Source organism: Poecile atricapillus, chromosome 25, assembly GCF_030490865.1.
Source record: "Poecile atricapillus isolate bPoeAtr1 chromosome 25, bPoeAtr1.hap1, whole genome shotgun sequence".
NCBI classification, from domain to species: domain Eukaryota; kingdom Metazoa; phylum Chordata; class Aves; order Passeriformes; family Paridae; genus Poecile; species Poecile atricapillus.
In genome coordinates, this window is record NC_081273.1 from 303,383 (window position 1) to 419,087 (window position 115,705).

The 115,705-nt window shown below is 44.3% G+C and overlaps 3 protein-coding genes across 17 annotated transcripts; all 3 read right to left on the reverse strand.

Annotated features, from left to right (window-relative positions):
• Positions 1-3,658: 3,658 nt before the first annotated feature.
• Positions 3,659-25,046, reverse strand: ST14 (ST14 transmembrane serine protease matriptase). Of its 3 annotated transcripts, XM_058857160.1 has the most exons (20): positions 24,905-25,046; positions 24,559-24,722; positions 14,399-14,558; positions 14,052-14,179; positions 13,439-13,509; positions 12,869-13,029; positions 12,394-12,429; positions 11,876-12,113; positions 11,601-11,740; positions 11,125-11,222; positions 10,530-10,639; positions 9,593-9,723; positions 9,237-9,341; positions 8,108-8,215; positions 7,637-7,750; positions 7,321-7,449; positions 6,760-6,946; positions 5,845-6,119; positions 5,416-5,552; positions 3,659-4,880 (listed from the first exon to the last, which is right to left on the reverse strand). In XM_058857160.1, exons 2-20 carry the CDS (start codon positions 24,562-24,564, stop codon positions 4,719-4,721), a joined length of 2,496 nt encoding a protein of 831 aa, XP_058713143.1. In that variant the 5' UTR covers positions 24,565-24,722; positions 24,905-25,046; the 3' UTR covers positions 3,659-4,718. The 3 variants fall into 3 exon arrangements, with proteins under 3 accessions (XP_058713143.1, XP_058713142.1, XP_058713145.1); XM_058857159.1 differs by lacking the exons at positions 24,559-24,722; positions 24,905-25,046 and adding an exon at positions 22,614-22,733; XM_058857162.1 differs by lacking the exons at positions 24,559-24,722; positions 24,905-25,046 and adding an exon at positions 22,466-22,483.
• A 5,815-nt stretch (positions 25,047-30,861) lies between these two features.
• NFRKB (nuclear factor related to kappaB binding protein) lies at positions 30,862-49,459 on the reverse strand. 6 transcript variants are annotated; one of them, XM_058857258.1, is made up of 27 exons: positions 49,399-49,456; positions 49,122-49,298; positions 48,605-48,745; positions 48,000-48,201; positions 47,781-47,908; positions 46,525-46,699; positions 46,229-46,330; positions 45,580-45,653; positions 45,097-45,169; positions 44,675-44,855; positions 44,369-44,477; positions 43,705-43,831; positions 42,710-42,775; positions 41,689-41,768; positions 41,564-41,604; positions 41,083-41,143; positions 40,089-40,263; positions 39,659-39,765; positions 39,096-39,219; positions 38,336-38,412; positions 37,486-37,706; positions 36,708-36,978; positions 35,831-36,049; positions 34,623-35,399; positions 33,698-33,804; positions 32,824-32,959; positions 30,862-32,105 (listed from the first exon to the last, which is right to left on the reverse strand). In XM_058857258.1, the coding sequence occupies exons 3-27, from the start codon at positions 48,725-48,727 to the stop codon at positions 31,980-31,982; spliced, it is 3,882 nt and encodes a 1,293-aa protein (XP_058713241.1). In that variant the 5' UTR covers positions 48,728-48,745; positions 49,122-49,298; positions 49,399-49,456; the 3' UTR covers positions 30,862-31,979. The 6 variants fall into 6 exon arrangements, 5 of the variants coding, with proteins under 5 accessions (XP_058713241.1, XP_058713240.1, XP_058713236.1 ...); XM_058857257.1 differs by having other exon boundaries at positions 30,863-32,105; positions 41,083-41,140; positions 45,085-45,169; XM_058857253.1 differs by having other exon boundaries at positions 30,863-32,105; positions 45,085-45,169.
• A 3,432-nt stretch (positions 49,460-52,891) lies between these two features.
• PRDM10 (PR/SET domain 10) lies at positions 52,892-95,544 on the reverse strand. Of its 8 annotated transcripts, none has more exons than XM_058857260.1 (23): positions 95,438-95,544; positions 85,250-85,443; positions 83,341-83,508; positions 81,714-81,773; positions 79,004-79,123; positions 77,849-78,056; positions 77,249-77,490; positions 76,011-76,214; positions 74,041-74,113; positions 73,284-73,401; positions 72,191-72,320; positions 69,914-70,138; positions 64,549-64,896; positions 62,556-62,711; positions 61,682-61,861; positions 60,690-60,800; positions 59,433-59,633; positions 58,724-58,867; positions 57,481-57,651; positions 56,117-56,257; positions 55,262-55,430; positions 54,556-54,668; positions 52,892-53,808 (listed from the first exon to the last, which is right to left on the reverse strand). In XM_058857260.1, the coding sequence occupies exons 2-23, from the start codon at positions 85,340-85,342 to the stop codon at positions 53,572-53,574; spliced, it is 3,612 nt and encodes a 1,203-aa protein (XP_058713243.1). In that variant the 5' UTR covers positions 85,343-85,443; positions 95,438-95,544; the 3' UTR covers positions 52,892-53,571. The 8 variants fall into 8 exon arrangements, with proteins under 8 accessions (XP_058713243.1, XP_058713246.1, XP_058713245.1 ...); XM_058857263.1 differs by having other exon boundaries at positions 95,521-95,540; XM_058857262.1 differs by lacking the exon at positions 95,438-95,544 and adding an exon at positions 93,341-94,754.
• Positions 95,545-115,705: the final 20,161 nt, after the last annotated feature.

A 115,705-nucleotide genomic window follows, 5' to 3' on the forward strand; every position in this document is an offset into this window, starting at 1 on the left:
GCCAGGAGTTCCAAGAAGCACCCAGGTGGGCCCAGGTGTGCCTAGGATTGCTCAGGTGTGCCCAAGTGAGCTCAGATGTGCTCAGGAGTGCCCAGGTGTGCCCAGTGATGCACAGAAGAGCCTAGGTGTACCCAGGGGTGCCCTGGTGTGCCAAGATCTGCCCAGGTTGGGCCAGGTGTCCCTGGGTAGAAGCAAATGTGTCCAGGTGTGCCCAGATGAGCCTACGTGTGGCCAGAGGTGCCTAGGTGTGTGTGTGGGTGTGCCCAGGTGTCCCCGGAAGCATGAAGTGGAGCCCAGCTGGGCCCAGGGGTGCCAACATGGTCCCAGGTGCTCCCAGGAGTGCCCAGGTGTGCGTCGGTATGCCCAGTGTTGTCCAGATGTGCTCAGATTTGCCCAGGGGTGCCATGGTTGTCCCAGGTCTGCCCAGGAGTGCCCAGGTGTGGACAGGTGCACTCAGACGTTCCCCAGAAGTGCTCAGAAATGCCCAGGTGTGCTTAGGATTGCTCAGGTGTGCCCAAGTGGGCCTAGATGTGCTCAGGTGTGCTCAGGTGTGCCCAGGTTATCCCACAGGTACCCAGGGGTGCCCAGGTGCGGCAAGGAGTTCCCAGGAGTGCCCAGGTGGGCCCAGGTGTGCCTAGGATTGCTCAGGTGTGCCAAAGTAAGCCCAGATGTGCTCAGGAGTGCCCAGGGATGCACAGAAGAGCCTAGGTGTACCCAGAGGTGCCCAGGAGTGCCAAGGTTGGCCCAGGTGCCCCTGGGCAGGACCAAATGTGTCCAGGTCTGCCCAGGTGAGCCTACATGTGCCCAAAGGTGCCTAAGCATCTGTGGGTGTGCCCAGGTGTACCCAGGAGTACCCACTGGAGCCCAGCTGTGCCCAGATGTGGCCAGGTGTGGCCAGGTGAGCCCACATGTACCCAGAGGTGTCCAGATTTGCTCAGGAGTGCTTAGGTGTGCCTAATGGTGCCCAGAAGATCCTATGTGTGCTCAGAGGTGCCCAGGTGGGTGTGTGTGTGCATGGGTGTGGCCAGGCGTTCCCAGTGGAGCCCAGTCGTGCTCAGATGTGCCCAGGGGAGCCCAGGTAGGCTTAGATGTGCTCAGTTGTGCTCAAGTATGCCCAGGTTTGCCCAGGTGTGCCCAGGTTTTCCCACAGGTCCCCAGGGGTGCCCAGGTGCGGCCAGGAGTGCCCAGGAGTGCCCAGGTAGGCCGAGGTTTGCCTAGGATTGCTCAGGTGTGCCGAAGTGAGCTCAGATGTGACCAGGTTTGCCCAAGTGTGCCAATGTTGGCTTCCATGTGCCCAGACATGCTCAGGTTTGCCCAGTTGTGCCCAACTTGGCCCACAGGTGCTCAGGGGAGCCCAGGAGTGCCAGGTGTGCCCAGGTATACCCAGATGTACCCCGGATGTGCCCATGTGTGCCCAGGTATCCCCAGGTGTGCCTAGGTTGGTATGCTCAAGTGTGCCTAAGTGTGCCCATGAGTGCAGAGATGGGCCCAGATGGGCCCACATTTTCCAAAGTGTGCCCAAATGGGCTCAGATGTGCCCAGGTTGGCTCACGTGTGCTCAAGTGTACCCATGTGTGCTCAGGTGTGTAATGGTGTGCTCAGATGTGCCCAGGTGTGCTTGGTGGTGCCCAGGTGAGCCCATGTGGGCCCAGGTGAGCCCAGATGACTCTAGGTGGACCCAGGAGTGCCCAGGTGTGCCCAGATGTGCCCAGGTGTGCCTTGGTCTGTTCCCCAATATTTTCGGGTGTGCTCGAGTGTGCCCTGGTGTGCCCCGTTGTGTTTGGGTGTATCCCGCTGTGCCACGGTATGCCTGGCTGTGCCCTAGTGAGGACCCGAGTGCACAGGTGTATCCAAGAGTTCCCAGATATTCCCAGGTGTGTTATGGTGTGCCCAGGTGTGCCCCGGTTGGCCCACCTGTTCCCTGGGTTCCAAGGTGGTCTCAGGTGTGCCCAAGTGTTCCCAGGTGTGCCCAGGTTGGCCCACATGTGCCTAGGTGACTCTAGGTTGGCCAAGATGATCCCTGGGGTTCCAAGGTGGTCCCAGGTGTGCCCAGGTAGGCCCAGATGTGTCCAGGGGTGCCAAAGCATGTCCAGGTATGCTCAGGTGTGCCTAGAGGTGCCCAGGAGAGCCCAGATGAGTCCAGTTGTGCCCAGCTGAGTCGATGTGTACCCAGACGTGTCTAGAGGGGCTCAGGTGTGCCCAGGTGTTCCCAGCAGTGCCCAGAAAAGTCTACGTGTGCCAAGAGGAGCCCAGGTGTGTGTGGGTGGCCCCAGGTCTGCTTGGGTGGACAGGATTTCTGAGCTCGTGAAAAAATTTATGCCTGTCAGAGGCTCATCTGTTCCCAGGGAACAATTCCTGGGAACAGGTTTTTCTCTCTAGAATTGTTATTGTAAAGACATAATTTTTCTCAAAATTATACAAATAGATGTCCTTGTTGTGTTTTGTCTGATCCCACCAATGGGATCAATGAGGTTGCTCTTTCTTCCACCAATCAGGGTAACCTGGCTGGTAAAACTGTATTAGGTTGGAAAAACTCAGAGAGGCTTTTTAGCCGGACTTCGGTGGTGTTCTTGCTCGACCTGTGCCTGATATTTCCGTGTCCTTTAGTGACAGCCTGTCCCTTCACGCTTCTCAAACCTTCTTCCTGGCAATGCTGTTTCAGGAGCCCTTATACCTTGGCCAAGAGGGACATCTAGTGGGGTTGGAGCTCAGCAACCTAGGGATTATTTCTTTCATTTTTATTTATTCATTTGTAATCCTTATGAAGGAGCAGGAACTGAGTTTTCCCATGTTCCTGGTGGCTAAGTGGACCTTTGGTGGCCAGTTCATGGGCTGTTTCTTTCTTTGTACTCAGACACAGGGAAGTGACTGTAGAATGGGGCTTTTGTGGGAAAAAGGGTGCTGTGCTAGGTGACACTGTGCTCAGTAAAACAAAACCTGTGGATTTGGTTGCACAGAGTTTGCACTTTGATTTGGAAAATAACCTCCTGCCATCTTCTTGCTTGGCCATGATCCTGTTTGTTGTGGCAGGATCCCCAAACTGTATGTGGGCACAAAGGAGAGAGAATAGACACTGGAGCTGGTGTTCAGGTGATGGAACCGCCCACTGCTGTTCCCCTGGGTGCAGGTGCTGGGGCCAAACTGCTGGGGTCTTCTCATGAACTGTTTCATGCTTTTGCATCCTGTGTTATCCCAGGTATCTTCTGGGGACCATCATCCATAACAACTCATATTTAGGAAAGCTTTTAATGGGCCATGTGTCTGGGGAGCTTAACTGCAAACTGTGGAACACAGGAATGAAAACATTAGTACTTTAATTCACTATTTGTGGGCAAGAGAATGACCACAGTAAATGCTTCTTTTTGTGCTGCTGTAGCACTGTGTAAGCACAGATCTCAGAATGTTCCTTAACTCCGCAGAGATGGCTGAGGCACAAATCATCCTCCTATATGCCCTTACAGCTGTTTCTTGTGAGGATTTCTCCCCAGACTCCACATGTCTCTCCACCACAGTGGAGCTGCTGTGCATAGCAGTAGTGAAGTGTTTTACTGGGAGAGGTTCAGCTTCCCCCCCTTAGCACTGCAGGTCTGTGCTGCAGGTTTCTGTTTCAGGAACACTTGCACAGAAACTCAGGAAGAACCACACAGTATTAGAAAATATCCCAGTTTATTGCAGCATCTCAGTTCTGAGAGTTTTACAAAACAATGTATTTACAGGTGAGGAGACTAACTCAGCTGGAGTGTGCTTTGCTGAGGCAGGAACAGACTACAGAGAAAAAAGGAAGAAAATCATCACATTCACAAGTCACATTTTTCTTTACAAAAGTAAGATAGGTGTAAGGCTGGTGTGCACAGCTGACTGGTGTTGTCATTGTGGGAAGCACTCCAGGAAGAATTCAGTGCAGCCCATGTGCTCTTCAGACTGACTCCAGGCCCCTGGAGCACGCTGCATCAGCTCAGCTCAATGTGATGTTAAGGCACAATGCGGTGATGCCAGTGGCTCTGGGTGTCCATGTGTACCAGCAGCTCTGCCTGTGGCTTCCCTCACAGTGAGTGATGCTGTTTGAGCCCTGCCCATGGCTTTCTTGAAGGTGAGTGACGGCATCTGCACTCTGCCTGTGGCTTCCTTCGGGGTGAGTGATGGTGTTTCAGCCCAACATCTCTTTCAGGCCCCCAGCCCTGGACTTGGCCATGCCAGAAGCAGAGTTGGACAGAGGACAGAAGGAGGAGACCATGGTATGGGACAACAGAGGGATCCTAAAGGGAATCCCTCCAAAACTGTTAAGACCTCCCTTCAACCCCCCTATGGCTGAACACCAGAGAAAGGGGTATGGACGGCCATTTGAAAACAAATGCATGACTTAGAATAGATGCTGAAACCCTGTTTTTGAAATTGTCCGAAAAAGTTTGCCTCTAAACACAAAGCATCATTTTTTTGGATTTTTTTTTTTAGTGTATTACTATATGTAATCTTGAATGATGGCTCATTCAAATTGTTCATGGGAGCTGCACTAGCTTACCCCCCAAGGAAAACTTCTCCAAACATGGATTTCTAAGACTAAGGGCTAAACCAAACCATCAGCTCTGGTTGCACATGGAGTCCCAGGTGCTTACAGCGAGGTAGAGGGAGGGTTGAAGTTCACAGTAGAGGCTGTGCATGGCTGGCACTGCCAAGTGTCTCTAGCCAGTGCTGTCCAAGTGGTGTTCAGGAATCCATCCCTAGAGGCCTGTGTGCTCCTGGATCCAGTCTCGCAGGCTCGTGAGCCGGCTGTACACCCCAGGTTTGTTCCTCTGGGCGCAGCCATCACCCCAGCTCACCACACCAGCCAGGAACATCCGACTGCTGGGCTCCACACTGACCAGAGGTCCCCCAGAGTCTCCCTGCACAGAACCATACAGGAGCATAAGCACCAACCCCATACATCACCCTCGTGCACAGTGTTAAAGTCAATCACAAAAACTGAGCAAGAAATAATCAGCAAATGTCTGTCTAAGTCAGCTGTCATTACAACTTTTTGGCCATTCTCTGAAACAAATATTTAAGTATGGCAATAAGAGCCACAGTGCCAGAACAAAGAGCTATAAAATACCAGTCAAGCATCCTGGCTTGCTAACTAAGACTGAATAATAGCCAGAAGTTGGAGTATGGTTGTATGTCCTGCCTGGTGAGATGGAGTCTAAATTCTGTGGTTTTGGGCTGTAGTTTTTGAGTCTAAGTCATGCATCGATGCAACTTGCTGCTTGCTGGTGCCCATTGTAATCTGTTCATTGTCTGAATCCAGAAGGATTCCCATAGATTTGTTTTATGTTAAAAATGTAAATATAAGTGGAAGTACCAGAATGAGCAGGGCTGAGCAAAGGCCTCTCTCCTTGTCTAATAACCAATAACCAGCACCAAATCCAGGTGCTGCCTTACCTGGCAGGCATCCACACCACCAGTCAGAATCCCCACACACATCATGCGTGGTGTCAGCTGGTCTGTCAGGAGCTGGTTACACACAGTCTGGTTGATGAGCCGGATCTCTGCCTTCTGCAGGATGGAGGCTCCTGAGCCTGCCAAGATGGAGGAGCAGCTTAAGTAAAAATACACCTTTTTAAGCAGCTCCCTGTTTTTTCCCTCAAGAAACAAAAGAAATAGACTTGTAGAATCCCAGAGTGGTTTGAATTCAAAGAGTACTAAAACCCATCTGCCACAGGTAGGGCCACACTTTCCACTAGACCAGGTTGCTCCAAGTCCTGAACAACATGGCCTGGAATGCTTCCAGGGGATGTGGCAGCCCCAGCTTCTCTTGGCAACCTGTTTAAAATACATCAATGCAACCCCAAATCACATGCCAGTGCTCACCTCCTTCTGTAGTCGCTCCCCATCCTGTCACCCACAGGTCCTTGCCCACAGGGAAGTTGTGGGTAGCATCAGGTAGGCAGATGGGCTGGACGACAGCTGTGAAGGTGACGGGGCTCTGCAGCTCCAGCACAGCAATGTCGTAGTCGTAGGTGTAGTCATTGAAGAAGGGGTGGGAGATGATGCGCTTGATTTTGCGGGTTTGCACATTGGGGCCGCTGCGGTCACCTTGGTCAGTCAGCCCCAGGTAGGCTGTCCATAGGCTGGGGTCTGAGTACCTGCACGGGGGCCATGAAACACATGGTGAGACCTCATCTCGGAAACAGCACTGTCCACTACTTTAAACAGTGTCCTTGAGGAATGCCTCTCAGAGTTGGTGTTGTAATATTGTGTGCGGTTTTGGTTGCCACGATATAAGAATAATATTAAATTATTAGAGAACTTCCAAAGAAGAGCAATGAAGATGGTGAAGAGCCTTGAGGGGAAGCTGTATAAGGAGCAGCTGAGGGCACCTGGTCTGTTCAGCCTGGAGGAGACTAAGGGGAGACCTCATTGCAGTCACAACTTCCTTGTGAGGGAGAGAAGAGGGCCAGACTCTGATATCTGTTATGTGGTGCCCAGAGACAGGACCAGAGGGAATAGCCTGAAGTTGTGCCAGGAGAGGTTTAATTTGGATATCAGGAAAAGGTTCTTTTCCCCAGAGAGTGGTCAGGTACTAGAAAAGACTCCCCAGGGCAGTGGTCACACCACCAAGCCTGACTGAGCTCAAAAAGCATTTGGACAATATGGTGTGACTCCTGGGGATGGTGCTGTGCAGGGCCAGGAGCCGGACTTGATGATCCTTGAGGGTTTCTTCCAACTCAACTTATTCTGTGATTCTGTGAAATACCTGGAAGCACAGGGATGTGAGGCTGGTACCTGATGCCTTGCAGTGGCAGGAAGCAGTGTGCCGCTGACACCAGCCAGCTCGCCGACACCAGCGAGGCCCCACAGATGTGGCCCTGGCCACTGACATGCAGGCTGACCTGCCATGGCCATTCTCCCACATCTGAGTTCTGCCCACCAACAATCCGTGACTTCCTGACGTAGGAGCGGAGCCCACAGTCTAGGGCAGAGAAGAAGAAGAGGTGCTTGGTTTCTCCTGTTCCCATCCCATGCCTCCTTCTGTTCCTCCAGGACATCTTGACAGCGCAAGTGCCCTGTTACCCATGCCAGAAAGGGCTGATGCACTCCACACAGATGCTAAATTAGCTACAATATTTACTAGCCAACTCTGTAAAGGGGAGATAAATCCCTGTATTACCTATCTAAGCCCTCTTGAACCACACAGACACTCCACAGACCACTGAAGAACATGGCTTGGATATTCCCAGATCAAGCTCCTCCACAGAAACACCCAGGGGTTCTCTGCCACCCTAGGGTATTTCTCTGAGAGGCCCAGCTCAGGATCCCATGTCTCCCCATTCCTCAGGCACTCACTGCAGTTGTCCTCGTCAGAGTTGTCCTCACAGTCCTGCTCCCCGTCACACTCAGGGTTCTGTTTGCTGATGCAGCGTCCACTGCGGCACTTGTACGTGTACTCCTTGCAGGGGACTATGGTCTGGCCCACTGCAGGCAGGATGGAGGCACAGGGGTTAGCCCTGGTTCTGGGGAGGTCACATTACTGTCACCTCTTATGCCCACCCCCAGGGTATTTCTACCCCATGCAAACACACACACACACAAGGGTGCCCAGCCCCAAGGAATTCCATCAGAGGCTGCATTTGATGGCTGTCACCCAGCAGCTCACCCTCACCTGTGCTGCAGCCGCCCTCATCGCTCCCGTCCCCACAGTCATCCTTGCCATCACACTTCTGTGTGCTGGGGACACACTTCCCATTGTTGCACTTGAAGCTATCAGCTGCACAGCCTGGGGACAGAGAGCAGCTTCTGAGGGCTGGGCATGAATCCTGCAGCACCTCAGCATACCAAGACAAGTAAAGCCTCTGCAACTCCCACATACCGTGTCTCCAAACTCTTCTGCAAACTGCACACCACCACTCAGTTACTCAGCCCTTTCTATTCCTACATCTCTACTCATCCTTCCATCCTCTGAGCTCTCATTCATTTGTACCAGGTGAGCCCTCACCATGCCTGGGTTTTTTGCCTGCTCATTTCCAGCACAGCACATGCTTCCCTCCATTCCATGAGCCTCCATCACCCCCATTGCCCTCTGTGTGCCTGCTTGAGCCCTTAGCCCTTTGTGCCTACAGGTTGCGTCACTCACTGCATTGTAGCTCATCACTGTTGTCGCCGCAGTCGTTCACGTTGTCACAGACCCAGAATTTGGGCTTGCACCAGCCGTTTTGGCACCTGAACTGCTGGTCAGTACAGGCTGGAAGAGCAGAGTAAGGAATCACAGGATCATTTAGGTTGGAAAAGACCTCCAAGACCATCAAGTTCAACCTGAGACCAATCACCACCTTGTCAACCACACCAGAGCACTGAGTGCCATGTCCAATCATTCCATGGATGCCTCCAGGGATGGTGACTCCCCTGGGCAGGCTGTTCTAATCCTAGAAATTAGGGAAGAGGCCTGCAAAGGCACCTGTGGAGTCACCAGCAACTTGCCCACCATGGCAGCTCTCCCACCAGGTCTGCAAGCACTTTGGAACCCCAGCAGTCAGCTCAGACCATGCACGTGTACATAAATACATGACACAGTACATCCACACTGTTTCCACTTTTCTGAGAACAAAGCCATTATGGAGCTGTTGTGTCTGAGGCAGTGGAAGCTGAAGCTGACATCACAACAGCAGGACAGCCAGAGGCAATACACTTAAGCAGAGCAATTGCTGCGAGCAGTGGGAAAGCACTTGAGAAACCAGGTCACAGGCCAGAAGCACACTCTTCCCAAGAAAACTGCCCCTCCCAAACCAGGGCATCCTGTCCTCTCTAATAAACTGCAGACCCTGGACAATAGCATTAACTATAAGACAGCTCTGCTAATCCAGGAGGAAAACTTGTTGCACAAAGAAACAACCATGTGTCCCACGGGTTTCCCAGATGAGCTCTGCAAAGCCTGCCCAGCTGGGTAACAAAACAGGTCCCTCCACACCACTCAGCTCAGACAAACCCACAACCAGAAGGATTACACAGAAAAACACATTTCCAGATGGGAGGAACTGGAAAGGGAAGGGGATGCCACTGGGAGAGGGCTAGATTAGCAGGAACCCACAGCTCCTAAGCTGAGAAGGGATCTCAAATTGTGCACTGAGTCTCACTCCAGCCTGAAGGAAGGTGGCAATGCTGGTTTCAGCCAGCACTGAGTAACATTACCCAGAACAAGCCTAACCACCTCGGGGTAACATGGCCTTTCCCATGCTGTGCCAAAGAGAAACCAAGGCTGGACTTACTGCAGGACCTCTCATCACTGCCATCCACGCAGTCCAGCCACCCGTCACAGCGCATGCTCCTGTCGATGCAGCGGCCGGTATTGCAAGTGAACTTGCCAGGGCACGCTGAGAGGGGGAAAGGGACAAAATCACACATAAGCCCTCTTGGTGTCCCTTCTACATCCCCTCTTGCAGAGTTCCCTATGCCTGCTTATAGCAGAACACAGCAGGAAGACCAGGAGGTTTGCAGGAAAGCAAAACATGCTGCTATCCCCCTGGAAAGGGATGCTTCCCAGTTTACAGGGTAGTGTACAGAGTACAGCTCCAGATCTCAGGGAAATCACTTTTCCCACCCCAGCCCCAGGGTTTCAACTCACGGTCACTGGAGTCATAGGACAGGAACTCTGCAGAGAAGCCTGTGTCTGTGTACGACTGGTCTGAGTGGAACCGGAGCTCAATTTTGTTGGTGGTACTGGCCACTACAAACTGGGAGCGTTCCCCACAGTACCTGCAGGGAGAGAGCAAAAGGGAATCAAAGGGCTGGAGGTCAGCACCAAGAAAACTTCCTTCTATCCCTGATCTCCCTCCACACCCCAGGAGCTGAGGGGGCAGGAGAGCAGGAAGAAGGTCTGATCCCAGCACAGACTGCTGTGCCTCAGGGTCCAAATTCTGCTGCTGCTGGCAGAAGATTTGGGCCAGTTGCAAACACCAACTTGTGACCTTAGGAATGACCAGGAACAAGTTCTTCCACATCCCTGCCTGCCCCATGATGTGTCTGATCTCAGATACACTGGATTGGTGCAGGATCCCATCCCACCACACGCAGGTGGGATCATGTATGTGAACAGCACTGCAGAGGCAGGTGCTGACTTTGAAACTCTCTCTGAGGCAGAGTCAGCTCCCTTGTCCAAAACATTGTGAAAAAAGATTAATCGCCTGCCTGTGAGGTACCAAGTTTTCTGTGGCCCAGCTTATATCAGGTTGGGGAATGCATCAGGAAATGCATCACAGGATACGAGTGCCCTGAGAATGGAGAGCTGTTCATCAAGCAAACGTACTGCAGATGTTCCTGCCTTCCTACATACAGGAAAGCATACTGTGATGCTCCACAGCACCTGGGGAAATTCAGCTGCAGTACCCCACAGAACCAAGTGTGGGGTTCCCTACTCATCATGGGGCAGTCCTGGGCAGCCTCCTGCGTCCTCTCAGCCCTGACAGCACCAGCACACTTGTTCCCACAGCAGATTAAGGAAAGCACAAGCTTCTGTGTAACTAAACAAAGCCCCTCCATGGATTCAGCCACTCAACACCCACCTTGTGCCATTGATCTGCACATAGTCCTTGGTGCAGGAGCTGACTGGGATCCCAGGCTCCAGCACAAAAAACATGTTGAAACGTACCTTCACATTCTTTATAGAGGGAACCTGCAAAAGGAAGCACAGTCACTGGGATGTTGCTTTCTGGAGCAAGGAAAAATTAATAGTTTCACAGGAAGAGGGTTGTGCTTGGGGGGAGAATAGAAGATAACTGAAAAGGGGAAGTCAGTTTTCCACCAGGAAAAGAAACAGCTTCATAAAAGTCACGGAGTCACCCTGGCCCCAGAATTCCCAGTGGAACAGGCAAACAGAGGGGTGGAAGCCAGACCTCTGGTCAGTAGCCAGTAACTGGCCTGCCCCAAAGCCCACACTCTCATCCTTGTGTGAAGCTACAGGATTTTTCATGAGCTCCTGTAGGGTTAAGGCCTCTTGCAACTTCTTCTGCCCTTCCCTCCAGCTCCTAAAGTCTCACTCAGTCATGCCAGACTTGGAGCCTCTGGGCCCCAGCTGCTGCGAGCTCCCTTGCACCACGACCTGTATGACCACAGCCATTTGACAGACTTGTTAAGGGAAAGAGAGGGGGCCCATCTCACCTCAATGTTCCAGACACAGTCCGTGTCTGGGGGGTAGTGTGCTGGGTAATAGGGAGTTGTGAAGGTGCCACTGTCTCCCTTCAGGGTCCCGCCGCAGGCTGAACACAAGCAGGAAGGTAATAACAAGTTAGAGATTTGGATGTGGTTTTTCCAGGCCTCAGCTGGCTGTCATTGGAGGCAGAGACAACAGTCTCTAACAAGGTTAAGTCACTCTCTGGAGAAAGCAGCTCAGCTTGCTTCCTGTACACATCAATTTGCATGTCTAATCCAACATAATTCTCATTTTTGCCTCCTTGGGGGACATCATTACAGCAGACAAAAACACCATAGGCAAAGCAAGCACCAAGCGGTGACCTGCTTTCAGGTGCTCCAGCCCTGGAAACATCTCTGACAAACTAACTGCAGCCACAACCACCTCCCTGTTCAGCTGCCTGTGGCAGGAAGAGATGGGGAAACAGGCCAAGGCCTCTGCTCACCTTTCATCTTTGGGAGCTGGAAGAACTCAGCCTTAAAGCCAGGGAATCGCCCCTCCTTGTTGGTAACCAATGTGACTAGCATGATGTTCTGGGAGGACAGGAAGGTCAGGTTGTAGGATGGGGCATAATTCCCACAAAGCCTAGGAAGCAAAGGACAGAATCCATAAGGCACTGCTGCACAGGGAGACTAAAGCAGCACAGCTCAGCTCTGAGCTGGGGCAGGAGCAGGACATCTCAGGATCACCCTGGACTTGGTGCCATACAGGAACACTCACTTAACCAAGGCGTGGGGCTCCACAGGGCTCAGAGAGTCGTACACCTTGATGTAGTCACTGTCATCTCTGCATGGCTCCAGCTCCAGGGTCTTGAAGGTGAGACTGATGCTGGAGCTGGCATCTGCCCTCAATGCCCAGTAGCAGAGGGCATTGTTGGGGTATGGGCTGTTGGGAAAGCCCGGTGTGGTGAAACTGGTGACCTCCCCTTCCTTGGCGTGAAGGGAGAACATGCAGCTCTCTGCCCAGAGAGTAGGGAACAGTTAACAAGGCAAACAAGCCTTGCCCTGCCTTTCCCTGGGATGCAGAGAATAATTCCTGCAGGCTACCCCAGGGCAGATGGCTCTTCCTGGATAACAGCAAGGCCTGTGCCACAGTCTGTCCAACCCCAAACCAGCTCCAAGGAGCACACTAGGGGGTCTGCCTTCCATGCAGAGCACCTCTCTCCAGACCCTTCCCAATCCTGCAAGAGAAACACCACCCTAAAGACACCACTGAGATGGAAGAAGAACTGTACTTACTGTCCCGGGCAGCGTGAGCTATGCTGGGGTCCACAGCTGCAGGAAAAAACAAAGCTGGCATCACCCTTTGGGCTATGGGAAATCCCTGGGCACAAAGCCAAGGTTGTTCCTCAGACAGTCATTGATCTGGCCTCTCTTGTGGAGTCTCTCCCTGCAAACTGGCAGGGCAAGCTGCTCCTGCCTGGCCTCTGGGAGCTGAGGGAGCAAACTTTTCTTCTGCAGAGGGAGAACTCATCCCTGTCCCTCTTCCCTGGGCTCAGAAGAGACCACAGAGCGTTTCAGCAAAGGGAAGCAGGTCTGTGCAGCCCCCTTCAGGCTGTACATCCCATTAAGCTGTCCTATGATATCCAGGTCCTTACAACACCCTCAGGGCTAGCTTTCCCATAGGAGGGATGTGACCAACACCTTCTCCTTCCTGAGAAATATCCCACCTAGTCCCATGCAGAGGCCCAGGGACACTGGAACCAATACTCACGAAAAGCGATGACCGACTCCACCTTCAGCATGGGGTTTCTCAGGCGGGGATTCCACCTCTGCACCAGGCTCTGCTTGTCAGCCATCGCCCTGTCCAGGCTCTCTTCCCGGTACTTGGGCACAAGGAATTCTGACCAGTAGTAGGCAATGACACTGCCTTCACTAGGGAAAGGGTAATTGTGGGGTGAGGGCAAGAACAGACATGGGAGGACTCAAATACCACTAGAAGAAGGGGCCAAACTACTTGATGAGCCATTTTTGGAGCCTGGCTACAGGGAAGGGAGAGTTTCAGTGACAAGCAAACAGCAAAAGCCCCTGCCAGTCCAGGGAGTCCATTTCAATGCTGCCAGGTACCACCCACTGCAGTTCATTGCACCACACCCGGATTTTCCCAAGACATCTGGCCGAAAAGAAAATGCATTTTCAGGTCACTTTTTGCTGCTCATCCTTTCCTTTGTCACTCAGTGTGACTACTGGAGTGCTTCCATCCCAGCAAACCCAGGAGGAGGTTAAATGGCTGGTGTAATATCCCAGCATCCCAGTTGGGGCTCAGGCAGTGCCTAACACTCACCTGAAGGCAGTGATCACTGTCTCTTTGTGGTAAGGACCAATATCAGCATGATTCTTGTAGATCTCCTCCACCTGAAAGGGTTAAAAAGGGGTGTTCACCATGTCTAGAAGTGATGAAAAGGGAAAGGCTAAAGACAGACAGAGCTTCAAGCCTACAATGGAAAGCCAGGGCACATACCTGGCATCCCTGGGTGCAGGAATCTGCAGAGCCAAAGAAAGAAAGAAGGAGAGTTGAGAGCCCCAGAAGAGCCCAGGACTGCCCATCACAGCCTGTTCTGACTCAGCTCACCCCGCTCTTCCCTGGGGCAAGTGAATCCCCAAGTCTGAGAGAAGACCAGCCACATCTTCAGCCTCCTTCAGACACCCTTTCTGCTGCAGTTCCTGGCCCTAACTCATCCAGTGATTCTGAGATGTGCTCTGGCATAGGAGATGCCATGGCACTGGGCTGGAGCTGGGATGTCATGATCCAGCTCCAAAGAAGGTCCTTGCTCCCAGTCAGTGTGTCACAATGAGCAAAGAAAGCTCCAAGGAATCTTCCATGGCATATCCCCATGGCCACGGGGCAAGAGGAAAATTCCCTGCTTGCAGAAGGAGGGAGGGAAGAAACTTCTTACCGTGCTCTTCACCTTCTTGGCCAGCATACTGAACTCTGGAGAGCTGGAATTCTCATAGGCATCCAGGAATTCCCAGTTCAGAACCCGCAAGTGGCCGTTGAAAACCTTCTGGACAGGTGTGTTCCTATCTGGAAGAGAATAGCTCAGGGTCAGTCAGGAAGGCCACTCGAGGCTGGGACTGGTGTCACAGCAGATCCACAGTGACAGCAACTGGGGCAGGGAGGTGGAAATGGTGCACATGTGAGGGCACATGTGAGCAACATCGGGTAACAAAGCTTTTACATGTGGATGGATATGTTGCCAGGGTGTCACCCTACATGCCACCACCCACCAGACGTCACACTCACATTTGAAGTGCCAAAACAGAAGGCCAGTGGTGAGGGAGACAAGCAGAAAAACAATGATCAGGACGGTGATGACCACCCGCCGCTTTGGGCCACGCTTCTCCATCTTCTTGGAGTTCATGGCAGGGAGGAACTCCACCCCTTCGTCCAGGTTGTTCATGTCCTGGGAGAGAAGGAAAAGCAGGACAATGGAAAGGCTGTTCCCAAAGCCTGGCTTGGGGTGGTCCGGCCACAGAGCAGCCTGAAGCAGGTTTGGGGACAAGGAATGTGACAGCACTGAGGGCAAACCTCAGCATCGGCAGCTCCACAGCCATGGCAGGACAAACCCCTCTGCTTTTCTGCACACACCTAATTCCTTTTTGGGCCTAATATAAGGTCACAAGCTCAAGCAAACTCAGGGGAAAGCCCACACATCCTCCTGTGACCATGGCAGGGTCACAAGCCTACAAGCTCCAAAATCTGCCTCTGCAGATGAAACTGCAGAGAAAAATTCATCCCAACTAAGTGCTCCCTGTGTGCAGGTATGTCACCCAGAGCTACTGGGGCACAGCATGCTATAAATAGCATTTCCCTAAAAGAAGAAATCAGGCTGCTTCCTTCCTTTACATTTTCACAGCTCTCTGTCATGTCTCCTGGGCGACTAGCACTCCTGTGTTTTTGCTTGGAGTTTTCCATCCAGCACATTCATTAAAAGAAATAAACCAAAAAATTAAAATGAATACACAAGATATCCCCACAGTCCATGAGCAACCATGCTCTTGGGACAAGATGTGGAAGAAAGGAACAAGGAATAGCAAGAATAACTCTTGATGTTATCAGCACCCCGTAATGGGCTGGGTGAAGAAGTGGAAGATGTGCTGAAGCATTGAGTTCTGAGTCAGCATTGGTGCCCCTGGGTTTCACTTTCTCCCACTTTGTGTTCCGTTTCTCCATCCTTGCCTTGCTCATGTACCTGCACCTCTGACCCGGGGTGGGGGTTGGAACAGCTGCAGACCCAGATGTTTTCAGAGGATCCCACAAAGCATCCTTGGCACTGCTGGGACATCGTTGGCGCCCGGATCTGCAGCTACTCTGGCACTTCCTCTCCTCCCAGCACTGCCAGTGATGTGGGCAGAGCTAACCACATCTGCCTACGATCTGTGACTCCCCTGGGCAGGAAGGGATCTATGCCTGCTGCAAAGGCCCAAAACAGGAGGACCCCTCTGCTCACCACCTTCCCATTTTCTCCTTAGCAGACATTCAGCAGCTTCCCGGGCTCTGGAACCTGAGAACAAACACCATGGCACAAAGTGCCGACTCGCACAAATCCACAGCATTTCCACGTGCTCTGCACTCCAGGGTGATGTTGTCTCCACAAACACAGGGTCAGACTCTGCCTGTCCTCTCTCAGCCCAGGGATCACACAAACCTACTTCAACAGCTTGGGTTAATTTGATGCAAATGTCACAAGTCCCTAAATTCAGGAAAAATATGGACAAGGGGCATATGGCTTGATAGGATACAGGGGAATGGTTTTGAAATTAAATGTAGCAAATAAATATACGCTAAATAAATATAGTGTTGGAGAGGATACTGAAAAATTCTTCCCTGTAAGGGTGGTGAAGCCTTGGCACAGGGTGCCCAGAGAAGCTGTGGCTGCCTCATTCCTGGCAGTGTTCAAGGCCAGGTTTGACAGAGCTTGGAGCAGCCTGGTCTAGTGGAAGGAGTCCCTGCCCATGGCAGGGGGTGGGACTGGATAGGCTTTAAGATCCCTTCCAACACAAACCACTCTGGGATTCTATGAAAAATAACTAGCAAAAGGGATCCTACTAACAGAGGGACCTCTGAGCCTGTTGTGCATACATAGGGAATAAATCATCCTCACTGCATTTCCTCACTGAACTTCCAGTAGGTGCTTCATCTTATCTTTCCTCAGCCTCGCCTGGCAGGAAAAAGCCCAGCTCCCACTTGAACCATTCCCCCAATTCTTTCACCCTTTTCTTCACCCAGTGCCTATGCTCTCCTCCCACTCTCCACACCCCACTGCAGCCTCTCCTCCTTTAGGTATTTGCCTGGGGCCCTTCACAAGGGAAAGAAAGGGAAGTGGCAGGCACCTTACTCTGAGTTTTTGTCAAGGACTCTAAGTTTAATCTTCCGCAAACACCAGAAAACCACCAAACCAAAGCAACCCACCAGTTTTCACACCAGCTGCTCTCAGAATCCTCCCAGTTTATCATTTAGCAGTTCAGGGAAGGAGCCTTCGTTCATTTTTGAGTTTTACTGCCTAAGGCTAGGCAGAAAGAACTGTTTCCATCCCCAAAATCCACCCACCTCAAAAATAAACAGACCTCGCAGGCCTGCAGAGGACAACCCCATGGGGAATGCTCCTGTTTGGCTTTAATCTTACACAAAAAGCTTGAAGATATAACCCAAGGAAACTTTGAAACATATGACACACAAAATAAAGCTTAAATACATAGAGACATCCTAAATCAAGAAACTGTTCAGTCAAAGCCAAAACCACCTGGAGTTTGACACACTGTCTTCCAAACATCCATCTGGCTCCTACCAGTTTTCCAATCACATAATAACCTCCCCCCCCCCCCAAACCTGGAAAAGAGAAGAAACTGGCCACAAAACTTGCAAACACATTCTCTCTCCCTCCACAGTGCTGCTCACAATTCTGAGCCTTCTCAGGACTTCCAAGACATTGCTGCTGTTGGCAGAAAGTGAAGTGTTTAATTCTTTATTAACATCTGCAGGAGCCTGGGGCAAGAAGACAGTCTCAGGGGCTTATGTGATCTATCAGTTTCCTCAGACTTCCTGGAGACAGAGAGGAAAAACTGCAAAGAAAACCAATTTTCCATAAGAAAATCCTTCAGCCCTCTGCAGAATTCCTACGCTTCAGCTTCACCAAACTGCCAGAAAAAAAATAAGGCTCAATGGCAGGCAGGAGTTCCTGCTGCACAACACTGCACAACTGTGGCTGATGCATTGTAACATTCCCTTTGAGCTAGAGATTGTGTCCTTGCAGAGAGAAAGCTCTCCCAGGGAAAAAATCATCACTGTGATTAAATCAGAAGGCAAACAGATCTCCCCTCTGCCTCCAGCACATACAGGCACATGCACTGCTCCTGGGAGCAAGGAAATTAGGCAGGAAAACTCACCATCTGCTCTTTCTTTAGGCAATTTCTCTGCCTTCCTTGGAAAAAAAAAAAAAAAAGGATGAAAACTGTTAAACCTGTGAGAGTTACAGCATGCCTTTGTCAGTTTATTCTTGCTCCAAAGCTGAGCCAGCAGCAACACAGGAGAAATTACAGGAGTGCAGGGACTTCTGGGAAGGTTACTTTTGTTTTTCCTTCAGTACAAGGTGCACAAGCAGCCACTGACTTGCCAGAAGTTACCTTGTGACTACAGGCAGATAGACAGGAGACACCATCCAAAGAGGTTTCCCTCCTTTCTCATCCTCTGTGTTGTATTCCAGCTCTCATCCTCTCCCATTCCCATACCTTATGAATGCCATTATGCCCCTCAGCCAACACATACACTTGCGTGAAGAGCCCTCACCCATCACGGCCTGGATAAGCAACATCCATTCCTGCAAACTCTTCCCAATACCCAGAGAAGGATCTGAAGCATCCCCCAAGCACTGCGGGAATGATGAATCAGGCCATGCAGAAGGTCTCAGTTGAGGTCCCATGTCCCGAGCTCTAAGAGGCTGAAACCTCCATGCCCACAATCCACACAAAATCCATCTGTTTGACCTGAGGACCAGACTTACCTGTGCAGCTCAGCCTCTGCCCCTCTCATTTCCTGTCCTACACATCCCCTTCACTCCCAAGACTTGGGAGTTAAAATACCCTGTCACCATCCTCTGAGCTAGATGGAAACCAGACAAAATCACATGCAAGATAGTCTCAAAGATCCCAGTTAAATCAAGAAAAAGACAACTGCAATGTTAATCTCCTTTAGCTGATGACTGCTGCACATTTTCCTCACGTGCTCTGAATAGTGACAGCAGTAAACTAGAGAGTAGAGAGTTGAACAAGTCCTGCTCTCACCTTGTCCATGGCTCCTCCAGAAACCATCTCTAGCCAAGTGACTCAAGGTCTGACTGTCTCACCCTCCTCGAGGAAACTGCTCCAATAAACATTATTAACAGAAAACCTCCCTTGATATTCTCTCTGCCTTAGTCACAGGAGCAGTTACTTCCTCCTACTCCTCACTCAGTCCTTGCTGATATGGCCAGGCTCCCCACACAGGGTCAGAGGCATCAGGTCACAGCATCAGCTGTGGCAGCAAATGCAGTTCAGGGAAAGGTTCAAACAGGCTCTGCCCCAGTTCTCTTGTGCCTCAGTTTCCCCTGAGTACTGACTCCACGAAGAAACTCTGAAAAGTGTATATAGGTGGATTTAAAGAGCACTTGGAGGGCTCCTGCTCCTCCATGAAGAGTCTGAGCTCAGTCCTGGGAAGAGTAGACTTCCCAGTCCTCCTCTGTAAGCCACACAATGTATTTTTAGACAGTGACTGTGCTCTGCTCAACTGGACAAACCAGATGCAGAAGTGACTGACTAATTCTGTCAGCAGGAAATGCAGCTGGCAAACAGTGGTGGTGGGAACCTTACAAGATCTTACGGGAAAGCAGAGATCCTCCTGCAGTGGGGGATCATGGAAAGGCTGGGATATGCCACAGAGTACAGCTCTCCAGCATGATGTGTGCAAAATAGGGGTACCTCTGGGATCAGTATCCCTCATAGAGGCTGGTTTCTGCCTTGTTTGGCAGTCCCACCAAGATGGTGATGTGTCCCAGGCACCAAACCCCTCACTATTCCCCTCTCCCCCAAAACAGCCACTCCATCTCTCCCTCAGTGTCTGCATCTGTTCACAGGATCCTGACTCACAGAAGGACTGGGCTCCTGGCCATTAGTTTCACCTGTCCTTTATGACCACCAGGTAATTTGTCCATCCAGCACCAGACGTGAGATTCGCTTACTTCCTCTGACTCTCCCAACTCCAGACTCTGCTAGTCTGCCACAGGACTGCTCATGGCCAAAGCTGCCCACATCATACAAGGTAAGAGCAAGTATGCAACCAAATCAAGTCTCACAAAAAGTCACTGTTTGATACCAATGTACACAACCAAGAAAAGGAACCCATAAAATGCCAAGCTGGAGGAGATGTAGGGAGGTCGGAGATTAAGCAGTCATTGGACTGCGTGGTTAGACTCTTGAGGGCAATTACAACTTGCAGATCGTGTATCCAAGAGGCAATTCCCGCCTCCCCTTTTCCAGCCACACCTGCCTCGGGTGGTGTTCAATAAAAACTAAAACAAATACCCCATGAGAAATGAGAGGGATGAAACCCGTCGACTCAGCCACCATCTCAGGACACAGCCAGCAAGCCAGGTCAGAGCTCAGGAGACCAACAGAGTGGGCTTGTGTGGCAAAAAGAGCCAGAAAAATAATATTTTCAAAAGCTGAGAATTCCTGGATCACACTGAAAGCCAACACCGCCTGTGCAGTACTGGCATGAGGGGAAACAGCCTGTTTCCCACCAGGAGAAGAAAAACAAATGTAAATAGCATGTGCAACTCAATTCACCCACGTAACTCAAGTACAGCTACACCATTTCTTAAATCAACTACTGCACCATCTCTTGTTGCAAACCCCAACAACTTCTCTGGAAAAATATCTGATAAGAATCATCTGCTCACATCTCTTCTTACTCTTAAAAAGAAATACATGGAAACAGCACACATGGGAGCGAAAATTAGGTGAGGCATATTTGTGCTGTGTTGCCCCACCACAGGCAGCAAAGCACTGAAGAAACCCTGCCAGCACATTATTTTTTGTCTTCAGTCCTGTATTAAGGGCAATGAAGCTATAAAATGATGACATCAAAACTAAAAAGGGAATATGGGGCAAGAGTTCAAGGACAGTCCTCCACACTGTATCTTCCAGGCACAGAGGGCAGGTGCAACAGTAAAAGATACAGGTCACACACCTATTTCACACACTAAGTTTGAGCTTAACCCTCTACAGCATTTGATTGTCTTGTGACCACCCTGAGTCATACAAGAAACCAAATTCCTTTAGGTTTATTACAGAAGAAACTCATGTTAATGTTTGCAGAGATAGCACAGGCTTGACTTGCTGCCTCATCCAGGCTGATTAGTTCAGCTCCGTCCTGCATCACAGCACCTCAGAAAAAACTACCATGCTTCTTCTGTGTGTGGCAGCAGAGAATTTCACACTTATGTCTTAACAACTCTTGGGGAGAAGCTGGGAATAAAGGTACCCTACAGCCCTGATCTGTGTAGCTATGAGCCATGAAATTCCTCCTTACAGCACAGTGATGTCCCAAGAGCAGCAGAGAAACATGCCACAGATGCAAACAGCTTATTTAAATCACTCATACGTCTTTGCAGGTACAGACAGAATTGTCTGGAAAACAGAACTGCCTCCAGCAGCTTAACCAAAGCAGCTGAGCCCCAGACCTTGAAGCGTCATCCTTGTGACACTTCACTCATTCCTACAGTTCTGAGGTGGATCAGGACCATGAGTCTCCAATGTTTGAAGTCAAGAGCAAGGAAAACATGAGCACCTCCAACCAGGAAAGTCTCTGTCTGCCAAACCCATCCCTGTTGGCTGTTTCCTCCCCACCCCAGCCCATGGCCTAGATATTGCAGGGCACTATTTCCCAGTCTGTCCCTGGCGGCCTTTGGATGGAAGCCGTACATTCTACCCCAGGCAAGGGGAGAACCTTTGCTCTGATACCTTCCCCACAGCCAGGCCCTCAAAACACTCTGGTTGCTCCCTCGAGGGTTTTACAGAGTGATCTTTCATTTGTTGAGCAAAGGTCCGGCCTCAGCCCTTTTCTTATTGTGTCTTCCTTATCCCTGTTTGCTTTTGGCACCAACAGCAGCCAAACTGGCCTGAGCAGCAGCTCACCTGCCAGCCACTATCCAAGGAAACACTATGCACCTTTCCAAGATGCAAGTATGAAAGCAGCAGCTTCTCATCACCCCAAGAACTACTGCAGCTCCTTTACCAGCACAGGAGGAGACACAACACATTGCAAAACCACTCATTTACTCCACTCTCATGTTTGTAAGGGGCCAAGTCCAACAACAGTCCACTGGGGACAAACTCCTTGGGGTTGTTTCCTGCCAGGAGGGCAGGTACTGTCTTCAGGAAAGCTGTCCTAGATGAGATCAGCCCTCTTGAATGGACACAGGGGAAAACTGATCAAGAACCAGGGAAGGGACTCGCTCGAGCCCTCAGTCCTGCATAAAGACAATTGGAGTACAAAGCTTGCCAGGAGAACAAGCCAGGCGGGGAAGATCATGTCACACAAGTGTCACCTTGACCTGGCAAGGAACAAGGAGCTTAAGCTGAACTGCTTCAGTGAGAACATCTCCTTCCTATTCCCAGCCATGGCACACACTGGACAGTGGGACTGGAGGCAAGGGAAAATTTCTTGCTGCAGGCCAGCTTTTCAATCAGTGCCAAAACCAGCAGCTCCTTTGGTGCCGTTAGATAATAACTACTAAAGCCAGGCCTCTGAGACAGACACCACACAGTCTGCAGGTGGGGTGGGAAATGCTGCTGTCCTGCTTTAACCCAAACCCCTGTGTTTGGAACAGCTCTGTGGCACAGAACAGGCCCTGGAGGCACAACCCAAACTCATACATCCCTGCCCGACCATCAGCCAGGAAGAACTACACAAGAAGCTCACTCAGGTCTCAGAACACACAGATAATGCACTGGTTAATTACTGAAGCCCCAGAGCCCTCGGTTAAAATTGGCCCTTATGACCCTTGAACGGGCTTAGTTGGATCTGTTGCTAAACCACCTAGAGCTAGGCTGTGCACACAGCTCACCAGCGCGGAGTTTACCTTTACTCAAAACCCCAATGCCCTCAGCTTAAGCCGAAACCAAAACCCCCGGAGCAACGGCAGCACCGACACCGAGGAGATCCAAAGCCAGCACAGACAGCTGGAGATCTCCACTTCCCCAAAGCTCTTTTGGGGTTTTTCTCCTGCTCTGCTGAGCTCAGCAATGTTCCCCAAAGAGATTCTCCTGACCTTACCCAAGGCTGAATCTCCCCCTTCCTGAGAGATCCAGAGCCGCCTTGAACCCACCAGACTCAAAGGAACCAGAGCGAGCAGAGGACAAGGCAGCTCGGCAAAAGGCAGGCGGCTGTTCTGGGAGTTCCCCGCGCCCAGGTGTGCTCTCACCTGCAGCTGGGTGCTGTAGCGCACGCTGGCAGCGCTGGCCGGGGGAGCGCGCTCCATGGGCGGGCAGCGCCGCGCGCCTCAGGCCGCCATGGCCCGCTGGCTCCGGCCCGGGCACGCGCCCAGCCCCTCCCTCCTGCGCTCCCGGCGGGTGCGGGCAGCGGGAACGCCCCGCGGCTGCTGCGCCGCTCCCGTGCCCAGCTGCGGCTCCCGCCTCGCCGCAGAAATAAGGGGAACACCCCCCCTGCAAAGAGGGCACCCTGAGCACGAACAGCTAGTTTATCCCAGGGACAAGCCTCATCCCAGCATTATCCCAGGGACAATCACAAACATTTGGTACATTCAGAAGGAAAATACACCTTTTTCCCCGCCTGAAACCTGCCCTCACAGCAAGGCTACAGCACTGTAGGAATGAGCTTTCTCCTGGCTAACAGAGACCGGATGCAAAGTGAACAACACAGCAGTGCTGCAAAAACTTGACGTTGACCCAAATGTGGCACTCAGGGGATGTCACACAGCAACAGCCCCTGGGGACTGTGTGGCTTCATAATAGAGAGGGGAAGGAGGGACTGGGGTTCTGAGAACGCTCTTATGCAGGTTTGAAATAATTTCTAACACTGAGAGCTGCATTCAGTCTTACTTCACCATTTTCCCCTTTTTGAAAAGATGCTTCATACACACACACACACTCCAATATTTAGGTTTCTCACATTCAAGAGCAAGTCAGGATTAAAATATCTGGATCAAACTTTTCCATGGAAAGGTTCTTCCTTTCTCCGTCTTACATGTGACAGTCCATATGAATATGTGATATGCGCATCAAAAGTTGAACTGGCCACCCCACCACTGACCCAAACCTTTATACACCAATTGCATTCAGTCCTGAAACTGAATTTTTTAAACACTTGAACAGTTAAAATTTCCCAGAACTCTGGTTCTGGCACAAGTGCCGATGATCACACGCAGGAAATCCCTTGCTGAGTCTCCTTTGTTTTCCCTTGCTCTAAATTATCTCCTGAGCAAAAGTTTTGCAAGCTTTTTGCAGGTGCTTTTTGGGGGAAAAGATAGAGACGGAGTGGGGTCTCTGATCCCGCTGTGGTGAAAAGCACAACCTAACTTCTGTGCTCTTGTAGAAACACTTAAACCACCGCTTTCCCTGCCCCCTCAGCATCTGCCAGAATTCCACCCACCGCAGAACACGGCACAGGAGGAAGCATCCCTGGATTTAACGTACTCCCCTTGAAAAGGTGCCATGTTAGTCAGGCTGCTGATGTCAGGACCTCTCAGCGCTCCCGCTGATGCCCAGCCCTAGCCAGTGCTGTTTTCACAGCCACTCCCTTACCTGCCTGGCTACAGTCTGTCTTAACACCCCCGTGAAACAACATATTTTGGGTAGAAAGCAGATGCTCCCAGCTGAACCACTGCTCCTGCATTCTACACATTTTTCCTGTTCGGCGCATCCACCGGTCTCCTCCACGCTGATGCCAGGCAAACACCTGTGGTGGGGGATGTGAGCGATGAGGGCAAAATGTGAAGATCCACAATCCCTGGTTCGACACAGAGCTCACTGTTTCCTGCCAATTCGAGCCACTGACATCTTACAAACTAATTCATGAGCCCTCTTTGAACAAGGGGATGCAGTCACCGTGGGGAAAACCAGCAAGCAATACATGTGCTAAATATAGATATTATACAGCTGGGAGACAGCTGGTTCGAGGCCTCAATACCAGGATTCCCGTTTCTGTGCTGCTGGAGCCATTACCGAGTCACCGTGGTGCGAACAGGTCCCCTCCTGGACACTGTACAGATCCAAAACATACAACAACAATTCCCAACCCGTCTGCCACGTGCCTTTTTTGGTGAGAGACTTCCATGTCTGACTGAAGGATGCTGAGCCCAGCTGAGGCACGGTGAAAATGCAATAAAGCATAAAATTCAAGGCACTCACCCGCATGCAATGGCAGCAGTCAGCCGCAAAGCTTCTGTTTGTTTCCGCTGGAACCAGTTGGGTTTTTTTAAAAGCTGTCACCTCCTCCTTGCGTTGTCTCAGTGTAGCCACAACAGCATCCTGAGAGCAGAGCCGAAGTCTGGGAGGAGGGAGAGTCCTGAAATCTGAGAACCAAGTCCGGCTCGGTCAGAATCTGTGCAAGTTGCACGAGCTAAATCGCCCTGAGCTCGAACCCCAGACAAGGATCAGCTGCAGAAGCAGCAAACTCTGGGCAGGCAGGATCCTTCCGCATCAGCTCCCAGCCCTGGGAATGCCATGCACGTGAAAGAAGGGAAGAACTGCTTACATAAGGAATGAAGGCCGGCTGCCTGCGGGGGAAAAGTCTTCTGGTGGAGGCAGCTGCGAGGAATTCTAGCGAAGGAGCACCATCCATCCACACCAGCGGGGGGGCCAGATTCAGTCAGGGACAAAGGCTTTTCCTTCCCATAGTGCGGCTCAAGGATTGTGCTCTTAGAGCGACTCCCACATTCAAATTTCACCGACAGTGCCCTCCCACCCAGATTCCTGCCAAGCAACCCCGAAACCACCCCATCTCAAACGCTCAATCCGGTCCGGCAAGTTCCAAAGCATTACAAAAGATTGTGAGAGAGATAAAACTCACAGGGTGTCCTGTTACTTTGCATTCCAAACAGTAAATAAAAGGCTGATTCAGTGGGAGGAGAGGTAAACGTCATCCAGCAGCGCTGTGCTTTCCAACTGAACAGGCAGCCCCCCGAGCAAAGGCTGGGTAGCGCTGGGGATGGGCGCAGTCATCCTGGGCTTATCCGGCCTCTCCATCTGGAGTGCAAGGGAATAATTACTGACTGTGGAGAATGGGAGCTGGAAAAGTGTAGTGAGTTGCCCTCAATTGGCCACACGCTGCTTTGGGGCAGAACAGGGAGGTGGCACTCCCCTTCCCAAAGCTGTTCAAGGATTACTGTGTCATTTGGATGGGAACTTCTCCTTTGATCTCAAATGTTTCTCTCACCAGCTCGGGAATGAGAGCCCTGCTCCCAAGACATGATTTTAGCGGAGATCAGAACTTTGCCCTCCTTAGATCATGAAAGCTGGCCAGAAACAAGGGGTCTAGTGCCCTGTTCCATCCCAGGGATGACATGGGCATGAGAGCAGCCTCCAACACAGCCCAGACAGCTCCTAGGCTCCCTTCCAAAATCTAGGGGTGTCATTTGCCGTGCGTCTGCTTCTGGTGCCAGCCACCTGTCAGTCATGGGGCTCCCAAAGGAATACAAAGCACTAGGAAACACTAGAATGTAAACTTGCTGCCGGGACTATAAAGACAGCCAGGCGGGACTATAAAGACAGAGCTCTTGACCTCTTCCATGGCTCGTGAAAGCAGAGAACCTCTTTTGTGAGCTCTGAATCAGCAGCAGCAGGGTTTGTCAGCCAAACTGTAAACGCAAGAGTGGACAGGCCTGAACGCCTGGTTTCTGGCACAGTGTGTTTTGAAACCACTGGGCACGCCCAAAGCTCCAAGTCAGGTAAAGTCTGCCTTCTAACGAGCTGCGAATGTGTAAACTGAGGCCTTAGCTTAAAGCAAAGAGATGCAGACAATGCGCTGGAATTGCCCATTTCGTTTTGGTTTATTACAAACAGGTAGAGCTGTCTCAGCTCACCTGCCTTGCCTCCTTATTTTCCACAAGTTCAGACTTTGTGTCCATCTTTACAATTAAAGACAAAGCATGCAGCTTGGACTTTTCACTAACTCCTCTTGTTTCCTCACTTTGTTGGTGCACAGGACCAGGGATGTGGGTTTTTGCTGTTTCATGGTTCAGCTTCTACTGTCTTTCAGACAGAACTGCCTGATGTTCCAGCTGTCCCAGGGTGCTGGACACTGCACATGCTGTTGATGTGTCCACCTAAGGCAGGAAAACAGGCTCTGAGCTCTCCCCCAGATCTCATTCTGGCAGAGGTGAGAATCAATCCGTGCTCTCCTGGATGGTGCTAGATGCTCCCTGCTGGCTGGATCATGCTTGCAGGCCTGCTTTAGTCCATCTTCCACCCCGAAAGCAGCACATCTGGGTATAATATTTGTCTGGCAACTCCCCTCCTCTCACAACAATCTATTCTAGCATTAAGGTGTCTTTTGAGTTTCTGTAATATCCAAACTACATCTCTCTCACTGCATGAAAAATTGAACTGAGCAATTCTCTACAATTCAAGTATTAGTTGCTGACTCCCAAGGGCTGAAGGACAGCCCTCGGATTCCTTCCACCAGATGGCAGAGAGATGCTGGGAAACCTGCGTCACCTTGCAACTCATCTCAGCTCCTGAGAGAAGAGATCACTTCCCTTGGAGAATATATGAACCGGGACCACTGTTCCCACCCACTTGTTGTTTTCTGTGATGCTTGACTTGAAGCATAAAAAAGCAGGAAAAAGGTAAACAGGGATTAATTCCAGTCCTAATGCAAACTGTGCAATTCTTGACAAAATATTAAAATTCAGGTGCATACACACAGTCAGTGGACGTTTCCTTCCCACTAGAAGGACTTCCTGGGTTTGCTAAGCAGAAAACTGCCCTTTCACACACACACCCCCACCCCCACCCCCCATTTCTTTGACTCACCTCAACAACACAAGTTTAAAAGTAAGAATACAATAAATCCTGTCAACCAGCCTAATTCAGTTTTGTAATTATAATTACAAAGGACTCACCCCTCTGACTGGGACTCTCCTGGTCACAACTGCCTGAAAACAAACTAAACTTTTATGTTGCCCTTCAAAGCAATAGGGTGCTAATTTTCTGCCAAGGAAGTACTTAGGGCTTTTTGGGAAATACTCAGCTTTGAACATTAACACCTTCCCTCCTCCCAGCTGTCCTAGCAGAGGTTGAACAACAGCCCAGCTAAGTTCAGGATTTTTGGTAAAGTACGGAGGCTGTATATGACATTGCAATGGTAAAAGTGACAGGACAGATAAGGAACACCCTTTGCCCCAGCACCGGCACCTTCACATCCATTTCAGGGGCCATCGTAAGCTGGAAGTCATTCTCAGTACAGGATCAGTGACAAAAGCAAAAGCTCAGCTTACCAAATGATTAAACTGGGTAAGCTGGGTTGTCATTAACGTACTCAGGACGTTCCCAGCCATGAAACAGAACCTCCTTACACATACAAAGGGAGTGCAAAGGGATGTCAGTCATTCATAAAGCTGCAATGACTCAAGGGCTTGTGACTGTTTCATACACATAATTTCACTGTATAACTGAGTATACAAGAATAATTCTCACCACAGGCTGATTTAAAAGCACTTTGCTTAAGGAGTTTAAAAGCCCTCAATGCAATTTTTTTTTTGAGTAATCAAGCATATTTTATATATATATAAGCATATTTTTGTATGCATGTCTTGTAAATACCAAGCAGCCATTGCTTCCCAAGCACAAACTGAAAAATTTTCCATTGTTGCCATAAATTGCTTCAGAATGACAAACAGAGACGTTAAAGCCACTTACCAAGTTCCAAACAATGCCAGCACTTTACAGGTCCCTGTTAACTCTTCAAGCAGTGTTAGCACGAAGGAAGAACACTGTGACCTCCAGCAGGTTTGCTTTTCTATTTTCCAGGCCCTGCTGACCTTGCTGTGGCTCAGCACAGCCACTTATTGATGCTCCTCTGGGATTTAGTTGGCAAAACCACCTGGTCCTGGAGCTCTGAAGGACCAGCACGTTTCTGCTTCAAGGATCTTGGGTCTGGCAGGTGACTTATTTTGCTCCAGGTGCAAATTTGAGGACAGTGAAAAAAAGTAATGTTAGGAGATATGGGTGCAAGGCTCACCAAATAGGTTTGGTAACATTTCCAGACATAAGGAAATGGATTGGTTCTTAAAATACTGACCTCTGAGTTTCAGTTTTCAGGCCCCAATGCAAGATGCCATGTACAAGACTAATACAGGCCCAAATGAACTAATCCACACTGAACGGGTCACTTGACATAACCTGCATCATCCCTAAATTAAATCAATAGCTCAAATATGCACTACTCATGCAGAATTCCTTTAATAGTCCACAAGACTAAATGGTTCTATGCAGAGGGTGATTCACCCTACAGGAACAGGAGGGAGGTCAAATAAATTGTCCTCTGGAGGGATCAGCAGCTGCAAATGCAGTCTAGGGGTGAGAAATCCAGATTTATCTATCGAGAAATTCAAAGCACAAGAAAGATGATTCCAGCCTACCACCCCTGGGTCTACACACATCTGGTCTATACACATAACTAGGCTCCAATAAATCTCAGATTGAGATGAGTCAGTTGCAAAGGGCATAAATACAGGGTTAAACCATTTTTCTATCAAAGCCAGTTTCCAGCATGGACCCAGTAGCACATATTCTCCCTTCCCCACAGCTCTGCAACAAACTGCTGTGTTTAGTATTTAGGCTATGGAGCAAAGTCTAAACTCCAGACTGCTACCCTATGGGAAGAACAGCACCCAGCCAGAAGGGTCCTGAGCTCAGGCACCACACACCCAACTTGTGGCAGGCACAAGAATTGGGTCTGTTGTGAGGTGGTTCAGGTTTGCCATGTGACAAACAAGTAACAAGTTTTTTGCATTTACTAAAAACAATGCCAGTGTTTTCAAAGGCATTAGGAAAATGAAGATCAACTGTTAAAACATGCCCAATTAATGATTCTTTTGAAAGGAACACCTGAGGTAACCTCAAGGTGAGTTCACGGGGTTATGAGGGCATCCTACTGAGGTATATAAATACAGATTTCATCCAGTGATTTAAATAAAACAAAGCAATTGTTAAAATAAAGCTTAGAAAGGTTTTAAATGGCCTGTGGCTGTCTGTGTAGCATGCTCAGTTTTTTAAGCAGGTTTTAGACAATATTCTCCTAATCCACAGCTTTTAAGAGATAAACAAGGTTGTTTGATAACTAGTGAGCATCTTACTGTGACAAAAGTGCACTGTACTTAATTTTTTAACTAGAAAAGGTAATGGTAGAGATTCATCAGGCTGAATGCCCCTTTAGTATCAAGCAGGACAGGTGGAAAATGGGTAATGTCAGTACAAGTACTTTCTCTAGGCTGCCTTCCCTTGCATGCTGCCCTTGCAGCTCTTACTGCAGGACTCATCCAGAACAGCTTTTGGGTTGCAGAGCAGGAAGATGTGGGAGCATACACCACCTGGAACATAGTCTAGTTTATAGATACCCTCCCCAGTCTCAGCACACCCCACAAAACCATTGGAGACCTTCTCTGCCCTTCTGCCTCCTGTGTAGAAGTCAAGTGACTTATTAAAAACAAGGGCTCTCGACTCAAAGTAGCTTAGGAGTTATTTTTCAACCAGAGTGGAGCAGCTCATCTCACAGGTGGCAGCTGAATCATAACAGGCTGTACTTTGTTCTTGAAAGCTAGGAGTAAACACGTCCTACCCAAGCCACCACATGGCCATTCAAAATCAGAAGCCCATCCAGTGCATGATGCTCTTTTTCGCAAAAAACAGATTTCAAAATATAAGAGTAGGAACCTAAGAGAAGCAGCCAGGATGTAAAAGTTGCTCAAAACTAGGATAGTGATCAACAGCAAGACACTTAAAATCAGCAGCAACCACCTGAGACACAGTAAACTTCTGGGATTAGATGCAAGTTTCTTGTTTTCTTAAGCTTAATAATGTCAAAGCCTCCTGTTGTCCAGCAAGAAATTCGTAAGGATAGAAATGAAAGGGTCTTCAGAATGTAACCAGCTTTCAGCACTTGACTGTAGGTTAATTATTAATTTATTAATTATCAACAGAACACAGCAGGATTATCTTGATTATGTTTTGAATTTCGAGGCTCTTTCACATAAGCAATAGCAGGAAATTGCTTGCCTCCTTAATTTCTTCTTTTAACTTCACAACTAAAAGGACTTCGGAATGTCCTCACCTCCCTCCCAAACCACAACCTTTCTGCTGGCTCCTGGTTAATAAGTGTGCAAAACATGTACAAAACATGACAAAGCAGGACAGAAAACCTTTATCATTCCAAACTGTTCCTGAGGCATATAAACCGTAACTCAAGCACTTGCTTTCAAATGCTGATGTGTCCCACTAACTCAGTATTTATATCCAGCCACTTCTTTTCTTACTGAAATATCTGTTTTTCTTCAAAGCTGCCCTGAAGTGGGTTAGATACAGTACAGAAAGATCCACAATCCCAGCCTGAAGCCTAGCAAAAAAGTAACACACACAGAGCTCCAATCACAACAGTCCTGAACTGTACAATTTGGTTCTTTAAATGTATTATATTCTATAATACGTACCTTGGAGAAAACCACATCTTTAAAAAAAAGCCTATGAAAAAAGACCAGGTTAAAAAGAACCATCTTACCAAGATGATGGACAGGCTATTAGCCCTTGGCAAGCTGGAAAATTACTGTACACAAAACATGCTGTAGAGAACTGAAAGAAGATGGCAGAGATCTGTAAGGCTTTCTACACTTTTATTCTTCTCCTGATCCAACACATCTTCTGATCTCATTCAGCTTCAAGGTCATGTCAGAGAAGTCACAAATTCACCTCCAGTACATGTAAAATTCAAAAATATTTACATAGACAGATAAAATTGCTAAAGTAAAACCAAAACTAATGGCCAGGGTCGTGGGTTACAGTATATCTTCAGAAACCAAGAAACAACAGTTTGGGTGTATTTGAAAACATATTCCAACCTTATAAACCAAAGTATAGTTAGTTTCCACTGATAAAAAGGTTTATTTATTGAGGAAAACTAAAAGAGGATCTTTCTTGTGAACATCCAACTTTTTCCTTTCCACTACAGTCCCATTTGCAAACAGACTTGTTCACACAGTGACTTTCTGTATCTCCTCTCCCTCTCCCCCATGGTCACTCACTCTGTTACAGCAAAAGAACACCTTGACTCCCACCTTGTCTTTTACATGGATGTGAGTTACAATAACTCTGGTGCCCTGAGTCACTAGGTAACAGTAGCAACAGCCAGTAAAAAGGAGACATCCTCCCCATGATTTTGAAAAGCCACTGAATAACCCTTCCAAGCAACTTTCCCTGCTTAATGAAGATCCAGGATAACTACTTTGTCTACAACTGAAAATTCATAGGAACTGTATTTGCCAAAAGTCCTTTGGATGGAAAAAGAACAGGAAGACATTTCTTAAATCATCAATTCCACAGAACCTGGATTTACACATCTGGATTGAAACATCTTATTTTGCAGGTACAGCTTTTTTTTTTTTTCCTGTGGAATTTCTACCCAGATATTGCAGTGCTAACCATGGAGAAGCAAGGGCAGAACCCAGTCCAATCCCAAGCCATGGCTGGGGTTAGGCAGCCTCAGGTGGTTGGTTGGATGGAGGATGACAACAGGCTCAGGGAAGTTCCTAGGAAGTGATCCATGTTCAAACCAGTGCTCACAACTGATCCTGTGTCTGCTTTGGAGATGGAGCTGTTGTCACAACCACAGTGGACACTGCTTTAGTAGAGCCAGAGACTGTTCCCTGCTGGAGATGGGAGGCTGGAACTGTTTGAATTCGCACCTGTGTGAAACAGAAAGAAAAAAACTTGTCTCAAGAACAACCTGGTGACACGGTGATTGCACCTGCATTGTGCTCTAGTAAAGTACCTGCTTCTGCTGCCAACAAAAACTCAGTTTTCAGAACAAGACCAAGCACCAAAACCACTGCCAGAACAGAATCTGTCATAAGATGATCATTCCATCCACTGCCCACATAAGATGGTGACAGGAGATTTCCAGATTAGAGAGGAAGGCCTGAAAACTAGTTTGAATAAAGACCTGTATGTCAGCTGCTTTTACACATTTTCAGAAGGACTTGGATCTTCACTTCTACAGACTTGTTACTATCAGCTGTCAATGCAGATTAATTATTTGGAATTCAGGAGCACTATGTTTCCAGACAGAAAAATGGATATGCACAGCAGTTATGTGATTTCTTCAAGGTAAAGTGACCTACAGAAGCTAAAGTACAATGCACTAAGACTGCTAGAGTGTATAGAAAATTCCTGACAGGACTTTTGGTTTTACATTCGTTATACTGGAAGTGCTTCAGAAACATTTAAAAACAGTATTTGGATGGAAAGAAGGTAAAGGTGATGATTGATTCCATGTGCATAATGCAGACACTAAAACCAAACTGTGTGCCTGTTCTTCCACAACCCCATGTATCCAGTGTAAATCCTCATGGAGATGTTAAGTCATAAAATAGCAAACGGAACGATCATTCTAGGTGCCCTTACCTGCGTGGCTTGGCCTTGCTGCTGCAGCTGCTGTAGTTGCTGTGCAGTCAGAAAACTCACGGGCTTGTTCCCAGCAATCAGTTTAGTCCCTGCTGGCATTGTAGTCAGGATAATGTTTCTGCCTAATCCACTGATGCTAAGGAAAAATAATTGTTGAAACGTTAGTAAACAGCACAGCAGGCTTGACCTTTCCAACTCCAAACCATTCTTCAACTGCTAGCAGTTTATAGTTCTACCACATGTTCTAACCATTTTAAGTAGTGTGGTTTTTTTCCCGCCCCATAAAACTGGCAAATACATTAGTGACAAGTTTAACGTCAGTATTTGTAAGTGATAGAGAATTAATTTAGCACACAAATCACACCCATTAACTCTGGACCATGCTGGGTTAGCCTGATCAGACCTGAACACTTCTCAAAGCAAAAAACAGCTGAGCACTTGAAATATTAACTAAAGGAGACACTATGAGAATTTATGGAAGAATAAACAAAAAGCCTTCAATATTTGAATGCCAGAGGAATTCTCACTAAGGCAGTTAACTTCTCTTGAACAGAGAGATGGCTTCAGATTACAGATATTTTCCAGTGTGTTAATTCTTGCTCAAACTAACACTGAACAAATTGAACAGCTGGTTTCAAGGCACAGAACATCTTTTCTTTGGTGTATTTGCTAGAATTTGTGTCTCAAAATAAATAATGAAAAATTACAATCTCATTGCAGACACCATATCCATTCAGTTTCTTGCAGCTGATGGACCTGTTAACAGACTGCAATCCTATTCCAGCCTCCGCTTGCTAGCTCCCCAGGAACTCACTGAACACAGACCTTCCTCAGCCAATTTCTAAAGCAGAACTACAAGATGCAAAGCACTCACTTGGCACCGAGATTGCCCTTGATGATGGGGGCAGTGACCACGCTCTTGCCCTTCACTGGCTGGCTGATCACTGACAGAGGCACTGTGATCCGTGCTGGAAGTTTGCCCTGGGGAATGGGAAGAACACGTGAGGAGCCATGGGGAGCTCAGCAGAGAAACTGCCTGACAACACTGGCTGTTTTGTGGGAGTCCTGTGAGCAGAAACCAGCAGCAGCTTTGCTGATGAAATCTGCGCTCCAATTCAGGGTCCTTAAAATTCACCTCCCTCTCATTCACTACACAGCCGCCTGAACCCTGAAAATCCACATCAACTTTGCACCATCATGATTTTTATCCTTAGGAAACGAAGTTTAGCTACATAATTTAGTTTTTGTAGCCATGATAGTTTACGGTGCCTTCAGATCTGGGCATTAAAATAGCATTAAAGGGGGAAATCAGTAAAAAAGTGAATACAAGTAACAAGCACTTCTAGTTCTGAATGCTCTGTGATGCCATTCCAAGGGAAATTATTGCCAAAGTGAGGGGTCAAGACACAGAGCTGCATGAGGCAAGACTTCAGATATGCAAAGTTTATTTCATTCACTTGCAAGCAGAGATAAGGGAAGTATCTGACTTTTTGGAGGCATTTAGCTGCAATTTGAACACCATGAAATCAGTTCTAGACCCATACCCAGAATACAAGTTGTGGCTGCCCCATCCCTGGAAGTGTTCAAGGCCAGGTTTAGAGCAACCTGATCTAGTGGAAGGTGTCCCTGGTGGGACTGAATGAACTTTAATGGCCTTCACAACCTAAATCATTGTATGACTCTGCTGTATTAATTTGAGTCTCTGTGAATGCAAAGTGCAGTTTTCAGACATAAAACATCAGTGTATTTTGGCACCCCCCTTCTTTCCCCACCCCCAGTGAGAGCTCAGCATTACTCACTGCCTGGGATGTAGATACCACTGTGGTGCTGACAGGCACCTGCCGCACAGCCGTGGCTCCTGTGCCGATGGTTATGGGGGTCCCTGCAGCTCCTGAGGCCACAGCAACTGCTTTGGACACTGTGGCACTCACGGTGGGTAAGGAGGTGTGGCCTGTGCCAGCAACGTTCACCGCCGAGGATGATGGCACCTGCTTAGCATGAGTAGCTACCGTGATGGTCTGCCCAGCTTTGGGGGGTATCACCCCCAGCCCCTGCACAATTCTGATTGTGGCAGCTGGCTTGGCCTCCGTGGATGCCACTGTGGTTATGGCTTTGCTCTTCTGATCTGCCACAGTCATGCCCAGGGCAGGCATCAGACGGAAAGCAGAGCTTGTTGGCTCTGCAGTCTTTAAGTCAGGAGTCACTTTAACCACGGTGCCTCCAGCTGGGCTGGAAGAGACAGAAGATGCCGTGCTTGTCTTGGCTGGAGACTCAGCAGTCTGGACAGGGTTGGAGGTCACGTGCAAAGTTGCAGAGATGCCTTTCCCACCAGCACTGCTTCCTGCAGCTGCTGTGAAGAGGTCCTGAGTCAGTTTGACAGTAGTGACTTGTGACTTGGCCAGGGTGGCCATCATGTCTGGAGTGATGCGCAGCACTGTCTGTCCCTTTGCATCTGTGGTGATGGAGGACGGGGGAAGGCGCAACACGTCCTTCCCTTGGATCCGAAAATTGGTTGCTGTGAGTGGGATGCCACTTCCAGCCTGAGTCTTCATGCCAAGTTGTCCTGTAATAGCCACCTGGGAGAGATCAGAGAAATGTTTCTGTCAAACTAGGACAAGGTCCAAGGCACACTCAAAGCAGAATTTCCCAACAGGATGACATTTGCTTCCATTAGAATGCAAGTGGACTAAGACTAGCACTCACTACATTACTAAAAATCGTTCTGGTTGTGTATCAGATGGCATTCCCAATCCCATCTGAAATAAGAAATATTTGTGGGGCTGGTTTCTTTTCCAAAAAAAATGAAGGAGAGATCACTAAAGAACCTGCACAAACACATTTCACCTTATGTGAAAACAGGGCTCAAACACACAAAACCAGCACTGCGTCAGTCTCCACAGTCTGCCAACTCACACAGCATTACAGCTCCCAAATGTTCACATCTGCACAACAAACAGGAAATAATCAGGTCGTGGAGCCCAGTTCCTTGTCTCTCCCTCCCTCTCACCTGCTTGATGATGTTCTGGCCAGCCACATTCTGAATGACAGTGGTGGAGGAGGTGCTGGCAGCAGAACTGCATGGAGAGCTGGTAACCGGCTTCACAGCAGGGCTGGGCACTGCAGGCAGCCCTGTCACACTGATACCTGCCTGGCTGGCCATGGAGCTTCCTGCTCTCGGCACCTGCACGGGGCTAGTTTGAGCTTTTACAGGCAGAGTCATCACAGCCTACAGAAGAGAGGAGGAAGACTATGAGCAGACTACCACAGTAGGAATGGTCTAGTGATTCTTCTTGTATTGTACCTTAGCTTGCGAGTTCGGAGGAGTTCATGAGAATTCCCTTGCAAGGGTTCCAACTGCTTGGAATTGTACTGAGGCGGATGTCAGTCTCTTCTTCCAGGTAGCAAATGGCAGGACAAGAGGAATTGGCCTCAAGTTGCACCAGGAAGGTTAACTTTGATTTTATTTTATTTTATTATTTTATTTTTTTCCCCGAAAGGGCTGTAAAGCATTGGAACAGACTGTCCAGGGTAGTGGTGGAGTGACCATCCCTGGAAGTGTTCAAAAAAATGTGTGAATGATGCACTTGAGGATATGGTTTAGTAGTGAACATGGTGGTATTGCTGTGTTCATGGCTAGACTTAATGATCTTGACAGTCTTTTCCAAGCTTAACGATTCTGTGATTCTAAGTTCTATGGATTTTTTGTTATGCACAATTTAATGATGCCAGGTAAATAGGTGAAAAACAGCACTGAACAGTATTGCATAAGTAAAACTGTTTCTGTGCTCTTGCCTGCTCCGAATGAGCACCAAATGCCTGTGCATCACATCAAAACACTGCAAGTCAGATCAGATGTCAGAGCTACTGTACCCCTTCCAACTCACCTGAGGGAGCACTTTGGTTTGTGTAGATGTAGCTGGAACACGGACTTGAGGCACTGATGTGGGCTGCTGCTGGGTGACCACTGGGGCTTGCTGGGACACAGCTGGGAGGCTGGCTTGGGCAGTGACCACGCGGACCTGTGGCAGGCCTGAGGAGCTGCTGTGACTCACCACACGTGAGGTGGGCACTGGCCCTGGCTGCACCTGTGAGCTCTGAGCTGGGGACAGCAACGTCCCCAGCTGGGGCATGGTGGGGGAAGACACGAGGAGAACACTACAGAAAAGACAGAGCCAGTAGGTCAGTGAAGATGTAGGAAATTCACACAATCACAGAATCATTGAGGTCAGAAAAAATCTCTGAAAACATTGAGTCCAACCTGTGACTGATCCCCACCTTGTCACCCAGCCCAGAACACTGAGTGCCATGTCCGCTTGCTCCTTGGACAACTCCAGGGATGGGGACTCCACCAGCTCCCTGGGAAACCTCTTTCAATGTCTAATCACACTTTCTGTGAAGAAATTCCTCCTGATGCCCAACCTGAACCTCCCCTGGCACAGCTTCAGACTATGGCCTCTTGTCCTGTTGCTGTTTCCTGGGCGAAGAGTCCAACTCTCATCAGCCTCCAACCTCCTTTCAGGGAGTTGTAGAGAGTGATAAGGTCACCCCTGAGCATCCTCTTCTCCAGGCTAAATAACCCCAACTCCCTCATTACTGAATTATACAAATTACTGAAAAACAGCCAGCAGCATTCCTAAGTGACATAGGGGACAGAAGCAGTACCTCTGGCTGGGTTTTGCCGTCTCTGACCCAGCACCAGCTACACTCTTGCTGACTGCAGACACCGGTGGAGGTGAGATGGGTGTTGCAGGCAATGCAGGTGCAGTTGGTGTCACAGGAGTCACAGGAGTTGGTGGCATGCTGGAGTCACTGAGGCTCAGCTGACTGGGCTCTGCTGTGCTGGTGGGGAGGGCTTTCACAGTGCCCTCCTTACTACTCGACTTCTACAAAGAAACCACATCCAGCATCACAAAATCTGGGGTTGATTGCTGCACCCTACAGTAGGCTGAGCACTTCAACCTGAGCTCTGTATGGTGGTGACTGACACCTTGCTGCTAAATCCTGAAATCAAACATGACTGTCTGCCTTTCCCCAGCTGCAGCCATGGATGAATTGGTGTGCCTGGCTGCTCCTGCTCTCAGGGAAAAGTGTACCTCAGTTGTGACAAACATTCAGAACATGCAGATTTCCACCTTGGTTAATGTGCCAATAGACAAGTACTTCAGACATATTTAATATCAGACATCCAAACCCTGACAGCTTCAGCACTGCAAGGGAGAGAACAGATGTGTTCCACACACTCTGTTACAAATTGACCTCAAAACTAGTTCTGAAAGACCATCCCTTTGATAGGGAGCACAAATGAGAGGATAGCAGCAGGAGCTGGGTGAAGGAAAAGTTCCCTCTCTCCCTCTTCATTTTGTGCACTGACATTCATATACATTATGAACTGCTAACTCAAACATGGTAATTTTCATCACCTGCTATGGATACAGATTTTATGGATTCCATTAAGACTAATGTTCTTCTCAATCCCAAAAACAGCTGTGCAACCCTGAGCAAAGAAATCTACCATTTTAGCTGGAGGTTTTGGCTTCTGAAGAGCTTTCTTGGCCTTTGCTGCAGCAGCTTGAGCATGATGGATCCGTTCTGCAAGGACAAATTAATGGCTCCTGAACACCAGCAAACTGATTTAAGGAAGAGGCTAAGTAAAAACTGCAGTCTTCTTCAGAAAAGGAATTAAACACACACAGTCACGTAACAGTGTGAAGAAATACATCTAGTAAATTAGCCAAAAAGGCTGAAAATAAGACACATAAGAACACACATCTGCAGTTTTTGCACATGGGATGGTATTTTTCAAACAAATGCTTCAAAGTGACACACTGCTCTCCAAGACTGGGTTTAAGTGCTGAAGGGCTAACATGAGCAAACTGACTAGAAAAAAAACAACAAACTAGACTGACAAATTCGTGTTCATTATCCATCTTTATAAACATTTTTAATTCTTATGATATGACCAAACTGTATTGAGAGACCGCCAGCTATTCACCAACCTTCACAGAAGTAATTGTGAACACCGTTTATTTCTATCTTTAGCACACCTTTTATAGGGTTCTACAGGGTCTGCGGGCTAAGCAAGTTACTATTGGCTAATACACACAGGTTTACATTTTTTCTCCTACACACAAGGATATTGTTTTGCTTTACTCTCTCTTCTGCAGGAAGGTTTCAAGGACTTTAGCCTTTAATATCACGACTTATTTCAAAGACTGGTTTGTACAGTCAGGCCTTTACTAATATATAAAATATATCAACAAAACTGGGCTTACCAAACTCTTCCTCACTCCTGTCCCGGTGCAGGTAGATCCACAACTTCCGTCCAATATCGTATTTCACACAGGGATCTTTCTCATAATGCAATCGGTCCAGAGCACCACTAACAACAGTGTTAACCTGAAGTTCAGAATTCACAGATTACAAGATATGCCTCATTGGACTAGCCAAAGCTGATGAATAGAAAAGTGATCCTATTTAGTATAAAACCTGAGTAAGCTGTGAGCAATCTCCATCTGAGTGAGAACTGACTGAGAGCAGATGTTGCAGCACAGGATAGCATTTGCCACCTTGAGTTAAATGGAGCTTCCACCAAAGCTCTGAAAACTGACTGTTCCTCAATCTAAAATGTAAGCAGCTCTATGACAGTGTTTACTCTGTGGCTTTCCTAGATACTTTTTCATCATCCAAAGTTGGTGCAGATTTGCAGCACCTTGCCACAGTAGTACACAGCTCCCTTCTGCTCATCACAGCAGCATAAAAACTATTGGCCCTACTGCCTGGGTCCATGCAGTGTATTTTTATGAGAATCTGAGGGCAGACATGACATCCAGCTTACCTGAGCACTTGTGACATCTGGAGCTAGGAACTGGGAATCTTTGAGCAGCTCACAGATTTCAGCTCGAGTTCCCTCTCCATTAGGAAGGCGAGCAGCAGCATCACGAACTGAAACACAGAACTAGAGCCTAAACTTCCAGCTGTAACTGGGCATCAGTACTCAGGTACTCCATATCATGCTCCAGATACGTTTTGGGACTGCTCTCACAGTGCCTACTTACTCACTAATATCTAGCTCCTAAAATCCCTCAAAAATACGAGGAGAGATTATAAAGGATCATTTTAAAGTACATCAGCCATACCGTTTGTCCTAATAGCAGTGAACTTGGGGAACAGCATTCAACCCCAATGCAGATTCCTAAAGTAGTTGTTTGAGGGGTCAGAGGAATGGCTTTCTTCTTTAAAAAAGTTTTTTTTGGCTATGACCTTACCAAGGGACAAAATGGTGACATATGCTGGTCTGTCTGAGCGCAGGAGAGAATGTTCCCGGGCCTTGTTTAAGGAGGTTTCCTTGTCAAATACCCCCTTCACAGGACCAACAACTGACTCGAAGCCATGCATCCGGAAGGTGAAAGCTTTGTGGGGCTGGCTGTAACGGTAACGCTCCTGGAGGTGGACACAAGAGCATTGACTTTACCAGGAAACATACAGCAAAGCCTTATGTTATATTACAAGGTAAGTTGTTATCATACTCTAGAGAAAACCTTTTTAAACTAAAGGCTCAAATACTGCTATATAAACTTATTTTGGATCAAGAAAATCACAAACTACTTCATGCAAAATAAGATGCTCCTAAGAAAAGTGTGCAGGTACAACACATTCACAATCAAGCAACTGTACAGACTAGAAAGGTGCCAGAAAATACAAGCAATACACCTTTTGTTCCCTTCCTCTTTGTCCTTGTATCTGGCTAAAGAGACATTTCCAAAATTTAACTTGTAAACTCCGTTGGGCAGACAGCACATGGAGAGAAGGGGGAAGAATGCCCATCATGTGTTTTCCCTCTAATTCCCACTTGCATCTACTACAGACAAGATAACTAAGTGGATGGGTGCACTTACTGACAGTAATTTTCGCTTGCACACATACATGCCCAAAAAATAAAGAGACAAGTCATCCTCCGATGGCGGGGGATGGAAAAGGCACAACCGACACTATCAATTTCATTATTTTTATCCAATTACTTTTTACCAAATTAATTTTACCCACTGGAAATACTGATGGTTTTGAAACAAGCAGCTAGGCTACATCATTAGCAAGTTTTATGCAAGGCCAAGATACCAACTTCATGGCAGAAGCAACATACCAATTCTTCACATTAACTACATTTGTGTAGAGTATAAAACTGCCATCCCACACGAATCCTGGTAGTTTAGTGGCCAACTGTTTTAGCAAGTGCCTTTAAAATGAAGATTGTCTTCTTACCTGCTCTTGAAACACTCGTTTCTCCTCTCCAGTGCTAGGCCGGACTACATAGTCAGTCCTTCTGAAACAAAGGAACCTTCAGTTCAGAGCACAACAAGCCCACAACTGTCCCAAAAGATGAATTCCCTCATCCTTCTGCAAACTGTTCTGAACAAAATCTGAATGTATTTATAGTAACAAAAGTAAGCCCTGCAGAGATCTTCAAATATGCTGTGTGCACTACCCAAAGGCAAGCAACAACTACAAATCTCATTAGCAGAACCTAAGCTAGATTGCAGCTTTGCTCTAATAATATATGTGAACTTGGATAAAATCAGTCGACTTTCTGAAGTCCAGTTACTGCATTTATAAAACCAAACTATCACATTTTCTCCGGCCCCATGATGTAAAATTGTTTTATTTTAAGATCCAGAGGCACAAGGCCTAAACCTCCCAGCTTCAGCAGCACTACAAAGACTTTCAAACTGTGTTACACACTTACACTCTGGGCAGTGGCATGGCATCCAAGCTGTCTTCATTTTCCTATTGAGAAAGAGAGAAATGTCAGTGTTGGGTAGAACACAGTCAGGTTTCGTGCCCCTCGAAGGTGATTTTTGTCTGACTCACTTTGAAAAAAGTCTGGTCTTTAGTCTCCAACCAGAGATGAAACAGTGCTGCCAGTTCCTTCTCATGATCTTGGTAACTACCTAGTAAGAAATCATGAAAATGTAAAAATAGAAGTCTTTTAATTCTTAGGAAGCCAGCTTCTTTTAATTCCCAGTCCTCTCCTGTTCCCTTCCCTCCTCGATGCATCACCAGTCACAGATGTTCAAACTGCAATATTTGAACAACTCCAGGCTTTGGAAATGCTAAATCCCAGTGATTCCCCTGTGCTGGTACAAAGGATGGTGCTTCAACTCCGAGCACAGAAGGCAAGATGCTGTTTGGGACACAGTCACCTGTTCACACTTTCCAAAGTAATCCCAATTACTGAATCCACGAGCAGAAACACTTGCCTACATAACCTCTACCAAGAACTCTGAAAGGGATCAGAGGAAAAGCTTCCTGACTCCAAATCTCTGCAAATATGATCACTAGAATCACTATTATGATCACTAGAATCACCATAGTTAAGAATGAAAAATTCTGTGTAGTAATTAAAGAAATGAACATAAACACAAAACATCTGTAATTCAATCAGTATGAGTTCATTGATCATCAATTTGGTCTTTGATTCCCACTTTTGAAAATGAGAATAATATCAGTTTGCTCTACAGAGAAGCTTAATTCCTTTGCAATTTTAATAATCACTAATTACTCTGAAACATCAGAAGTATGCTCAAGAGAAGGGAAAATATGAAGGTGTTCTGACAAATTTGAAGGCTGACAAACATGGTTAAGCCAGCAACAGAAAGAAATACAGCCCAGTGTCTTTGTTTATGCTCTGCTGCTGATACTGATGTCATGTGAACACCTCAAATTCAAAACACGTATTAACTCAGCTAAAAGAAAAGAAAGTGTCTAACCATGGAATTAACAGCTCTGTTTGTGCTTCTCTCCAGGATACAGCAAGATGAAAAGCAAACTCCCGGAGAAAACAACAAACCTTTACTATAGTACATGTCATAGAAGAACACAAGGTACTCACCAAGCAATTTCCACTGCTGAGTTTTTTCTTTGAATTCAACAAAAGGTGAGAAGCTGGAAGGAGCATCTACAATGACAAATGTGCATGTCAGGGACATTATAAAATGGTCCAACCTCAAAATCCTACATTGGTAATGCAAACTGTCAAGTTAAAGATTCACAGTGACAGATGGAGCATTTTAAATTATTATGTAAGTGCATCTCTAAATTTATCCTTGTCCAAAGGGAAGGTGAGCATCTCAGAGTATGAGGGCAACCACAAGGACAGAACAGAACAGGATAATGAGCCTTCCAACAACAGGCTGTCAGCTGAGAGCCTGTTCCTGCTGTTCACCATGTTCAGACCTGCTATTTAGTGCACTGGGATGAAAAAATTGCCCGTTGAGAACTTTGTCTTCAATATGAAGAAGAAAAAGAAATATAGGCCCCAGGGACTGTTACTGAACAGTGAAAAAACATGGGGCTCATGGGAACAGAACTTGGGATTTACAGTACTCATCAGCATTATGGACAACATGCTGTAAAGCCACCACAATCTACTCTGTCTCTATTTTTAAAACTTCCCACTAAGCAAATCAGAACCACAGAATAATTCAGTTTGCAAGGAATGACTAAACTCAGCTGGTCCAAGCCCAAGGTGGGCCAGCCTCATGTTTCATTGGATTGCTCAGGGAATTATCTAGTTCATTCTTTATTATCCCCAAAGACAACTACAACTTCACACTGTGGGGGAAGAGACTAATTCCTTCCTGCTTCAAATACCTTGCCTGAAGGTACGGTCTGAACTTGGGAATGATGCTGGGTCGTATCTACTATCCACATGCAAAACAAGTCGACCACAATCAAGACATGTCAGCCAAAAAGCCTATAACAGAAATGCTGCCAGCAATACAGGGATTTATCGTGGTGATGAATGAAAAGATGAGCTATTATACAAACCAGCACTGACTACAACAGAGGAACAAGCATCATTAGTATTTTTACATCTCTTCTTACCTCTGCTGTCGCCTGCCAAATACTGCAAGGCAGGTAAAACCAATTCAGACCAATTAGGGGCAAAGGAAAACCAGTTATTTAGTGCACTGGCATGAGAAGATTGCCAATCCAGAACTTTATCTTCAAGCTGAAGAGGAAAAATAATTATTTTATTAATGATCTCATACTTTAAACTATGACTGTCTTCACAGAAAATAAACCAGCTGAATGTATGCAGGGAACAAAAAGTGAATTGTTATGTAAAGATACTTTTACAAAAATGTATACATATACTACATAAAAGTATATAAATATATACTACAAAAAAGTGTCATTACTATGTATGTGAAATAATCACCTGACTTTTTCAAGTAAACACTGCACCAAAGAAGGGGAAAACACTTAACCATCTCTGCCCTTAATATATAAAACATACCTAACCATGATCTACAGAATGGATATGGAAAGACTCACAGATTCAACTGACTAAATTCATGAAACACGTTAAAACCAGAATGTGGTAGCACTCCCACAAGGTTTAATTTCTTTAACATGTAATCTAAATCTTATTATAATTTACAGCAAACTAAGTCTGGAGAAAAATCACTATTACAAAGGTATAAGCTCCTCTATTCTTTGATTTTGCTTCCTGCAAAGATTTCCAGATAAGTGGGTGGTTGCTTACCACAGAGAGAGTAGCAGGTCCTTCCACAAACAGTATCTCCAAAAGAAGGAAAAAGAAGCTGGATGATATTTCATTTATTTCAAGGCATGGTTTCATATCTTCAAGAGGTCTTCAAATGAAAGAGAACACAAGCAGAGTAAATTCCCTGAGAAATATTCACCTCCATATACAAAGTTGAACACCATGCATTTCACACATCCCAAACTGCACAAAAACACAACCTGCAAAAGTCCCACAAAAATGTGAGCTGAAACATGCTCTTTTTTCCCTCCATGCAAGGTATTCAGGGCCCTTTGAAGCACTTACTCCTCTTTGACAGATGACAGAGGGAGAGGAGAAAAATTCTGAGACACTGATGTAAGTCCATCTGCATTGCCAAGAGAGTCAGCCAAATCTTCCACCTCAGATTTAATAATTTTCGGCTTCTTTTTTTTCTTATCTTCCTTGTCCTTCACCTTTTTCTTGAGGGTCACAAGGTCAAATAAGGCTTTAGATATGATAGAAGTTAAAAAGAATAATTAGACAGCTTCTCACTATACCTAAATGAGAGTCATAAACTATTTAAGTATGTATCTAGAAATTGTGTGCACTCGTTTACACCTCAATCATTCCACCTTCCCAGCTGTTGTCATAAATCTTTACTTTTCCCCTCAACAGAAAACCTTTAGTTTATAAACCAACATATATGAAATGGAAGAGGCAAAGGATCTACAGACTTGCTAAGGAACCTTTCCTTCCAGCATTCACTCGAGTCATGATGTCCTCAAGGGTCAGGTCTGTCGTGACTAGATCAGGGTGATCCTACACAGGACAATGGGAGAGAAATTAAACTGAGAAAGGACAGTGTTAAGACAGCAACAAGGCGAAGATGTACCCAAGTACTAAAATGTACCAAACTCAACCAGGATCAGCTTATTAAACCATTTACTGCAATAAAAGTTGGGAAGTCTTCTAACCCTGACATCCAAAATTTTGTCTCCCCAAAACATGTAACTAAAATTATAAAATCCTTCTATCCAGTTAAACATGGCCAGGAGCAGCATCTATATGCTGACAACTGAACCCAGGTTACAATAAAGGGCTGATGGGTGGGTGCACACAAAAAATAGCAATCATTTTGTCACCCAGAAGTACCCTGATCTTCGTGGCAAAGAAATAAAACCATCAAAGATAAAATCTGGTCCCATCCCCAAGACTTTTTGACATCTTACAGGTTGACGTTTTCGTTTCTCATGGTGCTTCTTCAACATCATCTTTAAATCACTTTCCCCAAGTTCTATCTTGTCTGCAATGAAAATAATTATTTTCAGAGTTTTCCATTATTGTTACTTTCCACACTTCTTAGAATGCCATTTTCTATCCATTTACACTTCCATCAATCTCCAAATTCCAGTAACTAATTTCTCCATATACGAATTTCATTCATTCATTCATTCATTCATTCATTCATTCATTCATTCATTCATTCCAATGTTTCATTCAGTCATCAGATTTCACTGCTGTTGCAAGCATGAAAGAGAAGTCAGAAACCAGTTTGAAGAGTTTGCAGAATTGATTACAGTCACTTTAGGGGGGATTCTCAAGTATTTTGAACTGGACTATGCTAATGCTTCAACCACTAAAGACAAAATACAACAGAGGAATCAGTAGTATTACAGAAACTATGACTCTTGTGTTCAAATACTGGCCTTGAAAGAAGAAAAAGATTAAACGGGGAAAAGAGCCAACTGTTGTGGATACTGCAAAAATGAAGCATTACAAGATTTCCCATCAAACAACAGATTTTAAAGGTGATTTCTTGCAGGGTGTCAAGGTAATTCTCCCCCCTTTACCCATACTGACCCCTTGTTTGGTTCTCACCTGCAGTTTTCATGTCCAAGGTTGACAATGTGGGGATCACTCTGAGGGGAACTGGTGGACTTGAACAACGTGCTGGAGAACTTGGAGGCCAAGAGATTAAATCTAAAACAGAGATATAAATTTACTTCTGCAAGACCCATCACCAATCTGTGTAACTATTACCATGTGTTTATTAGATCCCAGCCAGTGGAAGTAGAGCTCAGAATCCAATTTTTTAGCAAAGGCTCTGTCCCCACGTCAAAAGTGTGTCTTTTTTCATTCATACCTGGAGTCTTTAGTTTAGCCCAGGGCATTACCTTCCTCATCAGAAGACAAGGCAGTGTCTCCACATTCCTCTTTCACTTCTCTCAGGATCTTCAAGTAGCGCCGGTGTGTCCGTCTGTCTCGTTCTTCTGAGTCGTATGTCGGTGGGAAGTGCTTTCTCCTTAGGGTCATGTCAGGGCCTCCTTTCCTGGCTAATTCCAGCAAGTGCTGAAGGGAGGGATTCATGTGACATGTCAGCTACAGTGCTGCAAGCCAGTACAGATAAGCCCAGCTCAGATACTTCCAGCAAGGTTACCATGCAGTGCCATCAGCACCTCAGATCTGTACAAGGATCAGTATCTGCCACACACAGGACTTTAAACCAAGCATTTTAGACCATCATTTAAAGGGGAGAAAAAAACCCCAGGTGAAATTCCTACACCTTCCTCTGCGCACATTTTATGTGGACTGTTGAGAAGAACTTAAATCATTGGTGTAAGGGGTGGTTTCCACACAAATATATGACAACAACATAGTACACTGTCTCTTTTTGAAAAGAAAAAAAAAATTACCACTCACAGCTACAGAGGAAATAACTTCCTATGTATTCCATATAGCTGCCCAATGAAGTTGTGGATGTCCCCTCCCTGGAAGTGTTCAAGGCCAGGAGCAACCTGGTCTAGTGAAAGGTGTCCTTGCCCATGGCAGGGGATTGGAATGAGATGAGCTTTTTTTTTTTTTTTCTTCCGACCCACACCATTCTGGGATTCTCTATTTCCCACAACATTGTAGGGCATTTTATAAAGACAGATATTCTTCTACATCCCTACATGATTAAGTGTAATGAAAGATAAATGAGCAACAAACACATTTCAGCTGGCAACAATTTGAGAAATATCCATATGATAAAATATCCACAGAGGAAGACTTTACCAGGGATTTATAGGCATGAGAATTAGAGTTTTGGATCTACATTTTTTCTAACTGTATTTAGCAACTGTACTTGTTTCAGAAATGGTAAACAAACAATGGCAGAATGACTTGTTAACAAAATAGTAAGTTGTAAAGGGGCAAGTGCAGGAAGTGGGGAGAAGGTGGACATGAAAAGAGGACAGTTACACACAAGTGAGAGCTATGAGAGTTAGAATCTGAAATCTGTAAATATAGCAATGGGTCTGGAGTTCTTTCTGGGCCACTGGAAAATCCAGAAGCATTACTCATTCAGTTCATCAAAGGAAAGGCCTCAGAGAACTGTGACTGTACCAAGACACTTTATAAAAACAAGTTATTCATCCCAGAGCACACTCACATTGCGGGAAGCGAGGATCTGCTTGAGCAGCCTGTAGAAGTACTGCTGCTGGGCACTCAGGTAGCGCTTGTACTGCGACTTGTAACAGAGCTGCCGGTACTTCACCACCTCAGGATTGAAGTGGCCATCTGTAACAAAGACAAAACACACACCTGGGTTTTCAGCTGCTAGCTGAGAAATTGCCCCAAACCTGCAGGGAAGCTCATGAGGCTGACTGACCCCGGAAGAGTTTCTGGGCAATGTGCAACGGGTTCCCAAATCGAAAGTTCTCCCCACTGAACAGTGCTGAGATGAGCTTGTTCTGATGCTCTCGGTTGTTCTCAGGGAAGTGAGGCAGGAATTTTTTTAGGTGCTCTTGCTGCTCATCTGTCAGGACCTCCTGCCATGTTGACAAGCTGACAACCTCAAAGAAGATCTCAGGCTAAAGAAAGCAAGAAACAACAGTAAAGAAAATGCAGCCACGTCTTTGACCATTTTCTAGCCCTTCATACTTTTTAAGTAACTCCAGCCATGAGACAGTATTTTATGAAACACAGGAAACAACAGAGCATAAAAAGGAAAGGTCAAGAAATCGATACTACTAACAACAAGAAAATAAATTCACAGCTTGTAACAATCTTCTTAAAGACAATTTAAAAACAATAAGAACATAACAAAATTGATTTAAAAGATATTGTCCTGTAATCAAAGACATTTTTGACACTTTTTCCAAGGCAGTCAGAAACACCTCCCCTTTTCAGTTTGCTCTGTAAGCCCCAAAAGGAAGTTAAACACATCATTTATACAGAGGTTATGATAAGGTGAGGTGTCTCAGCACTACTCACATCCTCCAGGAGGTCCTCGGGAAGACTGACCCGTGTGGTGCCCAGCATGCAGTCCTCCATAATCCGTGCACAATTGCCCTCCAGCTCCAGGGGGTCTGTGAGCATGTGATCCAGGGAATCCATCCTCCACCTCTCCTGCTCCTGGACAACGACAGCAAAACCCTCAACGAACAGAAATCCCAAGCCCAGATACATCCATCCCGATGTAAGGAGTGATGGACGAGCCACCTTTGATGGGTGGTTGTTTAAATGGAAGCTATAGAATTGGCCTGCAATATCTCTATACATACATAGCAAGGTTATGCATATATACATGTGTCTATATATATATACACATAAGTACACACACACACACACATATATATACATATTTATATTCATATATGTAGAAAGTACACATATAGATATATAGAAACATTTACTCTTCAATTACAACACAAGTCATGCCAATGGAGAAGTGCTTTTCCAGGCAGGTAGACTGGGAAGTACAGCTGACCCATCTCACTTTCCTTCCCACCTGCAGGAACTGTTCTCAACACTGCTAAACACCAGGACAGACTATATATAAATCCTGAAAGCGGTTTAAATGTGCAGAACCGAAGGTCAGGTCTAAGGTGGGGTTTGTCTAAGGCTGAAGGTGTGACAGGGCCAGGAGCCCCGTCCCCTCCGGCGCGACACAGCCAGGCCTTCTGAGCTGCAAAGAAACGCATGAAACACGCGAAATAAAGGAAAGGGCAATAAAAAAAACGCTAAAAAAGGGGTGGGACAGCGAAGAAAACAGATTTATTTCATACCCCTCACGCGGCCCGGCCGAAGGCGGAAGGCGGCGGCGCTGCCGCGCCTGCGCGAACGCCCCACCGCACTGCGCGTGCGCACGACCCCGAGTCGCGCCAGGCCGCGATAGCGCAGCTGCAGCGCGTGGAAGTGCCCTAAAAATGCGGCAATTATGAAATGCTGAAGCCAACTATCAGTCGCAGATTTATAGGGCTTGACTGCAGCCCGGTTCAGTGGATTAGTCATTGAGATGATATGCTAATGTAACAGTAAAGTGTTGAGAAGGCTGAAGATTTTAAATTTTAATGCAGCAAATTTTCATACAGCAAAGAGGTTCTTCCTGGGTCTCCACTCCTTTACCCACTGCCAACCCCCTCCAAGGACTCACATTAACGGTCTCCAGAATAACAGTAATTTAATAAAATCTTCACAGGTTAAGATTCAGGATTGCAGGTGACAGTACCTGACAGCAAAAACGTGTTCAAAGCAATGTACAGACAATCTCTAATTCGTGACAAAACCTGGCCCACGGTAAATCAGAGTGCAGATCTTACTCAATGAGCAAGAGACAGATTCAGCGCCGATGTTACGGTGGACTCTTCCCTAACTTCTCCCTGTTTTTAACTTGTTCAAATACTTTCTTTACATTGAGGTGGAGCTTGAGTGACTTGAGTCACACATCTTAGTGAGTGATGGTCATACCTTGGGAGTGGATATGTTAGAATAGTACCCGAGATAACGCTGGGATGGGACATGAGTCACTCCTAGAGGGATTCTGTCATGGTTTGTTGATCCAATGGCCATCATCCTTATCTCCCTCAGTTTTCAGATGATGTGCAGCTGATCAGCTAGAAAGTACTACCTTATAAATTGAAAAATAGTTTTAAAAATTGCAAGGGTTTTAACAGAAACACAGGGGCTCCACTCCACACTTACTCTCCCTTGGATTGTGTTGTGGGAGGTCAGAAATTCTTTGTTCTATCCAGAGAGTAGCAAATGTATTTTTCCCTGTAACTTCTCTATTGTTATCATCCCATTTATCCACAGCCCACTCACCCTCCATTGCACTGAACACCTTACCTCAATGAACAGATTGAGCATCATGAGTGATAAAAAAAAAAAAAAAAAAAAAAGAGAAACAGATTTATTCTTTTCAGGTCGGTTTGGTTTTTTTTTTTTTTTTTTTTTTACACCTGCCGGGTTGCACGAGACTCTGAACACAACAACAGTCACCAAATGTACAATAAACATACACAGTTAAGAAATAGGTGCGGCCCAAGCAGTCCAAGAGGTGCAATATCAGGTTGCGCAGGCTGGGGTTGTTTTTTTTTTTCCTCCAGGAAAATACAGAATCTGACCCAAAATGCCTCCAAGGGACAGCATCTCCAAACAAAACACAGACCTTGCAGGCAACTGAGAGGACTCTGGATTTACACTTCTGTGGGACATAACTTAGATCTTTGGATTGCTCTGGTTTAAATACAATAATACATCCTGTACCTTCTGCACTGCAGAAGTAGAGAAAAAAAAATCCGTGCAACCTTTGCCATCTGTGCAATCACTGTAGTTCCTTATTTTGGAAGGAAAATCTGTGGTACTTCCATTTCCAGGCATGCTTCTTATGCAGGCAATTCATTCAACTTGGGACACTAGGAATTACTTCACCTGGAATCAGGCCAATAGCCCGAGTGTGATGCTGCTGCAGTGCAGAGAAACTTTGATGAAGAATATTTGAGTTCAAAAAGGGTGTTTTAAAATGGTTTTCTGTTTTAAATAGTTTTCACTTTTAAATAACTGGTACAACTGTCCTCATTCATGAACCGTTACAACAAAGGTGAATAGAGCAAAATAGTTTTTAAATCCCATGTCTGCAGCATCATTAATGGGAACATATTTGATGTTCAGCTACTGTCAAACTTTTAAGAGTCTTAACTACTCCTGCAGGGCAGTATCCCAAGTATTCCCAGTCTCCCATTTCCAAGTCTGCTATCTTCCTACTACTTGTAGCATTTCTGGCTCGTTATTAAATCAGCAGCAGCCTGAAGAAAGCCAAGACAAAATTCTCCCTACTCTCTTCCCACATGAACAACATTGCAAGACCAAACACTGTAACTCCAAAGTCCTCGGCAACATGAGTTCAGATTACTTACTGGGCACTGTGGTTGCTTGCCCACACTGCCACAGTGGCTGGGTTGCCAAATCCACAGAATTTAAGGTCACTCCTTGCACTTGACCAAATGGGAGCACTGGTCCATGTTAATTCTACCTGGTTCATTAGTGCTGCAGTATGGTGGTACAGCAAGAGAAGAGAAAGCCCAGGAACAAAGTAATCCACATTTTGGCAAGTCACTTCAAAGTGACCTCAGAACAGTTCTGAGCTGGCCAGTATTTGCCAATTGATTTATCTCAATACTACTTCCATGCCACATTAATAGATACGTTAATTACCAAAGCAATACCTGCTACAAGGCTTTGCCCACAAGGAACAACATTTGCTCTTGTGCAGCCTGAGTGTGGAGTTCTCTCTCATGTCAAAGAGCTTTAACTCCATACAACCTGATACTGCAATATGTAGTGCCTAATAACATGGGTAATCCACACCTGAATCCATGGGAATACCTATGGAAGAGTCCCACATTCACACTCAGTGCAGTACAAGAGAGAACAAATAAAAAAAACGAGACTCTCAAGTTCTTCTGTCTCAAGGGCCTTTAAGACACAGCACACTTCTTTGCATTTGTTTTATAAATAAATGTATCCTGTTATGCACAGATGTTCTGGGATGAGTTTTACAGCAATGAATGGAAATTCAGACATACATGGTATATCCCATCAGGAGTCAATGGAGTTCTAGTCATGTTCTTGAAACCACCAGAATGCCTTGAACAACCAACCAAGACAACCTGTGAAGGAGAACCATGTAAGGAAAAACATATTACATGGCCTTAAAAGATAAACCTTCTCTTTCCCTTTCTCCTGGTCCCTAAATGCAACATGAATTCTGTATGTAGACCAGGTCCATCACATCAGGCAACCCTCATAGATAGCTTTCCATGTCCCATAAATAGTGGTCCACTAGTATGTTTCTTGTGTGTTTCCTGAGTCCAGGGCTATTTGTTTTCTGGAACTGTCCAAAGGAATTACAGTGCATTGTTAACAAGGTCATTTGGAAAAAAAAAAATAAAATCAAAGTAACCAACTCTCCATCCAGTTTTGAAGAGGAGAAATATGTTTACTTTGAGGTGGCCACAGAGATAACGACCTCTTCCCTTCAGAGGAGTGCTGTGCATCCTCGTTTTTTCCTGGCACAACTATCTCAGATCACAGCAGAAGCTGCTGTGCAGGTTTAGCTGAGCCTTTTTTTTTTCTTTGTTTACAGGCAAAAAAGCAATTTTCCCGGCAAACACTGGAGGGAAAAGAAGTAACAGTGGCTCTGTACTACCCCTTAGGTGCTCCTGGCATTTCAATCAGTTTGTTCCAAACAACATGGATTTAAGACTGTGCTTTTCCTGCTTTCTGGAACTGCTGGGTAAAACACGGCAGGGCAGACAGCATGTAAACAGTTCTGGAGGGCTGGAAAAATAATAATTTAATGGACTGCTTCGGCACATCTTCACAGCTTCATTGTTCAATCCAATCCCCATATGGGGACACCAGGAGCCACTGGTTGGCTGCTGCTGCTCCTTTCTGCAGGCATTCTGCTCATATGGCACAGGGACACTCCCTTTCACCTTGGCTGCTAGAAGCCACAGGAAGCAGTTCTGCCATATTCTAGTAATTTACATTATGTTCTCCTGTTTAATGGCTCCTGTTAAAAAGATACATATGACAATCTGCCAGGAAGCCTTCAGTTAGGCAAGCTTTTTCCCATACAGTTGAAATAAAATTGTCTTCTGGACGCACTTACATAAAGGAAAAATAAGGGTCAGCAGACATGCCAAAAATAAAGTCCAGGGCCAGTAGAGGTTTCATTTCTCTTGTCCTTTTTCTTAAAAGCTGCATTAAAAGCATCCCAGAAGGATTTTGAGGGTATTTCATGGTCACAGTGAACCCTCTTAAAGCATTAACAAGAGCTCCAAAGATTTTAGTGGAAGGTGAGCATATACATTAAAACATATAGAGCCCCAAGGTACCCTCACATCTGGGCTTTCAGGGAGGGGACAAGGACAGGCAAATGGTACCATGAGGCTCTTTCACTCATGCTCTGCTGAGAAAGTCCTGGGTTTGGAGATGTGCACTTCACTCCCGCCACTCCCATTGGTGGTGGTCGTGATGATGTACTGGGTGGTTTGCTGCTGGTTGCTCGTCTGGGATTCCAAGGGATCCGTGTGGGCTGTGGGCTGGGAAATGCCCACCTGAACCTCGCTGGAGAGTGAAGAGTTTTGTTTACCATCCAAATCAGGCTGACCTTCAGATATCACATAGTGAGTCTGCATGGGGAATATAGAAAATAATTAATAACCATTGTATCTTCTGTAATTTCTCTGTTCTAACAGTCATTTTGGTGTGAGCAAGTAACTTAGTAAACTAAGCTCTGTTTCATTTAAATGTATTTGAGAGTAACATAATGCCTGTCTTTTGATTCAAAGGACATTGGACTTGGCTTTTGGTTAATTTACAAATGGCTAAACTCATTACACAATTAGACCATCACTACATATATAAATAGCAATTTTCAATTCAACTATTCTGAAAGATTTTTCCTGTATTGCACATGTTCTAGCAGAAGTTGCACTCCCAGTGACCAAGATCAACACAGACCAATGACCTGTCTCCTTATGCTTGATTGCTTACAAGGAATAGCAGGAACTCTTCTTATTTTCTAACCTTACATACAACAGCTACTGAAATGTTTCCAGGAGCTGTTCTGAAATTTGGTTTAATAGATACCGGTTAATCATAAATATTTTTAAGACTAAGCAGTACCACTAAATAATTTTGTTCTACCAATGTGATTAAGTGAAGATTTTAAACTAAAAGGAGTCATACATAAAAGAGCCAGACAGCATGAGCCTTGTAAATGGTTACACACAGACTATACTGTGCAGCCTGCACCTCTTTAGGTACCTCCACTCTGTGCCCCAGTCGTGATTTTGGCATTCTTTAAACCTTCAAGCTGAAGAGCTTTACTCTTGATAATATTCTGTATGAAAAAAGGCCATGATGGTTTTCCTTACCTGAGTAACTGCTTTCACTTGCCCTGTGTTAACACTGGTGACAGGGGTACCCACAGCAGTCTCTGTGATCACATACTGCCCTTGTGGGATGGTCATCATCTGAATCTCTGATGCTAAAAAATTGCAAATTGGATAATCAAGACCTCCAGTCAAACTCAAAGACAACCTCCAAAGATCACTTTAAAGTCTGAAACAGTGGGTATTGAATAGAAATTCAGGTGATATAAGGCTTTGTAGAACCCTACAGGCCTTAGCAGAATTATGCCAGATAACACCAGCTGGAGATTTGGCAATTCATGCAGAGAAAACACATCCTGTTCTCACTCTAAGCATCACAGAATTACCATCCAGAACTGCATGGACATGAGAAACCATCTTCATGTCACACTCCTCTTCCACACAATTCTTTCAAGCATGTATCCAAATTTGAACAAGTAGCTATCTAACACATGGATTCTTTCTGTGTGGAAGTTCCTTGGAATAAAGGAGCCCAGTGTGCTTGTCCAAACCATGCACTGGATCAGTAAGGGTGGTAGTGGAAGAGCTGGTAGACCCATTTATATTTGTCTCATGCTTTATCTTCTTGATATCTATGAATATTAACCACAAAGCTGAATGAATTCTGAAAACACTGATGCATTTGATAGCTGAAGACATAGGGCATGTGTTAGTCAGACAAGTAGTTAGAGCTACTGCTGACACTTACAGTAGCTCCGAAATGAATTCCAGTTGCTGGGGAGATATGTGTGCTGGACTGAGGAGCCTTGCTGCTGCTGGAGGGCTTGGTTTGGTGTAGACGTAGTTGTCTGCATCTGTGAGGGACTGAGTTCCTGCTGAGGTTGTTGCGAGGAGGGACTCAAAGGCTGACCCCCAACCTAGAGAAAAAAAAGGTACAAGTGTTCTTGGTGTAGTAAGAATTGTACAGCTCTGTGCTGTCACAACTACAACCTTCTCATTAAGCAAAAACACAGGATGGGTTCCAGAGCATATTAAGCACAAGAACTCTCCTCTCTTTCCTCCAACTTGCTTCAGTCTATGGTCAATAAGCTCAGACCAGGAAACTGAAATAGTGATATTGTTGCTTGCCAAAGTGAGTCTGTGGCAGAGACTAGAGGTTAGAGGATAAATTCTACCCAAGAGCATGAAGAGTTGCACCTCAAATATTTGAGGAATACCAGTTTCCATTTACATCTTCCAACTGACAAACTCCATTTAGCTGCAAATGTGTCTGTTTCCAATCATTTTTCTCTCCTTTGTACATACTGTTGGAGGAAAAAAAAATCCACACCAAAAACCCCATATAATGTACATACTGTTGGAGGAAAAAAAACCCACACCAAAAACCCCACAAAACAGATACCCAAATTAACCCACAACAAAACACCCCCATATACCCCGAGACACCTGGGCACCGCTTGATGATCTTAATGTGAGAATCATTTCATGTATGGTCCTTTAAATGGCAAAGAAAACACTATTCCCTGCATCAGCACATGCAATATGCCAGCTGAGTAGCCTGGTAGGGAAAGCATTTTCTGAAGAGAAGAAAAGAGGGAAATACCTGTGATGATGACTGAGTTGCTGGTGATGGCTCTGTGACCTGGATGTGCTGCACCTGGATGGCATGTTGGGTGTATGTCTGGGGGTCATGGAGCTGCCCAACATCCACTGTGGAGTGCTGGGACTGATGAGGTGAGGTAGCCTGGGGAAAAAATTAAGCAGAGGTCTATATCTCAAATTATTTACAAAAGCAGCCATGTAAACCTCGTCTGAGACACAAGGTCTGAAATAATGAAGTAGGAGCCTTAGTGGAGCACACCTGTTGAACCTTGTTGAGTTTCTTTGCACCCTGGGAGATAAAGTACACTTAACAGATGTAATGGCACAGAGATGGTTCTATCTCAGTGATACCAATGGAAAGGACTTGCCTAACATCGTACAAAGCTGTGTGTCACACTGTACACTCTGGCAGTGGCTGGACTAAACCAAAGGGTTTGAAAGACAGGATTAGTGTTAATCGCTTCCCTGTAAGCATCTTTCTGTACAATTACTCGAGATCTGCATATCCAGTTCTGTAGTTTGACACAGCTCTGCATCAAGACAAGTGCTCAGAGGTTTTTAAAGATTTTTTTGAGCAACACTTGCGAATGATATCAATTGCAGTAATTGAATTACAAGTCTTGGATATTTATAAAATTAAGATCTTGCTAATATTACCTCCAGCAATCAGTGTTCATGCTCTTCTATCATTACAACAGCCACAGTCACTATCAACTGGGGCCATTATTTAGGCCTTTATTAACCAAATTCATAACCTGATTTGTAATGAGGGGCCAGAGAGAACACGGAATTTCAGATTAAAATATAAACATGTGGTAGTTTCAGCTTCCTCCAGTAACAGATTTCCTATAGCTGCCTGAGATATTTTCCTCTGATCAGTTACTCTAGTTACACTCTGGTTTCATTTTTAGGAGGCTGCTGAGCATCAAGAAAATGAATATTCTAATAGATGCTATGAAGGGAACAAGCAACCACTCTCTGTACTCCCAAATTTTGGCTCTGACTCACTGAGGACAAGGAAGTACAAATCAGTCTTGAACTGCAGAAAATGGGTCACCCACTGACCCACCTTTCCAGTTACTGGGAAACATTCCTAGAACAGACTTGAGCAAGGCTGCCCAAATGGGTAAAACTAAGTCAGGACTGTATTGATGTGTCTCCAGCAAGCTGACCAAGACTGGCAGGACTATTTATGCCTGGTACAAGTGCTTATGAAGGGAACCTATGCCTTATCAGTTGATTTATCTGTAAAAAGTAGCGGCAGCACTTTTTGTAACTATTCCTTACCACTCTTCTGTGCACTAGAGCCACAAGAACACACAGGCTTGGTAGAGAAGGGGTCAAAAGCACAGCAAGGTTACTCACCTGGGCCACTTGAACAACCTGCAGCTGTATGTGCTGTGGCTGCTGCAAGCCAGTTGTGGATTGAGACACAGGGATGTACTGGATGCGCTGGTAATCTCCTTGGGGAGTCCGGTAATCTGTAGTGAGGGTCTGGGATATTTCCGTCATTGCTTGGGTCAGTAAATCTGTTGTCTGAGCAGGGAGAGAGACATAGAGATCATCATCATATTAATGTACTTCTTCAGGGCTGTAGTTCTTTTATCTACACTTATGGTGAATCTGGTCATTTATTTACAAGAGCTTAATGTGTACAGAGGTTGGGGTCATAAATAGTCACCAGGGATCATCAACTAGAATTGCTCTCTTCTGTCTAAATCCTAGTCAGGACCATTAACAGCTAACAACATATCATAGTAAAAATAATTATTTTCATCTCATGGCATACCAGTATTCCCTTAAACAACAGAAGTCCTGTATTTGTGAAGAGCTGACTTGGTTTCCAAGTCAAGAAGTGGTTCATGAACATACTCCACCTTTCTTCATCCCCTGTCAGAGTGACAACTGTATTGCTAATGTGTAAAGACATTTAGTACATAACTTAATTGCGTTTAATGAAGCCAACAGCATCCTGATTGAACCTCTCCATTTTCAAGCACAACATTCTTTCATCCAGTTAGTCTTTAGACAGGAAGTTTTAAACTGTGAACAATAGGACTTTTAAAACTACACAGTATCCCTCAACACTGAAGGACACATTTTCTAGTCTTAGCATTCACTACTGTGGCAGCTGATATATTAACAGTAGAGAGGTCAGCCACTGCAGATTCATCTTGCTCAGTGCTGTGCTGTTCAAAGGATTACAAAAAGATCTGACTCCCTGAACACAGTTTGATCCAGTCCCCAGTCACTGCTAAACTTGTCCTCTTGATGTCAGGAACTGCATCTCACTTCAGGAGAAAATTCCCAGTGAAAATCCATGAGATGTGTACCCCTTAGTTCATTATGTGGAGTCAGTAGGTCTGAATGAAAGAAAGAAATGGATTTGAGTATAAAAGACAAGTCCTTAAAGCTCCAGAAAGAAATGAACAGCTCCTGACAGTGCAAAACTGCACCAGACAGGCTCAAAACCAGAACTGATCTCAAATAATGTCTTAATACAAGTTTTAAAGTGATGTCTGCCAAAAAAAAACCAGGGTTACTAATACCAGAAGGCTCCTGTTCTGTGTGTTTCCTTGCACTGCCCTTGTGTGCCTCCAGCCCTTACCACAACAGTTTCTCCGGTCGTGCTGTCGGTGGTGAGAACAGCTGGTGTGGAACTGATGACGGCTGTTGCCAGTGGTGCATGGATTGTGTTCGGCAGCTGAGCAAACTCCGGGTGCTTCTTGCGGATGTGCTGCACCATCTTTGTCTGCAGAGAGAAGCAAAGGAGTGTTGAAAGAATAGTCAGTAACTCTGCTCAGGGCCATGTGAAATCCAAGAGCCTGACAAAACACGGCTTTTAGGTTTCCCTCAGTAAAGCAGCATCAAGATTCACATTATGAGATCCTCTGGTCAACAAAGTTGAAAACAAGGTTCACAAACCTGCCACTGATTAGAGGTGACACTGAAGTATTGTCCTCAACAGTTTTTTACCCCAACATAGCCAAGTGTTTTATGACTTTTTCCAAAGGTCATCTTTGCTTCCCTGCTCATCTCCCCTGTAACTATCAGAGAGCAGTTTCCAAGTCCTTCCATTCATGATTGTGTTCTGGTAACTTTTCAGCAGAAATCTGTTCTATTCATGGAACAGAAACTATTCATGGAATCTTTTGGCCCTAAAACAACCAGACTGTGCCTGCACTGTCAGCACACAGCACGAAACCAGCACTCTGACTGAGAAGAAGAGAACTCTTCTTGTGGACATACAGGTGACAGAGACCATGGTGAAAGACCATCCCCAGGGAGAGGCTGTCTAAGGCCAGAACCCCCCATACCTTACTGCTGTATTGCTTGGAGCAGTGAGGGCAGCACACTGGAGGGGTGGCAATGGTGCCTGTCAGCTGGGTGTGGGTGCTCAGCATGGGATCTGGCTCTCCTGGGCCTGCAGGACGCAGTTTCCGGATGCTTGGAGGTAGCTCAGCACCAGGATGGTTTTTCAGGATGTGTGCTTTGCGTTTGCTGGCACTCTTGTACACCTGCAGGGGAAAGATTTGGAATTAAAATGGTGCAATCCTGGTGTCTGCACAGAAAACAGCTACCAGTTATCTTGATCTAGAAGGTCTGCATGTTGCTTTAGAGAATACATTTAGTTAAATCCCCAAACAATTACAACAAAAGGCATGAACATACACCTTCCAGTGTTTCATCAACCTCATCTACCTGTAAAAGCAACTGACTCCTTTGTGTGTAGCACAGAGAAGCCTTTTGAGAACATACTGTATGCCACAGCCAAACACCAAAGCAGGACAAGGAGGTAAGAGGAAAACCCTTTTTGCCATATTTGAAGATCAAATGCCCTATGTTAATTTGTTATGAGGGTTGCTGTCTCTATTTGACACAAAGCATCAAACTGTTTTAGTTCAGTGATCAACATACCTTTCAGTTCTTTTTAGGCACATAACAAACAACTACTATCTAATAATTAAAACTATTTTTCTCCCCTCAATCAAAAGGAAAGAGGCATCACAGAAAGACATACTGAGGATAAGGACAGTTAAAATATACTCCCTGGTGTATATATCCCCTCTAAAAAGGCCCCCAGGCATAAAAGGCAAAGGAGAATAAGAGCAAGGACCCAAAGGTACTCCAGAAACACCTTCAGGCTCCACTGACCACTGGCAATTACTGGCACATGACCTAGTAAGCAGTTTACAATAAAAGGTGTTAAACACTAACTTTTGGAAGTGATACAGGAGCCAAAAGTACTTACTGGCCAGGAATTATAAACAGACAGGATACTTTGTCCTAGGCTAACAAGACTAAGGGTCAGTGACTGTCTGCTGGATAACAGTATTCAAGTTTTCCAATGCCAAACACAGCAGAAAGGGGAAAACTGCAGCTTTCAATTACCATTCCACTGCAATGGCCCAAGTGCATTTTGTCTTCTTTTTTTTTGGACAGTACTGCAGGAATGTTGCTGGCAAGCACCTCAGAAAAGCTATAAACCCTGCCAGAGACTTCTATGCAGAGACAAATTTGTTGCATCCAGGACTAGGACTGAGCTATCCTCTGAGGGGTGACTTCCCACACACCTTGTCGCAGTATTGACAGAAGTAATCTCTGTTGGGTTTTATGATGGGCAACGTGAGCTCTGGCACCTCTTCTATTTTCATGTCTGGATGTCTCTTTGATAAATGATTCACCTTAAGAGAAACAGAGAACAAGAACATATTATAGCTGGAAGCCAAATGATTGGTGCTTCTTCCAGACATGGGTAACAGCCAAACCAAAACTGAACAACACAAGCCAGCAGCACTGGAAGCATTTGCTGCTGTAAGGGTTATTGTGCACTCATATTTAAGTGCTGAAGGTAAATGTGGTCTTGCTAGGTCCCATTTACAGTTTCTCTAACCAAAATTAGATAGGAAGGGGTGAAATAGTTTGCCAGAACTGTCTTGTAGCTGATATCTGAGAGTGAGGTAGTGTAAAGGGCCTCTGCCCAGATCAGAACCCCTATGAAACCTTTGCAAACAACCTCTTGCTGCAGAACAGCCTTTACCCAGAGACAGTGACAAGACATGGCCAGAAGAGGCCCTCAAGAAGGGGGAGAAAGAAAAAAAAAACGAAAGACAGGAAAACTCAGACAGTAAGGCTGAATGAGACAGTATTTTCATCTCATGTCCTGTTAAATACAGTACACATCAGTCCGCATTATTAGTGTTGAAATATGGTACTGACAACCATATGTACAGCACAGGCAGTAAAAATGTGCAAATTTGCTGAAGAGGTAAAACACAGAAGTTTAAAAAAAGATGTATCACCTCAACTCAGCTACAAAATTTGCCAAAATTTGTTTCACAGCATCCTGGCTGGATAAGACCAGATTGGACAGGGCTTGGAGCAACCTGGTCTAAAGGAAAGTGTCCCTGCCCATGGCAGGTAGGTGGAATGAGATGAACTTTAAGGTCCCTTCCAGCCCAAGCCCTTACATGATCGTTGTGTTCCAACATGGGAATTCCATCTTTATTCCTTATCTATTCATCAGAATTGAGTACAGAGGCTGTAACAGCACCCAGGCACTCACCAACATGCCCCTGCGGCGGAAGCCCATCATGCAGAGGCGGCACTTGAACATGAAGCTCTCATAGTCAGTGGACGCAATCCGGGGCTTGAAGGTTTTAGAGCGGCTGATCCGATCAGCCTTCTTGGCCTCTCTCTCTGGGTTGTGCATCCTCTGCATGTGCTCTCGCAGCTTGTCCTTCCTCTGGGAAGGAGAAATTGGGGAGAAAAATGTTAGCAACGTCACAGAAACTGCCATATTGTCCATTACGTGTAAGAGACACAGTTTGAGTTGTTCAGGGATCTCTATCCAGAGAGAGAAATTTTCCTCTCAGAAAAATGTGTTCATTCACCCAGAAATACCCACCCCGTCACTGTCCCATGACAAACTTAGTGAGAGGGATCAGGCTGCTGCCACTGCAGCTCACAGTCTGCTCCATCTATTCCAGCAGGATTTGGAAAGGCACCTGGAAGACATGTGCTGACAAGATAGATGCCATGGACACATGAATCTTGTCCAGGAACATTATTAATCCACTGGCATCAGCAAGAAGTTTTTTAACTGAACTGATACAAGCAACGTAACCTGAACACCTGGCAATGGAGATGTATGATGTCCCAGTTCTTAATAAGCAGATAGAAAGTTCCTTTGCTATTAAATTATTAGGAATAAGATCTATTTGAAATAAGGTGCTGAGGTGACCTTGCTCCTTGTCCTTCAGAAATGGATGTCATAGCTCACACAGGACACCAAGCAATGCATGCAACTCACAGGCAAATCTAATGTGTTTACAATTGTTATTTTCTTTCATCTTTGAGAACATGAGCTTATCTCCTTGAAAGAGGGTAAGGAATAGTGGTTTTTGTACTAGTAATGATCCAGCCAAGAGCCACCTCACCTTGAACTGCTTGCCACAAGTGGAGCACAGGAAGTCTTTACGGTCTGAGTGCCGCAGCATGTGGAGTCGCAGCTTGTCGGGGCGGCAGAAAGCCTTATCACACTCTGTACACTGGTAAATCTTCTCAGAATGGAAACTGCGCACATGTTTCTTGACCTAAAATGGCAGATCACAGAAAAATGCAGTTTATTCAAGAAGGAAGCGAGTGGTAACACAGTCTAGGAAACTCTTTGCAATATGAAATTAAAGGAAAAGGTTTTGAAAGTGTTGCATATGCTTTAGTTTAAAAAGTATTTGATCAGAACAGTTGATACCTCAGCAATAGTTTCTATAAAGCCATAACATCTTTATTACTCATCTGGATGGGTGATTTGATTTCCTTAAGAATGATTCTTGAAGGCATCAGCTATTGCATAGTTTCACTTAATGGGCAGAGAAAGTCCACAATGTACCATTTGCACAGAATCGCCCTCGAGTTAACACATTCACCTGAGGTTCATTATCTTCCTTTCATTTATAAGAAACCAAAACATGGGGACTAATTCCTTTCAATCAGACACAATGAGCTTGCAATTACAATTGGCAAAGAAAAAAAAACTTAGAAAAGCATTTGCACACTATTCCTGAACGGCAATTACTTCTCCATAATATGGGACTATCCTTCAGCTCTTCAAACATTTAGAGGGGTGTTTTTTCCTCCCCCCAATAAAGGGACTAATGAGGTTTGACATTTGAAATGCAAGCACTACTCAAGAAATGGGTCTCTAATTAAATCCTTACCATCTTCTAATACTGATCATACATGGAACAACTTGGCATCTCTACCTGTTCCACATAGAAGTATTTCAGTAGGCAGCAGTGACTAGTCTAAATTATTCACATAGTGAGAAGAGAAAAAAAAAAAAAAAATCATTGTTAAATGTCACAAATACAACTGAATAGTTGGAAGACAGCCATGGGACTTTCAATTGTTTGCATGGGAAAGTTTACAGGGAATTAAGTTGCAGTCCAGCATTTCTGAATCATCAGCATTCTTCTTTGTTGAACATTTACAGAAGATAAAGGACTTGCCAGGATGGAATTATATTAGTAAATCACTTTCCCCCATCCTTTCCTCTTTAGCCTAGTGAATAGTCTATCTGTTCCTATTACTGATCTAAACTGTGTTTCTACGTTTCAGTTTCAGTCAGGCAGCTCAGTAAGACACATCAATTGCTTTGTTCCTAGGAAGTATAATGAATATGTGCACGGTCCATCTCAGTTTTTTCTTACTGGGCATGGAAATAGAATCTTTAAATTCTACTAATGACCTTTTCCAAGTGCTTAGCGTAGTGCAGAGTAGCTGCATTACTCACTGCTCCAGTGCAGGGAGTCATTCTACTAATGACCTTGTCCAAGTGCTCAGCATAGTGCAGAGTAGCTGCATTACTCACTGCTCCAGTGCAGGGAAGGAGAATAAAGTGCCCAGCTGAAGCCCAGAGGGGAAGTCAGGAAGCAGAGTGTCCTGATCTGTTCTGCCATTTCTTCAAACTGTTCAAATGAATTATCTTGACAGAAAACATGCAAGGGATTAAAGATGTAAACCCACTTGGTTTTTTGTTCAGTTTTAATGACAAAGGGCAAGGTGTGCTGAAGTACAATCTGAATAAGCAAAAGACAATTCCTTTTTGTCTTTTTTCCACAGAGATGTAATAGACAGAACCTCTGCTTCAGGCATTTTTTGGCAATAAGGCACCCACCCTTCTGCAGCACAGTGCCTTTTAATGCCAGATTGAAGCATCACATCTGATGATTTAGTGGACAGAGCACTTCAGTGTCATAAGACAATGTCTAGCAGTGCTTGGTCACTTTTCCTTTTCAATTTCTGACTGAGGTGGACCCCTGCTCATTGTGAGAATGAACTGCTGTGCAGTTACACGGGGAGAGCACTGAGAAACCCACAGCCTTGTGGGAGACCCCCAAAGCAGTGCTTCAAATCAGTACAGCATCTCACCTGGATAAAATCTGGGAAGCGTTTCTTGCAGGTGGGGCAGGTGAAATAGCCATCATTGACATGGATGGCCACATGATCCTTAAGCAGATCCAAGCGGTCAAAGGACTCGGGGCAGAAAATGCAGGAGTATGTTTTCTGGTCCATATGGAACTTCATGTGGCTCTCAAGGGCACCACTGTTGATGAAGCCCTTGTTGCAGATGTCACAGGTCAAAGGGCAGTTCCCTTCCCGCCCATGGAACCGCAGGTGCTGGTCCAGCTTGTCCTTCTCCCGGAAGGCCTTCCCACACTGCAGGCATTTGAACGGGCGGAAGGATTTCCGGATGAACAGGTGCTGCAGAGCTGCATTCTGAAAGAAGAATCCAAGAGACCATTAGCTTTCATTACCATGTGTAGATTCCACATCCATATATATTCAGGATTAAATATACCGGATGATCAGTGAACAGAAACTTCAAGAAATTATTTTCCATCATATGCTGCCTCGAATTTATAGCAGGGGAGGCTGTGACAGGCAGAAGCAGGGGACATACCTGCAGCTACACCCTGAGTTAGCGGAACACAGTGCAGGAGTTTTCTCTCTATCCCTGATTTCTTCTGTTTTAGCTGACTTGTCTTTAAGTATGCCATTTTTCTGTAAAATAAAACTAAGCCCTGTCTGAAGCACAGACCTGGGCCTGAGAAAAACTGCAATTCCAGCTGATTATTGGGCATCACATCAGAAGTTCAGCCACCACACAAAGGAATGGTGAGCCAGCACCCTGTATTTCCCTCAGGAGCAGGGTTTATGAAATTCCACAGCCCTTTACTAGATAACCTTCTGCATCAAAAATCACCACAGAGATGTGCAGCAGTGGTTTAGCATTGCCTGGAGAACTTCTAGTGGAACATAAATTACAGAAATGCTGGTCTGAACTTTTTTTACTATTGCCAAAAAGAAGAACAGAGTTTCAAAACTTGATGCCAAGAGCAGAATGGCAGCTTTATGAGCAACAGGTAAGAACTTGTGTGCAGTTCCCCACTCCTACTGTGCACAATGTCTCTTTGCAGCCTCTATTTTGTTTTGGCGTGTGTTTGTCTTCATTCTGCCTTTTCTGTAACATTTCGTGATTGTTCTCACTTAGTTTTCTCCCCTTACCCTTCAGATAAATGTTATAGAGCCATTCCAGTCCTGACCCAGCACTCTCTGCTGGAGGAACAGATGCTGCTGGATGCACTGTCTTTAGAAAAAGGGAAGGGGATCCTGCACCAGCATTTCAATATTGGATGAGAACTTTCATGTTGGATACTTGCAAAGCTGGAATTGAGTCCTGTGAAATCCCACAGTACACTGTCACCTATACTGCACTCAAAATACACTTCAATGCTCTACTCCTCTTCAAGAATACTTCTATAAACCATTATTTATTTATGTCTTAACTTTTCACGTTGTACACAGAATCTACATCATGATAGTTAGAAGTAATGTGGAAGAGCATAAGTTTAGGTTGCATATTAGAAAGAAATTCTCAGCTGTAAGGGTGGTGAGGCCTTGTCAGAGGTTGCCCAAAGCTGTGGCTGCCCCTTCCCTGGAGGCATTCAAGGCCAGATTGGATGGGGCTTGGAGCAACCTGAGACAGCAGAAGGTGTCCCTGCCCATAGCAGGGAGGTGGAACTGGATGAGTTTTAAGGTCTTTCCCAACCCAAAACACTTGGATTCCACTAGAATATTGCTGACACTTCTGCTCCCATGTGTTCCATATGACCCACTTCTCCATGAGACACATTCAAGACTTCTGCAAACAAATTTCTCTGGTTTCCTGTCTCCTTTGCTTATGGGAATGTGGCGGCTGACACAAATGACATTTGCTGTGTCCCTTAAGTGCGTGCCAACAGCTGACACTGATTAAGTAAAGTTAGGAGCTCTTCTGCAGGAATGAGGGAAGAGCTTGGGAATACTGTAAAATGCTGTGCTAAGAATTAAATTTGTGGAACCTGAAAGATCCTTTTCACCATCTGAACTGCAGAGGGAAACATAGACTTTCATTCTGGGAAAGAACAGGAGAGCAAATGTTTTGCTACTAAAAAATATATTAACACTTTAATACAGGAGCTCCAAATAGGGCTTCCCAGGAGTTGTCATCATCACCATTCTCCATTTTACAAGTGGAGACAATGGGAAACACAGGGATCTGCTGTAAGTCACACTGGGAATTGGAAAGATGGCTATGTGCTGTGCAAAAACTGATGTGCTGCTTGGAGGATTCCAAAGGATATAATTTCCCCGTTAACCACAGGGAGATGATAATAAAACATAGGTGAAAAGATGTATTTCAATATCCCTAAACTCCATTATGAATTTGAGTTTTGATCACTGGTTCCTTAGCAGGGAGCTGACTGCTAATACAGCAGGCCAGACTCAACATAGCCCTGTTGTTATCTCAAGGGCTACAGAAGGTGAAATGTTTTACTGCTCTATCAACTATAAAAACAGAACTAAGTGTTGTCTCATTAACCTGTAGTATTGATCCAGCACAAACAATTGAGCAAACAAATCCTCCAAAACTTTAAGACTGATATTATGGCTCTTCATACAAGCAATTTACTCCTATAAAATCCACCTTAAATCTACAAAGAACTGGTATGAAAAGAACTAGAAGAATGCAAATCATTATTCAGTTAACACTTAGTTCTGTACATTGGTGACCTAAAGAATGAATGTAACAATTTATGGTGCAGGGCCAATCAGGAAACTAAACAGGAGTTGGACAAAACAACATGGAAGACAACGTTGATACTTACCATTGGATTGGATTCAGCAAAAACCCAATGAAACAAAAACCCAAATCTACCTGCAGCTCCAGCTGAGCAGGCAGCATCGAGAGAAAAATACTTATATTATGCAATGGACTTGAGAAAACAAAAGCCTTGACTTCTCCAGGTCACTACAAGGGCTCTTTGAATTAGAGTTTACTGCTTTGAGGGTTTTTTTTTGCCTCAGGAAACACTAAACAGATCTTCAAGGTTTACTCTGTAGTTAGTAACTGCTCAAGGGGAGTTAAAGTGCAAGGATAAAAGCCACAGATAATCTTGAAGGTGTTTTGTGACTTTTCCTGTTTTCTAGGGCTGATTAACAAGGATGCAATGTGCACTGCAGTACCATCATGAGAAGCGAAGACTTTCAGCAGAAGGGAATAATTAGGGCAGGATAACAACAGGGCAGGGATAAGGAAGAGTAAAAAAGTTAAGGAGAAGGGACTTTTTCTAACCTCATTTTACTGGCTATGCTCCTTGTTATACAATCAGTTGCATTTCTTTCACCATGAAGGAAGTGACTGTGCTTTCCAAATCATATTCCTATCCCTCCTGTTTCTGGTATTAGCACACAGACACCCTACATACTGCCCAGAACTGAACTAAAAACAAATATTCATTGTGGTTGTGGACCACAATGTTCCTCTAATTTTCTACAAGAGTTCTTGAAGGGTGTATGTCTTTCCAATACTAGGGACACAACTGCCGTAGTTAAGATCTAGCTCCAAGAAAACCCCACAGGCTCTGAAAAAGAGGCTGAAAAATGAACTGATTCTATCAGGACTTGAACCCTGAGACAGGACAGATCAGTGCTTCCAGCTTGCGTGAAAACAGTCTCAGAGCACCACTGTCTTAAGCCTTAGAAAAGCTGAAGCAATTCACAAAGAATGATCGGTTTTGAAAACTAAGTCCTATCTAAGTAATAAGGAAGAATTAGAGCTACACAGGTTTCAGAATCATAAGCAGGAGTCAGGACTTTCTACCTGTTCTTTGGAAGCGAATAACGTACTACATATCTGAAAACCAAATGTTTGCTTGCTTTTATTATGAAGTACATGTTACTGTAAGCAGGTGCTGTGAATAGCTGAGTTGAGTGAGTGTTCAGAAAATGGCTTTTCAGTGCTTAAAAAATTATGTTTGCTGGTTTAGTCTTATCTCAAGTGCTCATTGCTCACAGTCTGATGCAATACGGAAAGGTCTGTGCAACTATCCATCTGCCATTCTGCCAGTGCTCCTGACTTGAAACATTTCCAGGACTCTGCTGAACATGAGTTGCCAGGTACAGGGAAAGTTCGAAAGACTTGAGATACAAACATGTCACTGAACCACCACTGCACTCCTCTGAGCTGTCATCAATTTGTGATGAATTTACAGAGAAAAGAAGCTAAGTCACAAGACAAAGAAGTAACTTCAGAATTTCTGTCTTTTTCTTCCTACATTCATTATTTCAAAGGATTCAAGTTCACATCTTGGGTTCAAAAGTTCAGGGAAATGGCCAACATTTTCTTTTCTTACTAAGGACACTGTAGCACACTGTAAGCAATACATCCCCATGCCCTGTCAAAACTTCAGCATCTCTGTACTCTACTAAACACCCTTCAATACCATTCAGTAAAAAATCCTCCAAGCTTTTAACATACGAAAATGAAATCACTGGTAATTCAGAGACTGCAAGCATTTTGTATGGTTAAAATGTGTGCAGTCTTATTGTACCCAAGCCAAACTCTTCCTTCAAGACATGCCACAGTATTTCTGGGTAGCAGCACCATTGGTCTTGCATATATATTGCTGTAAACTGCGAGCAAAATTTGGCTCAACATGTTCCTATACAGAATAGTTACACAACTCTTTCCTAATCCCTCCTCATCCCCTAAAAATGAACCCTTACCCCCACCACAGCTGCTCCTTTCCTTAATCCAAAGTTAACACATGGAAGAAAAAGATTTTAAGCTAAATAAGCTGCTCTCCCAGTTACAAAGCTTCAAGGATTATTTGGTTGAATCATTTCTCTCCCACACATAGTAGAGAAAAACAGCTCAGCCAGTTGACACAGAGCTCAGGCTCATACTGTTTGTTCGTAACACAGGTTTTGCTCTCAAAGGCAGCGTTTTCTACCCCAAAAAAGGACTTTGTCACTAAGTATCATCCTAATCATCACCGAAGTGGATCCAAACTGAGGTTGTGGTTCCTCTTTGGCAATTATTTGAGTTCTGAGAGACACAGATGGTGCTCTGAGCAAGTCTCTAGTCTGTGCCACAGCACTGCAATTCTGCCAGCTGTTTGAAGCACCCCTGCTTACCAGCTTGAACGGACTGTTTTCCCAAGCAAGAATTACTGTGATGGAATTCAATCAGCTCCAGGTCCTGACCAGTTCCCACTAGCACCTATGAGATACTGGCCCTTTACGTGAGATTTGTCTTCCTCTCAGTGCAAAGAAAACTGCTAGGAATGAGATGCTTTATTTGGGATTTGGAAATGGATGCAACAGTGAAAGGAGGACCAGCTGGCCCTGGCAGGCAGGCCTGGTATTCCCTGGGTTACAGTGGATACAATCCCCCATCCTCTGTGCTTACCCTGATGCGCTTTGCTCGCCTCATGTCATCTGCTGTCATGGTGCTCTGTGTGGGCACTGTGCTCCCCTCATGCTGCGTCTGTACGTGGAGTATGTGGTTTTCCTGCTGCTCCAGTGCTGCTTGTGGCTCTGGTGGCACTGGAGTCTGTTCCTGTTCCTCCAGCCCATTCAGTGGGGCTTGTCCGGCCTCATCAAACTGCCCCTTGCTGGAAAAATGCAGCAAGTCCTGAAATCGCAAATCATACAACCAGTGATTATTCCCCCCACCCACTGAAAAACACTTTGATAATACTCAGCAGACAACAAGATTTGTACATATTTAATCACAAGCTATAAACAAAACAGTGTAGTGTCTACACTAACTCCTACAGTTCTCCTGGTGTGTCCACTGCACATCACCTTCACCTACAGCAGCATCACCCAGAGCACCAGGGAAGCAGTGCTGCAGGTAGGCGACTCTCAATGGGCCATCCCTTTGACTGACCAGTCACAGACAATCAGCATTATCCGGCTGTTAATAGCCAAGGAAGCTCTTCTGCACTCAAGAGTATTTCTGCTCTAACCAAAGTGACTAGCAATGACCCAGGAAAGGAGAGAATTTCTGTCTCATGAAAACGGTTGTCCCTTTGAAACATTAGGTGTCATTTTGCAGTGTCTCCTCCTTCCTAACAAACTATCTGGATTGCTGAACTGGAGTGACAAATGAGATAGTCACACTGGGCACTACGTGGTAATCCAGTTTCCAGCTCTGCACACATCATGTCCATATATCACACAAAGCTGTTCTTCCTCCCCTTTCGCATTAGCATAAAAGGGAGGTGTTGTGAGCAGGAAGCACATGCCAAAAATCTACATTCTCTTCCTGTAAGTTCCAATAACTCTTCTGGAATGGAATCATCTTTTATTACATGAAAAAACACACACAGATCTTTATTTGACACCACGTAATGCAACTGAAGAAACTTAAAAGCACAAGCTAGGAAACAGCACCAGAATTAATCTTGAATTATGTTGGCTAAAGGCTGGTGCTGTCAAAACACAAAAGCGGGTGTGGGAGAAGAAAACGAAGGAAAGAGGCCCTTACAGACCGTGAGTGCTTACCAGAAAGAAACCCTTAGTAAACAACTAAGGTTTAGTAAACCTTTAGTAAACCTTTTTTACCCTTAGTAAACAACGCACAACCTCAGTGTCCAGCCCAGGTCCACGCGGCAAGTTTCCACCTTACTGATACTCAGAGCTGTGCTCTCAGCATCCTGACTACAGTTCCCAGGTAGAACTCACGCCCAGCTTTAGCAAGGTGAGCAGATCTCAAATGGCTTGGGGCATCACCCTGTCCTACTGCACAGACACACATGAGCCAGCCCTGGGTCACGCTCCAAGCTGGCAGGACACAAGCTACGTCTACTTCAGAGGCCACTCACACACTGGACTGCACCCAGCAAGCACCACCTCCCCAGAGTTGGTTTGGGACCAACATTAAGTTTATTTGTCTAAATGAGAGATGTCACTGTGGAGAGGGTGAGCTCACAACTGCCTGCACTTAATGCAGCATTTAGGGCATTGCAGCAGGAATTCACAGGCAGAGTATACATCTGAGCATACCTCTGAGTCAGCTTGGAGCCATGACCCAGTAAGGTGCTAGAGGAAAATTACCATTCTAGATATCAACTTTCAGCTAAGTCATAAACTAGAGCACTGATCCCTCCTGTCACTGCTCATAAAAGGACTTAGTGGTAACCTAAGCATGGTCAGCATTAGAGAATTTAGCTTTTTACTTAAATGCATCATATTACATCCCTGCAGAATATAACCAACAGCTACAAGCAAAAGAACATTTTGCAATAAGCCTGCCTATAGGAGGCCCTTCTGTTAATATTAAAACATTCTAGAGAATCACATCTCAAACTGATTTAATTCCACCAGCAACAGTTGTAAGAGCAGGCTGATCTCACATTCCAGAAAGGACAAATAGGAACCTAAACTCCTATTACAGTTTTACTGTCCAAATTACTTCTGTGGGGCTGCCAAACTGCTGCAATAACCCACCTCACTGCTAAGTGCTTTGGAGTGAAACTTGCTGCAGAAACGCAAGTGATTTTACAGGTTTTATAGAACGGAAATAGTGTGCTCTCCTGGCAGAGAATTCCAGCTAGAAACCAAGAATTACTCATGTGTAAGTCCAAAGCACACCCTCAGTTTGTACTGATGCCCAAAATTATTTTAGTTAAGAGTTTATATTCCATGTGCTATTTTTTTCCCTCTATCTCCAAAAATATACCTGTGTCCCTTCTTCACACTTTTCACCATTTTCACTGGTTACTTCCATGCGCATGAATTTGGGAGGTCGCCCAGGGCGTCTGCCTGGTCCAAATCTCCTCTTTCCTCGCCCACGACCTCGGCCTCTGGCTCTGCAGAATACAAGAGTGCTTCATGTTAGGTACAAAAAAAGATGGATTTAGATTCTCCACTGATTTTGTGCTTTCTTTCTCAGCATCCCTACTCATCCATTCAACTCAGCAACAATGATGCAGTAAATAATAAAAAGCAGTAAATAATAAAAACTGAAGAAATTCTGGCAGTAAAAACAATAGGTTTCTGGCTGGTATCTATTTATTTAGTGTTTTATGAGAAACCAAGATTCAGAACACATTAAAATGTCTATCAGTAATCATGGGACCAAGAGGACTACTTGCTTCCATCCAGCCCTCTGCCATGACAAGCCTCCCACTTCTAACACCCCAGTTTATGGTGTGCTGGAAGCATTTTCAGCATGATGGAACAAGTGCACAAGGAAACCCATTTAAAATCTGAGGCCACAACATCCCTCCCCAAAAAGTGCTCAGCTGTTGATGTCAGGCACTAAACAGAAGGGAACAATTTTGTGTCAAAAAAGCAAAACAAAACAGAGTCACTTGCTACATTTCAGTGGAAAGAAGGCACCAATGTCTTCTGCTCTGTGAGAGGTGTTTGTAGATTCAGTTTTTAATAGGTCAGGATAAACTATTTTGCCAGGCCAATGAGGCACTAAAAGCCTTGTTTTCCAAGCTCTGTACTTTCATATCTCTGAGAAACACAGTATTTTGATACTGTGATACTGAAACATTACAAGTATTTAAAGTCTTTTTCAAAAAAAAAAAAAAAAAAAGCAAAACAAAAAAACCTCACCAGTTTCAACAGAGTATTTCTTTCAAGCTACTTCTTTCACAGAGTCTCTTATACCAGTCAGCCTCCTACTGCCATGATTTTTCCTTCTGGTGCTGAGTTGCTCTCTCCTGAGTTGGCCACTAAGATTTGCAGGATAAAGCCCCTCCTTTCTGCATGAGTGGGGAAGTACCACAGTGATCCACAAGCGAAGCTAAGGCTGTCAATACCTGCTGAAGAAGTCCAACTTCTCATCATGGGAATTGAGGTGCTGCTGGAGCTGCTCCGAGCTCATGAAACGCCGATTGCACTCATAACACGGCCAGTTCTTTTCCTGCTCCCTGAGCACTATTGGAAATGTCAATAACACCATTTCACTCATCACCAATTAAACACCTAATTTTTTGGCCCCCAGCCTCTCTATCCTCTGTGGGCCATATTTATCCCCTGAAGATTAGACATGCTGCAGAATACCCAGCCCTGCTCCACTGGTCTTTGCTTGTATGCCCTCTGCACTGTACTATGACCATAGTTCATCACAGAGACACAGAAAAATCACTGGGGACAATTCTCATGGACTATCAACACTGTTAGAAATTCAGGGGGATTCTGAAATTCACCCTTGTATGGAAGAGCACCTACAGGATTGTGCCTCTGGCATAAATTAAGGGATATCAAGGGAAATTTCTAAATCTAAAGCAGTCACACGTCAGTTTATGGCACACAGGAGACACTGAGTACAGAAACAGACCTCTTTCTGGGAGGAAGCAACCTAATGCTTCACAGAAACTGAAACAAAGGCTTAAATTTAGGTAATATTCTCATGAGAAGAGTTATTGGAAATAAGCCCAAATAACACAATCAACATCTGGTTTAACTTTTCCCAACCTAGCAGGAATTTGGAAGCACTATACAGGCCATATATTTGAAAGTAAGGAGTGCAACTTGCAACCACCACAACACTGAAAGCAGAAGATCCCACGTTACCCTTCCTTTCCTCCTCAGTTATGTCATGGATCTTCTGGTTCACAAATTCAGCATAGGAGGCAGCATACCACACCTGCAGCAAGAGCACAAGGTAGCAGGACACTTAGGTGGAACCAAAACTATTGGAAATTTATTTGAAAATGGGCTTTAAGCAATACATTTACTTCACTTGCTTCAACCACTAACTCTCATTGCTCCTTTCATCCTCAAGAATAAAGTATGGTAAGATAAATGTGCCCCCACTGAGGAATGAAAGAGCTTTGCCCAGGAAGTACATCCATTTAATTTTAAGGTCTAGCTTCCCAACATGAATGTTAATCTCACACATGGCTACCAGTAGCTCTAAAGGAAATAAGATTAATCTCTTCAAACCCAGCTACATGACTGTAAAGGAAGGATGTCAGCAGAGTTCTGATACTTGTACCAAGAGGAATGGAAATGTTACTAACTTGGGGGATTTCCCATTTCTTTCCTGCTCTCCTTATGTAGACAATAGGCATCACCATCTTGACAGATGCATTTAATATGCTTCTGAAGGATTGAAGCAATATGGTCCTGCCTCCCAAAACAAAGATCTGCCAGGCACCAGCGTGATGGACCTACTTTTGTCATACAAGGAATTTGAGCCTTCAACAAAGTCAACCACAAGAGGCAGGAAGACAAAGTTTCTTAAAGCCTAAAAGCAAGCAGATGCTCACATTTAGCTGAGAATTCTTCCATCATTTCATCTATTTGATGAAAAACAGTGGATTTTGGAAGAGATTTCTCAAAAAAGGCATCAACAGATTTTCAGCATGAAAAACTCTAACAAGTTGGAACTTGCAGTGGGCCACAGGCAGAGGTGAGTAGGATTTCAAGGACTCTCCAGCAGGTGTGTCACTCTGCAGGAATCTCACCAGCTGGATGAAGATAAAAGCCTGGAGCTCCTGGACCACACACCTGGCAGGCAAATCAGACCTTCCCAGCTTCAACTATTTCAATCTCTGGACAAAATGTGCATGAATGCTTGCATCCACTTGGGGAGGAAATCATGTTACCAAGCCTTACAATTAGCAAACCATTTTACCCCAGAAGACGCTAACACTTAAACTAACAGAAATTATGCTCCCACAGGAGGTCTGTACAAATTTAAAGTTTGATTTCAAATTTTTTTACAAACTGTTGAGAAAATTATGTTTGAATGCACTTAAAATGGATTTGTAAGATTTCTAGTAATTCAGCATAAAAAAATTAAGGACTGATTTCAGACAGTCCTGCTCCTAAAAGGTATAAGTATGCTTTTGCCCTGATTTAGGAAGTGCGCTTACTAAACAGTTGTTTTTCCAGACAAATTGTTGAAATCTACATGCAAGAAGAGACTTGAAGAAAAACAAAATTTCCTGATGTCAATATTTTTGGTTCCCTCTTCCAGTAAAAAATGTTGAAAATTAAGGCCATCTCAGCCAGCCATCCTGCTTTGAGCTCAACCTAATCAATAAATTTTTAGAGGGAACAAAAAGCAAACCACAGGGAAGTCACAATATCCTTTATCATTTTTCACATGTAGAGTTTCAGAATCTCGAGGAAAGCGAGGTAAAGGGAGAGACCATATTAACTTAAGGCACCAGAAAACAAGTCAGGAACACACAGAGCTAATGGGAAAGGGCATTCAGAATTAAAAAAATACAATTGCTGCAATAAAGATTAGATTGTATCAACAAAATACATGCTGTGTAAAACATGACAGGGAGAGACAAATAATTTACATATTTTTATTTTAAACTTCCTCACGAGACAAAGCTCATTAAAATACCTATGCTGGCGACTAACTACTTACTGACTTCAATGACATTCAATTCAGGCCATCAGAGGAAAAAAGCTCTGAAACTATTCACAGCAGTAGTTTCTGGCACTTACTAGGCAGAAACTTTCAAGATACAATTCAATCAGTAGAAAAAGAGAATCCTGACAGACAAGCAATGATGGATTACCTTAAGTTCCTGCTTGGGCTCCACATTTTTAATGGTGGTGTAGTAAATGTGGTGGCCGTACTGATAGGCCACCAGGTTCTGCTCCAGGTGGTTTTGAGCTGGACGCACAAACATCATCCAGTTACACAGAGCCTCACTGGAAAGTTCAAACCACAGGTCTTCTTGCAAGTCTCTGTCTTTTCTGTCACCCTTATCAAGAGAAACCTGTAGCAAAATCCAATTATATGTGACTGTAACTGCCTGGCAGCACATTCAGAAGAGTTTGAGTTACTAAGAAAATTACTGTGCCCATGCAACTGTTACATTAGGGGAGCAATGAAAGCATAGTTAATTATCTCTCTTTACCAACAGGGATCCAGAAACAGGTTGAAAAATTTTTAGCAACAGGTAAAGGTTAACTAGGGAGGCACAATGGATCACTCCAAGGCTTTCAAGGACAAGAATCATTAATTAAAGGGGTCAGGGACAGTATGAACATGTGACTATAACAAATGACACTAAGTAGCTGTAGCTTTAGTAGGCTACAGAAACATCAGTCAGAAGTTCCTAATTGGCAGACCCATTTTTCCTTTCATTTCTTGACTCATCACATTGCCTCAAGCAGGAAGCAGCACTTCTTTAGCTGAACTCTCTTGGTTGCTAAATCTGCCTATGGTCACAACTTGCTTGTCAGACACTGACCATCACAGCCCTCCTAAGACTGTGGATCTAAGCTCCAACAAATAAAGGACTAATTTTTTATAATGAAACCACTAAATAAATGGATAAAAGTCACTCAAATCCATTTTACCCCATGTCAATTACTTGGCAAGAGGAAGGGAATAAAAGTATCTCCTGTCCCCTACATCTTATGAACAGAAAGGTAAGAAAAATATTTTGAACTGAAACTACAACATGACACAAAAGAATGGCTGCAGAATGTCCTCAGAAGGGGCTGCTATTTTTATGTCCAGATGCTGCTTCAGCTCATGTGAGAGTGATTCACAGCCTTCCATTTTATACACCCTATATATACATATATATATATCCTATCACCATAATGCCAGAACATTCACCAGGAATAGTGTGTCACCCTGAATAACAGAGCAGATTTGAAATCAAAGCCATCTGGGTATTTCTTATTTACACTCAGAGATGGATGTAACAAAACATCTCTAGTGAATTGATCACGGTAGAGTGACAAATTAATGAAAATCAAAGCTTAGGCACAAATGGATTCCCCCTTTTCTCACCCTTACCTTCAAATGGATATAGCAGTCTTTGAGCTCAGTCTGTCTGACCAGGGGTCCTTCCACAGGCCCAAACTGTGTACGCTTCGGGATACGCCTTTTGGAGAACACACCTCCCAAAAACCTGTCTATATAGAGCACCAGGGGAAGGCTGGCCCTTGCCCTGGTCAGCACAGGCCGGTTTGGGATGGGATGCAAAGGTCCATGTTTTGGACACACTGAGGGATGTGCGTTATTACACTCTTCACACCCTGCAACACAAAGGCAGAGAGGACATGACTTTCAGGCAGATACCCACACACCAGTTCAGAGACAGCCTTATCTCCCTCTAAACATCTTTGGCTCAGCTGTGGGAACACTTATGTCAATAATCTGTCTACATTTTAAATTATTAGACAGGCCAGTGTCCAGCAAAATAAAAACAAAGCAGTTCAGAGACTTCACTAAAGACAGAATTTTGTCTTTTCAGTAATGCAGTCCAATTAGAGTTCACATTTCTAGGAATAAAAGCTCACATTTATTCATTACTGCTATTCAAAAGGCTGATGGAGAGGGAAGAAAAAAGGTGGCAGGACAGGTAGTACACTACATATTACTGCACATGCTTACACAAATCATTTGGATCAAAGGGTCGAGGTGGATCTGGATCCCATTCATCCATGTCAGTGTCTTCCCCATCTTCATCCTCATCTTCATCCTCATCATCTTCCTCTTTTGTTTCTATCCTTTCCATTTGATTCTGCAAAGGTGCTAAAGGATCAGAACCCTCCACAGCCTCCATAGGAGGTAACACCCGGTTGTGCACCGGTAATGATGCCTGAGGAGAGAATTCACAAACAATTCAAGCTGATTCATGAAGAAAACCACAAGGACAAGCAATGAAGGTCCTTGCTAATCTACCCTTCCTGCTGCCTCTGGTAATGGAGAGGAGGACTAGGGAAGGTGCTAAATGACTACAAAGGGATGTTTTGCATGGCTCGATGCTGCTGATGGCCTCACTCAAAACACCTGTATTACTCCCTGGCTCTACCTTGCCAAGGACTCTGTTCTCAGAAGAAACTAACTCAGAGGAAGTTCTGGACCCTTGCAGAAAGTTTGAAACAAAGTCCAGGATTTGTGGATATTACCTAGAGCCTAAGGCTGTATTTTAACTTCTTTTATACAAGTGAGAGAATTCTGCACTTTGGCACATGATCTTCTTTTTACAATCCAACAAAACCAATCCCCAGAGAACAAAGGTAGAGGTCAGTAAGGGGTGAAGTAACGTAGAGACAAGATATAAACTATGGGACACAAAAGACAGTTGAGGGCATTGCATTCTTCCACTAATTTTCAAATTTAGCCCTTTCCTTCCTTAAAAGAACCGCAACATTTGAAGTTTGGCACATATTCCATCACCCACACAGGTTTCTTAGGTAGAGAACAAGAAATATTACACCCAGCAGAGCTGTCTGAAAACACTGACGAGGAAACCCAGTGGATGTTGCTGTTAACACTTCTGTAAACTTCACTTTTCAGCACTGATAGAGTTTTTAGGTGGCTGCTCATAGAATCATCTGTGAAACAGGTTTCTCTGTATATTAAATACACGATCTCCTAAACCCCCATACAATCCATGGTGAGACTATGGAAGACAGTACAAATCTGCACTACAGCATTCTCACATCTCCCATATCACTCAGCCACATTTCATCCCCAGAGATGACGGAGCAATGGAATCAGTGTACTAGTACATGGAAAAGGAAAGGGTGCCTGGCAACTTACTCTATCTGTTTGTGGCCCCTGCTCCAGAGTCACTGGCTGGGGGGGGTCAGCAACGCTGCCGAGCACAGACAGGTTGGTGGGATTCATGCTCTGAGCAGCAGCAGGCAAGAGCACCGTTACCTAAAATCACAGGCACTCATTTTAGCACTGCAGCATTTCCATCAGTCACTTAACACACGGGCAGGGCCCGGCATACATAGCTCCCTTGAGCTCTGCACTCACTCAAAAACTGTGGCATTCCCATGATTTTTGGGGTTCAAATAAGGATGATGGGCTCGGACAGAACCTGCAGCTCCTGGGACAAAGGGAAAGGCTTCAAATCTATAGATTGCAAATTCTAAATTATCTATTACACATTTTTAAATTAAGATCCTACCCAGCCTGGGTTCAAATGGCACTAAAAACATATGTTAGGAGCCCTTTAGCTCTCGGTAAAACCAGTGATTTGGGGTCTCTTTTCCTCTATGACCAAATTTACTTTCATTTTCAAGGGAAAAGGTAAAAGAAGGACTAAGAAACGTTTCCTCTTTTTTTGACTTCTTTTTTCCTTGAGCAAACCCTGCCAATGGCTGGGCTTTAAGATAGCTTTAGATAAGCTTTAAGGTCCCTTCCAATCCAAATCATTCTGTGATTCTATGATCCAGAATCCATTAAAAAACCAGGATGATGTACTGACCTCACGAGAGGATCAAGCTCTCAAACAAGAGGATCCCAACAATTATTTTTCTTTACATTTGGTCACACTGTACATTTTTGTTTACATACTCACTTTTTTGTGCTGTAACAACCAAATTAATGCATATTACCACACTGTTCTCATCCATTCAGCAATAAAACAAAGCACAATTAAGACCCTAGGAATCACCTTTCCTGCCTTTCATTTCCTGCTTATCTATACAGGAATTTGAACCATTATTTTGCGTGACTTCTCATCACTCTCCACAGCTTCTAGTTTGTGCCTCTAACTGTTAAGCAGCTCCAGTAGTGAGGGAGCAGACAACAAAATCCACAATGTGCCACTCAGAACTCCAAACTAGTTGCTTTATTTAAAGAGGTATTAAGAGTAATTTATGAAACTCCTAAAAACAATAGCAAGAAGACTTTGGGGAATGGTGTGATGGTGAGGAGGAAATCACCCACAATAGTCTGATAATGACACTTCAGATGCCAAGTGGCAACAGAAGAGGCATCATTATTCCCCCAGTGTGCCAACAAAGAGAGGGTCAAACACACTTGGATCTATTTGTACCCCGTTAGCATTGCCTACTACTAATCACACCAAACATACCCTTACTTTCACTTCCATGTTAGGCACTGCATGGATTATGGGCATTATTTTTATAAACCTCCCACTTTCTTTCTACAATAAAATTTCTTCTGAAAGACAAGAGGAGCTTTAATTATTATTTTATCATTAGTTGTCAGTTCAGGGATGTCCCACATGAAACACTGATGTAAAAACAGCTGCAAAGGCAGGAGTTGATATAATGAGGGATTTACCATTCACCAAAAATTAATATATGTGTTAGGACTGCTGTCAGACAGTGTTGGAATGGAGGACAGGCTGCAGACACACAGACAAGTGCTTCTAGGATAATAACAGCAGATCACCTCTGTTGTCACTGCCATCTGCACTGTGCACAAGTAATCTCTATTTTTAATTCATCATATACATGTTAGTTAAATGAGATTTATGACAATTAAGTAGGAAATTTTGGCTTCTTAATGCAGGAAAATTAACGGACCAAAAAATTCCAGAGCAAAACTCCAGAGAATGAGAAGACAACACCTTTATTGTGTCAGTCATTGCTTCCCATCTGTGCCTCAACCACTTAGAAGGTCTTTTAGCAAGAAAATTTGTTTTCAGCACACATTCAATTCCTCACTCTGCCCCAAGATTTTCAATAAATACATATTCTAATGATGGATTTGGTGATGATTCGGATCTAATACATCCATTCATACATGTCATTAAAGACCCCCCAAGCAGTAACGATTTAAAGTCTATGACAAGCAGAGTATTCCAACCAGAGAGATGTGAAAGCACCTGTCTACAGTTGATTACCACGGTGCAGTCCCCAAAGATACCAGTAAGAGTTAACAACAAAACTTCCCCATCTGTGATGGGTGTAAAAAGCATAATGAAAAAATAATCATAACCTTATAAACACAGGCTGCAGTTTTATTCTCTTCCCAGCCCACCTCACACTGGCAAGCCCAGCATACCTGGTAAGAGAGCCAGTCACTGAACTTCTTCAGGTTTTACACTTAACTTCCTGTGATGTTTCTAGTAAACCTAGAATTTAATCCAATTTTTCAATCCCTTGAGAACCTTTTGTGGCCTTAAAGGCATTTGGATCAGAATCTGTATGAGGACAACTGAATAGCCAGCCTTTCCAAAATGGCACATTCAGATTACATCAGCCCCATCTGCTGCAGGGACACTGTTGAAAGACTTTTCATGCTATCTGGGGCAGTAAATTCAAATTCTTGTTCAATATGAATTAAAGAGAATAAACCCAAAATCATTCTTAACTTTTATTGTCATTCATGCTCAACCTGGTCATTGGTCTTAGTACAAGTCTAAGATTGTCACCGGACAACTTCAGAGACAGCTCACTACCCTCCCACACCACACAAATGTCCCTTTACCTTCCCTAACTGTTCCCTCAGAGTTTTAGGCCCAAAATTAATAATATCTCTTCCTTACCTGCTGGGTGGTAGCATCTTGTTGGACATAAGCCACTTGGGACGGATCTGTAAACAGAGTCTAGACAAAGTGAAAAAGGCTTATCAAACCAGCCCTGGGGGTTTTTACTCCCAACTCACATAAAAGTTACCCTGCCACCACAGAACAACCCACATTTGAACCTTTGTCAGCTCCTAACCTGCCTGTTATCACAGCAAATTACTTCAACTTACCCAAATAGACCTACACACATAGAAATTAAAAATTAGGTAATGCTCCATAAAGATTTAATATATTTATGTGGCACTTTGCATCTCTACAGCTGAAGTGTTTCACAGGGTTTATGTTTTTTATTTACCAAAATCACTTTGTCAATTGTTGATTTGATAAAATCTACAAGATTAAATTCAATAGCTCTAGCTATACCCTTAATGTGTAACACTTCAGGGCAGGATAGAAGGTAACTGTGAGCTTTTTCTGCCTGAAAATTCACAAGACTGCTGCATGCTTTCTTTTCAGGAACCATCAGGCACATCCTATATGGGACTTTGATATGGCCAGGATGCTGTTTAATTTCATAGAAGCCATGCCAATTTCAATATTCTGCAAGAACAGCCCTGACAGAATCCCAGGAAAAGCAAGGCTATGGATTGACTGAGGCCAGGCTTACTTAGTAAAACTTGAAATATCTGAGCTTGTAACAGCCTGGCTACAACAAAATAAATCACAGTATAATACAAATTCCATTAGCACTGTAATAATTTCACCAGAGATGCAGAAGAGTGTTTGAATACTACACATCTTTTGTCACGATGACAGCATTCAGAGTTTTGGAGTTAGCTGGCCAGTAACTTCCCGGGAGATATCCTCTCAGGACATCCCTCCACATTGAAGCTGATTTTCTGGGACAGCTGAGAGCTGCACAAGACACACTGTGCCACATGAGGCCCTGCCAGCATGATGGGGGTGTCAGGTATGTGCACTTTGCAGCACAGCTAATCTGCCCTGTCAGTAAAGATATTATAAAACACTCTTGACAAAGCATGCTTGTTCCTTTTTAACCTGTTCACACAGAGGCAGAGATACATAGCATATTTACCCCATATAAACATGTGCTGTAAGGGAATAAAGGCTATTTAATATGATTATGCAGAAGAAAAAGAATATAAAAGGTCTATAAAATCAGTAACTCTGCAGAGCCTAAAAATTATGTTGAATAAACAGAGATGCTCTGCAAAAAGACATGACTATTATAACTATCAATTGTGACAACTGTACTACACAAAACAAAGACTCTTCCAGAAAAAACATAGATGGCTCTTAGCTTTTTACTGGATACAAGAGGCAGAATTTCTGCTGAGATTATCCTCATTCTGGAAAACACTTTTGAGTAAATTATAATCTCATCCACCTTCAGTGAAGTAACCAACCTTTCATAATTCATAGCCTCATCATCCTCTGATAAGCAGACTTGCACATCAGACAAATGAACAGCATGAAGTCCCTGCTCAGCAGTGGGCAGAGAAAACTGCTGGGAGCGACTGCATGCTATTTTCCAGTCATACCACTTGGCTGGTAACTGGCTTTTATCCCAAACAAGATTGTTTTCTAGGTGCCAAAACCAGGGTGGGCTCAGAACCACACGTGCCTGCGTAGCTTCCACGGGGTGGATGTAAACGAGGGTGTGCTCCGAGGTGTCCACAGAGGTGTAGGAGGTGCCGTCAGCTGTGTAAACCACCTGCTGTGCGGGGCCGCGCTCCTGTTCGTCACTGTACATGATCTGGGCCACTGCCCCACCCTCGGGGACAAAGTGCACCTGGGGAACAAACAGATCCTGGACTCGCACCAACACAGGCCAGTGGGACACAGAACCAGAGTCACAGGGTGCCTTGGAAAGCAGAGAGAACTTGTGTCCCAACTAATCAGAATGCAGAAAAACACACATTTCAAATCCCACTCAATTATTCTACCAATAAAAATCTGGACACAACTCCCATCAGTCTCTGGTTTTACTCTGCATTGCAACTCAAGATGTAACTGCTACAAAGAGCACCCATCCACACTTGGTTCTTGCATGATACTTTAAAAATTTTTAAGGGAAAAAGTTCAAATATGAACTGATGTATCTATTAAATTTATTGGGATACTGTTTTCCTTTATGCTCATATCCCTTTCAGGATTTATGATAATGACTTCATTCAGCCAGTTCTGTAGCTGGAGGTAATTTTTGCTGTCTGATGAGAGGCTAACAGAACTTACTAACTCTGATATTCCTCAAGTTATAGTATTGCAGTTCTCAGAGGTGGCAGTAGGGCATATTAGACTGCTTCTCTGTAGTACGTAGATGCAGCATCAGTAGAAAATTCAGACAAATTCAAATGGTCAAACCTATACCTGAAAACATTAAGCTCAGATTCTAAGGACTACTGGAACTAGTTATGTCTAGGGCAGCACTTCAAATTTAAACAAGTCGATTTTACCAGAACATTATGATCATAACTGATGATCAGTGGCCTATATTAAATGAGCCAGAATACTGGATTCCAGTGAAAACAGGAACATGTTTAGCTTTTGCCATTCTTAATATCCTGCAAAGCATTTTCAGTGTATGCGAAAAACAGGACAGCAAGCAGGAAACGTAGTTTGAGTACAAGTATTCATAGTCACATACAATTCTTTCAGATAAAATGATGCTACAGTTACATATTTTATTTTGTTTCACTTTTTAGCTTATGCTTCAGAAGACACCTGGTACTCTCCCGTGGATGCTGTGCTGGTTCTGTACAATAAATCCTCTCACAAACACTACATTTGGAGAGCACTCTGAAAATACTCATTAAACCTTTAAACTGCCATGTTTTTCACTAAGTCTTAAAACTGCAAACAGCAGCATGGTTATCCCATTGTAGAGAGAAGGGGACACAGACCATTGAAAACCGCCTTTCTTTGCAAATTTCAAAGCTGGAAATTACTAAGAGAGGCAGAATTTCTCAGTTGTGGGTCAAATATCATGCAGCACCCTTTTCCGACCATACTTAAAAGAGTAAATCAATTTGTAGAATTCTGAAAATTCCCAGCTGCATTGTCTCAGAGGCAGAGAGACAAGCTGCATACAGCAGAACCTGACTGCATTAGTCACAATTAACATTTCTCCCTTCCTCACTACCCAGATGTCTGGCTGGAAAAAAATATTCATATTGCCTTCCCCAAGGTCCACCCACAGTTCCAGCTGATTCGAATGATGCCATCAAAAGTGGCTGCCACAGAGCACAGATTTTGTTCATGTTCATTACTCTCCCACATAAATATATTTGTACACTGAAACTTCTACAGCCACTGCCTGGTTTTGTTCAGCTCATTTCAGAGCTCTGTGTCTTCACTGCTGCAATTTGCACTGCTCGGTTTCTGAAGCTTTAACCCCCAATCACCACAGAAATGTTTGCATTTCTGCTCAAATGAAAGCTGAGCTTCTAGACTCTAAATCAGAGCCAAATGGAAACTAACCCTCCCACCAATCCCAATCCAGCCCAAGCAGAGGCAGAGCTCTGGTTAATCACCTGAGCACTGTTCTGTTCCTGTGCTGCAGACTCAGTCCACACCTGAGGACTTTCCTCTTTCAAGTCCATCTCCTCCCTGCCTGAGTGCTCCATGAGGAGAAAGAGATCTACTGGAGGAATGTCTGGCTGAAGGGATTCATCTGTTCAATGTGTTTCTGCTTCCAGAAGACAAGGTGATCTTCAGCAACATGGCTCTAAAAAAAACAGAGAACAGAGACATTAAAACCAGCATGACACATGGCACGGAGCTATGAGGGATTTATTATTATCAGCTACTACACTTCAGTAATACAGAGTAAAGCAGGTTTGGCTTTACAAACACTTCCTACAAGACCCAAACACCTTACATCATGGGAATAAGGGAACAGAAAACTTATCTCACTGAGTATGGACAAGTCCTCTGTTTGCCACTTTCCATGTCCCCTTAAGGAGGAAACGAATCAACCATTGCACCAATTGCAATGAAAGAGTACACTGAATTCTTCCTGCGTGTCTTTCCTTGGCCACAGGCTATCCATACCACCTTCTCCTCATTGTCCTTCTGGTACCTACAGGCCTAGAAATCAATAAATAATGCAAAAAATGGACCTGTGGCTTCCAACAAGAAAACACCATGTTCAGACTTGCATCACCCGTTCCTCAGTTTGCCTGAATGAGGTTTTATTTGAGCACCAACTGGTTTTCCATGTATAGACAGATTTGACCTTGGACAAAATCTCAGTCCAGGTTAGTACAGTGTTACAGTAGTGTTGCGGGTTAGGTGTCCTTCCTTTTGTTCCTTCTCAGCTATGGAATTTTTACCCATCAGTGTCAGGAAAATCTGACTGCTGGTGCTTAATGGGTGCTTGAGAAACACAGCTCAGCTGGGGGGAGGTGAGGGGAAGGGAAGCAGGAGAAAGAGAGGGCAGGGGCAGCTGGAGGCTGGCTGATTTCTTGGGCTGAAGAGCAAGACACTCTCTCAGAGCTGCTGTGGTCTTGGGAGAAAGGAATTCATCATCACCCAGACGGAGCTGCTGCTTCTTCTTCTTTCCTCGTGGGCCTCGCACCCCCCTGTCCTGCCGGGACGTGTGGCAGTGCCAGCCACCACCGCAGAGCTGCTGATCCACCTCAGCCACCGGGCCGGGATCTCAGCTCATCCCTGCTGTTCCAGCCGAGTGTTCCTCAGAGCCCTGCAGGAGCACCGGCACTGCCCGCCCGAGGGGGTTTGTGAAGCAAAGCTTCTCCTCCATCCTTCCCCGTCTCGGCCGAGAAAGCTGTCACGGGCTCCCTGGTTCTGTTTTGTTGTTAATGCTGCAGTTATTGTTGTTTGTTTGCCTTGTTATACATACTAGTAAAGAACTATTATTTCTATCCCCAGTTCTCTGCCTGAGAGCCCCTTGATTTCAAAGTTCAGAGGGAGGGGGTTTACATTTTTCATTCCAAGGTAGCCTCCTTCTCTCCCTAGCAGACACCTGTCTTCCAAACTGAGATAAATAGTCAACTACTAAAAATGAACAGTTAAACTTAAACTCTCAAAAGATCCTGACAAACTGCTTCCAAGTTTGATTTTATTCACCTCCTGCAATTTTACTGAGGCCTCTCAATCTGTCTTTGTGATCCCAGAAGGGTAATTTACAGCTCTGGTGATTGGTTAAGTCCGTGGTTCAGCACCTCCCCAATCCTTCGTCTCTAATTAGTCATATTAAAACACAGACCATGAATTAGCATGAGGCTGAGCCCATTTCATTTCTCAGCTGCTCCAATTAACTTTATTTTATATCCAGTGCCTTGCTGCACTGCTCCAATGCCAGCACCCATCTGTGCACCAGGAAGGAAGCAGAAGGCTCCTTGCTGACGCTTTCATTCATTTGCATTTTAAATGCAAATTATTTTAGTCATAATTTATCCCTATAAATGCTAGCATTTGGCCTTGTCATTGACAAACTGACAAATAGATTAGGAGAGGTAAAAAAAGCAGCAGGCACTTTCTGTCTCCTCCTAATTTTGCCAGCAAAGACTCAGCTGTGCAGACCTGAGCACTGACTGTTCCACTGGGCCTGGCCAATTGGATACATTACCAGGGCAGGAAAGTCTCAGGCTAACATCACTGAACTGCGTGGTGGAGCAAAAAATCATATTACTTACATATAGACAAAGAAAAACAGTGGGAAAGATATTTCTGGGCATTGCTGGACACTAAGTCATGCTGTTACTGGTGACTGGAGTTAGCACTTGCTGTCTCATGCTGAGCAATGCAGCAGATGTGGGCCCCACTAAGGCAGACACTGGGGAACTGTTCTTTCTCTTATATCCAAACATCTCTAGTTATGGGAATACAGGGACAGAAATCTCATCTCCATTAATATTGCTTGATACAAACCATCCCCTAAAAAGCACTTAGGAGAAAAATTAAAAAGAAATCCATGTATCAGCATTCAATGAGTGAGTTTAGTAGGAACAAATTAACTACAGCACACTTGTTCTCCAAGTGTGGAAAGCCAGGGCAATTTACAGATAAATATTATTTATTTATATATCCAAGTGTACACGTGCTCTGACCTATAAATAAATACCATCCATCCGTACACAGAACCTTTTTCCTAGCTACTTGTTAAATTATTATGGATTAAATTAGGGATTTTCTGGTATCTAATCCTACCTCATTCACTGATCTCCTTCACTCATTTTATCATGTTCTTTATTCAGAATATATAAATATATACATATATCAGGTATATGATCACCTCTACTCATGCAAAACATGACAGCATTTAGGTCAGTAACATACTGTGAACAACTTATTTGCAAAATTTAACACCTATCTTGTTGATATTCTTCAGCTGGTTTATCCACAACAGCTCTTTTCCTAGACTGTCAGTATTAATCAAGAGCCAATTCAGGTAATTGCACTAACAGTAGCTAGTAGTTTAATCAATTACCTAACTGATTAGAAAACTAAAAATAAAAACAAACATTAGAGGTTTCTATTTGGGGTGGTTTGATTTTTTAAAAAAAACATAATTACCCTGTTAAAAAGAATGCAATTACATTAACTACTAATTGAATTAAGGGAAAGGCACAGTTCTGGCTAACTCCACATGGTGCAACAAGTAGCAGAATTTTTGGCTGACCTTCCCCACCAGCAGACACTGGAGGTCTGAAGGAAGATGCTGACACACTCCTGCAGAGTCATTTTGGCACAGATAACTTACAACTTGAGTACAAAGGAGACCGAAGGGCTCAGGCAGGGTCTTTAAAAGACAAAACTGGGTATTAAGATTCATCTCTGAAAAATGAAGTACCAAGAAGTTGGAAAGAAAAGCAGAAGACAATCATTTTATGGTTCTGAAAGTTAGCACTAACTTAAAATCTTGGGGGGAAAAAAAAGCAAGGCTGAGCCAGATTCAGTGGCCCAGTGCTGCAGATTCTATAACCAGTCAAGTTATTGCTGCTCTTAACAGAAATGAAAATAACAAACAGCTCAGCCCAGCCAATTCTGCAGCAGTAAGGGACAACAGTAGAAACTGCAGGATTTGCTGATGCTTTCAACTTCTGTACTTCCAAATTCATCCTAGGATCTGCCTCTGGTATGCATTCCCTCAGTTCATCTGTTATCATGAAAACACACTAAAAAGCACATTTCCCTGGAAACATGGATGTGCTGAGAGCAAAGACAATGCAGAAGCAGACAGGCTGTGTCCCAGAGAGGTCCCAGGGACAGGCAATAAAGAGGGCGGGAGACAGGAGCAGGTGTTGAAATTCAGCTGTGAAACAAGCCCTGCAGTCAAGGCCAGGAGCTGGAAAAATCTTATCCAAAATCACTGACAATAGAACTGCCACAAAACACCAACACCTGAGGAAGTTTTCTGACACTGATGACAAGAAGACCAAACTAACTTTGCTCACTGGTCCTCCATAGGATGCTCCTCCTCGTTAATCCTGCTCTCAATACCCATTACAGCCGTGACACTGACTGCCACAATGTCTCGAAATTTTAACCTTTTCCCTGTGGTCTTCTCTTAGCTTTGGTAGTTTTTTAGCAGAAATAAATGTGAAACTTTGGACGTTAGCATTGACAAATCACTGGCATGCCGGGAGCGCTCTCTGTTTGCTCTCTACACTGATTGCCCATGGATTATCCTTTGCAACTGTTGATTTTTCTCACCGTATTGAACACATCAGACATTTTCAGACAAGCTAAACAAACACCAAGACATGCACCTCAACAGGAAGCTCTGCTATATCCAACGAATTACCATAAAAATGTGTAACAGAAATTGAAACTCAACTGCAGAAATTCTAAAAGAAAAAAAGATAATTAAAGATAAAAGGCATTGTGATAGGATAAACAGGTTTTTCTCAGTATGAAGTAGGCTACATTTTGTAATAAAAATCCATGTTTAAGTTCAGTAAAACAGAAATCCAAACAGCTTGCTTAAACTCATGTTAAATGTACATGTTAGGTATGTCTCTATTATATTCTGTCCACTATAAAATATAAGAGGCCTGGCTCAAATATTATTCAATGTACCATCTTTTTTGGGTTTCTTTTTGGGTTGTTTTTTTGTTGTTGTTTTTTGTTGGTTTCTTTGTATGCTCATAGCAAATACTTCAGTAACTTGAAGATGATGACATTTTACTTTTCTGTAAGTTGAAAGATTAGTCAATTATGACACATCACCCAATAGTCACCCAAAATTCTGCCAGCAGCCCAATGCTTTCATACAACCCAGTAAGCATCACAAACATGAGCAAGAAGCAATGCCAGTGGGAGAAGTTAAGGCATTTACAGTAACTGCAGACACAGTATTTTAACAACAGGCATGCCTCACCCTGTCCATGCTGGGTGATGACACAAGCTGAAACAGTAACAGGCATAACTAAAGAGTACAAATATAATCCATTACCACTCCAGCATGACAGTGGTGAGGCAGTGACAGTCCTGTGTGTCGCTATATATTGCGCGAATCACGACACAACATGATACAAGAACCAGCACAGCTCCCGTGACTTTGGAATATCTTCTCTAGTGGAACGTTAGCTCATTCTGAGCTGCGCAAGTAAATTAACCATGCCTTCAGGACAACACAGGTTTGTCTCAGAACACCATTCACATTTACCTTCCTTTTCTCAACACCACCTGGGACCTGCTGCTGTCATAGGCCTACAGCCATCTTTCTTTAGTTTTCACATTTGACATCCAATGCAGAAAATACCATTGATGACAAAACTTCTCTGCTGCTCCTGATGCCTGGAAAGCACCTCGGTGTCACTGTCTGACAGTTCTTCATTTACTTTGGAAATCTTGCTTAAAACCTCCTTTTGACCTCTGCGACATACTTCAAGTCCTTCCTGCTGTTCCTGCGGGATGGCATTTTCTCTGGAGCTGTGTTATTAAGCCAGCAGCTTCCCCGTGCACTGCATTCAGCTCCAGAGTATGGGAAAGCACTGCTCAGAGGGGCAAAGCACCTCATTGCCTATCCAACAGCAATATCCTTGTTAGCTTTGCTGCCTCAGCATTAGACACCCTGAGCCAGCACAGCTCCACATGTGGCCCCTCACAGGTTCATCCATGATACCCCCACAAACACTCAGGAGTGAATGGTGCTGTAAGAGAAAACCACAAACAGCAAAGTCACTGTTGGTTTGTGTTTGATGTCTAAGTGTTCTAAACACAAGTTAAACCCAGTGAACTCTTCTAGGGTTCAAAGGTAAGCTCTGAAAGTCAGAAAAAAGCACCACAAAAAAATTATAATCAACAATAACCGTATTTTCTTGGCAAACCTGCTATTAAAGAACGACAATTTCTTTCAATGCTGCGACTACACAAGAAGATACAGAGACAAAATCTCTGGGGACTTCATCTGCAGCAACCTCTGTGAGGCTCACTAAGGGCATTATGCTAAAAAATCCAAGCCAGTGGCTGCCAAACTCTCATTTTTGTCCCTTCTCTGGGATGAGAAAGGAGGAATATTTAAGCTGAGCAAAGGGGAAAAGACCACCTCTCTGCTCAGGGAGCAATAAAGCCACTCAGTATCTCAAATGAGAACCCCCACTTCACAATAATAGCGCATAAACTGGCTAATGTGATTTACTCCCCAGTGTAAAAGAGCCTTGCCATAGTCTGAGGCTCCCTGCAGCAATAACAGCAGGGACTATTGGCTTAATCCTCCCACGACTAAGCTCAGTGACAACTGTGTGTCACCCTAGCCATGTGCAAGGGCAGCAAGATTGGTACAAAAGGGGTTTTACAACTCTGAGTCTTCCTCCAGTTCTTAACATGAAAATTATTTATTATGCTCAAAAGGAACATCACATGTGCCTGCAAAAAGCTTTATCTCACACTTAATTATTCCAGTTTGCCTAGAAGGCAGAGCCAGTGCATTTCCTGAGATCCTGTAGCAGGAACATGCTTTCATTACAGCAAAAAGGTTTCTAACCTCATTGAGGACCAGTCAATCTCCTCTGCATTTCCATCCATCACAGGCGCGTACTGTTTCAAGGAACTCTGGGCCTGGTGCATTTTGCATGAATGTTATCAATCAGGTCATGTACAACCAAAGTATTTATGTTTTACTGGCGAGTTAAAAATGGAAATCATAATAGGACTGTGACAGCAAGAATTATTTCCACAAAGGGAAAAATGGCTTCAATTTATTTTGTCCTAGTATAAATAGAAGACCTCAGCCAAACACCAACTCACTCTTTACTGCCATTGTGCATAATGAATCTATATCCACATCCTCATGGGACATCCATCATTAAAGCAACAGTGAACTGGAAGAGATCTCTTAGACCAAGGCCAGTCCTCTGCTGCTGTGCCTATCACATGTTACAGTCCTTTTCCTAAAGGGACAGTGCCCAGGCACCAAAGGTGACAGCACAACAGTCTAATATAACTATTCTCTCACAAGTTATCAGATAAGTAACTGAAAATCCATTTCTACCACAGAATACAGGAAAGAATCCAGTCTGAGCACAGTTTAACATCCTCCTGGGGACTACCTAGGCAGGCTTTAGACACCTACTCAGAGATGCTCCAAGGACATCTCTCTTGGGTCCTAATTCTTGTATAATAAAGTATTTCTTACACTGTCCTCTCCCCCAGTGGGCAAAGAGTCAACTTCATTACTTTCTACATATGCAAATCTCTTATTTAGTCACCACTCTTCCCATTTGCTCAATATCTACATATCCACTCCAGCAAATGGAGTTCTTCCTCCCACCCTCAGCTTCGGGAATCTATGGCCATGTTCCTCATGTTGTCGTCTTCCCAATGTTTTATCCTCTGAGGCCCCTGTGGTATCATGGGCAGTTGAATTACCTACTGCAGTTCTTGGACTCCAGCTGCTCAAGGCAGTGATCCTGTCTTCCTAAAGGACTTGGTTTATAAATCACAGAGAGAAGTCTGATAAAGCAAGGAACCAAGAAAAACATGCATTTAAACTACAGGATGACACAAAAGGAAAATAAATGTCTGTATCAGTGTCTTCTACAGTTCTGTCCACACAACCTTCGAGATGGCTCTGTTAGGGGTTACTGAAAGAAAACAAACCATTTCCCTCCAGCTTCTTCCTGCTAATATTTTGTCTCCCATCTCTTCTCCTCCTCCAGCAAGCTCTTCCCAAAAGAACTGTCAGCTGGAGGGGATTCTTCCCCTTCCTACAAGTGGCCAGTGCTGCTTCTTCTCTCCCTCTCCCACCCCCCTGCACCTCTCCTCTGAATTTTTATCTGTTGTAAAATTTGAAAAAATAAAATTACCTTTTTCTGCACATAAAAATACATACCTAAAGTGGCTCCTTCAGAATAGCTGCTGCTCTGTGCTACCCCAGAGAACAAACGGACTACCTGCACCTTCAAATAGGTGGGGACTGACATATAGATCCATTTCAGGGCTACGATAGAACAGCTAAATGTTTTACTAGCACGAGATAAAAGTGACAAAGAGACCCAATCTCACGTTCAAGTCCAAACAAAATTCACCATACAAAACCAGCCTCCTTAATTAGATACACTTAGGGAAGTCCATTAGAATTCAGTGTACACAGCTGCCAGCAGCTGCAGGTGGTCAGGAACACACTCGAAGTGGCTGCTCACTGCAGAGAAACTTACCCCAAGAGAGCTCATCCAGGAATTTTCTGCAAAGGGTAGAACGAAAGGTGCCAGAGGAGAGCAGACAATACTACAGACCCATTTCTCTCTAAAATCAAACTGTAAATTATTCTATCAGATAATAATAATTACACAGATATTTCATCCTATAAACAAAGTAATGAAGCTGTCTCTTTTCACACAAGAGAAGTATCCATGTAGCAAAATGCCAAAAATGGTCACAATTTCAGAAAGAAGTTTTCCATTTACGGATAGACTAGAGCAATACACGCTCCTGTACTACTTTACCTAGAAATGAAGGTTTTAGCAGGCTCAATACTGCCAATTATTTTATTGCATCCACAAAAGATGCAAAGAATTCGCCTCTAAAATCAGGTGGTGGTTCATTAGCATCTCATCTTCTAACTAAACTACAAGAAAGAAAATAACTGAATTACTAAAAATCTGACAGAAGAAAGTGAAAGTTCCGTATAGTCTCTACTCCCATTGAAACTCACAGGGCAACACTGGTAGGCATTTTACACGCTCAGCTTTGCACTTGATCATTCTTTAAAGACCTGTAAGAACCGTAAGTATATAAATATATAGTGATACACTAGACAGGTTGATGCCAAAGTACTAAAAAGTGCATCGCAAATACCGACCCTTCATTTCACTGTCAGGACTGTGACTACCGTCAGTAGCCTAAACCAAGTTTAAATTTTAATTTAGGGACCCTGTAAGACCCCTCCTGAGGCTCTGCAATGTACAGCTGACAGGTAAAAGGTGACCACACATAGCTCTTGTACAGGGAAATAAAAAAGGTGAATTATCCCTTTAGGATGAGTAATTTTGAAAGGCATAGATTCAGGACCTCGTTCTTCCATTCTAACTCAACCATTTAACAAATTCACATCAACTCACTTTTAATGGAACCGGGGCACAGGAGAGGAAACGGGACAACTGAACACCAACATCCACAGAGCAAGAAAGCCACAAGATCAAGCACCCACTTCCTACAACCACACCCAAGACCACAGGAACAGGGTTTTTGGCACCAAGACCACTGTCAGGAGAACAGTGAACCCCACAGCTTCCACGTGCAGCAACTGCTGCTAACTCACACTAGGACCCTCATGAATGCAACCACCTCAGGAGAGTGGGGAAGGGCCTAACTTCCCACCATACCAAGCCAGGAGCCTTGCCTTGCTAAGGCCACACTGATGCCCAAAAAGCCCCCTGGGGCAAAAGAACCTCATGAGAACGGGACCCCAAGAACACACCCGGCCACTGCCCCTCACAGGGCCGACTAGGGGAGCTCCAGCCACAATCCCTGATAAAGTCTCCACGGCCATCAACAGCCAATCCGAAGACGGGGTGAGACGCCCCCTCCTCTAATTAGGCCAATAGGAGGCAGGGGCGCGAGGCACACGGCCAATCAGCAGGCGTGAGTGCCCCCCCCACTCTCACCGCCCGCTCCCGCCGCCGCGGCCCAGCGCGAGGCGACGCCGCGCCCCCCCCATTCGCCCCCGCCTGAGGGCAGCGGCGCTATCAGCCCCTCGTGAGAGCGCCCGGAGGCCAGCTGGCCCCAACCATTGAGGGCCGAGGAGGGACATGGGCAGGCAGCCGGGGCAGAAGCTGAGCGAACGGGCCGGGCCGGTCGCCGAGGGGGAGCTGGGCTGAGCGGCCCAAAATTATGGTGGAGATGAGACCCTCACAGTGCGGGAAGGGGGGGGGGAGGATGACAAAAAGATGGTTCCGGCTCCCCCCCGCCGCTCAGATGCCGGAGTCCGGACCGTACCACGCATGGAGGGGGGAGCAAGGGTGGGGGCACCTCCTTCACCCCGTGTCCGGGGCAGGTGGGGGATCCCAGCTGGGGTGGGGAGGGGGGGAAGCGGACTCTACCTCTCCCGCGGGGTGTGGGGGGGAAGGGGAATGAGTACGCCCTACTTCCCCTCCCCCCCCCCACTGACGGGAGCGAACGGTTTATCCCGGCCCCGCACCGCCAGCTCCGGGCGCCATCTTGGGTGCTACTAAAACAACAAGTCTAAAATCCCCGGCGGGTCCCTGCGCCGTCCCCGGGCCGCGCTGCCCTCCCGGACCGTCCCATCGCGTTACCTGAGGGGGTCCCGTGCGGCCGCCGCGCCCCGGCTGCTGCCGCCGGCCCCGCACCGGCCCCGAACCCCCCCACCTGTCCTCACCTCACAATGGTAGCTGCAGAGCGGGAGGGGGGGGGGGGGGGGTGGGTGGCCGCCCGGGCCTCATTACCATAATCTGCCTGGCAACAAGCCGCGGTGTCGCGCGCTGATTGGCTGAAACTCCTCCGCCAGCCACGATGGGGCACAGAACTCTTCAAGAAAAGGCTCGGAGCGCCCAGGTCAGGGCGCCGGGGCTCGGGGGGGGAAAGGGGGGGGAACACCGCCATCCGCGAGGAGGGGAGCGGGGGGAGGGGGGCAGCCTCTGCCCGGGTTTTTACTCCCATCTTCGGGTGGTGGCGACCAATCAGAACCCCGCTCTCATCCCCGCCAGGGGTACCTCCGCCAACCAGGGTGCGCTTTTCATAGCGGGGCTCCGCCCCCCGTGGGGGAGGTGATGTGGGCACCGTGGGCAGTGCCCCCTACTGGAGGGGTGGGGGGGCGCCCGGCGCCCCCTGGTGGAGGGAAGGGGCGGGGCGGCGACACCTCCCACAGCCCTCACTCGGAATTTTCCAGGACAGGTGGGGCCGGGGCCATCCCCCTCTCCATCCTAAGGAGGTGACTCAAAAACTTGTGTGCTCCCATCCGCGATGCTCTGCAGCCCCTTCAGCGCTATCTGGCAGCCCCTTGGCGCATAATGACCTAAAAGTTTGTCAAAACAAGAGGATTCCACTGGAATTTTACTTAAATCTGATAAAGTAGAAGCTGAAATGTGGGCTATTAATATCTGTTAAAGGCCAACCCATGAGAAAATCTCCACTAAAGGGCTCCTTCTGCCTAAAATGACCCTAAATGGTGCTGTAGATTAATTTTTTTCATGGTATATGTGTCTGAGTCCTAAATGTATGCTCAAAGGATAATAAATACAATTGTTCAAAAATGTAACTAATTGGTCATTCCAGTGCAGTTACTGCCATACTTGTGTTTGTTTATCTGTTTGTATTATGGTAGCAAGGAAAAACATCCCTTTATTATTGCTCATTTATCATTAGCACACACTGAGATAGCTTTAATCAAGTAGGTCAGTGGATATTTAAGCCAGACAATCCCTGTGTTTATGACTTTTTAGTTTTATTCTAAATGGCTTCATGGACTGTGTGTAAAACGCTGTTCACTGCAGTGCGGGCAGCTACAGATCCCTCAATGGGCCATTGTGGCCAACTGACCAAAGCCCAGGAAGACAGGAAGGGGAAATTTGAGTTAAATATTAATCACTACTTTTACAGAACTGGTTCTGCTCAGTCTCTGTGCTGGGAGAACAGTGAGAGGGTCAGATCTTGGTGCCATGAGGTATAACTCTACATTATGTCTGTCCTTTTAAAGCCTGGAGTGGTCTTTTAAATTAAGAGTTGGTGTTGTAAATTAAAATCATCTCCTGTTGTACTGATCCCCTTCCATGAGCAATCAAAATTTCAAAACCAGCCCATAGAGATACAAATTTTCTAAATTGTGTTTACAAATTTGATCTTAAAATGTTACATATGGGTTCAGGTCAAGTCAGCAGAATTTGTTTAATAAAGAAGTTTGTTGGTTTTTTTCCCCTTAACTATACTTCTTTACACCTCTGGGCATAATTCTCTAAATTATGAGAGTCATAGAGCCAATTTATTTCCCTGTCCCATAGAATCAGTTTCAATTTCATTATACTGTGCAGAAGCTTTAGGAGAGCAAGTACTACAAGGGAATACACAAAAGCAAAAAAAACTGCTTTATTTCTTATAAATTTTAAAAGATGTGTGTGTTACTTTCTAAAAAAATCAAAATGCATTTTTTGGGGGGTTTTCCAGGAATCTCCCTAACATTTTTGAAGACTTGGTGGCTCCACCCCAAGAGATGTAGTCTCACAGTGGAATACAAGTGTGCCCTTTCCTAAAACAGAGTTCACATTGAAAGTTGTTCCACAGGTTATTTCTTTCCCTTTGTAGTCAAATCAGTGCAAGTTCACTGTGGATGCACCAAGCTGCCAGATGCTGGTCTGATTCATCCCCTGCAATACCCAGCATCTGATATAATGCCTATTGTAATTCCCACATTTCATGTGTTGTTTCTGATGCCCCAGCACAGCCCCACAGCCTTGTGCTGGCAGAGAGGTCTTCACATGAGGTTCATTTATTTATTTCTAATCTACATAGTTCAAGTGAACTACATGAAATATCCCCCTTCACCTCCAGTCTGGAAGGTGCTGTAACTCTCCTGAAAATCCTCCTTTCCCTGCTCAGCTCCCAGGCAACCAGATCCATGTCTCCATCCCTGCATCATCTCATTTGGATGCTGCTGCTGCAGCAGTTTCTCTCATCTTACCTGTTCTGTCTGTTCCCTCTGGTCACGCCAACGTTTATTTTTACACTAGTTCCCACACAGAACCAAGTGTACTACTGACTGTCTTCTCTCCCCTTTTCAGATTCGAGGTGGAAAAGCACACTGGAACTCCACCCAATTTAATTTACTCATGAGTATCTTTTTGCCCTATTTTCCTTGGACCGCCTCCCCCCTTCCTTTCACCTAGGAAAACCACTCCTAAATCTCTACCTTAAAAACAAGCCTCACACACCTGGACCCCACTGCCTAAAGCTGTTCCCCAACCCTCTCTCAGACCCCTTAGAAAGATTTTTCTGGGTTTTTTTCCCCTTTTACACGGACATTTCAGGTTTTGTTTGCATTATTGGATTTTTCTCCATGACATAATCCCATTCTGAGGAACATATAGATTAAACATGACAAAGAAAAATGCTCAAGTTCTCTAAACTCATTTGAATTATAGAAGCAGTCACTGCCTCCCTGGCCCCAGTGACCTCCCAGTCTCATTCTGTGCATGACAAGTAGGTACTTAGGTCTAGATTCCCAAATTAAACTGTGCATGGAATTGGGCTACACTTTGTGGCACCCACTTCCCACCCCTATGCAAGTCATCATCTGGCTGTGATTTAAAACTCCAATCTAAAAGATGGAAAAAGTTCAGCTCTGTCCCTGTGTCTGTTACAACCTGCTAAATTATAATGCAACTGAAGTGTAATTACTTTTCATCCTGCACAGAGAACACAAAACATTAATTCACTAGTTTAGAGTAAACCACAATAAATTTAATTAAAGTGGCCTCATGTAAAACACATACAAGTAAAATAAAGTTATTTTATTTTGGTTCTCAGAATAATTCCTCCGTAATAAGCTGGTCTTTTTTTTTTTCTTCTTTTTTTATTATCCTGAATTAAACACTTTAACTGAAAAAAAAAAAAAAGACTAAAACAAGTTTGAGGGTGTTGTAATAGCATCTGGATCAACTCAAAATTTTAATTTTTTTTAAAAATTAAAAACATACCATTAGCTGAAGCATTCACCTCATACATTCACTACTGGCTCTGTTTTTGCCTGGTTTGTCCCCAACCAAGTGGCATTTTTTGTCCAATATTTAATAATAAAGAGGTAGAGAAATAAGCCAAGAAACAACTTGCATCACACCCCTCCTCCCAAACCCTGCTAATTTTCACTGGTCATTTGGTAAAAGATACAGCAAGTTTTAGGAGAAGGCAGTTTTTCAGTTCACTGAAAATCTATTTAGCAAAGCCTTGTTGGGGTGTTTGGATAGGAAAAGTGAGTACTGATGCCAAAATGCCTGCAGGGAAAATATTTTGTCACTTCCACACCAGTATCTCCTGGACTCCATTAGAACAATATTTATAAAGGCAGCTGCTGCTCCTAATGATACGTTGAAAGTCCATGGTTTTAAGGAGACAGAAATCAACTGTGAGTTTGGCATTTCACAGCTTTTGCTGCAAACTGTCTCTTCGCAGGATTCTGCAGGGTTAGAAAGTGATTTTTCCTTCTTGTGCTCAGCCACTCCTGTGAAGGCTCAGCCTTTCCACAGGCAGCATATTGTGGTTCCAGTCAGCCCAGTTTAGGCAAGTACCGGAACTCCAGTGCAACTCAGGAGCTCCAGTTCTCTGCATTGCCAGATTTGTTCATTCCTGGAGCATTTCCCAGAAATCTGCGCTGGACAGATGTAGTTCAAATTCAGGTCAGCTACTTTTTTAGCTGCGATTACTGTTGATTTAGTGCACACATTTCTTCTCTGGAAAGGATCTCAGATACCATGATCCCGGCAGCACTAAATTGCCAGCACCCAACGCTACCAGCTGATTTCCCACTGGAGTTCAGGTGTCTCCAGGGCCCAGCCCTGGCTCTGTAGAAGCAATGCCATTATTAGGAAATAATTTGTGCATCAACTGCAAAATAAACACAGAGGGTGTTTGGGTTTCCTTTCCATTAAGCAGGCCAGAATGACTCTGAGAACTCTCCATGCTTTGGGATATTTCTGAGTTCATTAGAAAGTTAAATAAAATTTAATATTCTCTATTAAAATTATTCCTATAGTGCATTATACAAGCTTTCTAATTTTTCCAGAAGATTTGTCTCCAGCACTGGGAGAGGATTTGATACAGCAGCCTTTGAGATCCTTTTTCAAGATGTGATGAGATGACAGTCAGCTTTTCCCCACCTTTGTCAGGAAAGAAAGGATCTTCAGAGATCGTTTTCCTGGTTCTGCATACATTTGATAGATTAATATAAGAGGCAATGTAAAAATATGTTCAGTGATAACTTATGGTAGATGTTTAGACAACAGCCACATTTTCTTTAAAAAAAAATTGTATTTTAAGATTTTATTTTGTACATGTACTAACTCTATACTCTGTTTATCTTGGCTTTTTAGAGAACAGCTAAAAGTAAGTCTTGTAGCTGGGAAAACTCTGTATCCTTTTTCAGTATGTATAAGGATAAAAATACTTATCTGTCAGATAGGCAGTCTTCCTTCTTCTGCCTAAGTTAAAAATTAGAAGTCTGACTTTCTCATGGATATAGGAGCTGGCAGAGGGTTTCCAAGCTACCAAGTCATCTCCATCACAGATACCTCAGTGTATAACCTGAGCAGGCTTTCCCTGATAAGAAACTGATACTTTCTTTCTTGCAGTTTTGAACAAGAGACTAAACACATCATTGAAGACAAGTTTTTTCTTTTTTCTGAAGTCTGTTTCTACTTATTTAATCCATTTTAGGTAGGGTCTGTATCCTTACCCCAGTGTTTACTCTTCTGATGTATTTATCAACAGCAATCACATCCTCCCCTTTGTTTTGTCAGACTACACAAACCATGTTTCTTTTGTTTCCTCCTAACACATTCCTCATGCCCAGCTGCCTACCCAGCCTCTGGGGTAGAGGCTCTAGTGGGGCAACAAGGCTTTTACAAAGAAGATTTCATTATAGATGATACAGTTTTAGAAATTGGTTGATTTTTAAGGGCAAAAAACATCCCCTGGGATATCTCCAGCTCTTACCTGAAAGTTTGGATTGCCAAGCTTGTGGAAATACTCAGCAGTTCCCATTCCATCCTTCAGCAGCTATGGAAGATGACTAAGGTTCATCTAGAGATGGCATCCAGAGAGCATTCAAAAATACAGATCAGCAGGCAAGTTCAAGAGGGCAAGGCAGATCTAAGTCCAAAATTAGAATTAAATTTGTATGTTATGATGTAGGCTGGTAATAAAAGTATGACAAAATCCATTAATAACTTACCAAGTCTAGAGCAATAAGCAGACTCAAGAGCCATAGCTAGTTTCAGTTTATACTAAGCTAAAACCCAATACTCCTCTAAAATTACTCAGACAAGAAGTAACAGCCCTGAGCTCGGCTTAAATAGGATTCTGGGTTTATGGGGGTGGGGGTGGGGGGGGGTGGAGAAGGGGGAGGTGTGGAAGTAGTGGTCTCAGGTGAAGCTGCTCAGGATCAGGAGGATTAGTGGCCTCTGAAGTCTAACTTAGTGCTGTACTGCAGTTCAGGTGCTGAAGGCAGATCTTAGTCCTGACTTAGCCATGGATTCTTGGAGAAAGTTGGTTTGGCTTTTTTTTCATAAAGGTGTAATTTGAGTATGTCTTAAATCTAATATTTGTATCATTATCCTATTTGTTAACAGCTCATAGGACTGGTGCAGAAAAAAAAAGACAATTGTGGTTGGCACTTTTTTTATTGATTTCAGCCTTTACTTATGATGGTCTTAACTCCTCCTTTAATTTTTTTATTGTAACATGTTAAAAATTAGGCCCTTGGAAAGAAAAACAGTGCTGAAAATTTTTTTCCACATTCTGGAACTTTAAGTGGAAGAACCACTCCCGTTATGGCATGTGGATGGGGTTGTGTTGCTTGTCACCACCCTGGAGACTAGGATTTCTTGTGTGAGTCCTGACCCTGTAGCAGGTGCTGTCTGAGCAGACCCTGAAACTGGTGTCATTTTGGACTGCATTGAAAGTATTTTTGCAGCATGGTTCTCTGGAGTTGGATGTGTCCTTCAAGAAGGTAGTTGTCTAGGTAGAAGAGAAATGTTTGTTTAGTGAGTGATTAGTTTAAAAGGAAGGAATGTTTTCTAACTTAACTGATTTGGAAGGTAAGTGTATTCCACCCACACTGTAGGTGGAATTCACTATTCACATCTATTCAGACAGATGTCTGAATACCTTTGAAAACAACTGGTTTAGGAGAACAGAAGGAATCAAATGGAGCAAGTGCCAGGATTTTTCAGGGAGTTAATGCTGCCTTATCTCTGAAGCTGATAAAAATGAAAGGATGTCCTCTAAGACAGCCATTAAGACTGAAGCTGCAGCCTCTGCCTGGGTGCAGATGGCTACAAATAAGAAATTTCAGTAGTCACACAGACAGGAAAAACATAAGAATGTGCTGTTCAGGGGAAAAACACAGAGCTGCCCAGAGCAGGGAATGCTGGAAGGGCTTCTGCTGTTCTTCAGTGAAACAACACTGGACAAAAGATGCCAATACTGTAGCCTGGGAAGAAATAACAAATTTGTTTCCCCAATATCTTTTAGTGAACCGAAAATAACCTAATTATTTTGAGCCAGTCTTTTATCAGGAAATAATCCTCATTATCAAAGCTCGGGTGATGTTGTCCAGGTGCACCCAAATATTATGTATTCCAGGTGTGCCCAGGCACCTGGCAAGCCTGACCCAAAACAAAGGCGTTTTCTTCAAAGCAGCAGATTTACATGGTAAAGTTATGACAGGACTTTGCATTTCTCTGTTACTATGGAATTGTTAAACTGTTGCTTTGAACCCCTGTAACCCCAGCCTGCACATAGTGGAAAAATTCCAGATTTGCTTGCCTGAGCATGAGGCTGCAGTTCACAATAAAAGGTTTGCAGCAGTTCCAGCTGAGCGTGCTTGTGTCCTGCATTGTGTCAGGTTTGCTTTGCCTTTATTTTGCAGGGAGACTTGTTTCCAGAGTTTTACTGTTAGAGTACGATTGGTATTTCCCAGGGCTCTAAAATCTGTTTTCTTGGGAAGACTGTCTCTAAAGCCAGTACACTCCACTGAGAACTCAGATAGGATCTGGACTCTTCAGGTTTATCAAAAGATCCCAGACTTTAATCCCTGACTTCCAAAATCTGCTGCTTAGTGAATTTGCCTTAATAATAGAGCATGGTAATAGCAATGGCATTTCTCAAAGCAAACTTTGAATAGTTTTAATTGAGAGATTTGCCAGCTGCCAGCCTGGCCCCTCAGAAGCTGATTTTTACACTGAAATGTCTTTGCCACTGAGGTAAGATTATCTTGAAAGCTATTCTTATAGTTGCTGAGGTATTCAGGAAGGCAAAGGACAGGAATAGGCCTAAGATGACAAGGTCATTTTTCACTACTTGGATCAGCTTGATACAGGCTGAATTCATCTCCCTGGTGAGTTCTGTTTCACCCAAGAACACCCGAAAGGTTGAATGAGCTGCTTCACATCCTAGTGGTTCTCTTCAACCTTCAAACACTGTAAATGCACAGAGAGGAGCAGCTGTGGCTGCCCCATCCCTGGAAGTGTTCTCGGCCATGCTGGATGGGGCTCAGAGCAACATGGGATGGTGGAAGTTGTCCCTGCCTATGGCAGGGGTGGAATGGGATGGGTTTGGGGTCACTTCCAATCCAAACCATTCTGGGATTCTGTGATTTCCTGTATTCATCTCTGCACTGAATTCCACATCCTGTCTCTTCTCTCCTCTTTCCTCATTAATACCTTGCAGAACTTTCAGGAACTGTGCTGGTGATGCCTGTTTCTCTTTTTTTCCCTAGTTTTATTTTAACCTGTTTACTTTCTCTTTTAGTGTAGAAGAAAGTATTTTAAAATAACACTATTTAATTTACTATAGAGCAACTGCAACACAGAAAAAACACATGGAAGGTGTAATTAAGACTAAAAGTCAATTCAGTATCTCTGTGACACCTGCTGGGAATTTATCTCCTTTCAAAGTTTTTCTCCAGGTTTTATTTCACAGCTGGCATGTTGGTTGATAATAGAAATACAAAATAAAAAATAATGAAAAAGCCCTGTGCTGTACAGAATGCTATCTTCTCTCAGCATGGAATCCTCAATAGTGAATCATGCAATTGTTGAAAAGCTATTGGCAAACCCTGGATTTGAAGGTGGAAAAAAGACATAATGTGCAATAGTTTTCCTTACCTGATTTTAAAGAAACATCTTCCCAATGAAGACAACAACTTACATAGCCATAAATTCATTTGAATCTTATTTTTCATTGCTTTACTTCTTGGATGCTCCTTTGGCAAATGATTTCTGGCCCTGTGCCAGATGCTGTTTCCATTCACAATGAAGTAACAGTCCTCTGTGAGTGATATCATAGTACCATACCACAGCTCTTATTGTCACTTCTCAAATTTAACACACTGAAATACATTCTTTGTTGATTGTTTAGGGACTTTCAGATCTAGGGTTTCACTGAAGTCAGTCTAACAAAAAAAAAAAAAAAAAATAGAGAGAGAGAGAGAGAACAGAGCCTGAAGAACTTGGAGAGTTTGCAATGTGCAGAAAAACATGGAAACAAAAGAAGGGCAAAAATTAAAAAAAATTATATATTTGATATATTCTTGTACAGAGGGAAAGCTTGAAATGACTTGAAATAAGTAATTGTTTTTTAGGTTTTGAGGTGGCACAGATTTATTATTTTTATTATTAAAATAATAATAATAATTTATAATATATAAAATAATAATAATTTTTTATTATTATTTATTACTGACCCTGCCAAGAGATCTACCCACATGATTTTTCTAGATGATCCAGCTGATGCTGGATCAGCACATGATGTAGGGCAGGCAACCCCCTGGCTACTCCCCTTTCACCCCCCACATGTGCTCTCTGGCTGCAGCTCTGAGCCTATGTACTAAAGGAAGTGCATCCAAATACAAATAATTTCTAGTTTATCAACCTGATCCCAGGTAAGCCCTTCTAAACATAGACCAGGAGCTCCACAGTTGCTTGCTGTGATCTGTAGTTTTCATCTCATGACACAGTTCCATCTTTTGCTGGGATAAGGTTTATGAAAACTGGTGGATGTGTTTGAGCCAGTGTCTGTGTGCATAGAAGTGATTCTTTTGAAGGGTTATGTAAAGATACATTTTCCAGAAGACAGAACAAATAGAAGGAATCTGGTTGAGGTACTTAAGGCCTGATCATACAAGGTGTGGAGCACTCTGAATTTTAAATGCAGATTACAATACTTTCATCCCCAGGTCCCTGTAAGGTTGCAGGGGTGTATTTGTGTGTGTATGTGTTTAAGCATAAAGTGACCTAAGGACATAATGATATATGCTTATTTTTCCCCCTGTTAGAAGTAAAAAGGTAGTTATGAAAAAGAAAGGAAGATGGAAGACTTTTGCAATTGGTTAGCAAATATTGAGTTAACGTCTTTGCTAAGCAGCTACATTTTTTGGATTGCTTTTTAGCCTTCCCAGTTGACAAGGAACTGGCAAATGGGTCTGTCGTCCAGCTGTATGTTCAGTAAGTATGGAAAAGATCTCACTAGACCTCTTAACAGAAATGAGTGTGTTATCTATCATACACAGTAAAATATTGATGTGTTTAAATATACTGATCTATGAGATTTTAAAAAAATAGAAAACTTGGTCAAATTTTGCCCTTGCAAAGAGAGTGTACCAGGTGGTATGTTGAGGAAGAATTTAGCCAAAAGCAATTTTGAGGGACAACTATTAAAATACAGATGAATGAAGATGTAATAAATGGAATTGATTCATGCTAACTAAATTGTAACTATTTGGAAAGTTATTATAAGAAGCAATCAAAAGAATCAGTGTTACAAGACAGGATGCACACCTTTGCAGATGTTACATGCTAAAATTGAAGTACAGGATGTAGTTTGGAAGATAAGTGATGTCCCAAGACAAAAACAGCCTTGAGATGGACAAAATTAGAACGACTTCGGGCATTGGGCCTAAAACCCAGTAAATATAAGACTAATGAGTAGACTTACATAACACAACGCTTAGTATACACACACAAACCAAGGTTTGGTTGTCCAAACCAAGGTAAGGTTATCCAAAGGACAATGGTTGGTTGTCCAAACCAAGGTAAGGTTATCCAAAGGACAATGAGGAAGAGGAGAAGCCTTTGCCCAAAGACCACCAAAAGAAGATGAAGACCCCCCTAACAACAAGTGAGGCATGCACTGTGATGAAAAGTGATGTAAAGTCAGAAAAATTTGAAATAGGAGGAAACTTATGTGAAACATTAATGAATATGTATAAGCATACAGTGTATAAGTTTAGCTTGAAATGCTTTGTTTTGTACATGAGGCAGGGTAAGAAACCCCCTCCGTACCCCAGTCGGTTTTGTACATGAGGTGGGAACAACAAGCCCTCCCCGTACCCTGGTCAGTTTTGCTTATGCTTTAATCATACTTAATTACTGGCAGATTATATATATAAATTGTAAATTTTTATTAAATTATATTCTTTTACTAAACTGTATTCTTTTATACCAAATTACTATTCAATTTACTAAATTGTATTCATTTTTAATTAGCTGCCATTAACCCAAGGGACCTAGTTGTCAAAATTCTAATTTCATTTATAACAAAGATGTCTTCTGACCCCAAGAATCTGCATTCATGTGGCAAAGGATTCATTACTCACACTGCATTGCTTTCTGATATATTTTTTTGTATCATCATTTCCCATTTTAAATTCAGCTCTTAAATCCCAAAAGGGAATTTGCTGGCAGTTAATTAGCCAAATAGCTACATCTTGGTGGAGACCCTGGAGAGTCAACCACGTGACTGGGACGAGGCAGGAAAGCCTAGAGTTGGAGGAAGCCTTGTAATTTGCTTCCAAAAACCCTGAATACACTGATACCAGTGTGAAGCTCTCCTGCAAAATGGTGTTTTTCATTATTGTGGGGAAAAATGTCTTTAATGTTGGGAGAGAAAAGGGACCTTCAAGCCTTGGCAAGCTGCAATGGCAAAAGATGGTTGTGATGGCTCTTCTCTCTTCCCATGAGGGAAAATCATGGTAAAATAAAAGGAGCAACTTCAAATTCTTGCAACTTTGGCAAGATATGGGAAAGACTATTGGAAGGTTGTAGGACAGGGATTTTTTTAAAGATCTCTTAGGAGCTGACTCATCTTCTGAGAAAATATGATTCAGAAAGAGGTTGTTCTCCCCCTCAGGCCACAGGTTTGGGGTGGAAATTGTAGGCGGTCCCCTCCTTCCTTTGGAGACACTGGGATTCAGCTTCTACTTGCATGTCCTAGTTCCTTTCAGCTGTGTCCTGCTCTTTGCCTTTATTCAACTGACACTGACTTCAAATACATGTATTTCTTTATTTCTTATTGTCAAGAGAACCTATGTTCAAACTTCCTGCTGCCTTAGGAGTTTAAAAGCTGCTAAAGCACTGCTGCATCTCACTTCTTGTGGCCCTCCAAAGAACTCTGTTTCAAAGGTTATAAAAACCCTAAAGCACAATACAAAGCCTCTCTCTTGAATGAGTTTGTAAGTGAATAGCACTGTAGAGCCCTGGGTGTATTTGGGGCACTGAAATAAAAACCTTGTGGAGCAAAGTCTGCAATTATGAATTCCCATGCCTGAGAATTCCTGTATATCACTGATTTTCATCAGTTGAAGACTAGGCTGCTACTCAGAAAAGACCCTGCAGCTCCTTCCCAACGTTGGGTTTGGTGATAGTGCCTAAGGGAAAAGCTGCAGGTCCTATGTCTCCAGGTGTGCATTTCCAGCACCTAAAGTCAATATTCCTGAATTGAAATAAGAAGGATGACTCGCTGTTTGAGAACTGTGAGGCCCCAATGATGATTGCAACAGGAAATGTCTTAATATTTATTATTAAATGGAATGATGCAAAATGCAGCCTTCTGTGCTGATACCAAATTAAAGTAAGGAAGGGATTTTTGGAGTTATTCTGCTTTTAAGTGCAACAGGGAAAAAAAGTGCTTAAAGGTACCAGACAGCTGATGGAAAACTACAGTTCCAAGTAATTTGTATTATCAGTCATGATGTGTCTCCTAGACATTTTAAATTCCTTATTGCCTGCTCCTGTGTCATAAGTTCCTTCTCATACATCCTGTTCTTGCAAACTGAGTAACTGCTCAAACAAGTGACTGGGAGTGAAATAAGAGGTGTGCCATGAAACAGCTTGTTAGCACAGGCAATTCCATGATGCCTGATGGAACAGGTGCTGAATCAGACCTGATTGCAGAGGAATGGATCAATTTTTCGCTGTTGAATTACACTTCAAAGATGCAAATAGTTGCACATTCATTTAGCAGGATGTGCTGGTTTTGCATTAATTGATATTTAGTAAGAAGGGAGAAACCACCCACGGAAATGATTTTACTGAGAGAAGCTGCTGAGAGCTTCCCCTGTGCCTGGAAAAAACCAATAGCTGGCTAGTTCTGAGAACTGACAACTGATTAAACCATTTAGAAGTTGGATGAGCCTCTGTGCGATCCACATTTTAAAAACCGACAAGGCCGGGAAAGCTCTCTCTTAGCTTCTGGCCTGGAGCAGGTAACGGGGGCTGGCCCCTGCTCGGGCCGGGCCGGGCCGGGCCGTGCTGGCTCCTCCGGGAATCCCTGCGGGTCCGGTTCCGCCTGCGGCCCCTGCCCGGGGGGCGAGCGCTGCCCAGGGAGCCCGCGGGGCCCTTTCCAGCGGCGCTGCCTCAGCTCCCGGCTCCGCTGACATTCTGCCGCTGCTGCCTTTCTCCACAAATTGCCAGGCAGGGGGAGGGGAAGCCATCGGCCCGGGGCCTGCTGCCTCTGAGTGCCAGCCTGGCTGCCGAGATCCTTCCTAGCCATCCTCCCCAGTGCGGCCACCGGCCGCTGCCCCCGGCACAGAGCACATAAACATCCACAGGCCTGGGTAAGATTTAACCCTTTCAGTGCACAGATGAGACCTGCAGACCTGGATCCTCTCTCAAGGGACAGAAACGGACATAGTGATGTAATAAATGGAATTGTTTTATGGGAATTAAATTGTAACCGTTATTAAAGTTATTATTAGAAGCAATCAAAAGAATCAGTGTTACAAGACAGGATGCACACCTTTACAGATGTTACATGCTAAAATTGAGGTACAGGATGTAGTCTGGAAGATAAGTGATGTCCCAAGACGAAAACAGCCTTGAGATGGACAAAATTAGAACGACTTCAGGCATTGGGCCTAAAAACCAGTGAATATAAGAATAATTAGTAGACTTACATAACACAGCGCTTAGAACACACGTGCAAACCTGTAAGGTTATCCAAAGGACAATGAGGAAGAGGAGAAGCCTTTGCCCAAAGACCACCAAAAGAAGACTGAAGACCCCCTAACAACAAGTGAGGCATGCACCGTGATGAAAAGTGATGTAAAGTCAGAAAAATCGGAAGTAGGAGGAAACTTATGTGAAACATCAATGAATATGTATAAGCATACAGTGTATAAGTTTAGCTTGAAGTGCTTTGTTTTGTATGTGAGGTGGGGTAGGAAGCCCACCCTGTACCCCGGTTGGATTTGCTTATGCTTTAATCATACTTAATTACTGGCAGATTATATATATAAATTATAAATATATTTTTTATTAAATTATATTCTTTTACTAAACTGTATTCTTTTATACCAAATTACTATTCAATTTACTAAATTGTATTAATTTTTAATTAAACTGCCATTAACCCAAGGGACCTAGTTGTCACAATTCTAATTTCATTAATAACAATAACAACACATAGACAGACAGCATGAAGACACCAAGGTCAGTGAAGAAGGAATCAAGTCTCAGAAGGAGAATGAGGAGATGCATAGAATTGAGGCTGAATGCTCTTTTGGTAGGCCATCAAGATGGACTATGACACACTGTAATACCCCCTTTAATTCATGAGAAAGTATGGGGGAATGGAGTGTTCAAACTGCAGATGTGAGCAGACGTATCCATGATGAAGCAAAATAGATACTGAAGGAACTGATCCCATGAGAAGCTTGAACAGAGGGGAGAGAGTGATGAAGACCCTTTGCCCCCAGGGAGAGAAGAAGACGTCTGTTCCCAGAGATAAAGATGATCGCAGAGATAGATGAAGAGAACCTTTGCTTTTGAACAGCTCATCCTTAAAATAATACCCCAGAATTTGACATGGCCCATAAATGCAGCTGTAGGTGGGCTGTGAAAATGGGAGGAGTTTCACGATTGCAGATCTTTTCCCAGGCAGCTGCTATTTGTGGAAATGAAAAACCACAGGAGAACTGTTTCTTGTGGAGAAGTCTCCATGGCATAGCAAGAGAAAGCTCCTCTCCCTACAAGAACTGAAATTACTATTGTAAAATTGGTAAATGTTTTGAAATCCCAGGTTTTGTCTCTATGTTGTCAGTTGGGAAAGAAAAGAAGTCAGGCGGGGGGAGGAAAAAGGTTCTGAAGGTTTTATTCTGATGCTTCTTATTCTTTTTGTCCTGTTAATAAAGTTTTCTTCATACCTTTTAAGTTTTAAGCCTGTTTTGCCCTTCTCCTAATCCCTATCTCACAGCAAGAAATGAGTAAGTGCACTGGTGATTTTAGTCAGTGCTAAACCCACCACATTATTTGGTGCATTGGCTAGGAAACTCAAATCAGCAAACCAAAACCACTACACAGGACAAGTCTTGAAGTTTTTATATTCCATGTTGTTCATTGCTGTGCTATTTGTTATGATGATTTGGCTTTTAATCTACCAATGAATACTGAATGAAGAATTAAATAATGAATCAGATTTCTTCTGTTGCTTGCCACTAACACAAGCAATTTTTATTTCCAGTTTCAGGTTTCTTTTACAGTAGAGGACAAAAATAAATTATGAGTGAAAAGAAATTAAAATTATTATTCTCAAGCAAGTATCCTGCATCAATGCTTAATCCTTCCACTATGTCTGATGTCATTAGTCATTCTACTGTAATATTTGACACATACGTTTGTGGGACAAATTAGGATCTAATATAAAAGCTACAATAATACTGACATATGTGGAACTGCAGCTAATTATAACATATTTGAATTTTCATCTTTCAAAAAAGACCTCTATAAAATGAACAACCTTTCAGACTGCTGAAATGACTGCGGCAAGCAGAGGAGGGTTGAGGGAAGAAACATCCAAGGACAACAAGAGAAGTCTCAGTGCTGTAATGAGCCAATATCAGGTGTTAATGGATTCTTTTTAATCGTGGGCTTTTTCTCTTTCAGGTGGCTTCTCTACCACAGGTGTGGGGCTCAGCTTATTTAAGTTGGAAAGGTTTGGTTGCCTTTATACATGAATGACTGATTCTGCCATCTTCAGAGGGTAAAAGTCACTTTAGTCTTCACAGGTGGACTGGAAGAGATAAAGGAGACAAGATGCCATTGCAGGACGGTATGTCTCACCAAGCCAGAGGATGAGAGTTCACTAAATATTTTCTGCAAAGCAGCCTCTCCTTCCTCTCTCCCCACTGTGTCTTCACTGTGCCTTTACTTGTAGACCTCTAGACCCTCAGTCTTTTGAGTTCTCTGTGTCAAGTTCAATGTTTGTGTTCAATTCCTTGGAGAAGCATCAGGCATTGCTCTGCCTTGAGATCCTGCCAGTGCTCAAAGTCTTGGATCCATCTGGAGAGAGAAAATGAGCAGCATAAATTCCCAGCTTGTGTATTAGCTAAAAAAGTTGTTAATCTCTACTATTTCTGCATTTAGGATCCTCAGACTGAGTGTGGGCTCATTAGTCTGTTGAATTATATATCAGAAGTAATTTCTTTTCCTGGGAAGTGAATCCTACATATATGCAACTCTATTTCAAAATGGATTCCTTGTGTCTCAGACATTGCTGTTGCCTTAGATAGTCTTCAGAAAAACAAATTATCTAATTAAATTCACCATTGGTTTTGCCCCCCATCTAGAAATGAGAGGAGATCATAGATTTAGCACATTTTCTGGATACTGAGATTCATATGCAGAATGCTGAAGGAGCAGCAGCTTTCTTTAGCAGCCACTCTCTTGTGCTGCCCCGAAGCATTCTGGATTGATGCATTTTTCATTTTCCAATGCAATTGCACCTTTCTGTGCTGGTGCTTCAGCAAATCCGTAATATCTCCAAATCTAACACAAGGGTTGTTTTGAAGTTTTTAGTTACAGGAATATTAATACTAGGCTTGTTTCCTTAACAGTCTGTTAGGTGCTGTAGACAAGGATTGTGGTGTTTGAGATGAACACAGCACAAACTGCTGTGCAGATTTGCCCACCTCAGTAGAAGCCAGACGAATGGCACTGTTTCAGGTATGAACCAGAGCAGTGGGAAAATGGCACTCAAGAGTTAAGGGTTTATTGGTATAATGAAGGGTAGATTTTCTCCCTTCCCTTCCAATCCCTTTCAAAGAAGTCTCTGAGCAGAAACAGAAAAGCTTGCTGTCCACCACCATTTATTGTGTCACTTCTTTTCAGAGATTTCTGTGCTGCTTTTCCTCATGTCTGCAGTTATTCCATTTATCCCTGTTTTTATGGTATGACCCCATTTGTAATGCATCTGTTCTTGGTTATTCTCCATCTTTCACTCTTCTAAACTTCACAGTATTCCCCTAGAAATCACCTTTTTGTTTTTAAGCTCCTGTCTTCCTCTCAAGGCTTCTGTGTTTTTTGTTACCCTCTTTCTATGGAGCATCTTTGTTCTCACTGTGTATCTTAAGCCCAGTTTCTTCAGCAATTTCCTTCATCTCACTGCTGCTGGACTTCCTACATCTTGTCCCCAGTGTGTTGTCATTTTAAGTCATAGATGGAAGGTTGAGCCACAAGGCTGCAGGAACCGTGGACTTCCATACAGAAGTGCTGCAGCAAAATCCATACGTCCAATTCCAGACCAGGCTGGCAACCTTCTGATATATTTATGGGTCTGGAGAAATACTATGTCTCAGAGGCACTTAAATAGCTGGATGTTGTATCAAGTTTGAGTTGGCTAATAATGATTTTGTATTGCTTTCTGGCCCTTACACAGCCTTGGTGACAGGTAGAGGTCTTGTCTGAAGGGCAGGATGGCTCCAGATTAGTTGGGGCAGTTAGTTGGGTACCATTTGTGCAAGCTGTGCTCTATATTTTTCCTGGAAGCACTGCTTAGTATTTCTTATATTGCTGAATTGTGTTCAGCAGTAATAATATTGGAGTATGATTATGATACTCCAATAATAAGCAATAGGGAGTTCTTTACTTAATCCCACCACATTCTTAAGTTGTCTAACTTCATTTTGAATTCTACTCCTAAAACCCAGACTGACTCAACTTTACCTCTGCAAGCTCTACCTTGCACATAACTGTCACACAGAACTAGTATGAATGATGTAATTCCCCATTTAAATCTTCAATCAAGTTTAGCTGTATAGGATTACAATTCACTGGCTAGACTAATTTTACACTTTAATTTCAGGAATTCAAGAGAATGGTGGGAATCTTCAAAGATTTTGTCACTTCTCTGAACTCATTTTTCAGGATCTCAATGTACCAGTTTGCTGAAGTTGCTGCTCCCAGAGACTTTAATGGTACCAGATGTATTCCTTGTTAACTTCTGTTTGTTACTTTTATCGTGAATTTAACATTACTCTTTAACAGCACATTTTTGCAATCATAAATATGCACTTTACTGTTTGTACAATCATGGTCTTGGAAGTGATAAGGTCCAGAGATGTTCACTTGAAACATTTCTTATAAAATAAACATTGGCAGCCAAAGGTGAGGATGAGCTTCTCAGTGCCTCATTAGTAAGATGTCCTGGAAAAGGGCACTAAGAGCTCCCGAACCTGTGTAAAATGGGATTCTTGGAAGTAAATGTAAGGTGTCATCTACCTGATGGGTTTAACAGCAGGAGAGCCATCCTAGGGAGTGCTGCAGCCTTGAAGCATTGATGCAAACTGGTGCTGTTGTCACGGACAACAGATGAGTACCAGCGCTCACCAGGAATAGACCTGTGCACTGTATTAAACATGGCCATTGTGAGTGTCACCATGCCTGTAGTGACCTGCTGCTCCTCTATGAATAGCAGACGTGAAAACAGCCATCCCCAAAGCCTTTCCATGCTGAAAGCCTTTGGTTTTTTCCAACTGATTGAATTCCCTTTTCATCTTGCTGGGGGTTCTTTTCTCAATCTCTCTCCCTGCCACCCTGCAGTCATACGAATTTAGGTGCATGTAGAGCTCATGATCATCACCAAGGAAGCACCAAGATCTGGGAGGTTAAGCCTTTTTTTCTGGGGACTTTTTGTCCTGGGAGGACTGGTCTCTATGAAGGGAAATGTGTTATTCTTCAAACTGATTTCTCACTTGCTTTTTAGGTAGTGAATTGAGCACTGATGGCATTGCTCTTTACGAGGAATATCCTGTGTTGCAGCCTTGCTGCAGGACTTCAGCTCTTACACCCTGGTGCATATACAGTGCAGGACTAGGAGCAGGTGAGAATGCAGTGGAGGTTGTACCTCAGACTTAGCTGAGAGACTTACCCAAGGGTCACCTGATTTAAGGTTTTTCAGAAAGACAAGGATGACACTGCTGGAGTCAGTGCTGTGAACATAAATTCTCACCAAGCACTACATAAATATTAAAAGTAAATTAATTTATGTAGCACTTTAACTACTATATAAATTCAACCTCAAATGAAAGCCCTGTGTTGGGGGTTAGGTGTCCTTCCATTTGCTCCTTCTCACCTATAGAATTTTTCCCCATTAGTTGCAGGGAAATCTGACTTCTGGTACTTATTGGGTGCTTGAGAACACAGAGTTTGGCTGGGCCCAGGGAGAAGGGGGTCAGGTAAAAGGGAGGGAAGCTGGGGCAGCTGCGGGATCGTTTCTTGAGCTTCAGAGCAGGACACATTCGGAGCTGTTGCTTGGTGAAAGGAATTCACCATAACCCAGACAGATCTGCTGCTGCTTCTGCTTCTTCTGCTTCTCCTTCTGCTTCTGTGGGCCCCATTCCCCCTGTCCTTCCCCTGTCCTGCCGGGACGTGTGGCAGTGCCAGCCACCACCGCAGAGCTGCTGATCCACCTCAGCCACCGGGCCGGGATCTCAGCTCATCCCTGCTGTTCCAGCCGAGTGTTCCTCAGAGCCCTGCAGGAGCACCGGCACTGCCCGCCCGAGGGGGTTTGTGAAGCAAAGCTTCTCCTCCATCCTTCCCCGTCTCGGCCGAGAAAGCTGTCACGGGCTCCCTGGTTCTGTTTTGTTGTTAATGCTGCAGTTATTGTTGTTTGTTTGCCTTGTTATACATACTAGTAAAGAACTATTATTTCTATCCCTAGATCTCTGCCTGAGAGCCCCTTGATCTCAAAATTCAGAGGGAGGGGGTTTACATTTTTCATTCCAAGGGAGGCTCCTGCTCTCCCTAGCAGACACCTGTCTTCCAAACCGAGACACCCCTAGTCAGAGATTTATAAAGAACTTGTACATTTTGGACGAGGGGAGGAAAAAAAAAATCCCTCCTCTTAAGTGGTAAAGCCTAACTCAGAATGTCTTATTTACTCCTGTATTCATATTGCATGTTAAAATATTTACATTAAAATGTACCAGTTTTCAAAAGCAACTTGTTGCTCCATTTTTCAACTGAACTTGGCCAGGCTAAAAAGAAAATTATATATGCCAGAGGAGTGCAGTAAGAGAGATTTAAGGGTTTTCAAATAGTTAAGAAAGAGACTATAATAAGTGACCAGTGGGCCAGTGGGCAATTTTAATTAAAACTGGGCTGCTTATTGATCTGTGATACAGATTCACCCCATCTGCAACATTTCAGCAATGTTCTGATTTCAGAAAACAGCACTGGTAAGAGCCAGTAAAGAATATAAAAGTTTAGTATGGAAATGTTTTATAACTGTGACATTTTGTACTA

Excerpts from the sequence above, each read along its gene's own strand:
- ST14 (XM_058857159.1), bottom strand. The coding sequence starts at position 22,670 with ATGGAGCGCGCTCCCCCGGCCAGCGCTGCCAGCGTGCGCTACAGCACC. Across the intron at positions 13,510-14,051 it reads CCAAGAAGGTGAAGAGCACG|GTGGAGGAGATCTACAAGAA; the intron begins GTAAGAAGTTTC and ends TAACCCTTTCAG. Across the intron at positions 8,216-9,236 it reads CAGTGATGAGAGGTCCTGCA|CCTGTACTGACCAGCAGTTC; the intron begins GTAAGTCCAGCC and ends CTGCTCTTCCAG.
- NFRKB (XM_058857255.1), bottom strand. The coding sequence starts at position 48,727 with ATGGATTCCCTGGATCACATGCTCACAGACCCCCTGGAGCTGGAGGGC. Across the intron at positions 48,202-48,604 it reads CCGAGGACCTCCTGGAGGAT|CCTGAGATCTTCTTTGAGGT; the intron begins GTGAGTAGTGCT and ends TGCTTTCTTTAG. Across the intron at positions 45,170-45,579 it reads AGAAACGAAAACGTCAACCT|GATCACCCTGATCTAGTCAC; the intron begins GTAAGATGTCAA and ends TGTCCTGTGTAG.
- PRDM10 (XM_058857260.1), bottom strand. The coding sequence starts at position 85,342 with ATGGAGCACTCAGGCAGGGAGGAGATGGACTTGAAAGAGGAAAGTCCT. Across the intron at positions 81,774-83,340 it reads ACCCCGTGGAAGCTACGCAG|ACTCTGTTTACAGATCCGTC; the intron begins GCACGTGTGGTT and ends CACTTTGTCTAG. Across the intron at positions 77,491-77,848 it reads CTTTGATCCAAATGATTTGT|GGTGTGAAGAGTGTAATAAC; the intron begins GTAAGCATGTGC and ends TTTGTGTTGCAG.